General features: G+C 30.8%; 4 protein-coding genes across 5 annotated transcripts; 3 read left to right on the top strand and 1 right to left on the bottom strand.

Annotated features, from left to right (window-relative positions):
- Positions 1 to 13,520: 13,520 nt before the first annotated feature.
- mago (mago, exon junction complex subunit) lies at positions 13,521 to 14,491 on the top strand. The gene has a single exon (XM_075364666.1). The coding sequence runs from the start codon at positions 13,634 to 13,636 to the stop codon at positions 14,078 to 14,080; it is 447 nt and encodes a 148-aa protein (XP_075220781.1). The 5' UTR covers positions 13,521 to 13,633; the 3' UTR covers positions 14,081 to 14,491.
- Positions 14,492 to 24,426: 9,935 nt separating this feature from the next.
- LOC142324057 (NADH dehydrogenase [ubiquinone] 1 alpha subcomplex subunit 12-like) lies at positions 24,427 to 36,967 on the bottom strand. Its single transcript, XM_075364665.1, has 4 exons — positions 36,781 to 36,967; positions 33,848 to 33,930; positions 26,902 to 27,017; positions 24,427 to 24,737 (listed from the first exon to the last, which is right to left on the bottom strand). The coding sequence occupies exons 1-4, from the start codon at positions 36,873 to 36,875 to the stop codon at positions 24,606 to 24,608; spliced, it is 426 nt and encodes a 141-aa protein (XP_075220780.1). The 5' UTR covers positions 36,876 to 36,967; the 3' UTR covers positions 24,427 to 24,605.
- A 238-nt stretch (positions 36,968 to 37,205) lies between these two features.
- BBIP1 (BBSome interacting protein 1) lies at positions 37,206 to 39,688 on the top strand. Its single transcript, XM_075364664.1, has 2 exons — positions 37,206 to 37,449; positions 39,454 to 39,688. Exon 2 carries the CDS (start codon positions 39,470 to 39,472, stop codon positions 39,686 to 39,688), a length of 219 nt encoding a protein of 72 aa, XP_075220779.1. The 5' UTR covers positions 37,206 to 37,449; positions 39,454 to 39,469.
- Positions 39,689 to 39,699: 11 nt separating this feature from the next.
- LOC142324055 (LMBR1 domain-containing protein 2 homolog) lies at positions 39,700 to 91,951 on the top strand. 2 transcript variants are annotated; one of them, XR_012756202.1, is made up of 14 exons: positions 39,700 to 39,873; positions 45,456 to 45,625; positions 47,678 to 47,845; positions 49,980 to 50,190; positions 52,813 to 52,989; positions 60,878 to 61,055; positions 62,445 to 62,626; positions 69,348 to 69,481; positions 71,582 to 71,687; positions 74,331 to 74,532; positions 79,911 to 80,003; positions 87,319 to 87,496; positions 89,957 to 90,038; positions 91,480 to 91,940. XR_012756202.1 is itself a non-coding variant. In XM_075364662.1 (13 exons), the coding sequence occupies exons 1-12, from the start codon at positions 39,700 to 39,702 to the stop codon at positions 87,474 to 87,476; spliced, it is 1,953 nt and encodes a 650-aa protein (XP_075220777.1). In that variant the 3' UTR covers positions 87,477 to 87,496; positions 89,957 to 91,951. The 2 variants fall into 2 exon arrangements, 1 of the variants encoding a protein (XP_075220777.1); XM_075364662.1 differs by having other exon boundaries at positions 89,957 to 91,951.
- Positions 91,952 to 144,179: the final 52,228 nt, after the last annotated feature.

Here is a 144,179-nt window from a genome sequence, read left to right as displayed (position 1 = left end):
AATTATATAAAACACTTACAGTGCAGCTCTTATTTTTATTTTTTTTTTTAATTAAAAAAATCATAATATTTATTGTACAAAAATTACAATAAAAAATTTTGATAACGATACATAAGTATTTTATAACTTGAAGAATAATATAATTTTTTTAATAGATATAAATATGTAAAATTTATACTGAAATTATAAAAAATACAGTAAAACTTCACTAATTTGAATGTATTGTGTACAGAATATTTTAGTTTTTAAAATATTTATGTTTTCAGTATTTTCTATTCATTACTGTTAAAGGAAAAAATTGGATTTTAATATAATATGTTTTTATTGCTTGAAATGTTTATTTTTAAGACGAATTAAATCAAATTTGAATTATTTTAATGGAAAGATTTTAGTAACATCAAAACAAAATGTATTCAACTATATACACATGGCTTTCATTAGTGACTAGCGCACATTCTGATTATTTTTATTGCTCCGTGATTAGAGCCAGATATTTTTTTTAGTTTAAAGAGGTATTTGTATAGAATATGACAAAAAATAATTAAATATGAAAAATGTCATAAATATTAATCATCAAATCTATTTTTAATATAGATTGTCCATTTTTTGCAACTTGGGTAAGATATTAAGCTTTTCCGTTATGATGTCAACTGTTATGGTTTATACTATTAACAAATGTCATCAACATTAAATGGATTATACCTAGTGTTCTTTATTTCACTGATCTACAGGAACCAGTGAATTAAATATGGATTTGATGGTCATATCTTAACCATTACAAATCAACTTAAGATTGAATGTAGTTTTATCAAACTAAAAAATTAAATTATTAGAATCATCTCTTACTTCACATATTGAATGATAATTTACAAAATTAAAATCCCCTATCTAGCAGATTATCCTTATTTATTACACATTATCAGAATATATAAATTCCACTTTAGTTGACACAAAATGCAATGAATAAAGTTTGTAGAGAATGTAGTCAAAAGAACATTGTCATGTAAACTTTTTCAGAGAACATATAAAATGTATAACACTACTGCAACACTTCCAATAACTGTTGACATGTCTTGTTCACTTTTCGTTCAACTTTTCTATCACTTTAAAATCTCCCTCTGTTAGTAGTGGTATTAAACTTAAGTTACCACTTCCTTATTTGCATTCTACAATTTCAGTGATGCTGAAAAATCAATTTATACTGCTTTATGATCTAATGATAAACTTGGCTGTGCAATTTTTGCTTACAAATTCTCAAATGGCCGAAGATGATCTTAGTACCACCTAACAGAAACTAAAACAAGGAAAGCAAGCACATTGGTTATAATTATTTGTTAAATTATATATATATATATATATATATTATTGGGAACTGTATGTATATATAAACATTGAACCATCTACGACTGTACACAATATTTAACTTCTTATTTTTAAGATATTAAAATGCTGAAAGTTTACTAATTAAGCAAAATAACAATTTTCAGTAGTTTTCTGACACATTTTAGGCCCCATCAAACATCACTTATTAAGGAGTGCAGTATTTTTTAGTCAGAACATTAATTTTATTACCCAGTTTTTTGTTTTTTTTAAGTGACTGATTTAATACAATTTAACATTATTTTCTCCTCGAACATTCCAATTAGTCAAGTTTTTACTGGTTGTATTTTTATTAATTTTTATATTTAAATTTTAAGATTGTATTGTGATAGCACCATAAGTGTTTAATGTAATTTTGTTACATTTGTTATTACATGCATGCATACACTATGTTTAGTCATTCCAAAGATGTTAAAAATCATATCGAGTTATTACTGTGAGTAGTAACCTTTCTTTACCTTTGTCGTTGATATTTTCACTTAATCTTACACATACAATATTACTGTCTGTTTTCTCTTGTTTTTTTTCTGATACTACCAGAAATAATAAATTTGTTTCTAATTCATGTATATGTAAATATATGGGCTTAAAAATAATGTGAAATTGTGGTGTGCTTGTGCTTATGAATGAGGTTGTTTGTGCATGCTTGTTTGCATGTACATAAATGTATATATATGTATACTTATGTGTTTGAATTATATCTATAAAAATCTTGTATCAAAATATTTTAATGTAAAATTTTCTTTTCAACTTTACCTAATAAATGTTAGTTCTTATATAAGTATATTTATTGTACATTTGGATTCTTTTTTTAATTGTGATTGTTCTATTAGCCCCTTTTTTTAAGATTTATTATTTTTTTTCTCATTTCATTAGCTCCTTCAGTGCCAAATGTATAACAAGCGATCACTTCTTTTTACTAAGTTTGTAGCCAGAATATAATTCTTATTTGATTACCTTCTACCTATCTTGTTTCATTGCTGTATATCACAGAAATCAAGAAAAAACTATGAAAAAACAAAATTAAACGTACTGAAAGTGAAAAACTATTTTGAAAGTGAAGTTTCATAATGATAGGTTAATTACTGGTTAGTGAAAACTAGTTTGAATGTCACCTGTTCACTTACTTTGTTGTTTCTCGCCTACCACTTTTACATCTACTTCATTTAATCCGTTTTATGATGCTTTATGAGTCAGTTACTTCAGTTTCAGATTACCAACTTTAACACTAACTAAAAGTTATAAGTCAATTAAGTTATATAAAATTAATCTTAAAAAATTGATTGTACCCTTTGAGTGAAATTTCAGGATGAGACTTGTGGAAATCATATCTTCCCACTTTCTTGACAAATTGTAACTAAAATAAATGTCATCAGAAACCTGGCTGAAAAGTTATCGTACAAAATTTCATAAAATTCCATTAATACAGTCTGAAAATATCAAGCAAAACAATTATCAACAAAAAAAAAAACAAAAATATTAGGCTTAATATTCCCCACCCCTGAATGAAATCGCCTAAATACATAACCAAAGTGATATATGAGTACTAATGCATATAAGTAAATGTATATTTATTTATTATAATGCAGTGGAACATTTTTTTACTTGTGTGCATCTGCTTGTTGACATTTTCAGCAATCATTTACATGTAAATTAAATTAATATATAAATACATTGTATTTAATTACATGTCAATTTAGTTGCATTTAATGCAACTTTGGTTAAAATATAAATAACTCATCAAAAAACATTTAGAGGTCAGTTTGATAACTGTAAAATAATGGTTTTCATGATTTATATTTTTATTTTTCATCAAATCATCTGACATTCCTTCTTTTTGAAAAAATAATTTTTTTCTGTGAAACAAATGATTGTTGATTAATCATTTTGACAATTACTACATTTGACCCGTAAATCTCAAATTTGCATGTGATTTATATGCAACACATAAACCATCTTAATCCCAAAATTAACTAGTGATGATAAATTGAAAATGGAGCTTGCTCATGATGCTTTTACACTATAAAGAAATTCATAATTGTAATTTTGTTATCAAAACTTGTGTTAAAAGAATAGATTCTAGTTAAAGAATTATATGCTATAAACATTTTTTTCTCCAAATTGCATCACCAGTAATGAACGTGTGGCATGTATTAACATGATAGGGTGTCAGTATCAGTTTATTATCTCATTTATATGAAATTATTGTTTGGTAATAAGTAAGGTGTGACTTAAGGGTGGATATGTTTATTGTAAGATATAGCAGGTAGATCAAATGATTTACCATCAGGATTTTAGTTATCACTTAATACATGGACAGAAACAAGCTCTTTGTACTGTTCTATTTTTACACCAACAATTATTTTTATTTAAATTTTGTATCCTTTTTTTTAGAAATGCCTAGCGTTATTTTGATACAAGACTGCTCATTTATGTCTTACTCCAATTTTCTAGTTTAAATTCTGTCTGAAGATTAGTAAACATTTGTTTAAGCTGTTGAATAATATTGTATACTTCTTTAATTTATTGCAATTCATTAATTCCTTTTGTGCTAAAGAGCATTTGTCTAAACATATATGTGTACATAATATATACAGTACTTGTAATGTACATAGTTTATGTACAGTTAGTTACCATAAAATCAATTTTATTTTTAAAATCTTAGTATTTTCGTATTTTTCTTTGTAAGTAAAATAGTTTAAAGATATGATAAATATTGTATTATTATTTATATTTTTTTATATTTATTAACTTATTTATTGGGTTTATTTTTTATATTCGGTCAAAAACATACTTTGAGAGCTTTATTACTGTTATATTTTATGTATATAATATTTTCTTTTTTTTTTAATAAATTGTACTTTATGATTTAGCAAGAATGTAGATGTGACATAAATATGAAAATAAAAAGAAAATTAATTAATTTGTGATATATGTCATTCTCTTTTTTATATCCAATATACTCTTTTAATATCTTCTCTGAATAAATAGTTGTACTTTATTCTAATACTTCAATAAATTGATAGTAGTACTTCAGAGTTACATGTTCTATAGGTACCTGGGTAAAAATAAAACTATTTGTAAAGAATTTTTAATTTCTGCATCTGCATGGATACAATTTTAAGTGTAAATTTTTTCAGAAAGATATAATGTTTGGAAAATTAAAAAAGTATTAGTTTATTAAATATTTGATGCAAAATTTTTTGTTTGCTAGAAATGTACTATTGACATTCTAAAGAACAACCAACATCCTACATCAGGCTTATTATTGAAGCAAAAATGGTTTCACTTAAACTTCATCACTGAGGTGAATATACTTTAGACATCAGCTTGCTAAGTTTACAAAAATGTAGTTTATAGCCAACCCTACAAGTGATATTTTCACTCTGTTCCATCACATTTTATATAGTGAACATCATTACTCTTATAGAAAGTGGCTTAGACCGATGTTCTTTGTATCTCAGTTGTTTTACATGTGTCATAGTCGCCCATAAAAGACTAGGGCATATACTATAAAAAATTAACAATCAATGTTTATCCTATTATTGTGAAACAATACATTATTTCTATAGGAGATAGTAATATTAGGATAAGTAATAAGTACAGTTACAACCAAATTTTATGTACATACTCATACATGACTAAACCTATAATGAAGCCAAAATAAGCTTCTCAATGTATTGGGGAGATTCAGTTGCATATTACTGGTTCTAATACATTTTATTTGATGTAAGCTATTTAGTGAACTTCCTTATGTTAATCACACACTTAAATTCATCACTTTTAAGAATTATTCTCTTTTTCATTTAGCCTCTGGAACTACTGTAAGGTATTACTTCAGAGGATGATATGTATGAATGAAAATGAAGTGTAGTCTTTTACAGTCTCAGGTCGACCATTCCTGAGATATGTGATTAATTGAAACCCAACCACCAAAGAACATTGGTATCCACAATCATCTAGTACTCAGATCTATATAAAAGTAACTTCCTTTACTAGGATTTAAACCTTAGAACTCTTGACTTTGAAATCAGCTGATTTGTGATGATGAGTTCACCACTAGACCAATTTGGTGGGTTTTGTAAGAAAGACTGAGAAGTAAAATATAAGAGGTTGTATCATATGCACTTCCTGTCAGAAAGGGACGACGAAGGTTCTACTGCAGCATCCTAAAAAAAAATATTACACAGTTGAATATATTAAAGAATCGAATACAATCAAATAAAATCTGTTTTGCTTGTCTTTTCCTATTCCTTTCCACAGTTACAGCATTGAGAAATTGGCTTAGTCCTTTTCCACCTCTTTGTATCATTTCTAACTTGAACATGCCTTTTTCCTGTTTAACAAATATCCTTCCTTTCCTTCTAAGCTACTATTTTTTATTGCATCTATTGCTTTCTTCATCGTATTGTTTTATACTTTCTGACATGTCCAAGCTTAGAATTATGGCTTGCCAAGCGTAGATGCAGGCTCTCTGGACTGATAAAGGGTATAAACCCTTTCTTATGTTAATAAAAACATCTTTATTATTTCAAAACTTTTTACAATTGCATTATGTATACTTATGAAAATTCAAAATGCTGTAGATAACTATTATCAGATGTCAAAACTGGTGTACTTTTTGTAACATAAAATAAATTTCTATTTTCTGATGATAAAAATCAGATCAACTCAATAGATACCACATGAATTAACTAAAAAGATGGTTTTTTTCTGAAAAAAAAAATTATTGAATTTTTCCTACATGGATTAGATTCCATACCCTGGGCGTTTTTTTTTTTTTGTTTTTTTCTTCATTTACTTGCTGATGAAGCACCTTGGAAACAGAACTTGGAGAATAAAAATTAAAGCAAATAAAATTCTAAACAACTTCCATGCCAAACTTTTGATATTTTTAACAAAAAAAGAAAGACTTAAAGCAGTTAGCTGCTTATCAGATGGTAAGTTTGTTTGGGCTGTTTAGGAAGCAGAAACCTAGATGTGAGAAATTTTTTTTCAATCATCTGCATGAGTTTTTGGATTGCATTTGGGGTAGTTTTCTTTCACAAAGAAAAAGATTCCAAAGCCTGATTTTCCATCTGCAATGATTATCTTTAAATGATAACCTTAGAAGCATTATGTTATTGTCAAAAGTGCTGATGTCTGTTGGCTATGCGTGGTTGCCTAGCTGGGATGTCACAGTTTTTAAGGTTTTATAAAGATATAGACACCCATGGAAATTCAGCTGGGAGGAAAGAAGAGAATGGCAGTTTATTTTAAAATATAAATTATAAAATGCTGTATATGTAAAAATATTTATGAGAGCAGATCTTAATATCTTGTTATTATTTCCACAGATCTTAATATCTTATTTCAACTTGAAGATGGCTAAAAGATACAAACTTCAAGAAGAGAACATCAATCTTCTCTTGGATCCTGCTTTTGGCTCAGATGTGAGTGAACTTAACATCCCAACCCCGTAGGTGGAAGACACCGACCTTGTGACGTTACCGGTCGCCACACCACCCCCTCTGTTCCGATCCCTGAGGCGCTTTACCGGAGGAAGTCTTTACACCTTCTAACCGATTACATCAGCCAGGCCCCGGTCGGGTTGACACCAATTTTAATGCCTCGGCAGACTTTTGCATCGGTAAAATAGAAATCAAATTTTACCTTCATGTAGGCCTCAAACGGATATCTTCACATCCAACCCAACATGATTCCCTTAAACTAACTAACCGAAACCGCGGAAGCGCAGAACCCCCCCCCCCCCGCCTAGTCCAAATTTGACAGTACCGTTCGTGACTGTGAGTGCCTCAGAAAACGGACGAGTTGAAAATTAAATCAGTGCTATACTCATACCAATCAAAATTGTTTTATGCAACAAAGAAATTCAGACCTACAGCCAAATAAGTCGACCAAATTAAGTCACCTAACAAGGGGAAAGTAACCTCATTCCGGAGGTTACGTAGACGCAGGAGCCGAGGACAAATCCCGCACCACCACCCGGTCCCATCATGGAGTCTTACGCGGCATTACCAAGTCACAATCAGGACCGCCACCGGAGGAAAAAAGCCACGTCCCCGGTCGCACGGGCTACCATACTACGGCAGCGCGGCTATCCCCGTCAGAGGGATCCACAAATCGAATCGTAAACAGTACCAATATGACCGTGGCACGTTGCTAATGCCCCTACCTCCAACCAATCCAATGCCTAGGCCGGAACCACCCGGGATCCTGCCACGATCAAATACCTCGACTAAAATCCCTCTGCAGACCTACACACCGCAAGCACGCAAAGAAAACCAGTCACAGTAGACCACTCCTCGCGGATCATTCAGTTAATACGGAGATCCAGAAAGGAATGTGTTCTCTCAAGTTCCCTAACAGCTCGTGAACGTTCGACCTTATATCGGGGACAGACATAGAGGACGTGGTCCACTGAATCATCAGTCCCACAATCCGGGCGTTAATTCGAATCCACCAAACGAAACCTAGCCAAACTCGCCCGAAAGGCACCATGCCCGGAGAGAAACTGTGTGATATACCGATTGGGGGAGACCCATCCATTCGCACCTATATCAGACACTATAAGAAATATACCATGCATTTAACGACCTGTAAGGGATTCGTCCCACCTGACCTGCCAAAACGCAAGGGTTATTTACCTTGGAAATGTAGCTTTCCTTACGCTATTAGCCAAGGTATCTATTGTTTGACTCCGACTATAACACAGACTGCCTCCCGCGAGACTGTTCTATAACCGCCTCTAACAATTAGCAAGAGGAGTCGCTGGGCCCGCAGCAAAATGTCCGTGCAATACCTAAAAGCCATGAGGTGAGCCCAGACAGGCGCAGCATGCAGCATAATAGCTTCGTTGACACCTTTTTAAAGGATACGCATCGTACGGTAATTCAACCCCCAATCGGGATGAATGACTACCGATTCCATAAAAAGCATCAGCGGCCTTTTTTGCTACATACTGTAGATGTTCCTTGAACCTAAAATTCTGATCAAGGATAACACTCAGGTATTTTTGAGCTGTAACGTACCGAATAGGGAGACCAGCCATCCTAACCGGGATGGCAGTCGGGAAGCAGCCAATCGACCCTTAAGCAAGGTCATTGTGGTTTTCTCTGGGCTGAAAATCATCTTATGTTGGAGACTACACAGTCGGAGTGTCTCACAAGCACGAGCAGCTCGGAATTCTACCTCGTTACACGAATCCCCTTCAATCAGTAGCAGCGCGTCATCAGCATAAGCGACGACACGACAACCACATGGCAACCTTAAACGCAACATCGAATCCAATTCTATGATCCAAAGAAGGGGACTCAGAACATTACCCTGAGGGCATCCTTTAGTTAAGGTCTTACGAACCTCCGAGCCGCCATCACGCAGGGAAACGTTCCGATGGCTGAAATAATTTGAGAGCACTTCTAATTCATTTCGTGTACACCTACGCTTTTGCATCTGAAACAGGATAGGGCCACCATAAGTTGTTAAATGCCCCGGATATGTCTAGAAAAATCCCTAATACACATTTACATGGACTAGAAAATGCTATACCCATCACCTTTAGTATGGCATCCTCAGTGCTCTTGCCCGGACGGAATCCATTAGCAAATGATCAGTGGCCAATCTAAAATTAATACGCAAATATATAACCTATATAAAAAAACCTTGGCAAAATATAGGACCTCAAAAACCTTGGCAATCACGGGGCAAGAGCGTTAGTGGACGCTAAGAAGAACTAACAGTAGGATCTTTGTCACCACCTTTGAACAACAATACCAAGTCTCCACGCGTCCAACACGCCGGAAAGTGGTCGGCGAAGAGTAACTTATTATATATTCAAGTTAGAGGACCAATAACTACTGGAAGCACTTGGACGAGGAGCTCCACTGTAATACACTCATATCCAGGGGCCTTGTGCCATGCTATACTGCAGATCACCTGACGCACCTTCGCCTCAGTGATCTCAGAAGATTGTAAGTCGGTCTCGAAAATAGCGACGATACGCCGGTGGTGTGAAACCTCACCCACCATAGTGTTATCTGGGAGCAAATCATCTAGCAAAATATTAACGACACGGTCCTTATCAATTACCATACCCTCGCGGGTCGAAATGACTAAATCTAATGGATTTGTGCCCTTTGAAAAGATTTTATATGAATTATTTTGGTATGGAAGATCTTCACCACCAAATGATACTATTGAAAATTTAAAAATATTGTAGACTAATTTTTGTGAATAATAATTAGTTAATTCAATAAATTGCAAAAATGTCTAATATTTTCAATAAATTGAAAAGTTTAAATTTAACCAGAAATTACTAAATATAATGGATTTGTACCCTTTGAATTCACTTTATATAGGATATTTTGTTGGCTGGTCAGCCGATTAATTTTTCAATTAATTCTTGTATTGGTAATAATTTTAGTTATTTCATCTTTATCATCACCTTTAACAACACAAAAAGCCGAGCCTTGTATCTGAGGGGCGGCTTCAATTATTTTTTTAACAACAATAAAATATTATATAAAATTGCAAAAATGTTAAGTATTTGAAAATTTTAAATCTAACCAGAAATTACTAAATCTAATTGAATTGTAACTTTTGAAACGACTTTATATAAATTATTTTGGTCACTCGAATAAGAGCGCCCAAAATACTCTATTAATTTTTTTAGATTCTTTATTAGAAAATAAGTATCAGAAATGGAATTGTATCCTTTGAATTTAGGACCCTCAAATTGAAGAGGAAACACTAAATTCAAATTTAAAATGGTTTGAAGAAAGAAAGCAAATGCACGAAAATGAGAAAATATTAGGAAGAAAGGAAAAATAAACATCAGAAGAATAAATTGTAACTGCAAGCTTATGCATGGTTCTATGGGACTAGAATGAATTAAAACAACCTTTCATTGCAATTAAGGTATAAAGGTTACAAAAAATGGCTCTTTTATCGTAAAAAGTGGATGAAATGTGGAGCTTCAGAAGTTGATCATGCTTCCAAAATTTCTGAACAACTTAAGGTGAGAAAATTATTCTTCATGATTTCAAAATAAATATATTTATTATAATAATGAAGAATTGTGATGATAAGTAGGCGCAATGAAAAAAAATACTGAAAATGATACTGTTTTCATTGCTATACGAGATAGAGTAACATTAAATATTAAAATAAGGTAATTTCACATATCAGAAGTTACAGTATTTTGTACTTAAGCTGTTGAATGGCTTTGTTTGCAAACTTCTAGAAAAGAATCAGAGTCCCTAGACACTATCACAGGGAACTTAAGAGCAATTTAGAAATGAGGGAATGGTAAATCAAGACAAATACTTTATTAGAAGTCTATTGGGACTAGAACATATTCTGTCTGGTGATTTAGTGCATATGTATGTTACAATAATGTTAACTTAATGTTATTAAATAAATATTTTACTCTACTTATAAATACATATCCCAGAAGCTGGGAATGACCTACTAATATATATTAGAATGAGAACTATATGAATGAGAACTATAATATACAGAACAGATAGGTAAATAAAAATAGTAAAATTGTTTACTATTTTTTTTAAATGGATAAATTGCAAAATCTTACAATGAATGTTTATTGAGAAACAATCAGTAAAAAGAGTAACAGATACACATCTAATCCGTGCTAAATAATTTGGTGGAAATAAAATAACTACCAATGTGTTTTTTTTCTATAATATATTAAATAATAAATTTCAAACAGACAATAAAAACTAAGAGAAATAATTTGTTAGGTCTACTGATTGGTTTCTGCGAATAATGAATTGATGCTATTTTGCACCGTGATTTCTACTAAAAGCACTGATATATGTATAACTGGATAGGGGATCGTTTGGCGTAAAATACAGTTAAGTGTTCAATATTTAAGCATTCTCCAGCGCCACAGAAGAGATGCTGGGAACTAAATAAAACCATACTATAATCGTGATGGTAGGGATGTTTATTTTACTCAAGTCAGATAACCAAAAGAAACCCACCAGATTGGTCTAGTGATGAACGCTTCCTAAACCAGCTGATTTGGAAATCAAGAGTTCCAGCATTCAAGTCCTAGTAAAGGCAGTTACTTTTATACAAGATTTGAATACTAGATCAAGGACAACACTGTTTTCTGATGGTTGGGTTTAAATTGACCACACTTCTCAGAAATGGTCAAACTGAGACTTTACAAAACTACACTTCATTTACACTCATACATATCATCCTCTGAAGTAATACCTGAATGGTAATTCCTGGAGGCTAAACAGGAAAAAGAAAAAAAAGATAACCAAAAGAACGATCATTTTCACAACACAAACAAAAATTTATGGACGATTATAGAAAATTTAATTATTTATAATTAAATAGTTAATTTTGATACAGAGCTAATATATGAACAATTTTCTAAGCCAATTTGAACAACTAAAATATAATAAAAGATGTTCAATTTTTTTAAACAAATTTCTCACAACATATTTTGAACCAATTTAAAAAAATAACCAAAGTTTTCAGCATAGTTTATGTACTAGCAATTATTAAAGCTTAAATCTTGTGATAGATTGATTAGCAGCAAGTCTGCTCACCATTTCAGCGACCAAGGTTCAAGCCTTCCTCCAAATATATTTTTTTCTCTGTTATTACAGTTAATATCAATTTTTAACTGAATTGGACAATAGTTTTACGACTGCTGTATATATTTAATCAATATTTTTTATTATATGACTTCACAATAATTATGCAAGTTTTGCAATTCTTACATTGTTATAGCCTCAAATCTTAAGCTGAAATACTTGAAAGATATATTGTTAAGTTTCGTATCTTTTGTTTTACTAAACAGACACTTCCGCATGATTTTTAATCGCAGATTTATTTTCAATTTACAAGTATTCACAATCACAATCAGTTATTTTTTTATGAAATAAAAATAGGTCCCTTTATTCAAAATTAGAACCCTTTTAAGTATCCGATTTTATTAACCCTATCTGTGTGCATGCGCCGTTTCCTTTTATTTAGTTCTACCACTCTTTTAGTGCCGCTAGTGTAAGCTTTAAATTTTACCAATTCGAATATATGGAATCTCCTATCCAGTTATATAGAGATCAGTGGTATAGTACCATAATTGCATTCTGACATTCAACGATGTAAGATAAATTTAAGCCATTTACAAAAAAAAATTATGGTCTTTTATGTTTTTCCTCCACAGTGGTTTTTTCTTACGTTACGTATTACGTAACGACCCCATCTCTTTCAAAAATAACGATAACAAATCAAATATTTCCTTTTAATCAATGTAACGTAATGTAGGTTAGCGAGCGAAGCGAATGAAAGTTATGTTTTATTAGGTAATGTTGATTCCATGTAATGGCGGATCGTACGTATATCAACAAAACATATGCTCGCTAAAATCGTCTAATTAACATTAAATGTACCAATTATATGCAGCTTATTAATAGAAAAAGTGATATTTAAATTACATATAATAAAAACCATAAATACGTAAAAAAAAACTATTGTGGGGAAACCAAAAAAGTTTCAAAAATAATATCAACAGAAAATTTAATGTCAAAAACAGTATATGGCGTAATAAACGTAAATAATGTTTATGAGCAAATAAATAAAAAATCATACTAGAAGAGAATTGGTAAATCCAATAACACTTTCTTGGAATCGGGAAAATTCGGTGCAGACTGGTTTCGTTTCTGCTGAAATATCAGTTGAAACAGCCGCTTATCTAAATCTACCATTTGATTGTTATGTTCCGCACTATTTTTTTAGCCCCTCGTTAGGTATTGCTTCAGAGGATGTTATTAAATAGTTGTTACAGCGTGTGAAAATGCCATGCCTGTCTTGGATTCGAATCCGGAACCTCCGGATGAAAGGCCGAGACGCTACCGCTCGCGCCACCTAGGCCGGCATATTGCTATATTCGTTGAGAGCAGCTATGCAAAATGTTAAATTAGAGTAAAAAATTTCTATACCGATTACGATTAATTATACTTTTTTTTTAACTTGTAACTCATTTAATTGTTAAAACAATTTTTTAGTTAATGATTATAGTATGTTGATAAATTAATTAGTATTTACTATACGAAAAGCAGAATAGTATGAATTTTTATGGTTGGCTATCCTGTATGTTGTGATCACAGTATTGCATCCTGGCTTGGCGTTCTGTGTTGTAGCTAGTTTCACGTGTTTTTCGGTAGTTTATTTTGTTGAACTATTTTTTTTATTTGTGAGTTAAATAATTTGTAACATGTCAAGTGATCCTGATTTTTATATAAGGTATTATGTTGGACATAAAGGTAAATTTGGTCATGAATTTTTGGAATTTGAGTTTCGACCGGATGGAAAATTGAGGTACGCTAATAATTCTAATTATAAAAATGATACTATGATTAGAAAAGAAGCCTATGTACATAATTGTGTGATGGAAGAATTGAAACGTATTATACACGATTCTGAAATAATGCAAGAAGATGATTCATTATGGCCACAACCAGATAGGGTTGGAAGACAGGAACTGGAGATAGTGATAGGGGATGAACATATTTCTTTTACCACTTCCAAAACTGGCTCCTTAGTAGACGTCAATCATTCTAGAGATCCTGAGGGATTACGCTGTTTTTACTATCTTGTTCAGGATTTGAAGTGCCTTGTATTTTCCCTCATTGGACTTCATTTCAAAATTAAACCTATTTAAATGTTAATGGTAGAAAGGTTTCAGAGATATTTTATTGAAACTGAATCTTGTTTGTTTAGAGAAATGTGTACAAAAAACGTTATACTAAAAACAGTGAAATGAGTGTTATGATTATGTGTGAACATTACAAAGTGTGATTCAAGAAATAAACATTCTTTGTGTTTAGTTTAATATAAATCATTTATTATTTCAAGTAAGATTAATTTAGTATTTTCAGTTAAAAGTTTAAAGAAAAATCTTATTTAAGAAATTTATAAATAGGCGATTGATGTAAATTAATGACCTCCGATTCGATTATACCTGAACCATAAAAGGTGCAAGAAAAGCTTTTATTACTGTGTTTTTGAGTCGGTGATTTTTATAGAGATATTGAAATAGAAATAAATAAAGCATTTAATTTACTCACAAAAAGAGGGGTTAATTTTTTTGTTCTTGTTCCCTAATTGTGAGCTGTTGTTTGTATTACATTTTTTAATGATTTTGAATTGATGTTTTGTAATTCATTCATTGCTGCCTAATTATTATAGATATGAAGGTTCTAAATTTAATATCTTAGCATGATATTAATGCATAAATGTAATAATATTAGTCATGATTGAGTGGAATGTACTCTGTTAAACTTAGAAATCTGTTGTTTTATATATATTGGTTTTACTTTATACTATTTTTTCATGCACTGAAATGATATATTTTATTTTAGTGCTATTCATTTAAATTTAATTAAGAGCAGAAAATTTGTAGATATTATATTTATCTATTTAGACAGTTTATAATCATTTGTTTGGTTATATTAAAATTTATATTTAGGGTATCCTTCTTATGATTTTGCCCTTTGATTTAATATTTAAAGTAAACTTATAAAAATATAAATATTGAACTGTATTTGTTCTAAATAATTCACAGATTTATTTGGTATTCACTGGATTTTTTGAGTCTAATAGTACCTATCAGTTCGAAGACATAGATTTTATTCAATTCTGAGATTTAATTTTCCTTTAGAAATGTGTGAAGTATTTTAGAAGTGTATATTAATGGTAATGGCATACATATGTGAATACGTTGAGGTTAGAGAGCTAGTTGATAGACTATTCAAATAAAAACATAAACCTTCACCCTGAAACTAAGACATCAAAAAACTACCTGTATGGCAGGTAGTTTATGCCTTTTGAAGATTTTTTTAACAACATTAAGACAGTAGCTGATCAAGTGATTGCCAGCCTCAAAACAAAAAAAAAATTGGGCAAAAGAGTTACAAAATTCACTGAAACAATATCCACAAATGAAAGTCAAACCTTCATTTTGATAACTCATGCATATTATAACATATTCTTATTAAAAATTATAGATGACAGTGTCAAATAACTTGGAAATTGTTATTTCAAAAATAATTATGCAGTTTAACTGTATTAGCTTGAAAGCAAAGTCATTATGATATTTAATAAATTTGAAGTGTCTTCATATTTTAAATACTGTTCAACAAATTATATTAAGAGAGAAATTAGTTTCTCCCTTAATACAATGATATACATAATATGAAGCAGGAATTTTATGGGCGATACTGTGAACCATTTGCAGAATTTCATTGATCTCTTATCTAGCCAGTCAAAAATAAAATGCACTATAAATCAGGCATAGCAAGAGATTTTCTGGGCAGCTACTTATATGAATTCTAATGCAGAAAAAGGTGAAAACAGATTATTTCCTTTTGTTCCAAGCAATTCTGAAAGATGTTGCCGCTTTTTGGCCTACGCAGACATTTATGTTCATATGATAGATATTGTATTCAGTATTTAAGGTATTATTACCTCGGTTTCAGCTTTCATTAATTTGTATTTAATCATTTCAATTTGTAATTTTGTTTTTAAATTAAAAAAAATGTTTGAGATTTTTTCCATGTTTTTATCAGAATAAAACATCAGAAGAGTATCAGGTTTTGTTGATTTTCTGTTTATTGATTAAAAATAAAAACATTCATCGCATTAACATACTTAAAAAAAGACTTCAGAAAATAGCTCACAAATTAAAGGAAAAAACTGGGATGTAATTTGGCCCTAAAAACAAAAAATTCATAACAAATTATTACATTCAGAGCATGATTGCCATTGCTACATATAAACTGATCTGTTCCACAACTGCACACTATTCCACATTTGTTTGCAAACAGGATACATTTGTAAACAATAATACACCTGACAGCCATCCCATATTAATATAGAATAGGAATTTTCAATCATCTAATAGGTGCAAATAACAAGTTCACTAATCAATGACAACAACCTTGATACTATTCACATTCAGTATCTGTATTTAAGGCCTCCCTTAATACAACCATTATGAAATATAAAACCACAATAATGATGTTACATTGTGAACTGATGCTATTTAAATCCAAAACACTTTTTGACCATATTCTGGACCCATATCTGCATAATTAAAAAAACTCTCAGCAGTGACATAAGCTGACACTAAGATTAGAGCAGCAGTCAACTGAAAATGACTTAGGTGGCGATTAAAATGTTTTGAATTAATTTATTAAAAATATTTTGTATTTAAAGTTTGGGTTGGTTAGCCGTTAAAAATGCATATAGTTTTAGAGTTTATTTCTTTATAGTATCTTTAATCTAATCATATTTCCCATCAGATTTTTGTTTCCCTCCTATTGGTGGCTGAGAATGAATGGTAATCTCAAGTTTGTTTTATTTGGTCTTTTAGCTGGCACATTGGTATCAAGTGTTCTCAATTTGTACAAATGAAAATTATCCCTTGGTAAAATTTCATATTATTACTATTTCTGATGGCAGAAAATATACAAAAAATTTCTTTTTATCCTATAAATTTTTTAAATCTTCAACTGATGTAAACACTTATAATTTGGTTGAAAAAAATATAGTTTTGAGGTTAATTGTAAAAAAAAATTAATTAATTAAATATTATAGTAATAGTTTTGTTGATTTTGAAATTATTAATAGATTAAGATATTTTATTCTACTCAAGTTAAGATCTTGAAATTACCTTTGAATCCCATTTAATATTCTTGAATGATAACTTATGAAACGTATTACTACTAAAGTATTTGGCAAACAATTTGTTTTATATTATGAATTTCCAAACCTTTTATGGATTTAACATGGTTTATGAATAAAAAATTAGGACTACTTGAGTTGCTACTTATGCCTGTTTGATTTGGTTCATGATTTTAAAATGTGAATTCCCTAATTGTATCCTTTTTTTATGTATGCCTCACTTAAGATATATGAATGTATATATTTTGATTATTATATGACTGATTGAGGGAAATAAAGTCCTTTATTGAGCTAAACTTTTTTTTGTGCCCTACGGGTACATCTTGGCTGCCCTTGCTTCTTTGGGGCTTGGACCAACTTTGCTGGAATTCATTTAAGTGTTTGCTCATTAAACATTCCCAAACAAAAACAACCATCCAGCCCAAAATCACACCAAACAGCTACTTGCTCACAACTTTGATCTAAATAAAGTCATGCTTAATAACTTTTTTCTCAACATTAAACTATATCTTCATGGCTTAAAACAACTTTGCCCTGAATACCTAACTATACTCATACCTAACTACTATTATCAACCCCAAAAACTGACTAGATCACCAAGCTCTCAACTCTTTACGACAAACTCAGGACTTACTATAATCTCAAATCTAGGAATGGACTTAACCTGGATATATTAATATATTTCAAAATTTAGTTATTTTTACAGTTTCTTGTTCTCAAATTAATTTTATTACATTTTTAACAATGGACCTGATTTCCAACATCTGTATCATCACATTTTAAAAGTCCTCTATATCTTCCTTTGTGTCAATTAATTTAAGAGAAATCAAACAGAAGAGGTTTGATGTCTGTTCATGTTGAAATGTTTTTTGTTATACTTGTGACCAGTGACAGGTAGTAGTACTGCTGTTGCTGCATGTACTTGCAGCTTAAGTTATTGTTGGTAACCTAGTTTTGAGGCTGGATATAGTTAATTGTATGTGTGTGTACAAGTAGTTATGAATGATCCTTTATATTGCAAGGCTATTATAGCTTATAGATTTACCTTTTGTATATTATATATCTATCTTTGAGTGAAATAATTCCAATGTTATATATGATAAAATTCATCCTCATCTCATTGGGCTGTGGGGAGGAGTTGCTTATATTCACTCTTTCTTTTCTGTCTAGCCTCTGGAACCACTGTAAGGTATTACTTCATCTGATGATATGTATGAATATAAATGAAGTGTAATTTTGTAGTTTCAGGTCAACCATTCCTGAGATGTGTGGTTAATTAAAACCTAACCACTAACGAACACTGGTATCTACAATCTAGTATTCAAAATTTGTATGAAAGTAACTGCCTTTACTAGAATTTGAACCTTAGAACTCTTAACATCGAAATCAGCTGATTTGCAATGATAAGTTCACCACTAGACCAACCCAGTGGATTTGTTTATTGTTCAATAGCTGAACAAAATTTGTTTATTATTCACTAGATGAACACTGAACATTTGTTAGGTACCATAACAACAAAGATTGCTGGTATTCTGTTATGAAACACAAAAAGTCATTTTCTATAATAAAATAAGAGCATCTTATGCCAGATTTACTTGAAAAAATGTAGAGTTTCACAAACTTACAATTCTTGTTTATTGTAGTTAGCTAATTACAATAAACAAGAATTGTAATAAACACGACCAAAAGTGGTTCTAGGAGCTTTATATTATCAGTCTAACTCTTATGGCTGTTATGCATTTAAAGCATTCTTTATAAACAAGCAACTCATGGGTAAAACAATTTGTTTTACCCAAGAACAGTGTTTTTCATTATACAGACAGTACCTGTATAGAATAGAATGGGCCGAATATCACGTATATTTGATGGGTTTGGTACTCTAGTACATAACCATATATTTGGCTCAGTGAAACCACCTCACTCCTTATTTTCCCAAGCCTGACATAAGATTATGTTTATTTTTAGAATATGTGTCTTTTTTTTGGAAGTGAAACAATTCATATCAGGTCACCTGTAACTGTTACAATTATGACTCTTTAACATACATTGTAGTTATGTCAATGATTTATGTTTAAAGGAGTTTAATTTAGTATGTCTTGATTATTACTCTAGTATACTTATATATTCTAATTTTTTTTTAAGTTATTGTAAGTGCAGTTACTATAGAGAAGTCTTGTTTATGACTCAATTTGTATAAAAATGAAGTTGAGGTAATAAAACTAAATGGAAGGTTCATTTATATCTAAAAATCAGTATTAACACAGATAATTTAATACTAAGCATTTCATTTTTGTATATATAGGTTAGGCTAAACAACCATAATGGTTTTAGACAATCTGATGAATCACCCCTGAAATGGCACAGCCATTCTCACAAAAAGGCCCATGCCAGGTCTTCTAAGGAAAGAGTGAAGTAAAGTGGTTTCCTGTTTCCTTCTTAATCAGGTAAATATACTGTTGTCTATCAAATGCCAAGCTCATTCCAAAATGTAAGTGACTTTCAGCTTCCAAAGTAACGTACTCATTTTGTTCATCATAGGGCCTGGCTATATATAGTCAGAAACTTTAATACCACTTATACCTTACACATTTCAAATGAACTGCAGCCATAAAAAAGAGAGAGATGGTAGTGTTAAGTAACAAGTCAATGTGTCCCTTTCTGTGAGAAACAATACATTATATATACTACCAGTCAGTCATTAATAAAGGTTTTGATAGACTGATTTAAACTGAAATGTAAGAAGTCTTGATGTAATGTTAGTGGATTCTAAATTGTTTAAAAAATTAAGTTGCAGAGATAATACATATTGCATATTTTATTTAAATGAATTTTTATAAAAGTTAGACTTTAAAAACATTTATACTAGTATATTCTAATTTTGTTTAAGTTACTGTAAGTGCTGCTACTACTGCAGTCTTGTTTACATTCAATTTGTATAAAAATGAAGTTGAGGTAATAAAACTAAATAGAAGGTAAAACGTAACAAAAAAATTAAACAGGTATATTTAAAAAGGTAAAAACTTAAATGGGGGTTAACTTAATTACTGCAAAAACTTTTAATTATTTTAAGTAGTCCCACTTCCTAACTTGATATCAAGTTAGTAGTAGATGATTATTTATTAAAAAAAAGTAGCAATACATTTTAAGTTTAATTTGTATCTTTATGATAAAATCCCTTTTTATTGAAAAACAATAACCAAAATTACATGAATTCTTTTTACAATGTAAGAGACCAAAATGTTCAATTAGCCAGCCTGGTCTTTCTTCATCTACATATTAAAAAACACATGAATCAATAAATTTAATGTGGTTTAAAAAAAAACTTTTATTACGCCCTTTGATTTTATTTATATCTTTTATTTTAATTTTTGAAGTCAAGACTTTCAACAAATTAAAGCAATAACCAACATTTTTATATTAGCATCACAATTTTGAAAAATATGGTTTCGACTTTTTGAAAATTTGGTTGTTCATGCATAAGGGTGCATTTTTTAATGATTAAAATATTCACTAAAATTGATTTTAAGTAAACTAAAATCAAAATAATTTTTTTTTTTTTTAATTTGGAAGCTTCCTCATTAAGGTAGGGGTTTTAAGTTATTTCAGTGGCTTTATTGTTTAACAAAATACGTTTTGAGCATTAAAAATCTGAAACTCGAAAATGATTTTATTTTCATTTTAGGGGTTCCCATATTCTACCAGAAGCATTTGGGTAAAATTGATCTTAAGAAAATAATCCCTAAGTGGTGATAATAAATTTAAAAGTAGAACTTCTTAAATTTGTTTAAAAAATGCAAAGATACAGACATAATTCTACTCGTATATAAGCTGTAATTTTCTAGGAAGGGGCTGAAAAAATTTGTCTAATTTTTTTTCCAAGAAATACCAAAGAGTAAAGGGTATCAAAAAATTAAAATTTTTACATTTTATATGTAATTGGTAATTTGCAAAATGGATTTAAATTTGATATATAAATTAAAAAAAAAAAAATGTAATTGGTAACTTGCAAAATGGATTTAAATTTAATATAAATTAAAAAAAAAAAAATTGTTACCTTAGACTAGTGTCTCAATGAGAAATGCATTTCTCATTCATGAGAAAAAAAAATTTCTCATGAATGATTTTTTTTACAAATTCATTAATGATTTTTTATGAGAAAAAATCATTTATTATAATTGATTTTTTCTCATAAAAAATAAATGATATGAAAATAAATTAATGAGATGGTTGCATTTGTTTTTTATTTAAATGTTTCTCGTTACTTTGATGTTAGAAACGCACAGAAGCAAATTGTTTTCAAGAGATAAATGACTATTCCTACATTTAGTTTTTAGTGCAACCATAGATGAAAAACTTTAGTTCACCATGAAGGACATGGTGAAAGGAATTAATATTTTCAATGCTTCTGTGACTAAATTTCCATATTCATTTTGACAAGCAAGTCAAAATGTACCTAAATCTTCAGATGCGAGTTGTAGTTGTAACATTTTATTGGGAGACAATTCGATGAGCTGGTCATGAATCTCAGCTGGTAACTTAGCAACTGCAACGTTTTCACTAAATGGATTCAGTAACCATCTGTTCAAGAAATCATTTTTATCTTCTGGGAAATACTCTACCAACTGAATTTGTAGCTCATGCAAATGGATCTTCATGCTATCTGAACTATGGTGAATAATAATGTCTTCTTCATCAAAATTTTTCTCAATATAACTGGAAACATGTGAAAACTTTTGCTTTGAAGGCAAATAATCCAGATACGAAGCTTCTTAATAAAAGCATGAACATTGTCTTAACATTAATAAAATGTTTTTGTCACGTCCTTGTAAATTCATATTCAAGTTGTTAAAATGCGAAAATACATTAGCTAAGTAAGCCATCATTATTCTGTAAAAATATTGAGAATGGTGTTTGTTTATCCTGAAAAAAATTAATTCATCTTGGAATTACAATAACTGTGTTAGCACTTTCCCCTGCACGAAAAAATCTTTCTTTCCTTCTGTATAGAAAAGAAAAAATCTTTTCTTTTAGCCCAGTTCATCACATAGTTTAGCAAACAGTCTATTCTGTATTGGTCCATTTTTAATAAAATTAACCATTTTTACACCTTTACTAAGAATTTGTTTGAGATTTTCCGGCATATTTTTTTGTGTCAAAAGCTTGACTGAAAGAAGCAATATGTCCATTCTGCCCTAGGTATAAAACATAATTTTTTCAGAAATTTAGTGTTCTTTCTGTTATCGCCTTGGCATAATCACTGTACACTGCAATACATTGAGTTCATCTAAATTATAATTTTTAGTACCTTCAAATAAAACATAGAAAAGATCCTGTTGCATGATGAGGCACTGATTTACAAAACAACTTATTTTCTTTGATTGATCTATCCCTATTGCATTCATATCTCACAAAACATAAGAACTGAGAAATGTTTTCCATATCTATTGATTTATCAAACTGAATACTAAAAAATTCACTTGCTGAATTATTTGATTGCGAACATTGGCATCCATGTCATTGAATTGCCTTGATTCTGTGTTGTTAGAAAGCGGATTTTTTTTTCAACTTCTTTGCTTCTTCTACACCTATTAAAATATTGACCATAACAAATGCAGCAGGCAATATAAAGTTTTCTGTGATTGTTTGGGGTTTGGACATCTCAGCTGCACTTAATGCTGTGAGATAAGATGCTTCAAGTGTACTTTTTATCAGTATGGCTTGATTTACAAATAGAAGCTTGTTGACTTCTCAAAGTATCTAAATTTCTTTTGAAAAATTCCAAGGGTTTGCTTTTATGATCCAGATGTTTAGTTCCAAGTGTTGAATTAATTTTGATGGTTTCATGCTTTCATCAGAGAAAATTTGAAAGCAAACAATGCTGCGTGATTTTAAATACAATGAGGTAAAACCATGACTTAAATAACTGTCATTGTACAATCTTGTCTTTTTACCAATCAATTCACTGGATGCAGATGGCTCACTATGTTTTTTTCTCAAATGTAACCATTTTGCATAAGAATCTAATGGAAAAAAAACACATTTAACTTTGATTGTATACTAAAAAACTGAAAACTCAGTTATAATTATTTTCAATGAAACTAACTAATAAAAAAAATAAAGGCACCATGTGCACGACGTGCTCAAACATACCATATGCAGCAGGTACTTTACTCATATGAACATGATGCTCTCACAGCGAATATTATGCAAACAAACCAAATTACAAGGAGCATGTACAAATCAAGTTGTAATCTGTAAATTGCTCATTTGTATACTTCATAAATGCATGTTCAAACCCCTTGCTTTCAACACAGCTAAATAGTTTTAATAGGTTTCATTGGGTTTGGTTGGAGGGGTTGTGAAATATTCATTTTTTTACTTTTTGGGGGTCATGGAGCACAAAAGGTTGAGAATTACTGCCATAGACATTGAAATGGGATGGGAAAAAATTTGTATAATGATTTGAAGCACTATTGGTATAAAAAATACAGATGCAAAAACCCATTAACTCTTTTCCTGAAGCAAGAGCCAACAAAATAAAAATATATAAGTCCTTTTTTGTAGAGAGGACTGAATATTAAAAAAAAGTTTTTTTGGTAATTTGTTATCTTGATAAAACAAACTTCAATTTTTGTAGAAAATTTTTTTTCTTCTCAATTGTCCTATAAAGATTAGAAATATTATTTCAGCCAAAACCCCCTCAACCCTTTTTCCAATTTATGCAAAAAATTAGCACATTCTTCTCCCTCCCTGAAGGTAGTACCTGTCTACCAAGTTTTATAGCAAATACAGGCTAACATAATTTGCACAAACATCTGTCTGACAAAAATAGATTATTTTGTACTAGGGAGCATTGGAAAAGATTTTTTTCAATAATGTTTTCTTAAGACACACAACTTAAAAAAAAGATCTTTTTTTACTGATCTGTACACTTTTCTGTTATAGCTTGTTGTCACATACATGCCGAGCTTTATATAGGCGAGTGCAATGCTTGCCATTCAGATGTCAGCGAGAGTACAGAATACATAAGCACCACTGTCTGCTAGCTGACCATACAACTTTCCACCACAGTTGGTGCTACAGCCCCACCACTCTCAGATGCCTCTAAAACAGCGAACGGCAGAATGAATTTTCAATTCGTCGCCGACTACCACCTGGAGTAGAAGAAGTTCCCTCAAACAGCTCTTCTCAGGGCTACCACAAGGTTTTAAGGTGCCAAGTGCTGTTGAAGCCATTTGTTGACAAGCTATAGCAGCATATATTACTACAGCCAGGAAAGTAAAACGGAACTATAGCTAACTGATATTAAATTGTAAGCTAATATACTAATTAAAACAGCATCAATATAATAACAAAAAAGAGTATTTATGTTACACTACATTTATCATTTACCTTTCAGCGATTTTATATAAATAACAATTAAAATACAATATTTACAGCAATAATTTCATTAAATTTCTTTTAATAGTAAAACTACAACGTACATCATAAACAACAATTATTTAATGGTTTTTTGGTGGAACCCAAGCTTCAATTTTAGGTTTGGTGGTACTATAAGGTGTATATTGGAATGGGGTTCCTGAAACATTTTCAACATGATCTCTCATCCATTTATATTTTGGCCTGAAAGGATCCTGAAAAAAAAAATAGATTAAGGTAGTTAAATAAGTATAGTATTGTGCCACTAAATATGGTCATATTTAAATTAATTTACCTTTCTGAGAAAAAAAAACTGATTAGCATCTGCAATTATTTTTATATAACATCTATAGTGTGTTATTTATCAGCCTTAATAAACTATTACTGGGCTGGAAAGGAAACTACAAACCAGAACTCTTCGTGTATTACTGTTTTATTGATTAAAATAATTACATTAATATTCGCATTTTATACATATACATATACATGTATTGTATATATTGTATTTTTATAATCATATTATTCTATATATTGTATTTTTTATAATCAAAAACCAACTGAACAACCCAAGTACAGAATTACAATGAAAACAGTACAATTATACACAATGGACATTTAACAATTTTTAATAAAATTAATTCATATTATAATAGTTACTTACATCTAGAAATAAAATTTCTAGATGTTAGTATCAAAATTAACAAAAATAATCAATGTATAATGTCAGTATGTAGGAAACCCACAACCGATAAAACCACAATACACAGAAATTCAAATCATCCGTGGTAGCACAAAATTAGTACATATACACACATGGTTAACAGAGCAATTAATTACATACAATATAATAAAAATAAAAGTAAATTAAAAAAATAAAAAATAAAACAAATTGCTAAACATAATGGTTATAATGTTTCTTTAATTGATAATATATACAAAAAAACAAATTTCAAAAATTAATAATACCACAACTCTTATACCTATAAATGACAAAAAATTGACAGTGTATATTTAAACTATTTATACTCTGATAATGTAGTTGAAAATATAACTAATATTTATGATGTAAGTAAATTTAAACCAGCATATAAGACAAACAATCGTATAATAAAATATTTAAAAAATAACAATCACACTGACTTATATAATTCATGTGGAATTTATAAAGTAAAATGCAATGATTCTGACTAATATATATAAATATATATATATATGTAAAACTAATAGGTATTTTAAAACTAGATTTTTAGAACACATTAGAAATTATAAAAATGGTAAATTGGGGTTTATCTAATGTTGCCGACCACCTTATTAATAACAAACATTCTGTATCTGATATTTGGAAATAGTGGAGATCAAGAAATTTAATTTAAATAACAGTGAAAGTTAAAAAAATATTTAAAATTAAAAATTGTAATTCTGTACTTGGGTTGTTGGTTTTAGATTATAAAAAATACAATATATAAGTACAGAGGAATATGGGTCTTATAAGTATTGACTTAGAAAAAAAAAATATATATGTATATACTATCCACACTAAGTAGCTAATTGCCTTAATTTACTATGTTTAATAAATCCAAATAACACAACAGGTATTCATAGTGCTTACCATGTTGGCATGATACTAGTTATGGATATCCTGAATAAGCATTTACAATGAGGCGTCCTGTTTTCCCCTCGATTTCCTTTCTGTGCAGCAGGTGTATTTTTTTGTCTATCCTCCTACTTATTTTTTACATCATACTGACTAATTTTAAAACTTAAATTCTGATGTTAAAAAGATTAAATTCATACAAGACCTGGCCTAGGGGTATCTGGTACCACACCATTTATATATATAAAATTAACAAATAGTTACATCAATGACTAATATAATGTTAGATGAGGCAAAAGCTTACAAGATACGGGTGTTCTGTAACATACAGTTGAAATGCAAATACTGGACTACAGGAACTTATGAAGCACAAAAATTACATGCATTAAAAAAAACCACAGCCTATGTGTTAAAGATTTCCTAAGTAGGAAACTAAGATTATCATTTGTTTAAATAATAATTTTAGCAATGTTAACATAGCTGTAAATGTCTTGATAAATATCTTTATCAATTCAAATCTTTCACCTTCAGTTAGCTGTACAATATAGAATATAGTAAAGATGATGAATAATATAATACGATAAGCCATATCCAACATAATGAGGCAGAATTAACATGAAAACAATGGAAAGTATTAAACAATTTAAGAATGTATATCTCTTTAGACAACAAACAACAGTAAAAACCATAGGCTGATGCCAAATTAATGTTTTTCCACATGTAATGTTTAAATATATAGAATATATAAAAAAAATGATTTTGAATTAGTAAAAGTTTTACACTACCTTTGTCGGCAAGTAATCAGTTTTATAATGAAGCCAACCAAACCATTCAGCTGGTACTTGACTACCATCATAGTCTAAAAAGGTATTGTCATTATATTCAACCCATCGATTACGACCTAAAAAAAATGAACTGTAAATTTATTCAGAAATAAAAATATAATGAAATGATAAAACTAATATACATGCTCGCTTCTCAAAACATTAACATGCATGCATGCTCTATTATAGTAGTGGTGAGCTTGAATAATTGAGCTGAATGTATAGTATTAAGTAAACATCAATTGATTCTGCGAATGAAAGGATGTACATATACTTGAAGCATGTGCTAATAGTAGTTCCATAAAGACATGCAAATTTTTTTTGAACAATTCCTAGATACTAGAATACTTTACAAAAACACTTCAAAAAATTTGTTTAAGAAATGGAGAGAAGTATTTCTGTCTGCAATAAAAAAATGAAATATCTGGTTTCAGTTCGTATTTTACATGTGGTTGTAAAAATTCATCAGATGATTATAGAAAACACAAAAAACAATCTATAAGGTAGTTACAGCAGATGGAGTTGAATGTGCATATTGTTACTTTGCATTTTAGTTCCTACTTGAGGAGGTAATATTCAAAAAGAGTTATCCCAGTGAATGTACTTTACAGCATTCGTAAAAAAAAAAACATTTTTAAAGAGAATACCAGTTTGACGATGTACTAAACTATAATCAGTTGCTTTAAGACAATGTTTTACATTCATCTAATCACCGTATTAAAATAGTACAGCAAAAGAAATCTGAAAAAATAATAAAATAAATTGGACAAAACATGTTTAAATGAAATTTATTGGGACGAAACTCAGTTTGAACAAGTTGTTTATTATATAGTACATTTTTAATAGAACTCTAAAACTCTGTAAAAACATAAATTACTTCAAACAGGCCTATGAAACAATTCATAATAATATTATTTGCGTAAGAAAAAAAATAAAAGTGAAGGATAAGAAAAAATTCTTAGTTTTAGAATAGTAGGCCAAAAAATTTTTCAGTCTTTGCTTTAAATGTGCATATCACGTTTTCCATATTCTAAACAGTTACAATCTTCATGGGCTGTTGGATGATAAAAAATTATTTATTTGTACCACTATAATTGTTCACCAATCCATTTTTCATCAAAAATTGTTACAAGTTTGTTGACATCATTTTCCTTCTCACCACCATAGATACTTTCTAGCAGAGATATTTCTAGATATTTTAATGTTTCCTTTTTTCCTTAATGAAACAAAGTGTTCTTCTTCAAATCTATAACTTCTCATTACTTTGACAATAATAAATTTCTGATTTCTGACTGCTATTTCAACATCGTTTTTCTTTTTACAATTCTTTCAATCAAATCTATTCTTTAATTTTTATTTGTATTCTTTTAAGCTTACTTATAGAGTCAACAACTTTGTAATGCATACTTAATCCTTTAGCTTTGAAAAAATTCCAATACTTACCAAGACACTTACTTGTCCAATTGATTTGTAGCATTCAAAATACTCTTCTATGGTCAAGATTATTGGTTTTTTCATGAGATCTTTTCTGCCCTGCCAAACACTTGTCAGCATGGAGGAAGCTATGGCCACATGGGAAGTACAAAAAAATTTCTTTAATATATGTTTTGATTTTCCAGGAAATGTACAACGCTTCTTAAAACTATATTATTTTTATTTTGTGATGTACAACCATCACAGAGACATACAACATTTCCCTTCAAAGTCAAGAAATGACAGGTGGTTTAGCAAAGCAGAAGAAATTTCTTGGCTGACTTTGCCAGCTTGATCTTCAGACCAAAACTAAAAATATGGACTTTTTGTCTATGCATAAATTATGTAAATTTAACTACCTTTTATAGAAAGCTTCTTGTATTGGAGTCTTCGGTAATGGCTAAATCAAAATACAGGGAGTAAGAATCGTCTACATCTGCTTTCAAATGATCATAAAAAGCTCAGGGTCTCAGAGTGTAGACTTTCTTTTCTATCATTAATGTCATTACAGCAGAAAACCCAGAATAAATGACATACCTATGTATGTCATTTTTTTCTGCAGATCCAGATTGTGCACCTCTCATTTTTTATGTAGCAAAACAACATATAATACAAGCATTGGAAGCTGGAGACCTGAAGACTATATTGAATTCTTGGTTAAAAATTCTTCTAAACACTGGCCTACATATTTTCATTTCCTCAGACATCTAATTATTATACATATCACATAGTTTCTTAATAAAAAAATCAGCCTTAAAAAGATTCTTTTGGTTTTTTCTATATTTGTCTGACTTTGTCCCTCTTAGACGTCTGATAAACTTCCTTCCTCACTTCTTCCATTTTTGTGAAACTAAGGCAGCATTTCCTATAGCCCCCACTTTTCTCTTTAATTGGGTTGCTACAGTTAACTTTTTTATAACAATTCTTTTTAGTCTAGTACAACCAATGTCTAAAAAAAATTTTCTTGTAGACTGGAACTTTATTAATTTGCAAAATAAGTTGCATTGTAGTCGTACTCTCCACCAGGTTCTTGAGTTTCATTTTTAGTGACTGGCCTAGGTCTACGCTGTTTGTGCCACAGGGGTCAGCCCCTCTGGAACATGGCTTATAATGGAGCGTTTCGGGTTGTTCTCCCACAATCGGTTACATTATTTGGCTACGCAGATGATATAGCGTTGCTAGTAGAGGCGGAAAAAAGGTATGAGACTGTAGGCAAAATAAGTCAGTCATATACAAGGATTAGTGAATGGATGGCCGGGGTAGGACTGGAGTTGGCTCCTGAGAAGACAAAGATGGTGGTGATCTCTGCTGCCAGGAGGAGGCCAACTTTATGTCTGATCCTTGATAGCAGAGAAATTGTGTCTCAGGTGGTCATAAAATACTTCGGAATTTGGGTTGAAACCAGACTAAGATTTAGTACTCACGTACTCCGAGCTTGTGAGAAGGTGGAGAAAACGAGGAGGCTTATTGCTAGCCTACTCCTGAATACATGAGGGCCCACCCAACATAGGAGGAAACTGCTTACTGGTGTGGTCTATTCAGCCCTATTATATGGTGCTGAGTTGTGGGCATTATTAGATTTGTCAAGTACAGGTGTAAATTGGAATCCATCCATAGGAAGTGTTGTATCAGAGTAGCGGCCGCCTATAGGACGGTGTCCAGGGAGGCGGTTGAGGTGATTGCTGAATTCCCGCCTGTAGACTTGATGATAATGCGGCGTAGCAGAACTAGGGAACTGAGAACACTCTCATTAGAGGAAAGGAAGCGTTCTGCTGAAGAACTAGAATAGATTGCATAAACATGGCAGGAGCAGTGGGACCGGGCCATGAAGGGTAAGTGGACCCACCGCCTTATTGGGAACATCAGGGGGTGGTGCTGGAGGACCCATAGAAAGTGAGTTTTGAGTTAACACAATTCCTGGCGAGTCATGGGGGATTCAGGTCTTACTTGTATAGATTTGGGCTCAATCTATCTGAAAATTGTGCGAAGTGGAAGAGATCCCTCGACATGTATTCTTTTTGTGCTCGCGATTCGCCATAGAGCGTAAAGAGATGCTCGGTAACCTGAGACGTGAGCACATGTTTTGTCCTGAAGATACCCTATGAATCCTATTACGAGGTGAGGCACAGTGGATGACTGTGGAAAGATTCGTCAGGACAGTCATGAGGAAGCTGCAATTATATGAAGAGTCCCGCAGAGCAGAATGGCGCCAGAGGGCATGGGGGTGGAAAGGTTCTCAGCTGAATGCCTAGGGGGTCCCCCGTACACATGGGGGGGTCACCTGTGTGCGATGAGGCCAGGGACACTGCTCGTGCGTCTGATGGTGACCACTGGTAAGTGGTGTGACTATTTGAGATTTCAGTGTTGACTGCTGTGTGGATGTGTAATGCATGGGTGCTGTGGATGTTAGAAGCTTTCTCCTGTTTTTTGTAGGGTTCTTGTGTGATGTTGTCGGTGTTTGTATTTGACGTGCTGTATGTGTAGCTTCCAGTGGTGTTGTTTGCATGGTGTGTGACATTTGCTGGTTTGTTATGACTGTGTGTGTGGACGATTCCTCTTCTTCTGATGAAATGGTTTTATAAGCAGTCCCAGGAAGGGGAAACCAGGGGTGGAGGTTTAGTCAATAGTGTGCAGGTATACATACGCCCTTGGTTATAACTGGTGGAAACTGTTAGTAAGCCCGACACTGTTTAGGCGCCCGTAAATGGGGTTCTTCCACCTCGTAAAAAAAAAATGTCTATGCTTTTTAACTGGACAAGTTGTACTGCTATCTATCTGGTTTTTTGAAGAAGTTAACAGAAATACATTCAGATCTCTAGGCCTAAATTTAATGCAAACAAACCTACTACTATCATGTTTGCAAGGATTAAACACTAGAACTTTCTTTGGTGCAGAGTAACTGACTACTTTTAAAGCTTTTAATTTTTCACCTGTCACTAACCTTTTTCTGTTTCAACATTGCAATCACCAAAAAGTACACTTCCATCTGCGTCACTCAGATCAAATACTACAATTATTTCAATAAATAAATTTTTAAAAGAAAAAAACAATATAACCTTAATTCAACACAGAACAATTTACAGGTCAATAGGTTGGCTGGCCTCCGTGGCGTGGCTGCATGGTAGTGTCTCGGCCTTTCATCCAGAGATCCCGAGTTCGAACACCAGTCAGCCATGGCATTTTCACATGCTAAAAATCATTCATCATCCTCTGAAGAAATACTTAATGGTGGTCCCGGAGGTTAAAATAAAAAAGTCAATAAGTTAGGAACAGCTTCATTTGTGATGAAATGTGCAGTGAGCTGGTTGATAATGAAGTCATACCATTGGTTAGTCGGACAAATCACTCTACGAATTAAACTTAGTTTGGACAAAACACATTCTATTTGAAACTTAACTTTTCTACATTGAATTATTATAAGAAAAAGCAATATTTGACTGAATAATGTTTCCCATGTACATTGTAATAACAAAGAGGAATAGGCTCATAGCAATCTTAGCTTTAAAAAAGAGGACAAAGCATGGTTTAAATGTGGTAACATTCAAACCATGCTTTGTCCACTTTTTTGAAGAGAAGGTATTTTCACTTATAACCTTACCATATAGTGTTAAAGCATTAGTTACGCTTACAAAAAGAAAAAAAATGTTATTGCAAATCAAAGATTGTGGAAAATGAACTGGACCAGCTGTTGAATTTCATGAGTGATGAGATGCAGTTTGTGTAAAATGAATAGATAAATGTATCATTTTATTGCAATGAAATATGGTGTAATTACTAAAATCAACTGAAAACCTAAAATTTTAGATCAAATTTCATTTTAAAACAGGAAATTGAAATTTGGTGAGGTCAATTCTAGAAGTCATCTTTCCTGGTGACTTCTAGGCCACAAAAACTGTGCTGAATTTTCCTCAAGAATTTAAACATCACATTTATTGTTGTTTGAATAAGTTCTTTATAAACTAATAGAGAAAAGAACAAGCTTTGGTTTGGTATATATTGGATTTTTAAGATGGTTTATCAAGAAATTATAGCAGTCTAAGTTTAAGTTCCTTTTTTTTTTGCCAGATTGTGAATAACTTTAAAATCTTAAAATAGCACTTTTTAAGTAAATCTAATCACTTGATAAGTAAATAATTATTTATTTACTATACTGGTTATTGTTATTTATTTCATATTAAATCAAATTTTTTAGTTTACACGAGAATGTGTAATTAGCACATGATGGTTTCAGTTCGTACTAAAGCGAACTGCATATAAAAGTCGTGTCTTTAGGCTTTACAAATCAGTATGTGTCGTTTTGTCAAAAAGGTTCAAAGTTGCAAGGAACTTGTGTGCCATGTGAAATGAAGCCAAACAACATTGAAAGGCATTTTCTCTAATGAGAATTGCTCATTCAACAGAAAAGAATGAGGGATTTTGCATTGTATCAGCTTTGGTGATGAAAACGGGATACATTAGATAATCCCAAGCACAAAAATCAAGGTGCAAGCCTGGCCAACCATCAACATCAAAGCCAAATATCCATTGTTTGCAAGTATTGCTCTGTATCTGGTGGGATCACAAGGGTATGGTCTATTATGAGCTGCTAAAATCTGGTGAAACTATTGCTGGGGACCATTACCAACAACAACCAAAGGGGCTAACTGAGAATTAAAAGAGATTGACCACAATAAGGCCAAAGTCACAACAAAGTGATTTTCCAACATGACAATGCTCGGCCACGTCACTAAACTGGTCAAGGAAACAATAGAGCTGTTCAGATGGTATGTTCTACTCCAACCATTGTATTCACCAGACATTGCTGTTTCTGATTTCCACTTGTTTCAATTTATGCAGAATCAAGTGTGTGACCAGCACTTCAGTTCTTTTGAAAATACCACAAAATGGCCCGATTCAAGGATAGCCAAGTAGTTTTTCAAGATGCGTAATGTTGATTCAAGACAAGTAGTTTTTCTGATGCGTAATAAGTCTTTTGCCAGAAAGATGGAAAAAAATTGTTAACAATGGACAATACTTTAAATAACATGTACTTACATTTTTGTTTCAAAAAAAAAAAAAATTCTTCCAAAAAAAATCATTTAAATACTTGTTTACTACTCATTAATAATTAAAAAAAAAAAAATGTAACTTTATTTTTCACTTGGCTGAGTGGAACACTTTTACCATTCTCCAAAATCGAATAAAAATCCTTGATAGAAGTCTGTAACAATTTCAATCAGATCAATTTTTTGGTTATTACGCTATTACAGAAACCATTTTTGTGATGAAAATCTTTCATTAAGTCCACATCAAAAATGTTGACTAATGCGTTCACTGTGTTTAGTAATAAGTTGTAGATAGTTATTATAATGAAGGATAGTTCTGTATCATATCAGTTTTCAAAAGTTTTAACTTACTAGTTAAAGAATTAATAAATATTTAAAAATATACTTGCCATAAAAATACTTGTTATTCTCGTAGTATCTGTTACCATATTTATCAACACCAACTAATGTTCCAGTTTTCAAATCATCTTGTCTGTAGTAAACAGAATATATTTTAATAAATAAATTGCATTTAAAAACTTTACAGAACTTACTCATCTTAAAATTGATGATAAAAAAGTACATTTAAACAGTAACTACAATTAATAGTGTAATTTATAAAGCACCATTACTACTAAAGAGATTATGCATTACATTGGTACTAATGAAAATATATGTGCTTTTTTTCAAGATTATGTAGTAGAAGTGATATTAAATTAGTTAGAGTGTATATGAACAAGTTGTTTTGAAGTAAAAATTCTGGACTTTTAGAATGAAAAATGTGACCAGTGATTTTGTTGGAAAATATTAACTTCTGCAACTAATCATATTTAATTTCAGTATTTTTTCTTTATTTCAGAAATGAGGTGGATGTTTTCATTACTTGTCTTTCCCATTACCCGTACACTAATTAACCTATAAGTAATTAATTGTAAATGTAATTTTTTTTATCTTTACTCAAGAGTAGGGTACAATATTTGCCAAAATATTTTCATCCTCTCCTTCATATCATCGACACCATATAAACTCACACAAATAAGAGTCAATTGTGAACTGGTGCATACCACAGTGGGCTTTGTTGAGCTGCTACATACTCTATTAAAAGTGTATATGTGTTGGTGTCCCAGGATCTATAAAGTTATATTTATGTCAAACAGTTTGATGGGTAAAATCCTTTTTTTGAAATGAGTTTGTTTTCCACTCATTAAATATAACTGTTGTTCATGGAAGAATATGTTCTTTGACGATGAATAACAATTGTGCTTCTATTTGGTTCTCAATACCAACTAAAGAACATTCTCTTGTTTTTTGGCACACACCTCCAAACACTTACTGTTGGAGTAACACATGGTCAACATCATTCTTATACTGCAAAAATAGGCTTTCATCAATCTTTAGTTATACTAAATAACAAGATTTAGTATTCTAGATATGTAACTGCCTATTTGTATTTGATTTCTCAGTATGTTGTTAGTACACAAATCACACATATAATTACACTAGTAAACACTATTATGGATGATTTGCAACTTCTATTCCCAAAACTACATTAGTTTTTTTTTTTTGCCAGCGATAAAAAATACATTTTTTGGAACGGCAATTTACAACATGTTAAGTACATAATTTGTAACTTTTGTACTCTCGACACTCATGTTAAAAAATACACCATCTCTCAAAACTGTAAAACTATTTCATGGCCACAACTACATTTTCTAGAGTTACATAAAATACCATGCTCTTGAAAAAACTCTATGGCATCCTTTTAATTTTTAATAGTTTAAATGAATAAAATTCATAACTCAGAACAGATGTGCATGCAAGATTACCAGGTAACAACTAACTAGTTATTTTATCGCTACCCTGGTATTTTGGGAGCTTGTATGGAAATGAAAAAAATGTTCTATTTATCTAAATAGAACAGACTGATTATAACATGAATACAGAGCAACATTTCCATAATAATGAATTAGTAGGCAGATAATGGAAAACATCTATGAGAAGTTTTTATTTAATTTGAGAACACTTCAACGTATCATTAAAGTAATTTTATAAATAAAAAAAATTTTAATTTTTTTAAATATTAACTGGTTATCAGTATATAACAACAAACTAAGCATTTTTATTGTTTTATGAACTGTCCAAATTCTAAAAGAATAGTATTCTGTTAATACATTAGTTAAATACTTATGATTTTTTACATATATTGCAGAGTAGGCAAAGTACATGAAAAGGCATCAAGATCAGTTTACAGTTCACAGCAATCTTGGCTAGTTTTTTTTTTAAGTGCTGGCTTATTAAATATAAGAATTTAAAAAAATCCCAGTGTATACTTTTTTTATTACTTATCAACAAATACTATTTTTAAATAGCTGTCATTCACTGTTATGAACTGGTATTCTCAGAAATGTAATATAATGTATGTTTCTGGAAAATATAATTTTATTTAAAAAAATATATATACAAAATATTTTATAATTTAAATTTCTGATTATCAACGATTTTGTGTTTTACAGGAATATTTATAAATAGAATTTAGTGAAAGGTGTTAACAGAAATAGTACACAAAAATATTACTAATGTTTAATGACAAATTATTAAACTTTTACTTAAAAACGTTTTAAAAATGTTTGCAGATTACTAAAATAAAAAACATAATTAGGGAAAACATTTATATGATAGTAAATATGAGTGTGTGTGTGTGTGTGTGATATATATATAAAACATATAAGATTCAAAAAATTTCCAAAAAAGTATAAGATCAGCTGGTCTGAAATCAAATCCTATCAATGGTACAACATTTTTCTTGTACCATTTCATTCATCTCAACTTTTTTTAAAAATATGTGCATGTTTCTGATACATATCCTTAGTTGAAATAGCAAAAAAGGAAGAATGCCATAAATAAGTATAAAACGATTTTATGGTTAACTGATACACCTTCATAAGAAAAAAAGTCAATATTTTTATTTTATTTAATTGGATAATTTTTCTTTCAGTGTAATGACATAAATTCTCTTAAATATGCATTCCGAATTAAATAACAATACTGATAAGTCTGGAAATATATAGCTGCCTTATTTAAATTATATCATTATGCCTAATTTAAATGAATGATAAATATTTTATAATCAGCATAACTGATTGAAGTTATGAGTAACTTGTGCTTTCATAAGGCTGCCAATTTTTAAATTGGCTGAATGTTAATGAAACTGACAACAGTTGTAATAATACGGAAACAAAAAAAAAAGCAGCTGCTCATGGTTAAAGTAACATGCAGAAAAATTAGATTTATTCAGAGCAGGTATAATGTTTAAAATTGAATCATTTTTATAATTAATTTATACCTGAATACTTTTTTAACACTACCGAATATACCACCGTTTTCCTTAATAATTTTAAATAAAGTACCTAATTTATCTAAAGCAAGATATCTAGCCATTAAAATAAAAGTTTTGAATACAATTTCAAAAAATTCACTGTTGAAGGGCAACGTATAGGTTATACTACTGTACCTGAACCTGTTACTGTGCGTGCGTACGTCGAATCAAAGAGGATTCGAACTTAAATAACGGGAGTTTTTGTATGCAAGTATTTTGTTTAATTAAAATTATTTAATTATCTGTTATATTTTACTATTTTTAATTAACTGATAATGAATAAGTCCTATTATTTTTTTATTGAATATTTTAAAAGGGAAATTTCGTCTTCCGGACAGATCTTTATTTTATTTTGACGTCACGGAGATGTGCAGAAGTGTCGTCTGCCAAGCTGTATGTTTAGCGTAACCTTATCGAACGTGCAACGGATAGTTTTTTAAAAGCGTGTTTTATATTTTCTTGTAATTTGTTATATAACTGTGTAATTTGTTATCTAACAGTGTCTTTTAATTCTCTATTTAATGTGTCTAAAATTATATATCTTATAAACTTTATTGGAGAGTGTTTCACTTTTGGTAATCTTTCAGCTGTTACAAGGCGTGAAGTTATTAAGCTCTACGTCTTTTCGATTCTTATGTAAGTGTAAATATATTCATTAAATTAGTAAATGTTAAAGTATTCTGCTTTAGAATATTAAACCAGAATCTTTAGATGTTTAATTCGATCTTTTAATGTAGTCTTTTTCGTTGTATTCAAATGAATAAAAAACGTTCCTGAGCACTTCGACTTGTAGTATTTTGTTTATGTAGTTTGCAAAATTATACAATTTATAGTATTATTTTAAGGTAAGAGTAAAAACCAAAACGATTCTTTTGAAATCAGGTCTATCAATTGTTCTCAATTTTATTTTACGAAATTATTAAATTTTCCATCAGTGTTAATTATTTTTATTAGGAAGCTGTAAGGAAGCATTTTTGGTATTTCCATTTCAGAAAGTTTTGTGTTAAAATTCTACTGTAAGAATGTGAAAAATATGCCATTTATTATGTTCTTGACCTATTGCAAATTTTGTTGCATAACTAATGTTTGTAAATTTTTTTGTACCTGTAAAGTTATATTTTATATAAATTGTTGACTGTGTAACTTGTCTGAAATTATGAGCTACGTACTGTAGGGCCAATGACAGATTTGAAGCAGTGTTAGAAGTTTTTATTCCTTTATTTTTTACTGGTAAATTTGTGCACATTTTATTTATGTAGTGTAGTGTTCATAAAAAGCAATCAAGTTCAACTGGTTATATAGATATCTATTAAAAGTATAAAAATTACAATTAAATAAATTAATATTTAATTTAGATGCGTGCACTATTATACATTATGTAGATCATATCAAGTGTGGGTTTTGTCACTTGAAAACAATGAAAGGAACTATTTCAGCATTTGCTTAGAAAGATCAGGGAAACCACTGAAAAAACCTTGTGCCAATGAGACCCTATATCAAAAAAATAAGGGAATTTTTAAATTTATAAACATTATTGAGTGATAGTTGTTTAAAATAACGTTTTATATATGGGAGCTTGGAACTGAACATTTTCCATATTTTGAAAAAGATAACATTTGCTTAATACATACATGTCTGGCTAGCATCTTTGCTGCTACCCATTACGGTCTCTCATTTATAATTAGCTACGGTATTTCAAGCCTCAGGTGGAGTTGTTTTGGTTGGATGCCTTTTTTATGCCAGCCTTTCGTATGGGTTTATGAAAAACTGCTGAGGTGCCAGAGATATGTCAGGGTTGCTTTCTCTGAGGGTAATAATGTTCAATATATAACTTGTTCCTGTAGTAAAAAGAGTGAAGGAGTCGCTTTAGAGCTTAATATTAATTGCAGTTTGGTAAGCTTGACTTACTTATTTGCAACAGTATGTGAGTTTGGTTCTCTGAAGAATGGAAAACACTTTACTGCTTTTTATTGTTAAGCTTGACATGACACTTGTTATTCTTGAAGATTGCCATTCTGTTCTCAAGACTGGCTTTTATCTAACAACATCATCACCTACAACAGCTTGGTTATGGCATCATACATTCTCTTTCACAACAGGTTGTTAGCCATTAAAATTTGGTAGTTTTGTCTTATTTCAGGCTAATCATTCTGGAGAAAATGGTATAATTCAAGTCCAGTGAAGAAGTGTAATTAAGCTAAATTTCAGTTTTTTCTTAAGCATCCTTAACAGTTTGTAACTTGATTAATAGTTTAGGAATTTGATTTATTTTTTTCATTCAGTCATTGGTATGTTTACAAAAGAAAACAAACAGATATGTTATTTGATTTTCATAAAAAAACCCCCCAAAAAAACAGCTGTTTTGGTACACAGTACCTTCCTCAGGTGTTACAAATATAATACACTATTCAGTTAAATATGCATATTATTATATAATATTTACTTCTTCTTTTTTCTTTTTTTTTTTTTTCTATTGAATGTAGTATTCTGTGTATAACACATGGTGTTTTTTTAAAAAATAATTTTGTAAAAATCAAATGACATATTTGTTTATCTTCTTTTGTTAATATGGATTTTTTTTAAAGTAATGGCTTCATCCATCAAACACTGATGTATTTTAAACATTTCTTTTTTTTGCAGGTAACGATAAAAACAAATGGCAGATGGTGGTAGGCCCAGATCACCGCAGGGCCAAGAGTATATACCCAATAAAGGGTTAATTCATGAAGAAGAAATCGAACAGTTAGTTTTATGTAAACCAAAATTAATGCCACTGAAGTCAGTGACTTTAGAAAAATTAGAAAAAATGCAAAAAGAAGCTGAAAATAAATTAAAGGATCAGTGTAATAATAATAGTACTGTTGTTGATAGTTAAATTTATTAAAAATGACGTCTGGTCCTTTATTGACTGATGTTATTGTTACGTTTTGCCTAGCTGCAGGTTTGCTGTATCGTTATGGAAATTGGCAGCGGCATAATCCACTTGTCACTGTTGCAGTCCTTATAGCATGGTATTTCTCTTTGCTTATTATATTTGTTCTCCCTCTTGATGTTTCATCAGTAAGTAAATTTTATGTTATTCACTTTCTTTTATTTATTTTTAGGTATACTAAACAAATTATGGTTACTCTTTGTTATTATCAGTAATGCTTATTGATAATTAGATTCTCAGTTAATAAGATGATTGTTAATATCTTACGCTCTGTAGGTATTTCTAGCATAATGGATTTGAATTGAATATAGCTGTTTGAAAACATGATAAGTCTAATGCTCTGATTCTATTATTGTTAAACAAACTTTCAGTCATGATATTTATCTGAAGTTCTCAGTTGATCAAAGTTTGAAAATTAGGATATGATACATTTCTGATGTGTTGTCTTGTGGAGGAGGTTACAAATGGTCTTCTGAATTGAAAGTAAGCCGTTAAGTGTCATTTCCCCAAATCATTGTGAAGGAAAGTACCTTGTAAACTGAAAATTCAGATAAGATAAAAATCGCAAGATTCTGTTAAATAAATATATAGTGATAAATATATAATGATAAATATATAGTTAGTAAATATATAGTGACTAAGGTGATTGAAATCAAAGTATTCCATCCATGTTTGTTTCAACTTATCTTTTTTAATTTTCTGATTCTTTAAACTCTTCATTAAATTTTAGCTTTAGTATAACTACAAATAACACTACTCTTGCATAATATTTAAATCATTTCTCCAAATCCAGAACAAACCATATCTCCATCATTTTTTAAATATTATTTCTTCATTGTCTTTTATTTCCTTATATATGAATATTGTAAACTTTCTAGAGATGTTTTGCTGACATTTTTCTTTTTACTACTCATTCTACCAAAATATTTGTCCAGAATTTGAAATGATGCTTGTTATATTATTATTTAGTTATTTGAAAAAACTTGAGTGTTGGTGCAAAGTAGTGTGATGGGAATTGTAACAAAAAAAAATGAAAAATTAGCATCTGAAAATTGTAGATGCCTGAAAGAGTGTTTAGGAGTGGTAAGAGGCCTGGGTGTTTGTGATTCATACTTCACCCTTAAAGCAGATCTTGTAATATAGTGGTCTTTTATGCTTTACCGAGATTGTGAATAGTGTTCACAGACAGGTTCACAAGCAGACACTAGGTCACAATAGGGATGCATTTGATTTTCAGATTTTGGCATCTTAACAAAGACTTTTAAAATTTCTCGCATATGTCTGCTGAACCCAAAATATGAGTAAGAAGAGATTAAGTAGAAAAAAGAATTGGTGGTATAAAAGGATGATTTTAACTCAGAGGAACTGAAACACAAGACAAATACCCTCATTTAGACAATAGTTCAAGATCCTATTCTGGCAGTAGGTGCCCATTCTGTTCACCATCATCAAGAGATTGAGACAGTTTGATGTTAGGTTGAGATTACTGATCAGTACTAATTTATCATTGACTAAATTAAATGTTTTTTTTATGTCTTCAGTCATTTGACTGGTTTGATGCAGCTCCAAGATTCCCTATCTAGTGCTAGTCGTTTCATTTCGGTATACCACCTACATCCTACATCCCTAACAATTTGTTTTACATATTCCAAACGTGGCCTGCCTACACAATTTTTTCCTTCTACCTGTCCCTCCAATATTAAAGCGACTATTCCAGGATGCCTTAAAATGTGGCCTATAAGTCTGTCTATTCTTTTAGCTATATCTTTCCAAATGCTTCTTTCTTCATCTATTTGCCATTCAACTTAAATGTATGAGAACAAAAATGTATTAAAATCTTTCTAAAGTGTTCTCTTAATAAAGAGAAATACTATGCATGTGGAAAATTCCTGATTTGTAAAGTGTTAAAATTTATTAAGCCCTTAATAAAAGAGAAATTTTTTAATTCAGAGTGCCCTTTTTCTTATTTTAGAATGTTTACTTTTGTAAAGCTGAAATGAAAGAAAATATTTTCCTGTGAATTACAATAGTTTGTGTGAAGGAAATGTAAGTTATGTCAATAGAAGATAGTACTTTTTACAATAATCTTTTCCTGAGAATCTTGCCACTTTGAACTCTCACTTGAGCTTCAATAACAGTCCTGAAATAGGTATTGCTTTCTCTTATACCTTTACAAACTGTTCCCAAATGGCATTAACTTCATCATTATTTACCATACTAGACATAATACGACAGTACATTTATATTATTTATCAGGTAATACACAATTCTGGAAAGAAATTGTTCTTGCCATAAAGTATTTCTAGCTTTTACTCTAATTGTGGAATTCTGCTCAGAAAGGAAATAATTGGAAATGGTTAAATTCATAAATTATATTTCACTCTATAGTTGTTAAATAATACTCATCTTATGTTTTGCTGTTTATATAATACACAGTTTTGTGTCATGTGTTATCTGTTTTGAATAACTTTGACATAGTCAGAATGAATACACATTATTCTGTTGACTATTACACTGTACATTATCTTATCTTATCTTATTGTTTAACATTTATCCTTGTTCATAATTCATGTTAAGTAAATTCTTGGAAGTTTTATAAAACATTAGCTTCAAGTGAAAATGTAATTTCAAAGGATTACAATTAGTATAAATTTCCCATTTAATTGTTTTGAAAATATTGATGTATAATGTGAATACACATTAATAACTGTGTTGTTTTTTATATTATTGCTGTCAAAATCTGTGGTAAACATCTCAATAAATGAATTAACTGTTTACTATGTTTCCTGAAATGTATGTTATTGTTTAATTTCATTAAAACTGTTTTTTTGAATACTCGAATTTAATTTTAACAGATGATTTCTAATATTATACTGATACTGATTTTATTGTTATTTAATTTTTTTTATAATCTTTGTAAGTTTTAGTTCCCCTTTGAATTAGAATCCGGCCAAAGAGAAAATGTTTATTGTTATTTCTACCCTATTGTTTTTCCCTTAAGGTTTGTTTTAATACTTTACTGAATTGCTTTTTCTCTGGAAATGAAAAAGGTGTAGATTGAGAACCCCAGAGTCGTAACTGTCCCCAGAATTATTTGGTGTGTAGAAATATATGATCTAACTGTAAACTATTCAACCCGATCTTTCTTGATAAAGAATAGAGGGAATCTATGTAAAATTGCAGTTTGATTAGATACTACATTGTTAATAGGCAATTTTTTATAGCTATCTTTAGTCTGCTATAATTAATACCTACTTTTACAAGGAAAAGTGTTCGATGCTAGGAATGCCTGTTGGCATCAAGAATCAGCAGAGGTTTTTGAAAGTTTTATGGAAAAGATTAATCACATTTTTATTTATAAAAAAATTGATGAAGGATTAACAAAAAGGATATCTTATTAAAAACAAAATATGTTGTATTTTCTTATGTCTTTGATTGGTATCTCATAATAATTATTTGATGAAGTTAACGAGAATAGGCTTCAGTGGTGTTTCTTTAAAGTTGCTGTTGCCGTAGACTGAAATGAAACTCAATTAGACTGAAATGAAATAATTATGTTAGGGAAACTTAAAAATATTTTGCTTGCACCCTTTGGTAGTGAGGTGGTTAGAGGTTACTGCAAAATTCAATACTTGATCCTCTTACTGTTTTAATAATGAGAGAATTATAACTTATTCTGATCTTTTGCTACCACAAAATTGTTTAAAAGTTTTTACAATGACTATATTTTTTGTGTTAATGAGTTTTTGGTGAAAGAGTTGTAATTTATTAAGTAAATTAAGGAGAGTTCTGTTATCTTTCTTATAATTTTGACTTTTCATTTGCATATTGATGTTTACTGCAATTTTATTTCTGAGTTTTTCATTCATTCATTAATTTCATACTGTATTGAATTTTGAGAAACAGCTGTTTGTTATGCATTTGGACAGCTGCTGAACCTTAAAAAGGCATGATTTGTGTTATTTTTAAATTTTATCATTTACATTCTTGTAGAGAGATATTTAAATCTAATTATATATATGTATATATGTAATTATTTACTGTACTTTGCCAGAGTTGAATTAAACTTGAAAGACTAGTATGATTTTGTGAAGTGAGGTCAAACAAAATTATTACTTGCATAAAAATAATTTTTAAAATTTTGCTATAATGACATATTTATTAAAAAAAATTTATATATATGTATTCAAAAAATAACAACTCTTCCACCAAAACACAGTTACAGAAAACCTAAAAGAACTAATGCCAATAGTTGACTTTCACAGGATCCCGCATTGTCTGTCAGTACACAATTCAATAATTACATCAAACAAATAACAAAAAATAATAAAAGCTTAAAGATTTAGAAAACATAAACACACTAACAACCACAAAATTTGTAATAACACAACTCACTGCCATTACTGGAATGATGTAAATGTAAAAAGTCACACATCTGTGTTATATACGAGGCTCGGCTGATCACACCTATATGTGTAGCATGGGATTAAAAAGAGATATTGGACTGAAATAAAAAAATTAATAAAAGTACAGTTCCTTAGCTACAAAATTCAGTATTTATTTTTCAATATAATTATTTATACTGACACACTTTTCCCAACATGTTACTTTGAAGTAAATCGTCCACCTCCTTTTGATGTTTCTCGTCAGTCACAGAAACTGGTTGTCTGCTTCAAGGTGCATCCTCAATTGTCGCTTTACTAGCTTCACATTTGCAAACGCCAATTTGTTCACAGTACTCCAGTCAACTGTTTCACTTCTGTAACCCTTTTAAATGATGAAAAATATTTGTAGGATTCACATTTTCTGCTTTTAAATGATGAAAAATATTTGTAGGATTTACATTTTCCGCTGTTAGAAATTTGATCACTGCACACTGTTTTAACCGTGTTGACATATTGGTTGTACTCAACTCCATTTTAACTGCTACTGAAAACAAACCGGTAAATTGATTTCAACGCATTATCACAGGTTTGTAGAGGGGGATTTTAGCTATCATGTGCTGCCACACCCAACTTGATAGTACCTTTTGTCTTCATGTAGCACGCTAGTGTGCAAAATTTATCAGCCGACCCTCATGTATGTGTATGTATGTATATATATATATATATTTTGCAGTTTACATCGAATCGCTTAGTGTTAGAGTGAAATCTTTTTTGAGAAAAAGCTAATTGTATCTAATTTTAAACATTTAGATTCATGCAGGGAATCTGTTGAATAATGTTTTTGGGTTAATATTGTATGATATTTTACACACTTATTTATATTTTACGTGAATCATTTGCTTTTAAGTGTTCAATAATATTGTTTAATGTTTTATATAATTTAAAAAAATGCCTATGATGTTGTAATTGTTAATGTAAAATACTTTCTTGGATGTATTTTACAGTACGGAGGTCTTCCGTACAGTTTTACTTTTATTTATTTAATTTTATAGTAATTTACTGATTCACTTATTTCTATTTTTTTTTTTTATTTGCCAAATTAATACTTTTCTTACTTATATAAGTAATGCATACACTGTAAATATGTCTTATGAATAATGCAAAAAATGATTAATTGTTACGAAAATGTAATTTGGCCATTATATTGTTTTGATAATAAACCAATGTGTGGCATAAATAAAATGTAAATAATGAAAAATTATTTCAATACAACCTCCCAATAATAAGAATGAATTGAGTAATAATTTTACAAAAATATTTTACAGACTGTATTTCGTCAGTGTGTACAAGAATCTGTTCATTTAAATAATAATGCTAATACAGCGCATTATGGTAATATTACAGTATTATGTGCAGAACCATGGAGTAATGTACCTGAAAATGTTCTCTTTTATTTATGGCGAATTGTTTATTGGTCATCACAGTTTCTTACATGGTAAGTTAGTTGTGTTATTATTGGTTTAAAAACTTTTTATAATTCTATATTTTGTTTATATTAATTTTTAGGATATCATTTAATAGTACAAAGTTAAATATCAACAATTTGAATTAATCAGAACAAAGGTGAGTTTAAATTTTTGATTTGTTGAGCTTTTCAACTTAAATATTAAAAGAATAAAAAACATTACTGTTAATTATAATAAAGTGATTCATATTTGAGTTGTTTTATGCATTCTTATTATTGAGCGGAGAAAGCTTGCAGCTATAACTTGTAAGTGCTATTACTCAATAATTTGTTTTAAAAAAAAAGTTTAGAAATAAATCTTTCAGCAATAACTTGTAAGTACTGTTACTTAATAATTTGTTAAAAACAAATTACAAATACCACAAAGGTTTCTTGATAAGCATTTTAGAAACTTAAGAACATTTTTAATTAGGCTACCAAAAAACAATTCTTTTTGACAAATGAAAAGTTATTGTAGCACTATTTAACATTTCTCTGTTGAAAGATCTTTGACTATTTTATCTGCAAAAGTAGTTGTCTTATCAGACCTACTTCTTACTGATGGTAATACCAGGCTAACAACATTTCCAGTGAAGTAAAAAAAAATTAAATAAATACATATTTACTTAAGTAAATACATATTTACTTAAGTAAATATGAATAGGTCAATGTAGATGTCATCTGCCTTTGTCAACCTTGTCAGCAGAAGTTTTTTTATAATTTTACAAGAGGAGTTGTGTGAACGTTAACTTTCTTCATAATTAAAGAACAGTTATTGCTGCATCCTATTGCAAATTGTCAGAAAAGGTTAAAGCAACTAATTGGTCCTAAAGATATAATGTCACAATCCACAATGTATTGCTTCTTCACAATATTGCTATACTCTCATACTATCACCATAACTCAAGAAAAATTGCACTCTCTTAGTCCATTATTGAACATCCTCTTTGCAGCCCTGATTTGTCACCAGATGACTATCATTGTTTTGACTGCTAAAGGAAGTGTTAAAGAGATAACATTTTTCTGGTAACAAAGAACTGTCCCACTACCTTTTATGAAAATATAGTCAAATAACTACCAATTTGCTGGCAGAAGTGTGTAGATATAAATGGAGACTATATAGAAAGATAATGTAAGGATAATTTGAAAATAAGTAAATTAATATATGAGTTTTAAACTAAAAAATTCAATTTATACGCTTTGTTAAATGTCACGTTACATTCATGAAAAGTAATAATCTCATTTTAGTTTTGAAAGATGTGTTTGAGGTAATTATGTGATTTCACTATAATGTAGTAGAATCATTAATTATGGAGAAAAGGTAGTCTGAGAACTAGTTTAGAATAATGAATAAAGGTATTGAGAGTTGAATTTATTAATTATATATAGTGAATTTTGATATAAGTGATAAATTGTAAGTGTTCTTATTTTTTATGTTTTTTCAAGAAGAATGTGTTTTTGGAGTGTTATCTAATCTTTAGTTCCTTTCCTTTTGCAGATGTAAAAAAATTTGTTCATTTTGTTAAGCATGTCAACATTATTGAAAACATTATACCTCGACATTATCAAAATACACTGCATTTTAATAGTAATTAACTCGATAAAGGGTGGAGTGGTTATTTCTGTGCCTTTTGACTGGAAGGTTGTTCTGAGTTTGAATCCTTCTTGGGCTTGGCATTTTTCACACATTACAAAGTTCATTTTTCACAATCGCCAACAGTAACTGTACTCGGGTTTTACATCCTTAGTTACTTAAAAAATAAGTAAATAGTGTACACATATACTGTTAAAATAATTTCTAGAACTACTATCAATCTTAATGTGAAGAAATTCACATCTGGATGAAGGAAAGGGAAAAAGAAAGAGAGAGAGGGAGCAGGAAAAGATTAAAGTAACACACATTTACTGTTTACTGCTTAAGTTAGAATTCATACTATTAATTAAATTAGATAATTTAAAGACACTGTTTTTTAAAATAATTTAAGTATTTTTACTAAACTATAATATGAATTTATATATTTAAGGTTTTTTTTCTTCTTTTAGGATATTTCTTCCATTAATGCAGTCATATGCTAAAGCTGGTGAATTTACATTCCGTGGGAAATTGAAATCTGCACTTGTTGATAATGCTATTTATTATGGATCATATTTGCTTATTTGTGGAATACTTCTTATATATATTGCTATTAACCAAGGACTTCAATTAGATGGGTGTGTTTAATATTTTGCCTCCTTTTTAATAATGCTTTTTGTATAATCTCTGAATCTAGAACCAAACAGTTTTTTTTTTTTAATTAAGTACTATGAAATGTTTAGATTATTTATTCCTTTATTTTCTGAAAATATCTATAATTCTTTTCTAGTGTTTTTGTGTTACAAAAAGTTTAGGTTATAGATGTATGAAAGAAATATGTTTATAAAAATATAACTTGAGGTAAGTGATGTATTTATCCAGTATCAAATGGTGCTATATACTTATACAAGGTTATTTAAAAATGTCTCGACTTGTGTAACATACAGATTGCTTTTTAAACTGATGTCAGTAGCACTACATAATTCTTAACTTAAATAGAAAATTGTACTCAATAATTATTTGCCTTTATTTGTCCAGTACAAATAGTTCCTGACAACATTGTTTCTTTTCTACAACTGTGTTATAGTCATAAAAGAAATTTGGCTGCAAAGTAATTTTATCAAGGTTTATTTCATGACAGTATCCCCTTGGCATGAACTGGTTGAAATGTTATGACTACAAAACATGATTGAAACACGTTATATCACTTTTCTCATATGAGTCATTGGTAAATATAGATGAATTTTTTTATCCACGATCTAGTATTCAAATCCGTGTAAAAATAACTGGCTTTACTAGGACTTGAACGCTGGAACTCTCGACTTCCAAATCAGCTGATTTGGGAAGACATGTTCACAACTAGACCAACTGGGTGGGTTAAATTATAAATGCCTGTCTCTCGGAGACCTTGTGTGATGGAGGAAAACCGATATCATATTTGAATTTAGGAGAAAACATACTATCAGAATTACATATTTTTCTTCCTGAGACAAAAAACATTCTTTTTTGTTTACAGTCTTACCCAGGATCATCTTTTGTTACTTATCATCCTGGAAAATCTTTACTTCTCATTGTTAATTTTATTTGAAGAATTTTTTGTTTAGTTTTTCCTTCTATTACCAGTGTTTGTTATAATTTTTTTTCAGGTGAACGTTTAATGTTTTTGCCTTGATTTTTGTAAAAGGTATAATCTAAAGAAATAATTTCTAATCATAACTGATTGAATAGCATAATTTAAAGAAAATCGTCAATTATTCCATTTGTTGTATCATTAAATCAAATAAGTTTCAGTTAATAGTATGAAAAAAAAGTAAAGAAAGAAAATTATAAGCTTGTTCATTAAAAGAAAGAACAAAATTATAAACCTAAAAATACAAAAAGCTAAAAACTTTTTACCTTATTTTACCTTAAGCAGACAATTACGTATTAGCAGCATTTCCTTTTTCTCTGCTAGATCATAAATGGATGATTAATTTACATGTAACAAACAAATAGCTCATAATCCGTGGAATAACACAGGGTGTATAATAACTGTCAAAATAGATTAAAATTTTTTTAACTCTTAAAGTCCCTATTTAGTAAAAAGGCTTGAAAGGATTGAACTTGAAGAAATTAAAGATATAAAACGACCTTTCTTTTTAATACATGAAATATGATGACTATTTTATTTATCACTATGAATGTTTAGTTTTTTATAGCCTTATTTTTATTGCACCTTTGTTTATGTATTGTTTTTAACAAATAATAAAATCATTTATGTGTTAATGAATTAAGCTAAATAAATTGAAAAAGTAGTTTTATGCTATCAGTTACGTGTGAATTAATAACTTATCCTCTTAGAGCAGTAGAAATAAAGAAACATTTTTTGTTAGTTCCTGTTTCCTGCTGCCTTGTTTGAACAAAATAAACTATCCTGTTGTGATAATTTTTATAAAAGTGAGAAAGTTTTTGGTTAGATATCTATCTGTAGGTTGCTTTGTAAAGTAACAACCATGTATAAAACATCATTGTAATGACCACATTACATCGATGTTTTGTACGTGGTTGTCTGTGGTTTGCCGATTAGTAAAGGCTAGGACTGTGTATTCATTAAGTAGCAACTCTCAAGTTGAATGAGTGGTACACTCAAGTGGAACTACATTTTAGATAGTCCGTGTAGTTGAAGAGGCATGTGATATTATTTTCTTATTTTCACTTTTATTTGTTAATCAGTATATTGATCATTATCATATAATTTTATTTAAGTATTCTAATTCTAATATTCTGTTACAGACAAAAATTGAAAGCTATTGCTTCATCGGCTAGTAATACGTGGGGTTTGTTTCTTCTTGTATTATTATTGGGCTATGCCCTTGTAGAAATACCACGTGCTTTGTGGTTATCGAGTTCTCATATTTACACTCTTAATCTTGCTTACTTTAAAGCATCTAAATTATCGACTGATAAATGTGAAGCCGAAGAAACTCTTGATGATATTTTGGATGTAAGTAAAAATAAAGCTAAGAAAATAAATGTATTTTATTTTTATTTATTCAAAAATTGTCAGACTGCTTTGAATTATTTATTTCACAAATACTCTTGAGTCTTTTAGTTCAGAATGGTACTTTGTTGTTTAAATATTTAAAAAAACTAAAGAAATAACATTACATTTATTTATTTATTTTATGAAATGACTTTTGATTGGATTCGTGCTATTCCATAGTATTTACTATTCCATAGTAATTGTTGGATTTTGTGCATTCTTTCGTACATTATTTGATTTGACAGAAATGTTTGTCCTTTCCTTACTGTTACTGTATGGTAATAAACAAATCTTATAGCATTTCCATTAAAGGAAAATTATCAAGTATCTTTTTAATGTTAATCTTTGGGACTTTTTCATTACTCATGGTTTTGACCATTAAGATTTTATCCTTAACTTGTTTGCTATAATTTTTTTGTTATCTTTGTAGGTGGCATGCTGCTGTACCCAAAATGTGCTTGTATATTACACGTAACTAATACTACTGTAGGTAGTATTGAATTAGGGCATATTACCCAATAACTATTAATTGGACTTAATTCAGACTATTTTATTTATCATTTTGAATGTTTAATTTTTTTTTATAGCCCTTTTTTATTGTTATTAACAAATAATAAAGTAATTTTTGATTTGATAAAATGAGGTAAATCAATTGAAAAAGTAGTTTTATACTATCTGTTACATGTGAATTAATAACTTATATTCTTAGAGCAGTAGAAATAGAGAGAGATTGTTTGTTTTGGTTTATTTAGTTTTATTTGTTTTGCTTCTTTTAATGTTTTACTGTTTTGATTGCTATGATATAATATATTTATAATTCTCACACAGTCATGCTTACCCTCACTGTAGACCCATAAAAATGTTGCTACATATACTGTAGCAAGGATATGCTATATGGTATAGCAATCTACTATATCATAGCATCTTGGCAACAAAATTATCCTACCATATATATGTCTTAGCAGCACTCACATGTTAATCCACATCTGTTTATTTTTCACAGAGCTGCTTTCTGAGATGTTCCAAGTGTAACATAACCAGATTACAGTAATATGCAATTTACCATGCTTATTTATTCATTTCACCATTCAAGACTGACAACACAATTTTTTCCCAAGCTTTGATCAGGATTTGAACCCAGAATATTATAGATGAAAGCAAAGGCACAACCACACTCACTGTGGGGGAGTTAACTTCCTTTACATCATTTAGCTAGATGTCTTTTTATATATTAATTATGATACCTGTTATATGCTGCAACACATGTTTATTTTTTTTGTTGATTTATTCTCATTAATATATCAGTTTATATGTGTTGGAGAATGTAGTATGAACATCTTGTAGTCAATGAAAATGCCAAGCTTGACCTGAATTTGAAACTTCTTGATAGTAGTATTGACTTCGTTTTAAAAAAATAACTTATTTTGCTGAATATTTAAAAAGTTAACATCAAAATAAATTTAAACAAATAATGTGCCAGTGAGTGCAAACAAACAGCTGAATCAAAATAAGCTTGAACAGTAAAACACACCTCCATAAAAAGAATGTGAAACTAGAAAGAAATTTATGAGCAAGATTAAACAAAGAGAGCTACTTTGTGAAATTTAGCACTGCTCCCTTAATACTTGATTAATAGAAGTTAATTACTATTTTTTTATTAAAATCCATTAAATAGCATCAGCAGTATATTTATTCTATTTAAAATTGGGAACATTAGAAATTAGAATATTGATTAGAAGTTTTTTTTCTTCTATTTTTATGTAGTGATCAATTTCATAACTCGGTTATATGTAAGGTGGATTTGATTATTTTTGTCCATGTTTGTTTTATTATCTTATTGTAATTTTTAGTTTTGTTATAAAACTAGAATAAAATAATATATATGACGTGTTCATATTTCCTTGATTTCATACATTGATTATTGGTGTTGTAATACTGCATTGATTGATACTGTGTAACCTAAAATTGTAGTCAGAGGTTCTTTTTGTTATTAACAAGTTGAAGGGCCTGTAGACTATGGCTTTCAATCTAAGCTTTTTAAATGAAAATAAGGTTTTAATTTATATGTGATAGAAAAAAGACAGAAGTGATGAAAATGTCATTGTTACAGTTATTTTCTAAAAAAAAAAAAAATTATATATGTATATAATCTCATCTTGTTGCTTCTAACTTGGTATTTTTGACATAAAATATTACCTTTGATGATCATAAATAATTTTTAAAATGAAAATTAAGTGTTAAAATTATCTTAATAGTAACATGATTTTTTTATATATAAGTAATATGATCTTTGAAGTGACAAACATTTTTTAAAAGAGAAATTGAAATAAACTCATTTAATATGCAAGCAAACTGTTTAATGCCAAAATTACTTACATTTCTCAATAAGAGAAAAATAATCTTAAGATATTTTTGGGAGCAGAAATAATCCATGGGTAAATGCAGTTTCTGTGCTTATCATGAAATTATGTTTCACTTAGTGTCTCTTGAGTAAGTTATATACAAGTTGTAACACCCTTTTGTAATTGTTAATTTATTTATAGTGTCATAAGTTTTTCAAATTCTTTTTATTTAATTTTGTAGTCCGTACAATCTGTTGCATGCTGTATCCGGCCTGGTGATGCACTTTATGGTCATCTTGAGACAATAATGCATAAAATTCCACTTGATTTAAGACAAGGTATGAAGCGTCGTCAAAGAACTAATGAAGATATGATGGATCCTCCCACATTAAAAGTGTTAGTTCGTCTTCATAAACAGGTATATATTTTATTAGATATTTGTTATATAAAAAGATGACCTGCCAAATTACCAGTTAGACAATTTGTTTGGAATTGGATGATAAATAAAGTGCCATGTTTTTTCACATTTAGTTATCATTCTGTAAGACTTTGGGATGTTTGACCAGAAAGGACATTTAATTTAAGAATTCTAGTTTAATGAGCATTTAAGTAAGGCTTTCCACCTAGGGTAAATTGAAATGGGAAAGGTTTATACCCACAGTTGCCACGGATGGAAAATATAAAAAACGATCTTCAGAATAAGATTATATTTTATGAGATACAGGAGGCCTGACTTTACTAGTAGGGTCCAGGATTGTTTTTCGAAATCATGGCTGTATCCAGCTCAAAACAGAAGGGGAGCTTTCTGAATTTATCTTCTTTCATGGTGGAAGGGGTAGTGTATGAGGGGCTGCTATGCAGTTATATACAATAACAAAAGGAAGAATAAAATAATTATTTAAAAAAAAAAATCTTGAAACAATAGTTTGTGAGGATTAGATGCAAACTGTCTAACTACAGGTTCAACTAATTACCCCTTGTTAATGAAAACCCATTGCCAGTGAATGCTCAACATGCTAACCCATTTAACCTATTTTCACAAATGGTGCTTCTTAGCTAAGTTTTTATTTGACGAAGGGAGTTAAATGAAGGCTCATTAGTACTTGTTGTGCAGGATTTGTAAGCAATATCAGCAAAGCCTTTCTAATAGTCTGGAAAAACTATTCGCTTTTTTTTAAATCTCAAATATATCTGATGCTTCGTGTACCTAATTCCAAATTTTGAACCACAATTCCGTTTCTCCTTCAATGCCTTCTAAATGGTAGAAAGTTGCACGAAATGAAGTACTTTCCTTACTCCATTTCTCCAATGAAACACTTCTCATGTTACTCGGGTGGAAATTTATCATTAAAAATTCAGGCAATTTATCTGCAAAAAAATCTGACTTCTAAAGATTATATGATGAATTCAGGTAAGGATTACTTCTTAACCTTCTCCAAAATTTGGTTGATTTTTGGCTGGATGATTGCTTCTTTGCTTCTGTCATAATGTGTGTATTGTCATCACCAATGGTGATAACAATACACACATTATTAAGTTCTTCAAGCTCTTCTACAAAGCCTAAAAATTCTTCAATTTTGTTGGCCTTATCATGCAAGAAATGTAATCCAATAGATAGCTGTTGAAATATTTTTGGTTTCATCAGCCAAAATGCTGTAAATGCATGCTTTTTTAACCCTTGTGATGATGTGTTCCCTGATTTTGTAGCGCCACATAGATAAATTATTTCATTTTGGATGGATAGGTGATTGGTGTGATCCATTTTTTTGTCCATGCTGAAATTGGTTTTTTAGTTATGAATCACCTGCTTTGATACGTAAATTGCATAAGTCAGTAACTACGCCTTCATCCAGGTTTTCGCCTCTGAGAGGTAAATCATATGTGCTGGAAAAAATGATGCAGAAAACAATTGAGCACTTTTTTATTTTTTTCTGTCAATTTTCTTGAAGACTGGTGAAGTTGGATGTCCACTCCATGAACAAATGAACAAAGTTGAATGAAGTTGGAACGCCCTCCATGAACGATTTTGCAGATACCATTGCCGTCTGATGTCTCTGAGATTACATGTGCTTTGCAATAAAAATGCATGTTCTTGTATTTAATGAAAGGCCTGATGGAAAAAGAACCCCAGCCACTTCTCATCATTCTATCTGATGGTGGAAACAGCACAATATTTACAGAAAGCACCTTTGTGTTGCCTTGCAAGGCCACACAAAGGTGCTTTCAATCTCAATTGAATCAATCCCACTTCCTGGAGGTGATTCAAGCGCAATTTAAGGATTCAAGGAGGTGATTTAATTTCAATTGAATCATCAGTGGCTGGATATGTATCCAACCACTGCTGATTCAATTTCCTTTTGAGGTGTTTGGTATCTGACTTTACTAGGACTTGAATGCTGGAACTCTCGACTTCCAAATCAGCTGATTTGGGAAGATGCATTCACCACTAGACCAGGCCAGTGGATTTGTTTGGCATCTGCCACACAATTGTAGTTTTTTGAAGGTTGAACCTAGACATTTTCCAAGAAACTTTTTTCTTATCAACTGGCGTTTTGCTTGCCAGGCCAGTGAATTTTCCAGTATCAACTTCATGACAATTGTCGTCTTCAATTTTACTTTCACTGTGTTGCACATTGCTTTGAACAATAGAAGAAGGCCCCCGCAGTTGCAGTGTTTTCCATAGGGTGGTTGTACTTCCTTGTCCTTATCCTTATTGTTGCTGGTGGTATTTTTATTTTTGTTTTAAATTCACTGCAAAAAAAAAAATTAATTTGATCAAACATTGATGTGGAAACAGATGTAGCATCTCGCTGAATTGGTTTATCGAGGAAGGTTCTAATTGATATTTTTGTCAAATTGTGTTTTGTAGGGTATATGAACATACTAGTTGAGCTTAGTTCAAATATATGAATCTTATCATTGTAACATTAAAAACTTGTGGAATAATGGTGAACAGAAGGTTTATCAGACATACAAATGTTTTTTAAAAACCATTTTTTTTTTTTTGACTCAGGAACCCCCAAACGAATATTTCCAAAAATCCATATCAAAATTATAAATTTGTCACAAGGTAGTTTAATGTATCCCTTTCTTTATTGAAAAATTCAAGATAAAGTAGAAATGAGTCGATTTTTAGTAATACAAAAACCAAGAATTTGCCAAAAGCAATATTGGTAATTAGGCCATTTTTTAAAATTATTATTAATTGTTCATCAAAGTATTGATTATTTAGAAGAACTTAACAAAAATTATAAACTTAAATATGAAACTCTGTTTTATGTTGAAAGTTCCTGAAGAATCTTTAGTAGCGTAACACTTGCAAGCATAGAAGATACCAAAAAATGAAGAAAAACATACTAAGTTACATGCTTTTAAAGCAAGAGCCGTACTTAGGTAAATTTACAGTATATACGAGGTTTGTCTAAAAGGTTTTGAGCCTAACACAGAAAGATGTATTTTTTCTGTCGAATATAGTTTTATTTTTCAACAAAGTCTCCTTTCAAGTAGATACACTTTTTTCAGCGATGCTCTAACCTCTTTAACCTTTCCGGATAGTAGCTGGCATCTTTCTCCGCAAAATAGGCATTTATGTATGCGATAACCTACTTGACTGATGAAAATCTCCTTCCTCCAAGTGAAACTTTAAGGTTAGGAAAGAAGAAAAAGTCGCTTGGGGTCAGATCTGGTGAATTTGGTGAGTGGTCAACCAATTCAAAGTGCAATTTGTGAATTTTAGCCATGGCGACCATCAAAGTGTGAGCAGGTGCGTTGTCCTGATGGAAAAGCACTTTCTTCTTCTTCAGATGTGGTTGTTTTTTTGTAATTTCTGCCTTCAGCTTGTAAAATAATCATGTGTAATACTGTTCTGTTATTTTTTCCTTTTTGAAGATAATCGATAAACTAAGTTCTGTTACTATCCCAAAAAACAGTTGCCATCACCTTCCCGGCCGATGGAACCATTTTTGCCTTTTTCGGAGCAGGTTCATCTGTTACAGTTCACTGTTTTGACTGTTGTTTCATCTCAGGAGTGTAGTGGTGGATCTATGCACTTCATCTACTGTTATGAACAGTATGTTAGCGCAAAAAATCTTGCTTAAACTGCTCCAGCATGGCCTTGGAAATGTTCATTTGAATGCATTTTTGGTCCAAATTGTGGGTCTCTTATGCATATCCAATTCCTCAGTTAATATGTGACAAACACGTTCTTTCGATATGCCTATAGCTTCTGCCATCTCCCTAACCTTAATTTGTTGGTCGTCCAGTACCATGTGGTGAACGTTTTTGATGATATCCGTGGTGGTTGCAGGTTTTGGCCGACCTGAACGCTCATCATCATCCAAGCTGGTACAACCATGTTTAAATTCAGCTGCCCTTCTTTTCATTGTGGCACATGATGGGACAGAGTCTCTGTAAACAGTGTCCAACTCAGTTTTAATTTGCGTAGGTGTATTACCTTTCAAATACAAGTAGTTAATCACAGCATGATGTTTGATTTTTTCCATTTTCACAAAAACAGTCACAATGACTTACTCATATGATTACCTAACAACAACTCAGTGTCAAAAATGGCTGAAATTTTAGTGAGAACCTTTCAACGCATGCACGAATACATTCCCTAACTTTTGTTGATGAGTGCTGCCATCTTCATGTCGAGGCTCAAAATGTTTCAGACAACCCTTGTATATTACAAGTTAAATAAAAGCATGTAATAAACCTCACAGTAAGCTACTTACCAAGAAATTTTCTAACATCCATTTGTTATAATAAAGTGGATGGCATGAAAAAACAAACTTTACAATCATAAAAAATTTCTTGCTCTACTTACACTCTAGTGTGAAAGAAACAACTGCACTGACTAACCAAAAGTGCATGCGCTCTGGAAATAACTTTTGAAATATTCCTGTCATGTTAAGAAATGAGACAAGAGTAACAAGACTATTCTAGAAAATTCTTGTTACCACAAATAAGATGGCAATGATGTGTAACAGTATTTCTTAAATGTTCTCGCAGATGGTGTGAGAAGATTTTTTTCCATTACCATTTTGTAATTAGTTTCTTTGAAAATGTTGTTTAATTTTAGATTGTTCAAAAAATTTGTTATTTTTATTTTATTCTTTTTTAATTTTTTCCATCTTGGAAGGGGGGCAGCTGCCCCCTTGTCCTCCTCTGGATACGCCCATGTTCAAAGAATTTGTTCCTTTTAGACAAATGGTGAATCGTCATGTCTATCTATATGTTTATAAATTAAGAGTTAGTGACAAAAGTGTCTGGCAACATGGGTGGAGTGTTGATTGGTTCTGGACCACAGCAGCAGCACTGCCTGTATCCCCTGCCAATTTTTCTCCAAAAACAAGATGACACCCTTCCTCACCCTTCCTATTCACCCGTTCTTGCTCTGCATGACTTTTTCTTGTTCTGCATATGAAAAATGATTGCAAAGGAAAGCATATTTGTACTATGGAGTAAGTCAAAGATAAATTGCTGCAATCCTTGGGCAATGTTCCTCTTTAGGAATTCAAAAAACATTTCCAGCAGTGGGAAATCCATTGAGACAACTGCATTCAGTCACATGGTGAGTACTTTAAAAATAGAAGTTCAGTAAGGAAAAAATTAGTATTTTAACAGTTTCGGTTACTAAGGTAACTGAAACCAGTTAAGTTAACTTAGTGTGTATTCTAGATACACTGGGGTAGTAGTAGGGGTTACTTACCTCAATTGGCAGGTAGTCATGTGTTGTCACCATGCACTGAAGATGAGAACATACCCTGCATGATGGTTCTACTATTTTACTAAGAGTGTGACAGCTGTTTAGCTCTTTTAATGGCTTGTAGCATGTATTATTTTACAGTTTATATTATAATTACTTTTTAGAGGCCTATATATTTTTTTTTAATTCATTAAATGTTTAAAAAAATAATTTGGAATGCTTCATTCTAGGACAAGGAGTTCATTCCTCATTTATGTTAAGGAGTTGCTTCAAGAAGCTAGACAAAGTGTGCAATTTATTAAAGCTTTCATGTCATTTTGAAACGAAAATCCAAAAATTTCACTATGAGAATTTTATCTTAAAATTGCCAATGTATTTGGTATTTCTGTTCTTACATTATAAAAGGTGTTGACAGAGCATAATAAATTAAGAGAGAATGAAATATTTAGCACTTTCGATAAAACATGCATTAAATAAATAAAAAAAGTTAATATCAGTAGTTTTCAGCAAAATGTTATAAGAAATATAATTTATAATTTACATTTGAATTGTTAGAAAGTGCCTTGTATCAGATCATTACTGTTGATATTAAAAATAAAAATTCAGATCTTGGCTTTGATTTCAGTAGAGAAATGATAAGAAAAAAATGGGGTTTAGATGGAAACAGACTGAGGATAATCAAAAAATTTTGCTGTAGAAAAGTGATATTCAAGAAAATTAGCTACCTAAAAAACTTGAAGATTTTAGGCAGCATCCTAATCCTCTATTAATATTCAGATTGGGTCAGCGAATGGGAGATTGTCAAAATAATATGAACTCTCAAAATTACAAAAACTAGATTAAAACATTATTAATTTTCCCCCCACCCATCTACACACAACCATGGTCTATGTTAGTGACTGATAATGCTTCTTATAATATGAAAGGAAGCAAAACATAATTTACTTATGTAAAAATGGCTCTAAGTAAAGTTTTCCATACTTTGAGAGTATGAGTAAAGCTAACTTCATGAATTAATTAAATTGCATAAATCAACATTTGAAACATACTATTTTGGTAAAATCTTAAAGCAATATAGTCTTTAGTATAGCCAAGCTACTCTTAACTATCTCTAATTCAGTCCCATCAAGCTAATCTGGGCAAGAGTAAAAAATGAAGTTGCAGCAAGGAATATTACAAATAAAATATAATAAATTAGTAGAACAACTTCTGAAAATTTAATTTCTGAGTTGACTTCTGAAGATTAGAAGAAGTATTGTGATCACTTTTATGTGAAAGGTAATACGTTGATGCAGACTGTCTAATTGGTGGACAAACTAATGAATTAATTATAAGGTGTGATGGAAGTGAGGACAAGTTAGATTCTTCTGTGGCAGAAGTTCTATTAATGTGATAGTCCTGATGAAATTGGTGGAGCAGCCTGATTTTTTAATTAGTAAGATATTTATTAGAATAGCAACTTGCAAATTGGTTATATATATTTTATACTGAGTTGTTGGAATTAAAAAATAAAATAAGAGTGAAAGGTAACCATAGTAATTAGTGTTTGCTAAAAATGTATTATATTTCTTATTATGTTTCATTATTATTTTTCTATTTGCTGTCATACACCTCGTCCATTTGCCCAAATATCTGGCAAGTACAACATGTATGCACAGGAATCATATTAAGTTAACTTTGTAAACCTCTACCTCATCTTATTAAATCAGAATTGTTTAAAACTTGTGGTATCAAATAAAAGTGGTTTGAAAGTAAACTTAAAATATATTTGTGTTTTAGGGATTCATTTCAATATTATTAATGTAAAAGTAGTTATAAGAATTATAACTATGTATATTAATTAATAAAAATAATTATAGAAATTAAATATATATTATATATATTATATATATATATATATATTGATTTGAAGAAGTAATTTTAAGGAAATCTAAATTAAATTTCTGATAATTCTCTAAAGAAGTATTTTGAAAAAAGTGATCTTTTTTCTAAATACTTCTATATTTCATATTGAATTATCGAATATAATAGTATTATTTTACAAAATGTTTAATAAAGTTTGATGGTATCAGGTTCTGTGTATATCTTATGAGTAATTGTTGGCAAATGCCAGTTTGAAAAAAAAGCATTATTTTGAAGTGTTTAAAAGTATTCATGAAACATTGATACAAATTCTGAGCTAGAAAGAAAATTGTAGTTTTCTTTTTCTTTCATAATAAAAGTTTTTATTAGTTATTAATTAATAAAGATTAACTGGAATAAGATTTTGTTAATTTTGAACGTCCTTGGTTTGGGTTCGTGGTAATAAATGAAATATATGTAATTTTGTTGGATGTATGAAATAATACAAAGTATTGGAAGGCAGAAATAAAATATTGATTGGTTAAAAGGAAATTTAATTTTTTTAATCAAATTTATAATTAAAATAATGGTAGGTATGAAAAATCTAAGGTAAGTTTTTAAAAAAAATACAAAATATGTGAAATAGCATGTTAATTTTGATTCAGTCCAAACTATGGAGTGAAACTTTTTTGTCAAGTTTTTATTTTTACGCAATTTAAATTAATAAAATGTTTAATGTATTCCTTTTATTTTTTAGTTAATAAAAGCTTTGCAAACATATAGAAGATGCGAGACACAATGGGAACTTTTAGTTGAACGTGTAATATTTCTTGAAGATGTTACTAGAAATCAAATGAGTAGAGATCACAGATTTAAACCTACATTTCCACCAGCTCGTCCTGCTTGGGTTAATGCTATTTATACACCAGCTGTTGGTAAGTAAATTTTAAACATATGTACATTCAACATTTTGGAATTGTCTCTAATTTGTGTGAAATTAGTATTTTTTTTATTGATTTATATGCGAACCAAGTCATGCAATCCAGAATTTGAAAGTATACCCATCAGCCCAGGGATATATAAAGAAATTAATATTAGCCTATCCGTAAAACTGAATTTTTTTCTTAACATGTGGATATTTCTATTTAAAGTAACCCGTACTTATTTTATGAAGCGTTTATTGTGTAGAAATATAAAATGAGTTTTTTTTATTTTTGAATAATATCTGTGAACAATGTATATAAGTAACTAGGTAAGTTAAACTTACCATATTAATTTCCATAATAAATTTTCACAATATCCCACATCTTCAGTTGGTACTGTATTCTATAACTGTATTAAAATATATTTTTTTAATAAATTGTCATTTTATTTTAAATTGTTTTCTGTTATGAAATTTTGAATTGTATTATGAACATATATATAAATTTTGCTGTCCAGTACTGGAATGATTTAATCTTTAAAATTAATTTATTGAATTATCTTAATTGAATTCAGTCCTTCCAAAGTTAAATTGAATCCAAATAACTAATTTAAATTAAATATAATTTAATCTTAATCATGATTAAAATGCTTCTGTTAAGGTTCTTGGTAAATTCAATTTTAATTTTTTAATTGAATTCAATAAATGATTTAGTATTTTTTCCTTTTCTATTGTCATTGTTGCCAACTATTATAATGTATTTTTATTAAATCATCACTTTGAATGTGATCTGATGGTTCATCATTTTATGTAATTTTTATATTTATAAATGTAATATTTCTTAAATATATATATATTTTTTATCATTATTATATACTTATTAAATCTCTAAATTATTTTTGCAATCAATAATACTATTTTTACATTCTAACAAATGGTCAGCTACATTAGATATACTTCTTTTTTGTTTTTGTATGCTGTGTAATGTTCTGTAAATCTTTTTTAAATGTTCTATTGGTTTTATCAAATATAAATATTATTACATTCATTGCACAACAACAGAGAGGATTTAAGAGGAATGTACAAAATTAAATGCAAAGATTTTAATAATATTTATATTGATAAAACCAATAGATCCTTTAAAAGAAGATTTACAGAACATTACACAACATACAAAATAAAGTACTTGTGATACCAAAAGTAACATTAACATTTTTAATTACTGAATCAGTTGCTTTTAGAATTTTGTTCCCATTAAATTTAATTTAATCATGATTATAATGTTTCTGTTAATGTTCTCAGCTTAAATGGATGTAAAACAGAGAAATACATTTTTTCAGTTTTTATTGAAGAATTTTGTTTTTTAGTCAGTTTTGTTATGTTTTATTTATTTGTGTTTCAGAATGGTACTGGCATTGTGTTATAAAAGGTTATCTTTTACGCACTGTAGCAGTTATATCAGCCATATTATCTGCTGCGGTTGTGTTGTCTGAGGTTACTTTCTTCAATAAACGTCCAGTTCTGTCGATATTTGCAAATTTTCTAAATGTGGCCAAAGCAAATTATGACTATTTTTCCATTGAGGTCAGTATTTCTGAAATAATTGAATTATTATTATTTTATTTAATTGCATAAATTATTATATGTATACACGCAGCTTTAACCTTCAAGCACTTGTGCCTTGGAGAGTTACACAAGCACTCATGTGGCAGCAATTTGGCCATCCACCTATTCCTGCTTATATTTCATGTTTTACACATTTTTTTCACCATGAATAATGGAAGTTAAATAAATATCTATATTTACACATATTTTAAATAAAAGTCTTTAATATAAATAAATAAATGACATTTGTTTTCATGTGTAGTAGATGAATAATTCTAAATAATGATGGCAACATATGAAAGACAAATAACTTCACATAAATGAGATAGAAAATGTAAATTCAGTAAAATATAATAAAAAATAAAACAATGGCAATTAATATTTTAAAAAAAAACAAAATTTGAGAAATTTCTTGCACTAAACTAAGCCATATCTATATCACTACCGCGCGTTTCTATTTGACAGTGTTTTCACTGATGCCATGTCATAGCCTAGTGAGGAGAGCTCCTCTCCCACTTCTTCGCAGGTGGCTCCAAAGGGGATACCCCGGACCACAACTTTAAGCTCCCTTAGGGAGCTGGTAAGTATGGAAGGCGCCCTTCAAGTGCACATAGCTCTACACTTCCTGGAAATCGCCATAACTGCTTAATTCCAGCCTTATTGAGAGCCTGGTGCTCTTTGCAGCCAGGTGTCTACGGACTATGGCAGACATGGCTCTTGCCAGTGTGTGCCACTCCCTAGGGCAGTCCAACATTATGGGTGGGATTTTCTCCTGCTTCTCAACCGGAGGTTATGAGGGGGTTTCCCCTGTAACTTCCATGGTGGCGGCTGTTTCCGGACCTCCCCTTGGTTGTGTTTAGCTGCATGAGTTCAATGTCCACGGCTATCAATGCCTCGCATTTGGCCCACCTCTGGGCTCCCAAGGTTAGAAACTCTCTGCCGAAAATTTCCGGCGAGAGAGAACGAGGAGGTGGTGGGCAATTAGTTGAAGACTAAATTAAAAAAAAAATCAGTTTTTTTTTTTTGTCTTCAGTCATTTGACTGGTTTGATGCAGCTCTCCAAGATTCCCTATCTAGTGCTAGTCGTTTCATTTCAGTATATCCTCTACATCCTAGATCCCTAACAATTTGTTTTACATATTCCAAATGTGGCCTGCCTACACAATTTTTTCCTTCTACCTGTCCTTCCAATATTAAAGCGACTATTCCAGGATGCCTTAGTATGTGGCCTATAAGTCTGTCTCTTCTTTTAACTATATTTTTCCAAATGCTTCTTTCTTCATCTATTTGCCGCAATACCTCTTCATTTGTCACTTTATCCACCCATCTGATTTTTAACATTCTCCTATAGCACCACATTTCAAAAGCTTCTAATCTTTTCTTCTCAGATACTCCGATCATCCAAGTTTCACTTCCATATAAAGCGACACTCCAAACATATACTTTCAAAAATCTTTTCCTGACATTTAAATTAATTTTTGATGTAAACAAATTATATTTCTTACTGAAGGCTTGTTTCACTTGTGCTATTCGGCATTTTATATCGCTCCTGCTTCGTCCATCTTTAGTAATTCTATATCGCAAATAACAAAATTCTTCTACCTCCATAATCTTTTCTCCTCCTATTTTCACATTCAGTGGTCCATCTTTGTTATTTCTACTACATTTCATTACTTTTGTTTTGTTCTTGTTTATTTTCATGCGATAGTTCTTGCGTAGGACTTCATCTATGCCGTTCATTGTTTCTTCTAAATCCTTTTTACTCTTGGCTAGAATCACTATATCTTCAGCAAATAGTAGCATCTTTATCTTTTCACCTTGTACTGTTACTCCGAATCTAAATTGTTCTTTAACATCATTAACTGCTAGTTCCATGTAAAGATTAAAAAGTAACGGAGATAGGGAACATCCTTGTCGGACTCCCTTTCTTATTAGGGCTTCTTTCTTATGTTCTTCAATTATTACTGTTGCTGTTTGGTTCCTGTACATGTTAGAAATTGTTCTTCTATCTCTGTATTTGAACCCTAGTTTTTTTAAATGCTGAACATTTTATTCCAGCCTACGTTATCGAATGCCTTTTCTAGGTCTATAAACGCCAAGTATGTTGGTTTGTATTTCTTTAATCTTCCTTCTACTATTAATCTGAGGCCTAAAATTGTTCCCTTGTCCTTATACTTTTCCTGTAACCAAATTGGTCTTCTCCTAACACTTCTTCCACTCTCCTCTCAATTCTTCTGTATAGAATTCTAGTTAAGATTTTTGATGCACAACTAGTTAAACTAATTGTTCTGTATTCTTCACATTTATCTGCCCCTGCATTCTTTGGTATCATGACTATAACACTTTTTTTGAAGTTTGACGGAAATTCCCCTTTTTCATAAATATTACACACCAGTTTGTATAATCTATCAATCGCTTCCTCACCTGCACTGCGCAGTAATTCTACAGGTATTCTGTCTATTCCAGGAGCCTTTCTGCCATTTAAATCTTTAAATGCTCTCTTAAATTCAGATCTCAGTATTGTTTCTCCCATTTCATCCTCCTCAACTTCCTCTTCTTTCTCTATAACACCATTTTCTAATTCATTTCCTTCGTATAACTCTTCAATATATTCCACCCATCTATCGACTTTACCTTTCGTATTATATATTAGTGTACCATCTTTGTTTAACACATTATTAGATTTTAATTTATGTACCCCAAAATTTTCCTAACTTTCCTGTATGCTCTGTCTATTTTACCAATGTTCATTTCTCTTTCCACTTCTGAACACATTTCTTTAATCCACTCTTCTTTCGCCAGTTTGCACTTCCTGTTTATAGCATTTCTTAATTGCCGATAGTTCCTTTTACTTTCTTCATCATTACCATTCTTATATTTTCTACGTTCATCCATTAGTACAATATATCGTCTGGTACCCAACGTTTTCTACCAGTTCTCTTTGTTCCGCCTAAGTTCATTTCTGCTGATTTAAGAATTTCCTTTTTAACATTTTCCCATTCTTCTTCTACATTTTCTACCTTATCTTTTTTACTCAGACCTCTTGCGATGTCCTCCTCAAAAATCTTCTTTACCTCCTCTTCCTCAAGCTTCTCTAAATTCCACCGATTCATCTGACACCTTTTCTTCAGGTTTATAAACCCCAATCTACATTTCATTATCACCAAATTATGGTCGCTATCAATGTCTGCTCCAGGGTAAGTTTTGCAGTCAACGAGTTGATTTCTAAATCTTTGCTTAACCATGATATAATCTATCTGATTCTTTGCAGTATCGCCTGGCTTTTTCCAAGTGTATATTCCTCTATTATGATTTTTAAATTGGGTGTTGGCAATTACTAAATTATACATCGTGCAAAACTCTATAAGTCGGTCCCCTCTTTCATTCCTTTTGCCCAGCCCGTATTCACCCACTGTATTTCCTTCCTTGCCTTTTCCAATGCTTGCATTCCAATCTCCAACTATTATTAAATTTTCATCTCGTTTTACGTGTTTAATTGCTTCATCAACCTCTTCGTATATACACTCTACTATCATCATCATGGGCGCTTGTAGGCATATAGACGTTAACAATCGTCGTCGGTTTAGGTTTTGATTTTATCCTTATTACAATGATTCTATCGCTATGCGTTTTGAAATACTCTACTGTCTTCCCTATCTTCTTGTTCATTATGAAACCTACTCCTGCCTGCCCATTATTTGAAGCTGAGTTAATTATTCTAAAATCACCTGCCCAAAAGTCGCCTTCCTCTTCCCACCGAACCTCACTAATCCCTACTACATCCACATTTATCCTATCCATTTCCCTTTTTAAATTTTCTAGCCTACCAACCTTTTTTAAACTTCTAACATTCCACGCACCGACTCGTAGAATGTTATTTTTAAATTTTCTGGTGACCCCTTCCTTAGTAGTCCCCACCCGGAGATCCGAACGGAGGACTAGTTTACCTCCGGAATATTTTACCAAGGAAGGCCATCATTGCTATATGAAAATGCAGAGAGCCACATTTTCTTTGAAAAAAAGCAGCTGTAGTTTTCCATTGCTTTCAGCTGCGCAGTACTCAGAGACTGAGTGATGTTGATATGGCCGTTTAAGTCATTCTGACTCACGCCCCTAACAACTACTGAAAGAGCTGCTGCCTTCTTTCAGGAATCATTCCTTAGTCTGGCTCTCAACAGATACCTCTCCGATATGGTTGCACCTTCGGTCCAGCTACTCTGTATGCCTGAGCACTCAAGCCCCCTCACCTACGGCAAGGTCTCATGATTCATATAGGAGGTCTTATCAGTAAACAACTAAATAAAATTTAAGTAAAAGTGATTTACATAATACTAATAACTACTTAATCTATAAAATAGTTTGAAAGTATTAGAATTAATTTGTCATAAGCCTAAAAATAAAATCTACGTATTTAACTAATTGTTAGACACTGGTAAAAAAAAAAAGAACTTATTTAAAATAAAATAAAAGTAAACTATGCTAAAACTTATCTGGATTGACCAGAAGGTCAAACAAAAGACATATATTGCTGGCTGGGCAGGGCATCCTGACGGTATGTTGGTGACGACCTGAAAATGATATTCAGGTACACGTGCACGCTCTTACACAACACAGAGCACTAGAAAACCATGTCCTTTCACAACCACTACTAGACAGTGACTTGTGTAAAAACTTGTCTAATGACTTAAATCTGAATTACATTTATAGGTTATAAGTGTCTACATTACTGTCTTTGTTATGGAGAGAAACACAATAGAAAATACAAAATTACAGGTGAATCCATAATCCAAAACTCATAAAACTTTATGGGGATGTCCACTAACTTTCCGCTAACAATTCCTGATACTCCAAACCAAAATAATAAACCAAAAACCCAAACAAAACACAATATGAATGCAGAGCGAAAAATCACGTCTACTCACTATGAAATCCTCAACTTGACTGTCTCCCAAAAAATACTAGAAAAAGTTATTTTTCAAGTAAAATTTCTTTGGTTCTAATAAAATAAAAAACAAATATGTTTATACAAATTTTAATAAGTATAACTATAAACACATTATAAAAAAAATGAACAAAGAAGAAATATTTACTTACATGTTAGTTTAACAAACAAACACACAGTAGAAGACAAGGAGCCACACTGATCAGAGTGAATGCTGGTTTTATAATACAAGGGCTCATGTAGGCAGCAGGTTGGTCGCTTGCAGACCCTTGGGAACTTACCTTCGCTTGATCAACAGTCTACATTATAATGGGACCTTGTCTCTGAATAGTTCATTTGAAAATATCTAAAGGCCCAAGTGACTTATTAAACTCCTTACTGATAAAATCAAAGAATATTAAAAAGGCGGCCAAATCTGCCGCATACATGAGCGCTTGAAGGTTAACCAATAGAGGTCTTTCTCAAATTTTTCTGATTTAACTTTAAATTGAGACTTCAGTGACTCTATAGGAAGTTTCTTGTAAAATTTGAGGCAGATTGATTGGCAGATAATAATTAATCAAACAGAATGAACATGCATTCTTATATTAAATCTGTAGGTATTTCCCATTGGCAGAATGGCTTGCCGCTGCTTTCTGATCATTTAGCAACAGTGCATTCTTACTTGAATACAGAATTAGGGCAAGCATGTTTTTATGTTTCTGGTATTATAACTGCATAATGGTTATCCTGATTTTCATAAAATAGCCATCGAGCAACCCATTGCAAATGTATAAATCTAAGTGATGTTAAGCATATGAGGTGGAAAAAATACCAAACTGGCAGACAGTAGGCATAATTTTTTTTCAAAACTGAAGAAACCGAAGTGTTTGAAACTCATCAAGTGATATATTAATAAAGTTTTTCAAAGAGGATTTATTAACATACATATTGTAGGGTTCTATAATTATAGTGATTAGTGCAAAGTAGTTTCAAAATAAACATTAGTCATTTACTCAGAATAATTATGAAGATATTAATATGAAATATAATTAAAATAAGTCTGATAACCAATAGATACGAAGATTAATCTGAAATAGCATTTTAATTAAGTATCAGGGTATTTTAAATTAATAAAATATTTCAAAATCAGTACTGACCAAAAGAAAGAAAAAGCACAAGAAGAAAAGTAATTTATAATTTGAGTGAGTATTGATTTTATAAAATTAAAATATGTTTAATTTCCATTAAAGTGTCACATTATTTTCTCAACTGGTGAGTGATACCAAGTATGTCGGAATTTGAAGAAAACTTGAAAACTTTGAAAATATTATTTGTTACTGATGAAGCCCAGCTGTTACCAGTCTTGAGAATCCCTTAATCAGAATTCATATGGTTTCTGTACTTACTCGTATTTCATAACAAGCATTTTAATTATTAATTCTATGTATGCAATGGTATGATTATGGTAGAAACCAGTGTTATAGGTACTTCCGTTATAAGCCAGAAAAAAATAATTAACTTATAAAATATATTTTGGGTTAAGTTTTTTAAAATCTTAGAGACTGATGTTCTTGCAAAGAATTAAAGATCAACATTCTTGTTAATTGTTTACTAAAATGATGCTCGAAAATGGCAAAAACTGTTTCTGTTTTGTTTATCTTTTTATTAAAAATGTTTGTCATTAAGGTATGACAGATATACTTTCTCGACTTTATTTGTAGATTAAAATTGTTTTAATTTTTATGACATTTTTCATTTGTGATTTATGTGTTACAGTTACTGTCCACTGTTGTAATAGGTTATTTATGTTTCTGTGCTTATTCGACTGTTTTAAAAATAAGAGTTTTAAACTACTACTATCTTGCTCCACATCATATGACAGATGAACACAGTTTAATATTTTCTGGAATGTAAGTATTCATTGCTACTGGAAAATTGTTAAGTTGTTTAACCATATTTATTTATTATTAATTAATTGAGTAAAAAATATATATTTTTTATACTTATTTAAACAGAGTTCTGTCTAAACTGGTATCTGATCTTACAGGTACAATAATGGTAGGTTTATATACATCTGATTATTGTCAGATTATGTAAAATTAAAAGAGCAGTTAAGTACTTAGATTAATATATATATATATATATATATATATATATATATTTAAATCTTGTCACCGTTTCATCTTGGATAACATTCTTATTCTTCCTTTCTTGTATGTTTATGAAGTCATTTTATAAAAATATTTTACTGCACTAGTCTTGATTAAAGGACATTGCTTTACTTATTTCTCTGACCCACATATTTCATAAAATCTTTTGTAAATCTTATCGGTGCTAAAATCTGTAAAATAAAAAGTCATTGTTTGCCAGCCAACACCAATGCTACCAAATATTAAATGATTCCTAACCTCATTCATCTTGGACATATAATTTACAACATAATCTGCTTATTGTGAATTGGAATTACTTCTGTAAATGTACTGGATGTTTAGACTAAAGCTACTTGTAAGACGATCCACTTTATTACTCAATTGGCCCACACATCTAGTACTTATTTACCCTTATTGTTTGTTTCCATTGAGTTTTATTACTTGAAGCTGTTTGTGCATTTCATTGTTGTATCATCTAGCTTTGCCATATCTTTCTGTACATAGCTACTTGCCATGTTATTACTTATATAGAACTAAAATTTAAAAATACACATAATTACATAAATGTTACTTAGTGTGGATTCTTAGAAATATGATTATCCCTGAGGTAATCGTATCCCTATTATATCTTGAGACAGTTCCTCTGTTGAGTAACTATCCCTCTACCCTTCCCCTATCCTTGTCTTCAGCTCTTCTTCTCTAGGTAGGTGCTGTGGGGGATTTGTAACATTCATTGTACTAACTCCACTGACGCAATACTTTCCCCATTGGTAAGCAAGTTGGCCATTTCGTGAATATGAAAAAGGCTGTTTGGGATTTTGTAGTAGTGGCCCTGAAATGGGTTCTTTATCTGTTTATGAGGCCGCATTGGTCATCTTTCACTGGCGCGGTTGAGGCGATCCTCCCTGATCAGTGTTCACTGGCTCCGTCTTCACCATTACACCTCCTGGTGCTGGCTTTGTGCTGGGTCGGCCAGGGCTGCTTCTCCGGCAGGAATGTTGGCGTTCGCCTTGAGATCCCACATTGGGACGGCCAGGGGATTTCTTCCTTCTTTTTCTTGCCACATGCTGTACTTATTCTTGGCGATTGCAGTGCTAGTTAGTAGATGTCCGGGGAACTTGCAGTCCACCTACTTGCTTGCACCTGCCATCAAGCCAAGTGAATGCACAACGTCCCCACCATAGCAGCCTGCACCCCACCATGTACAGGTGGCTTTATAAGCAGCAGTGCAGCAATATGAAAGCATTCATTTACAGACCACCACCAGGAGCAGACCAAGATGAAGAAGAAAGAAGCCCCTGGCTGGCCCAACGCAGGATTTCCTGGCAGATGCTATCTACTTTGGAACAGCAGGCCTGGCCAGGCCACCTTCCCAGGGCCAGGGACCTTCTTTGAGGGCTGACTGGGTGCAGAAATCACCTTCCTAGGTTGTGGCTGGCAGCCCAACCAATGGGAATACCAGCAGCAGGAGCCAGCCCAACATGGAAAGCCCAGGGAGAATCGTTTTGATCACGTCAGTGGAAGACAACCAACACTGAGCCATCACTCTGGAGGCCTCCACTGCCAAGCTGTAGTGGAGACCCAACTCAGTTTGATTCCAGTGGATAAGCCGCAACTCCCTGACTACAGCCGAGCCAACATTGTCGTAGGCCAGTGAACGGGCTCAACAGCCCTTCTCAGGACTATCTCATCATGCACAAAAACAGCCCTTTTCAGGGCTGCCATAAGGTTCTAAGGTGCACATGCCGTCGAAGCAATTTGGCAGCAAGTGGCCTGTATCTGTTTTCTTTGTATCTGTTTAAATTTGTTTTCTTTGTGTTTTTTTTTTTAATGTTTTCCTTTTATTTGTTTGTGATATAGGTTGTTATGTAGACTAACTCCACCCTTATGTTTAAATTTTCTTGGATTAATCCATATGGACAGCCATATTATTAAGAGTCATATTATGGAAACTTATTATACTCAGGTAATGGAAAATACATTCACCATTTTTCCACGTTTTATTTTTATCCATTTTGTTGTTTTTGGGATTTTTTTAATGTATAATAATTTTCTGTGAGAGTTATACATTTTTTTTTGGATACTCAAGAGAATATATAAAGTATAACATTTTTGAAAATCTTTTGTAAATACTTTTGTTTGTAAATTGTTGTTTTAAAATTTACCTATTAAAGTTATTTCAGTTTCATTTTTAATTGAATTTGAATGGATTATTGTAAAAAAAGCCTAACTTTAATTTCGAGGACATAGCAGACAAAGCACGTCGAAGCACAAAATTACAACTGCAAATAAAGTATAGTTAGATTTAAATATTTCATTTTTTAAAAATCTTATCTTAAAAAATATAAATCATTTGATGACACCTGTAATTAGATTAACAACCATGTAGCCTTGTAATTTACATGAGCAGCACATGAGTACCTTATTGTACACTAAGTTTTGAAGCTAAGGCACAGTTATTATAGATAACGTTTCCTATATCTCTTGTTACTTTACTGCATATGATATAAATCTGGAAAAAGTTGTTTTATATAATACTAAAAATAGTCTTTGTGAATATTATATTAACTTGTAAAAAGTGCTGTATTTATCATTTTGGTTATTATACTATTTTAAACCCCGCTATATATTTTTTAATGCAGAGTTTTAAAAATTGATTGATATTCCAAACATTTTATTTTTATTTTTTGGAGAGATTGAGATTGAGGTGTGTAAAATATTTTTAGTCAACATTGTATAATTTACATTTTACTGAGGTTCACACCATCAGTACTTGTAATTAAAATTCTAAAAAAATTCCTTATAATTTTAGGTGTCAGTGTAATATTCTGTGATGAATTTTAATAATGAAATATTAGCATTAGTATTAAAAAGTGAGTTTAATATGTAATAGAGATACCATTAATACAAAAGTAATTTTGGTAATTATTGCAGTAAATTTGATCTTGGAATATATTTGAAATGTTTGGATATTCTGTCTCTTGGTCATTAAGTAGTGTAATGCAAAACAGATTGAACATTTTTCTAATGTGATACAGAAATAAATAATCATGAGCAAATTTATTTACTGAATGTTGTTAACTGTGTGTGTGCTTGTTTAAAAAAAACGATAGGAAAGTTATAATTCTGTTGAAATTTATTTTTATACCCAGAATATGAATTTTTCAGATATAACAATTTGTAAGTGAATGTGTGTGATATCTTATAATATGAAAGAGTTAAAGTTGTAAATAACATTTATGATAAAATTTCCTTTATTGGAGTAATTATTAAGATTATGTAAATGTTTATGATAATGAATTTGTATAATTTTCCTTGTTACAGTACGTTTATGTTAAAATAAGAATTTCTCATTATAAACTTGCATCTAATATATTCAGATTAAATGTGTGTATGATTATAGTTGAAGAAAACTCAATGAACAGGGGAAAGGCAAAAATGATTTAAGCAGTGTAGTGGGTTCCCAGCCATTATATTGTTACAGTTCTTGCTATATAAGTAACTACAAAAAGAACAGTACCTCGTGATTACTGCAATGTGATTCCCATTATCAGCATGGAGGTAATAAAAAGTTACAGGAGCTGATTGAAGAATAAACAAACACATTGAAACCTATCCAAAACAGTAATAACATATTTACATCCAAAACTTGATTTAAACTTAGCTATATTATTAGAGGCTACAGTGTAACACTCAGTAGTTAAAAAAAAGTTACTTATTGCTGTATTTGTTTAATGTAATGTAAGTAGTATAAGTAAGAATTTATTTAGTTACTGAATATAAAATACATTATCAGAGTAAACAATATAAAGGTGTAAAATATAAAATAATACTTAAGGCTCAATTGTATTTATAATTTTTTTTAAACTGTCTTAAATAGAATTAATTAATAGAGAACTATTAACGTTTACTGGAAACTGTTTCCACTAACTATACTAAAAAGAAACTACTTTTGAATTCACTCCTGTCATTTAGGAGATCATATTTGAAGATCAATCTATGACACTTCAAGTCTGTTAATTCCACACTTTAAGTGCTTTAGTTACATCAATGTGTGCAGGTCAAATCTCAGGGAAGTGAAAGGCAGTTAATTGCTTTTCATAAGTTATATGTCTGATGCTCTTTCGTAGCTTTGTTTTGCTGATGTTTGAACTCACTCTAGTAAATCAATATTCTTGGCGAGTCTGTATTCCATACTTTATATTTAAATTTTATCCCAATCAGTGTTTTATTAATCTTAAGAACATTCTTAGAGATTGACAGACAGAAATGTAAATACAAACCAACTGATTTTTACATAGTTCATAAGAAGTCGACTGTGTGAACACTTAATGAAAATTTTTCTACTTTCTGAATGATTTCTTGTAAATGTTTGGTGGTTTTTTTGTGTTAACGTTTATTAACATTAAACCTTTTAATTTTATCTGATGGTAATCAGACAATAAAGACTTCTTTGGTTATCTTCCTGTTAAAATGAAAATAAAATAATAATAATAATTATAGTAAACACAAATTCAGTGTTTGAAGTAAAAATAAAAATTATCATTTGAAATATAACTTTGTCCTGTATTATGGATGAATTAAGAATTCTCTTAAATATCTTTTTTAGGTTATGGGTCACATGGATGTAGTGTCAATAATTTCAGATGGATTTAATATTTATTTTCCAATGGCTGTGTTAGCATTTTGTCTTGCTACATATTTCAATGTCGGTTCCCGTGTTTTATCTTTTATTGGTTTTCAACAATTTCTTGATGACGATGACCTTACCACGGATCTTATTGAAGAAGGAAAAGAACTTGTTAATAGAGGTAAACTTTAAACACCATAAAATAATATTAATGTTATATGTTTTATTCCTTAAAAACTTTATCACTTTTATCAACGAGCTCTGATCTGAGCTATAAAATACCTAGACATTATCCTTTTTTTTCTTTTTGTACTAATTATATACTTAATTAAATTTTTAATATTTTTTTTAAGCAATGTGAAAATTTGACTTTAGTTGAGTTTTCATTGTTAACAACCTTAACTCATATATATATCCTCCTGACCTATTAAAAAAACGTTCATTTATTATAAACTTCAGCCATTGATACTTCATTATTGCTTAAAATCTTTTAGTTTCCTAGGATGTTTTTCTTAAGGTATTCCAAATGAAATATATAGAATAAAGTTTTACAGAGATGACTAATTTACTAAAGATCATCTTAACAGTAGTTACCACTTGACTATATTCTGTTATTTATTAATGAAATTTGCCTGTTTTTTCATCATATTCCTCATCATCTTTTATGTTTTCTTTTTTAATATGTCCTTTCTCAACTATAACTGAATCTTCCAGAGATATCCCAGTGATTTTTTTACCATACATCAGTGTTATTCTTGCTATACAGGCTTGACCTCAAGTCTTCTCTTCTTCAGTTATTCCAAAAAACCAGCCGTGTTATTTCCTTTCACATAATGCTATCCTCCCTCTATCTCATTGTTCTTCCTGTGTTTGTGCATTATAGTTTTGTTGTCCTGTAGTTTTTTTTCAACTTTCTTATTCTTTAACTGCATTTCTAATTTTTATGCAAGTAGATTTAAGCTAATGGTTTTAAATAGTTTAAAAATAATTGTAAAAACCATTAACTTCATTTATTATCTATCCATTTTCTATAAATCTCTTCTCCCTACCAGCTTTTCAATATTAGGGTTTTTAATGGTATTGAATCTTAACAAGAGTGCAAAAATCATTTAATAAAAAGAGAAAGTTTTTGACCAAAAAAGCTAAAAATTGAAGTTTAATAATATATGATTATTTTTAATTATTCTCTAACTGATTTTTTTCTGTTTTTTTGCTGATTTTGAACCTTGGAATGAATCTTTTTTAAATTTCTTGGATTTTAATAAAAATAGAAAAATTCTGTTAATCTAAAACAAAACGTTTCGTATCAGTAACAAACCATTGATCATTGTTTACATATTGGACATTATATTACTGTTCAAAAATTTTGTTTATTTAATACTAGTTTAACCATAGCCTTTTTGTACCTCACTTATATCCTATCCCCATTCCAGTTTACTTTATCTAAATTTCTAATTAAACCGTGTCAGAGATCTCTGTCCATCCACAGTCTCTCTCTTTATTTCCTCCCAATTGCCACCTCTACTTTTTACTCTACTCCTACTGTCTCACCAACTTCCAAGTTGAAAATGTCCAAGACAAAGACCTGTGTCTTTGTCTTGGACATTTTTCTATACATTGCGTTTCTCCTTTTGTCTCATGATTCTGACCTCAACTATTCTCCTGAGTTGCCCAAACCATCCTTATTTAACACCTATCAATTCTCTCTTACATTATTTATTTCCAATTCTTTCTTTACCACTTTGTTCCTTTTTCTCTCTTTTCTTGCTATTCAAATTATGCCTAACAAACATTTTTATTTCCCTTGTCTGTAGATGATCCTAGTCATTTCTTCCCATTGTCCACATTTCAGCTGCATATGTAATTATAGGGGTGTAATATAATTTATATATTATTAACTTTGTCTTCCATGGTATATTTCTATCCTGAACCAAACATTTAATTATTTCATAGAAGTTTCCTCCTTTCTGCAATTGGCTGGTTATCTCATTTTCTATCCCACCTGTTGGCTGACTGGAACATAAATACTTAAATTTCTCAGAGAACATCAGCTGCGTACTGTACTTCAATTATTTTTTCTAAATCAGCAAAGACAAACTGACATGAATAAGAGTTTATTTTGTTAATGTCCTTTAGAAATAATATATTGCTTTAAGTATGTAAAGAATTATACATCTCTCAGTCTGAATGAAACATTGAAAGGAGGGAAAGAGATTTGATCGTTTTATCTTATAGGTAATAGTTATAGTAATTTAAATGTACATGTTGTGTCTGCTACGTGCCATAATTGCAGTGTTATAGTTAACTCACATGAGATGCCAGTCACTTTTGAAAACTGCATTAACATATTCAAAAATTAAAAATTAGCAGAAATACTAAAGAAACTAAGCAAGTTAAATAGTTTTCTCCTTGTCAACTTAACTGACTGAATAAACTGTAGAGCATCACTGAACCAAGCCCGATAAAATTATGGGGACCACATTTCAGTTTACCCACTGAAGTGATGGTGACTTCACTTTGTCTAGTACATAGATTGGCTGAATAATGAAAATCATTTCTAAAATCAATAGTTGTTTGGTAGGTTCCTCTTATACTTCAGGTTCTTTACATGCATTACAGACCAAGCTCTATTCAAAAAGTATATGAACATATTTTTTTTTGAAAAGTATTTGAATGTAAGGAGTAAAACTTGGCAGAGTGCACCATTAATATTTAGTGCAGTGTGCACAGATTTTTTTTATGTTGAACATCATTACTGCATCAAGTTCTACCAAAAGCTTGGTGCTGCGAAAAGTGAAAATTGATGATAAGCTGATTTTTTGGGAGCAAAGCTGTCAGGATTACACAAATTAAAGAATGGCATAGCTGTTCTCAAAATGGCCTAATTTCAGTTAAGAGCAAACTTTAACGTAACAGTAGGCCATCAACATCTCAAAATCTAAATACCATTAACAATATACGCAGTCTGATTATTGAAAATCATTAGCTGGTCTGGGAAATTGAAAATGATATTATGATTAGTGATGGCTACATCTACACAATTTTAGATACGTAGAGTGCCACAAAATTTGCGTCAAAGTTGCTTTTGCTTTAATGGAAAGAGATGTTTTGATGTTGCAAGGATATCAAAGAGTTAACGAAGGATGATTGTATCCTTTTTTTTTGTTGATATTAATTACTAGTAATGAATCTCAGGTGTATGGTTATGATTCAGAACCAAAGTTCAGTCATCATAATGAAAATCACTATTGTGTTCAAGATTGAAGAAAGCATGAAACATGCGGATGCTGACAGTTATTTCTTTCTGAGTACTTTGGAGTAGTGCATCACAGATGTGCACCAGAAGGCCAAACTGCCAAAAAACAATACTATCTGCAGGTTTTGCATTGCCTTCATTATGGAGTTTAGTACGAGACCACATCTTCACATCTTATCAAGATTTCTTGATCAAACACAGAATTTTTCAGGCTCTTAATAAGCAGTTAATGAATAAGGGGAATTAAAACTCAATTAAGGAGCACTTAATAGTGAAAGCTACAGCATAGCTATAGCCATACCAAAAGATAACTACAAAGGATATTTCCTGGTGGAAGAACTGCTTAATTAAGCGTTTAAATTGACAAGGGAACATTTCTAGTTAATCTATTATTTTATCACAGCCTATGTTTGGATACTTTTTGAACAGATTTAATGAGTAGTGCTGGGATATATAATGTGACATATTAAATCTATCCTTGTCTTATATGTAATAGCATATTATACACACTTTTTCTTTTTTCCTCTGTAGTCAATGGTGAAAATATTATTTTTCCATTAAAAAATAAATAGAGAAATTAAAAAAAATTGAAAAATAAGATTATTACAAAAGAATATATCAATACAAAAGATTATGTGTAATTTCCATATCAGAAACGTAATATCAGTGAGCCCAACTTTGAAGGAATAAATGTCCCTTTTCTTTTAGAGAAAACTGAATTGTTTAATCCAGGTGACATCCAATAACTGGACTATACAGAACTGGTATTAGATAGATTTGTAAAGCTGAATCGGCTTCTAAAATTGAAAATTAAATTTTTTCCTCCCCAGGTACTGACCACTTGTTCAGTAAAACAGTTAAAAAAATATTCTGAAGAAATCTGCTAGTAAAATAGCTGTGCTCCAGTCAGTATTTATGACAATAAAAATTACTGATTGATTATTTTTCATATAGATTATTGATGGGCTGATAATCTGTTGGCAAAATATGATTTTATACGTTAGATTAATAATCATATTTACAATTTTGTTTAAACTTGATTGCATCAAATTATTAAGTGGAAATCAAGATCTGGATATGCCGTAAAACTTTGATCACTTTTATCTGAAATGTCATGAATATAATTACTATTAAATATTGACACTTATTCCTATGACATATTTTCTTATTTTCAAGTTGACATATTTACTATAAGACATTCTAAATGTTGTAAAAATATTAATTTATAAAAGAGCTCATGAACCATTTTTTTCAGGACCATTAATTTTGTTTTTAAAAAGGTAATCAGGTTTGGCAAGTTGTTTATGAGATTGGTGGCTATTTTACTCCATTATTAGCAAAATAATTCTAATAATGCAACGTCCATTACAAAATTAACTTCTAAATGGTTGATGAAAATAAATTGCTGTAGCAAAACAGACCATGCATAGCAATCACCAGTTATCTCTGATTTTTTTTTTACATGCCCATTCTTCACCCCAGTTTGTTCTGCACAGGTAAAGTAGTATGGATGAAATATAAAACTTTTAATTGTTGCTCTCCCAACTGTGAGCTGAGAGTTGGGATTCATTTTTTGTGCTCAGATGTATATGTGTCTCTTCCCAAATTGACAATGCGCAGCTGTGCATCTCTTGTTGCAGAAAGGCTTTAGTGGTCTTGATATGACTACAACTTAATTTGGATCAGTTCAAGTGGGAAATTTCTGAATATTCCTTGGACTTAGTACTGAGTGACCAATGCCTTTATAAAGATGGTCAGACTTAAAAACCAGTGAGGAATTCACAGGTGCTTTAGTTATTTGTTAAGTGTCCAGACAGCAGATATCTTCAACCAGTCTGCAAAATCTGTGTCAGTACAAGTGCTTCATCATATTATTCTGATTGTTTCTCATATTCACCACCTTCAGGTGATAGATATATGTGATGAATTAATAAATAAATTTAAATTATAAATAAATAAATATAAATGTATGTGGTGAATTGTGAAGTAATCTACATCTATGTTACTTAGGTATATGGTAAAATGTTTCTCTTTTTCTCTCTTATTTTTTTGTTAGCAAATTGGAAATCAGTTTTTGGAATAGCTTCATAATAATAATAATAATAATAATAACAATACTACTATACTTAGGCATTACCTCATATTGGCTTTGTATAGTGATTGATTGTAGTACTAGTTAGAGTTCAAACCACCCTTAATACTGCATACTTTAATGTATATGTATTATATTTATTGTTTTAATTTTAATTTATATGTTATAAATATATTTTTATATTTAAGTTAATGATTATTTTTCTTTATAGAAAAGCGTCATAAACAAAGATGTGAAGAAACAGCTGGAAGACGAAGAATGTATCAAGAAAGATTTGGTTCAACGGCCCGACATGCTGTTGAAGGTATAATGTGTACTTTATATTATTGCTTACATAACAATCACAATCCATACTGCAAAGAACATAAATATGGACATTAATTAAATAGCAGAATAAAATTAGCTAATTAATATAAGTAACACTTTGAGTGGGAAATTGATCATGCAGTTTGTAGTTGGGTATTTCTTTCTCTTATATATTGTTGGAAATGGACAAGGATTTTCCTTCAGGAACCCTGAGTCTGTTCTATGATGACTTTTGAGTATCTTTCAAATTTTTTTCTGTGTACATTGGAGGTGATAAACACAAATTCATTGGTCGGTAATTTGCTATTTCCATTATTGGTAAAGAACTCCAATCTTCTGAGAAATTGGGGGTGGAATGGTTGTCCTGTTCCTAAAGAGACATTATTTTGGGAATTTTTTTTGTTATATTATTGGTAGTGTTTACTACTTTTTGATGTTTGTAAACATCCAACTGGTCTATAATTCTTATTGGTTTTAAATATCTTACTATAATTATTAATACATTTTAAACTTATAAAATATACTTATTTATGTATATATTCTTATATGTATATAAAAAATGAATGTAATATTCTTCAGCCCACAAAGCAGAGAATTACAGAAACACTCTAACCTTTAATCTTTTACACAGGCCTACGCCCATCCTCAGTGATGTTTTTTTATAATTCTAAAACTGTTTACATTTACACAATAAAACTTTTAGCTTTTTACGTTTTGTAAAAATTGTTTGCTTAAAATAAAATAAATTTTTTTTTAAATTTAAAAGATTTTTAAAAACATTTAAAATAAATTTAGAACAAATATTTGTTCAGTCAAGAATGAAAAACTGTAACTTTTTCATTAAATATTTAAAAAAAAATTATTTTAAATGAAAAATGTAAAAAGCTTAAAAATTTTATTGTGTAAGTGTAAACAGTTTAAGAATTATAAAAAACATCAGTGAGGACGGTCTTAGGCCTGAAAGCGCTTTGATGGAGTAAAAGATAAAAGGTAAAAGTGTTTCTCTAATTCTGTGCTTTGCAGAGGCTGAAAGAATATTACGAGGGCTGTCCAGAAAGTAACTTACTTTTTGAAATAAAAAACCAACCAAATAAAAAACATTAGAAATTTTATTATATACATTTGAAAGGGACAATCTTAAACTATTTTTCTACATAGTCGTCATTTAAATTGAGGCACTTATCATATTGATACACAAGCTTTTCAATTCCTTCTCTTTAGAAATCTGCCACTTTAGATTTTTGGCACCCATCTTGCACAAAACTTGTGATAATCAAGCTTCCCCTATACAATTTCATGCAGTAAACTTTGTAAAATTTGGGTGAAATAAAGCAAGAGTTCCATAATCATAATGCGGCGATTTTCACGAATTTTATCATTGATTTTAATCATCAGTTCATCAGTCACAAGGCAGGCCGACCACTCTGATCCTCATCATGAACATTGGTGCAGCCATCTTTACTCTGAATGCACCATTGCCTCACTCCACCACCACTCATTATTCCATCTCCATACACCTCACAAAGTTGCCAGTGAATTTCAATTGGTTTGAAGTTTTTTGCCAGTAAACACCTATTCACTGAATGCACCTCATAACTTGCGTGATTTTTTATTGAAGTGCATATTTCAATAATTTGTAACGAACAAAGTAGAAAAATCACAGTTCACATGGTATAACAGCTTGATGCGTATTGAGTGTAAAAAGGTTTTGACGCCAAGATGGTGGCTCTATCCCTACCCATCTCCATGCTAGGCACAAACTTAAATTACTTTCTGGACTGCCCTCGTGTATTGTATATATATATATATATATAGATATTTACTTACTACAGAGGAAGAAAAAAAGAAAGAAAAATTGGGCTATAAAAAGTTTAACTTAAATAAATTAATATATATGTATCTAATTATATCTTAGTCCTGTATTAAATTATTTTATTACATAGTTTTCATTCCACAGTGGTCATAATTGTTGCCAAAACATTGGAAAGAAACAGGTTTTGATTTACTGGTTTTATATTGATGAAGTGTATAATGTAAATCCTTTGGTATTAAGGCTAGGCTGTTTAGATAATGATGCATTCATTCCCAGCCAAATAGTGAAATCAGTTGGCTTCAAGTGATAAGATGCAGCCAAAAATTGTTATTAACCAGTATGATGCTGCATCTTTTATTCTTAATCATACTACAATTTCATAAAAATTGGTTCTTAAAATTTCTGAAAAATCAAGATGAGATTTGGAATTGTGAATTTTCTCACAGAATTTTGAGTCTACTGCATCTACTTAATCATCATTAGGTATCTGCATATAGTAGCAAATGATCATTTTGTTCTTGTAGAATCATTTTTCTACCATTCCATTGGTTATGATGTTTTCACCATATACTTCACCTATCTGATGAAAGTATTGGATTCATATTTCTTGTAAGTAAAAACCAAATGATGGATTTTATTTCATAGTCAATGTGTTCTACAATTAATTACTTCAAATTTTAAGTATGTAAAGCAAAATACAAATGTAATTTACAATTTTCATTTAGCATCAGCAGTTTGCTAAAACATGAGGTATTAGGTAAACGCGTATGAGATGCTACTGTAGAGATGTTTGCAGATTTTTTTTGAGTACACCTTATCTGCAGAAGTTATTTTTCACCATTTTAGTTCATTTATAAGATTTACATAATTAAGGAAAATTTATTTTGTAAAAATTACTCTTGAACATGAATAGATGGTTAAAAACCAATTAAGTTCCTCATAAGGGTAGAAATGAAATTGAAGACAAACTGAAAAATAGTAAATTTACAGTAGAATTTTATTAAAAGTCAAACTAGTTTGATTGGCAGTATCTGTTGGTGTCATCTACTATTTGTTTATTAACTGTAAAACAGTTTGATTTGGGTACATAAGCAGACATTTGACAATGTAGTATATGTTTCTATTACTCTATTATTAATTAATTATATAATGGATACACAGCATGTCTGAAAAGTTCCCGAACTAAATTAAATAAAAATAGAGATTAAAGATAAATGAATTTACTCACATAGCCCTCAACATAGAACCCTTCTCTAGTTATACACTCGTTGCAGCACTGATAGAGCCCATCAAATGCTCTGGAAAAATCACTTTGTGGGATCGCCTTCAACTGCTCGGTGCAAGCTCTTTGGATGGGCTGAATGTCATCGAAAAAGTGGCCTTTCATTTTCGACTTGAGTTTCAGGAACAGAAAATAGTCTACTGGAGCCTAGTCAGTTGAATAGGGTGTGTGGGATAAGACAATGATTTGATTTGTGGCATAATAATGTGTTAAAACTGTTGCCATGTGTTCAGGGACATTGTTGTGCAAGAGAGTCCAACTGCTCAGATCCTGGTACTTGAGCCAGATTCGATGAATGCAACTCATCAGGCATTTCATTACTTCCAAATAGAATTTAGAATTCATGGTTTGACCAGTTGGGACAAATTCATGATGAATCAGGCCCTTTGAGTCGAAGAATGCAATCAACATCGTTTTCACTCTTGATTTTTGCTGCCTGATTTTCACCGGTCTTTGTACTCCAGGATTCAACCAAGCAGCGGATTGACACTTAATTTGCAGATCATACATGAAACACCAGCATTCATCCCCAGTTACAATTGTTTGCAAAAAATTCAGGTTGCTATGCAGTTTCAACGAAGTTTTGAGCGCAAAAAAGACATGCCTATTTTTGTTCTTTGGTCAAGAAGTGTGGAACGAAACGAGAGCACACCTTTTGGCAGTTGATTTTTTTCTGTTAGAACTGTATGGACTGCGTCTTTACCAATGTTTAGCTCGTCTGCTATGGTTCGAAGGGTAAGATGAGGTTGTTCAAGCAGAAGAGTATGCACTTTTGCAATGTTTTTGTTGTGAACATCTATTGACGCCCTCCTGCCTTGTTCGTTGTCATCCAACGCTCCACTGTCTTTAAACCACTTCCACCATGTATATGTTGTACTATGAGATGCGGCTTCATCACTGAATGCTTGCTGTATCATAGAATAAGTTTCAACAAAAGATTTTTGAAGTTGAACGTAAAATTTTATCACGCTTCTCTGTTCCATGTCTTGAGCTCGCACAAGGTCAGATGAACACAACATATGCGGCCAAATATAACTTGAGACTGGAGTGACAAAACGTGATGAAATTTTGTACACACACACTTGAGAGTCATCGTACTACAGTTCCTTGTTTGTCTGAGAGATGGCGCTACTTGTATCGACTACAGAAATTTAGTTCAGGAATTTTTCAGACTAACTGTATATATGTATAATTATGTATTATATATATGTACTACTGTGTATATATATATATATTAATTAATTTATCTTAAACTAGTAATCTTTTTAATTTTTTTAAGAAAAGAATACACAGAAGAAAAAGTAATGGGCAAGTTATGAAGAAAAATGCCTAATGAAAAAAATTGTCCCAATATCATCGTGGATAATTTAATTTGTTGCAAAGTGATGGCTCTTTGTACTTTATTTTCTTAAGACTCCCCATCCATAATTTTCAATGTTGTACCTCTTCAATGAAAGTGTTTTATGTGAAAAGCTCTACTTTGTGAAATTAACTACAGGTAACAAGATTTAAAAGAAATCTTGCTTTGTAGAGTTGTCTTTTTACTTTCTCGTACAAAGTAAAGGAAGTATTGTGATCGCAAAAAATGTTGGTTTTCAAATTTCAATGGAAATATACATTTTGACCATTCTTGAACCCATTTTGACTAGTTTTGGCATGATGTCTATTACGTATGTGTTCACATAACTCAAAAACGATTAGATGTAGAATGTTGAAATTTTGGATTTAGTGGTACTTATTTTCGTTGGTTCCAGAGTTATAGCCAAATAAAGTTTTAATTAATGAAATATTTGGATCTTACAAGGGGAAGGCACATTGGTTCAAATCCGACATCATCTCCTTTTTCTTAACCTTTTTTTTTAATTTAAACATATTGATTTATTACTAATTAATTATTAACCTGTGATTGAAAAAAAAAATTACAATAAATAATAATTCAATTATAACAAAAAAAAAAAAAAAAAATGAAAAAATATTAGAATATTAATGAAATAAAATTTTATGTACTTTTCATTTAAAAAAAATATGTATATGTAATTTAATAGGTGTAAAAGGAAGTCATGTGATGTCCACACCAGATTTTTTTGTTTCAGTTTACTCATCTCTCATTAAATTACTAAACTGTAAAGCCTTTACTTTTGAGTATTTAACTTATGTTCTTGTTTTTCAAAAAGAGAAAGTATATGGGTGATACTTTTTTGCATTTTTTGAATATTTATAGCTAACTGATATGATACTTCTGGAATATTTTTATTGTTTTTATCTTCAGTTATTTGACTGCTTTGATGCAGCTGTCCAAAATTCCCTATCTAGTGCCAGTCGTTTCATTTCAGTATATCCCCTACATCCCTAACAGTTTGTTTCACATATTCCAAATGTTGCTTGCCTGCACAATTTTTTCCATCTGCCTGTCCCTCCAATATCAATGGGACTATTCCAGGATGCCTTAACATGTGGCCTGTAAGTCTGTGTCTTCTTTTACCTATATTTTTCCAAATGCTTCTTTCTTCATCAATTTGCCACAACACCTCTTCATTTGCCACTTTATCCACTCATCTGATTTTTAACATTCTCCTATAGCACAGCATCTCAAAAGCTTCTAATTTTTTCTTCTCAGGTACTCTGATTGTCCAAGTTTCATTTCCATACAAAGCTATGCTCCAAACATATACTTTCAAAAAAGTTTTCCTGATGTTTAAATTAACTTTTGATGTTAGCAAATTTTATTTCTGACTGAAAGCTCATTTTGCCTGTTCTATTCGGAATTTTATATAGCTCCTGCTTCATCAATTTTTAGTAATTCTACTTCCCAAATAACAAAATTCTTCTACCTCCATAGTCTTTTCTCATTCTATTTTTATATTCAGTGGCCCATCAACTTTATTTCTACTACATTTCATTATTTTTGTTTTGTTCTTGTTTATTTTCATGTGGTAGTTCTTTCGTAGGACTTTATCCATGACATTCATTGTTTCTTCTAAATCTTTTTTACTCTTGGCTAGAATCACTATATCATCAGCAAATTGTAGTATCTTTATCTTTTCACGTAGCACTGTTATTTCGGATCTAAATTGTTCTTTAACATCATTAACTGCTAATTCTATGTAAAAAGTAACGGGGATAGGGAAAATTCTTGTCTGACTCCCTTTTTTATTATTGCTTCTATCTTATGCTCTTTGATTATTACTGTTGCAGCTTGACCTGTAAATGTTAGCAACTGTTCTATCTCTATACTTGAACTCTAATTTTTTTAAAATGCTGAGCATTTTATTCCAGTCTATGTTATCAAATTCCTTTTCTAAGTTTATAAATGCCATGTATGTTGGGTTTTTTTCTTTAATGGTCCTTCTACTATTAATGTTAGTGCTAAAATTGCTTGCCTTGTCACTATATTTTTCTTGAAACCAAATTGTTCTAACACTTCTTCCATTCTCCTCTCAATTCTTCTGTACAGAATTCTAGTTAAAATTTCTGATGCACGAGTAGTTAGGCTAATTGTTCTGTATTCTTCACATTTATCTGATCCTGCTTTCTTTGGTATCATGGCAGTAACACTCTTTTTGAAGTCTGACAGAACTTCCCCTTTTTTGTAAAAATTTCACACCAGTTTGTGTAATCTACCACTTCCTCACCTGCACTGAATAGTAATTCTACAGATATCCTGTCTATCCCAGGAGCCTTTTTCCCATTCAAATCCTTTAATATTTTTTAAATTCAGATCTCATTATTGTATCTCCATTTTTATCCTCTTCGAATTCCTTTTCTTCCTCTATAACACCAGTTTCTAATTCATTTCCTCCATAAAACTCTTCAATATATTCCACCCACCTACTTTTTCTTTTATATTAAAAGTCGGTGTACCATCTTTATTTAACACATTATTAAATTTTAATTTATTTACTACAAAATTCTCCTTAACATTCCTGTATGCTGTCTGTTTTATCAATGATCATCTCTCTTTCCACTTCTGAACACTTTTCTTTAATCCACTCTTCTTTTGGGGGTCATGTTAATAGTATTTTTTAATTGTCGATAGGTCCTCTATATATATATATATATATATATATAGGTATATTTTATAAAAATTAATCTGAGTTTATTTAATTAATTGTTTCTATTTCTGTAGATAAAAATTTGCGGTTTCTCAGGATGTGAAAAGATAAATGTCAAGTGATTCTGTTTAATCACTATTTTATTTATTATTTAATGTTGTTACAGCACGGTCAATTATTAGGGAGGATTCGTCCAGATCTAATTTACTTGCTGCTGCAGAACCGATAGACTCTTATCAAAGTAATTTAGATGATGGAATGAATCAAGAATTTAATTTAGCTAGAATTGGTCAGCCTCCAAGAGGATTATTTGATGATATATAAAAGAAATTTTTCAGACATAGGTAATGATTTAGTGCAGTAATTATTATTTTTTGTTTGTCCTTGTGTTAAATCTAATAAAAATAGGAAAAAAGTTAATATTTTATTGTCAATTGGAAACTTTTTTTTTTTTTTTTAATATGCTCCTTTAATCCTTTTTGTTTTATGTTCAAATAGTTTTTTAAATTAATTGAAATTGTTTGTTACCCAAAAAACTTTTGGTCCAAATTTTGAAGATAAATTTGTATACTTAATGTATGTACTCTGATCAAGGAAGGTAAATTGTTTGCAGAGGCCTGTGAAATTATTTTATAAACATTTTATGACTATTTTGTCATTTTTAAAATTTGTACGGTGAATGTACTATGTCTATAATGAGAGTCTGCGGTTCTTCAAAAAATTATCTTACAGCCAACTTGTTATTTTTTATTGATATTTTAATTTATCCTGTTTGCACCGTGCTCTGAAACTTCACTTTACAATATCTATGTACAATACAATTATTGTGTTCAGTGCATTTGTAAATGGTTGAATTGATACTGTCTGTAACATGTGTACTGTACATAAATTTCAAAAACTGTGGATGCATTTGTAATTTGTTTTGCTGTGAATAAAATAACATGTGGTAAATTTAGAAATAGGAGAGTACAATTTGACATTTCATGTTATGGGTTCATAATACTTCAGATGACAAAAAACCTCTGTAGTAAGTTAATGTTTTTGATCTGAAATTAAAATCTTTTATTTGATTACATGTTTTTAAACATAAATTATGTTAGGTGTTTTGTCTAATTAATTTTTTTATGTATAATTATAATATTGAAAATAATTACTTAATATTCTGCAATGACCATTAGTCTCATGTCAATGTGTGAACAATTTTATGCAAAAGATTAGAAGAGAGATTATGCACATTATATGAAATACAAGGAAGACATGTCATGTATTTTGATATATTCAGAATTCATTACTGTTAAAATTTTAATAAGAAGAGTTGTACAGTGATTAGAAGAAAACTTTTTTCAATTAGAGACATACTAGAACAGTCAAAGCCTGTCATAGTGGCTTTGTCTATTCTCTCATAATTACAAAAACTAATCCCGTTTAATAAGTTTATTAAGTTGACAGCATCCTGAAAAATCGTCTGTATAACAGACTCATAATTATATTCAATAGAATGAACCTAGACTATATTATTTGCTTTTAGACTTTTTTTTTACATATTTTTATTCATTAAGAATATAAAATAATTTTAATTTTTTGTAATTTTGTATTACAATCTTTGAGTTTTAATTAATGTGGAATTTGAGTATAATGATTTATTTTGTTTTAAGTCTGTAAAACATACAAATTTCTTCTTAACTGTATCGGTGGGTGAACCTCCAACATGGGTCAAGCAGAATAGTCTATAGTTCAGTCAGATATTTATACACATCACACTCTGTAGATGAGCTAGGTTGTTCCTTTTAGAATCCTAAACCTGTGGTGTCATAGCTGTGCATTTCTGGAGGAAAAGAGATTTTTGTTATGCACATAAACAGAGAGATAATTGTGTTATTGGCTGACATTATTATCCTTATTACTGTTACTACCTATTGGGGATCAGTGGTACTAGTTGGTGAAGGTAACTTTTTTCATAACTTGCATGACAACATTTGAAAATCTTATTAACAGTAACACTTGTTTGAAAAGGTAAAAAAATTAATTTTGGATCTCAGGTAATATGTTAAACTGTATCCCTTACAACTAGTGGTTCCACAATATCTGGAATGACTCAGTAAATAGCATCTTAGAAATGGGAATTATTAATATATATCCATATATTAAGTATGAAATGCAAGTCGCCAAACTGTTAATAGTTAATTCCTGGATGATTTGCAATTTATATGGGCAAAACTGCAAATCATGGTGTAAAACTTATCACATTCTTCTTTTCAACAAATTCAAATGTTGGAAATGTAGTTGCACTGATCAACATAGACTCCACTTTGTATTCTCACATGCTCTATATTTTCAAGTGAACAGACAGTGTTTCGACAAGTTAAGAATGTATCCTGTATGGATCAGTCTCATGTCACTGATGCACATTGACTGATCTTTTTTTTTGATAGGGCTCATCACATTGCTGACCATCACCAAATACTCAATAAACTCCTGCTGCATGGATATGATAGACTTCCTTAACATAAACTTTCCACACAAAATGTATGTTACTGCCCAGACTAACATTCCACTATTCACCAATTCCAAGTTCACATGAAATCGAACCACCACTGTCAGCAATCCCTCCCACTACCCATACACAAAAGCAGTGTTGCCAACTCAAAGTTGGTAATTTTAAATGACCTGTATATTTGGAATTCATAAAATTGGTTTCAGAAATGAAATTGGTGCTCTGTAAATTTATAAAGTGCCTTGTAAAAAGTAATTTTATTTGGATTTTGTTTTTGTGTAGAAATAACATGATTTTGTCTTTTTTGCAGTTTTTGTGCAAATTTGTTGTCGACTAAATTATTTACTTATATTTGTTGTCGAGTAGAAGACAGAAGGATACAAATGTTGCAGGTAAATTTATAAACTAATAGTATTACTAGAATGTAAAATTAACAAGTTGTGTATGATATGCTTTTGATTTCAAGATATTTTTTACTCTGTATTATTATTGTAATGAAAATAATCACATGTTTTGTTAAGTTCACAACACAAGGTCAAAAACCTAATTATTTATGTAAATCGAATGAAAACAAGAACATATAATAAAAATGTTTAAATTATATTATTTTGGTCATATCGATATGATGTCTTGTACATTTGTTCAGTTCAAGCAATCTTAGATGTTAGATCTCATTCTGTATGAAAGATTTAATTTCATCAAGTTTTGTCTCTTAGATAAGTTTATATTTACTTACCACTTTGTTCCTTGTTGTTTTTGGTTTGCAATTGATACAGTTGTCATTTATAGCAGTAACGTAAATGCTTTGCTGATGTAGTTTTCTGCTACTTAATTTAAGAAAGATTAAATATTCACTTCTGTATCTGTAACTTTTATTTGTGTTGTACATGAAGAATTTTCCTTCATATAATGTTAACTCATTAATATTCCTGGTTGCCTGTCAAGATCCAGGATTTGTCTGAGTGAAGGCATCAGTAAATGTTTTGCCAAATCATAAATTTATCGTTAATTTTTAAAAATAAATTATTACAAAGTTTTCCCTTGCTGTAATGATAAGCAGTGTTTATTCAATAAAACTACAAAATTTTAGTAAAGGGTACTCATCATGGGTAATGCTGCGCAGAGATAATAATTCCATTCACACTATTTTGCAGAAATGAAAAGTCATAAGAATTTTAGAACTGCCTTCATATCATATCGTTAGCTGGTTATGTAATTTATTTTATATCTGATGATTCTCTCATTTTTCATTTTAGACATTGAATAATTTTCATTCTGTTCAAAGAATAGTCTATTAATTTTATTAGCAATCATAATTAGGAGAGTGATAGGTTTTTAAGTAAAATTCTTTAGAAATTGCTGTAGTTCTGGTAAACATGTATTGTATGTTGCCAGTCATTTACATAAATTTAAAGTAGCAGTTGTACACCACATATACTACCAACATCAGCAAAAATATCACGTTCCATATAATAAATTATTTTTTAATTTTCAATAATTTTGGGAGGTTAATTATTATACATTTATTTTGAAGTGACTGAGGTAGTGTGAAAAAATTGTGTGTTAAAAAGAAGAGAATTCTATTAATATTCTTCCAGACTGCATTAATATATTTTAAGTGTGCATTTATTTATACAAATAAATTTTTTATTCTGACTATCATAAAAATTAATATAAAAATCTGTTCTTGTTTTCATTTGTTATGTCTTCAAATATGTACATTTTTCATGCTATAGTAATTATTAAATATAAAAAATGATGTACTGTTTTTTTTCTTTCTGTTTTTAAAAGACATATTCAAAACAGTATATATTTTACTGTTTATTGTTGCAGAATTTTTGCAATTGTTTAGTATGAGAGTGCAATAATTCCTTCAGTAAGTACTGCTAGTCAGCCCGCTGGATTAATTATTAACCTTCTATGTAATATAGTGAATAATTGTACTAGTGAGATAGGTTATAAGTAATCTTAATATATTGTTGCATATATTTACAAAAACATGATTAATTAATTAATTTTGAGTAATAAAGTGGGAAAATTGTGAAATATGCTGGTGATAGTTTACCATTAATATATTTAATATTTTAATAGCTTAATTTTTCTCAATTATTAAGTTTTTTAAAAAGTATTTTAGCCATAATAAAATTATGAATTATATTTAAGTAAGTTATTTGTATTTATTAATTTATTTTATTATTATTATATTTTATATCTTTATTTTATTTATTATTAGTATTATATATATATAATTTTTTTTTTGTTACTTGAATGTGCAATATTTATATAAATATTTTATTAATTTTTTTGTTGTAAAATGTTATTAATTAAAAAAAAATAAATTATTTGTCAGAGATGTTAAGTAATTTTATTAACGATTTAATTTATAGGATATTATTTAATTTAAAGATCAGGTACCATATTTTTCGTTTTTAATATAAAGACCGCTGATTTCCTACATTATGCTCTTAAATTATATAGATTCACATTATAATCAAAAGTAAACATTGTTATTGTGTATTGCAACAGAAATAAAATGGATTAAAACAATGTATAATTATTACAGCAAATTATATTTTTTGCAAGTGCACTGGCTTTAGGACTTTCAGCTGTAGTCAAAATAAAATTGTCTGATTGTTAGACAGTTTGTCTCATCATATGTATTAGGAAGTAAAAAGAATTAAAGTTGATCAGGTAGTGTGTGCTGGATAAGAGTCTTACATCACACAAAGAGCATATTGGTAATTAATTTGATTTTTAGAATTAACAAATGAATGTACTGTTACCTGGAAAATGACTGGCTGTGTCTCAAACAAAATGCCAATATCACCTTTATTGCTGATTAAATAAACTTCTTGTTCAGTTTTACATGCTTTACTGAATATGCTCCCTGATTGGAGCCGTTTAAAATTCACGCATACATTTTGGATTGAATGAATGAAATCAGTATGTGAAGAAAAAAATTCAACTTCAAAGATCGATCATCCATTTTTTGTCAAAAGTCAATAGAGTCTAAGTCTCATAAGAGAAAGACCTTATCTAGTTAATCCATCTTTTCTGTGGTTTTGTGCAACAATACTATGTTATTGATAAATAATTTTAAGATTAATAAATAAATGAGTATACTTGCTCACGTTTGGCTAAGATGTTTGCCAAAATAGATTCTATGATGGGTTATTGTGGGAATATGTGGTGACTAAAAAGTTGTGTTAGAAGGTTTAGGTTTCTATAGATTTTGATTTTGGCTATATAAGACTGACATGTCTTCTTTTAAATTTTTTGTCAGTTGTCACTTTCAACTTGATTTATATGGAGTGTTTTATATCTATGGTGGGTGGTATAAAGGACTTAAGTCAAAAACTATGATTTTTCAGTAGAGCATGAACAAAATTCAAAAACATTCTGCAAAGAAATATGATGATTGAATTTTTTAAAATTAGCTCATTTTGTTAATCATTTTTTCTCTTCAATCTGCATATTTACTTGTTATTAGATTTTTATTTTAATATCATTTTTCACAATTTTTCATTATTAATGTACCGACTTAATTGTTTTGGACCAAACAAATTTTGACTTAAACCTTTTTTACCAAAATGTTCTAATATTTCCATTGTTAGTAGACAATGGTCATAAACTTAGTAATAATTGTAGGATTAGTGGTAAGTAAGCTCTACAATTATTCTTTTTCACAATAACATTATAATTATTGGTAAAATAATTTCTTTATTAAAAAATATAATATAAAAACCCAATTAACAACTACAGTAATCAGGCAAACAACAACAAGCAAGATAGTATTTAAATATTTAAACCAAAATAATTCATTAAACAAAATAATTGTCTAAAACACTTTTAAGACTGATAGTAACAAACAGTGTAAAAATAAAACAACAAACATATGAATGATTGACAAACATAATCAGTTACACAAGATCTTTATTTTCTTCTGAATTGTTGTAATTAACTTCTTCAAGATCTGGGTCAACATCAACAACACCATGAACAGTTTTCAACTTTGTACTAGAGGAAGAAAATGTATTACATCGTTTTCTTTTCTACTGAGATTGGAACCGTTTCTGAATATCTTTTTTTAAGTTCTGTCTCATGAATACTTGTACTCTTACCTTGACAACGGAAACTTTCTTGCTTGAACTCAGTTTCATCCAGAAATTGTTTATAATACAAAATGCCTTCATTCCTGATTTAAGACAGCCACTGGGCACTCTGTCATTTACATGGAGTGCCATCCATATTTTTATTCCTGTTCATTAAAACTGTTTTCAACAGCTCAGAAAAGTAAAAAAGTGGTCTTCTGTCATTTCACAAACTGTAAACTGCTTCTTTCTCCCAGTGCCCCTGACCAACTGATACCAATCACCAATCATGTTGATGATATATTGGTGTAGAAAGCTGCTTTTTTTTTTCTTCTAAATTAATCCATGATCAACTTTACACTCCATGTGAGAATGACTGGGACCAAAAATTTGTGGTATATGACATTAAAATGTGGAAAGTCAACCATTGCTTTCAGAAACATAGTAGATACGTGAGAGTTTCTATTCTGCCACCACAGGTGTCAGAATAAAAGTTCACTTCTTTTACAATTTTAAAAATTGTACTTAAGAGACTGTACACATATGAGGCAATTTCATTAGCTCCTCTTCCAGCTAAACCCTAATGCCATGTATAATGTGTATTTGATTGTAAAAAAGAATGTTCACGACTGGTGTTTATAAAATGCGACTGAAGTACAGACAAATTGTGTTGGTAAATACTGATGTAGGTCAAACTCAAAAACCCTCTTTATTTCATTATATTTTGCAGCTTCCTTATCGATTCTCTTCTATTCATATGCTTCATCAGCAGCTTCCTGGTGTACTCTAAATTTATCTTCATTGTTAGTTTGTCACATTTGTGGCAAGTATCAACTTTTTAAAGTTTTTTAAAGAACAACTTCATGCTGTGGTATTGTCTCATACATTTTTCTACAGACTGGTTTTTCTGTTTCCTCACCATACAGATCATACATGATTGTTAAATTCAAATGAGATGGAGAAATCTCTTATCATTTGTCCCTCATGAGTAATGGCTTTCATATGAAGGGAATGATTTTATATGGGATCGTACTTGTTCCATAATCTTCAATTTTTTTTATTGATTGATTGATGGTTCCCTCCCTGATCGCTTTTAGTAATTCCAGATATACTTGAAAATTTGTTTTTTAAAGAGTTTCGAATAAATTTTTCTTTTTCATCTAGGGTTTTGGTAACAGTCCTTCCAAACGACATGTCTTTCTCCTTTGATCTGAAAAAATATTCATAACTAACATTTCTTGATTTTGAACTTTCAGGCTTTCTCTTCTAGCCGTACAATACCTCTTTGTTATTAACATGTGAAGTTATAAAAGACACTAGGGTCATGGGACCTAAGTTTTGATACTCATGAAAGATAGCAGTGCGAACTGCATCAGTTAAAAACTGATAACATTCATTTCTACAGTTTTTTAGTGGTTATATAATTCTCTTGCAGATATTTTTTCCCTCTAAAATTAATGTAGGCCTTACCAGTGTGCAATTTGTGTTTTCTTTCTTCAAAAATTCTCCTTGCCCATTTCTTTAATTCTTTTTTATTCTACTGATCTGATAGCCTCTCTTCAAGAACTACAGCATGATTTTGTGAGCAGTTTTCAATCTGCATTATATTACCAAAATATTTATTTCATTCTTGACTTTTATGTTTCCTTGTAATTGAAAGAGCAGAATCTTCACTACTATCTCTAGTAGAGAAACATATGTTTCATCTTGATCAGTATCATCTCCCATTTCTACCAATAAGTCTGCATAATCACACTGTGTCAAAGAAATGAAATCATAATCATTGCAAATGTCTCCCATGTATTTTAAAACTTCTGGATTAATATCTCACACTGGTGATGTACTTTGTGAATTAATGGATATATCCATGTCTGAAAAGAAAAATAATCTGAAACATGTGGTTAGGTTAGGTTATGAGAATTTAGGTTATTTGAAACATAACCACCAGGTTAATCTAGTGGTAAATGTGTCTTCACAAATCAGCTGATTTCGAAGTCAAATAGTTCTAAGGTTCAAGTCCTAGTAAAGGCAGTTAGTTACTTTTATATGGATTTGAATACTAGATCGTGGATACCGGTGTTCTTAGGTGGTTGGGTTTCAATTAACCACACATCTCAGAAATGGTTGACTTGAGACTGTACAAGACTACACTTCATTTACACTCATACATTTCATTCTATGATGTAATACCTGATGGTGCTTCCAGAGGCTAAACAGATAAAAAAACTTATATGAAACATGAGAACAAGATTAATCATGCTTGTGACTTGTACAAGTCATTTAAAGGCAGTTAGTTACGTTTATATGGATTTGAATACTAGATCGTGGATACCGGTGTTCTTTGGTGGTTGGGTTTCGATTAACCACACATCTCAGAAATGGTTGACTTGAGACTGTACAAGACTACACTTCATTTACACTCATTCATTCTCTGATGTAATACCTGATATTGCTTGGTCTAATTGATAGTGCTTCCAGAGGCTAAACAGAAAAAAAAGTTTTATGAAACATGAGAACAAGATGCTTGTGACTTGTACAAGTCATTATGTTAGACAAAATTATCACTCAAGACAGATAACAGCTACTTGGATGTAATTGATTATTTTATTTAAAAGTATTTTGTATATACTTGTACAGATGTGAGGGCGAAAGGAAATCCTTTACCAAAAATTGAGTTGGAGAAACAGAAGTACATCAAAATATTTCAGTAATGAAAGATAATTCTCAGAATTGTGTTTAACAGTAGAATACATTTTGTATCAACTAGAATTAGCAAAAAAAATTATGCCACTTACCAGAGTCTTCTTTTTCAATATTGCTTCTTAAAGCCATATAATATCTTTCTTGAGCGATCACCCATATTTTATTAGTTTCAATTTTAAAAAATAACTGTAAATGAACTATATATTTTCTTCTTTATGAGAAAATGTCTTAATATCATTTAATCAACACTCACACTTTCTTTACAGTATTTCCTAACCTTACAAAAAACAGCTGTATAATACCAACACTACTAAATAAATCATCCGATTTTGGATATAAAATTTACTGAATATAAAAATATGTTTAAAAAAATGATAAAAATTAGTTGCTGACAAATTTTATATACGTAATATCAAAATAAAAATAAAAATTGACTTAAATCTTTTTGAACAGACCAAAATTAACATGAAACATGGTAACTAAAATTAAGTTGACTTAAGACTGTTATACCAACCTCACATTGATAGAAAAATCTGGTCAAAAAGAATTGAGCTGACTTATAATTTTCATACCATCCTGACTGCACAAATTTTTCTGATCCGAAAAACACAAGTTGACTTAAGACCATATTACCAACCAAAAGTTTGAAAAAGTGAAGTAACTCTTTTGTATCACTGCTTGAAAACCACTTATAATAAGAATTTACTAAACCTTTTATACCATCTGAAAGATAAAATTATTTTTTGCATGTTAGCACAAAAAAAAAAATTATTTTAAGTTCTTTACATTGCTCAATTAATCCCCATATATATTTATATCGCCCATATATATTATTTAAACTTAACTGCTCACATTTTTAGTAAGTTCTACACTGAACAAATATCAGCAATTATTTCATGATAGAAAAAACCAATAAAGCACTCACTCTGCCAAAGAGTACACTGCAATGACCACCTCATTTAAGTAATCCAGATGTACACAAGCTTTTATAACAACATGAAAATTTTATATATAAACTACAGAGACTATTCAGAAAGTATCTTCTGATTCATTGTTAAAAAAACTAATTGATAAAAAAAACAATTTATTAAATACATCTTATAGCTACTTTTCTAATAATTGTCATCCAGACAGATTAAGGCACTTGTCATATCTGTAAACAAGTTTGTAAATACCCTCGTCATAAAACTCTACTGCCTGTGAATCAGTTCAGATGGTAACACTGTTTTTCAACTCCTCGTCATTTTCAAAACACTGTGTCACTACCATTTCTTCATTTTTGGGAAAAGGTGATAATCACTGGGAGCCAAATCAGGACTATATGGAGAATGGTTAAACAACTTCCATTTGAAATTATTAGTTTGGCATTGAGTATGTGCTACTATGTGGTCGAGCATTGTCATGAAGGAAAACAAAGTCTGAGCTAAGCATGCCACATCATTTGTTTTGTATGGGCCCTTCTCAATTTCTTCAATGTCTTGCAGTAACTTTCAGCATTAATTATCGTGCTTTCTATAAAATTGACCAAGATCATACCTTTACGATCCAAAAACATCGATGCCATCAGTGTTTTTGAAGAAAGTGTTTGACGGGCCTTTGTAGGTTTTCAAGGAGAACTGGTGTGCCCCCATTGCATTGATTTAGCTTATGTTTCTATGTTAACAAATTTAATCCATGTCTTATCGCCTGTTATGATATGGTCAAGGAATTCATTCATCTTGTTATGGTAATAATGGTGAAGTAAGGTTAATGCTGATCCCATTCTCTTTTTTGTGTGTTTGTCATAAAGAAGCTTAGGCACCCAGCGAACACAAAATTTGTGGAAGTCTAATCTATTGGTTATGATTTCATACAGCACTTCACAATAAATGATAGCTCACACTTCACAGTCCGTGGGATTTTCTATGACAGCAGCCATTTACAACAAGAGTTTTCAGGAACAAACAAGCAAGCAGTATTTCCAATAACACTGTTAGAACCACACTGAACCAGGCTCTTCAACTGTGCAGTCATAGAGACTGCATAGTAGACTTTTACACAATTCTCGTTTACTACTGTGGACTAAGTCATTAGTTCAGTGTGTTTGCTACCATTATCATGCTCATAGCTTAGATTTTTACTACTGATTTTTCTGAATACAATTTCATTGTTAGGAACATTATTATTGTTTAACAGATCTATATATACAAGTTTATCCAAAATTTCAGTCATTGCTTTGATGTGCTCAGTCATAACACAGTTTATATTAATTTAGTTAGAATGCTGTGATTTGATCTAATCTACAAAAATCTCAAAATTAGCATCATTGTTGTGGTAGCTGCAGTACGATATTGTTATACGCAGTGTAGTATTATTATTGCAGTTTTGTTGGAGTCGAGTGTAACTATTATCTGCTTCTGTAATGTGATTGATTAATTGGTAAGAATTACTGAATAACAGTCATCATTAGCTGTTTGTCAAAGAATGCAAAGACCAAACAGAATTTCCAGAAAATTTAACTTGTACTCTTGACTAATGTATCATACCTCAAATCCTGTTGATTTTTTTTTTAGTATAAATTGTGAGAGATAACGGTTAACAATTAAATCGGGTAATTAATATATTAGCTAGAACTCCAGTCAGAAAAAATTAATATAATCAAATATTTGTTTATAAAGGATATAGCATCAAGCTACAGGTGATCAGTTTAAAAGAATACTGTTATTTAATCAAATTAATTTTATTCATATTTGTTACATTTAGGCTGACTTTACACCAACTCATCTACAGTAAATGCTGAAAGTGGTTACCGTTTTGTTCCACACATTTAACCATTGACCTAGATACATTTCTTAACATCCCAGGCATAATTGTTTGTATTGTAGCAGTAATTTTCATTTTTTAAGTTCTTGTAGGGTATGAGGATTGTTCTGATAAGTCTTTTCCTTTAGAAAAAACCCTATTGAAAGAAATCCAAACTGGAGACTTCTCCTTAATTGTACTCATCACCTCTTCTGTTAAAATTGTCCCCTTCCTGATTCATGTTTTGTCACAAACAGGACCTGTATCATATAATTTTTTTACCAGTTTCTTCATTAACTTTTTTGTTTGTGCCACCTTGTTGAATTTTTCAGTAAATTTGTTCATGCATTGAATATAAGAAGGCGTGGCTAAATACTGTTTAACAATGAACATTATTGATAAATACAATAATGTTCATTATTGAATATTGTTCAATTATTGATCAATGTTCAGTTGTTTGAATATTGACCCAACACTATTCAAACAACTAACTGTGCACCGATAGATGTAACCAGCTACTGAGTCAGTTACAGTCTTTCCCGCACATTCCAGCTGTAATATACTAAATTTCCCTCATTCAAATGGATTATTCTCACTACAGCAAATTCTGATGTAAACATTCACAAAGAAAGTAGCAGTGTACTTTTAAGTTGATCACCTAGTACTTTTAAAGTTTTATGAAGTAATGGTGTGAAAAAAAAAACCACTTGTAAATAAAGTTAACAATTATTCATTGGTAATTAAACACAGTGGACAGACATTCTGTTCAAAATTTACTATTTATTCATATGAGACTATTATATATGCTTCTTCAAACCTCGCCATTAACATCATTTGAGATGACCAATAAGTGTAGAGTTCATATACTGGCTTTTAATTCAGCTCAGATATCTTTATCTTAAGATTCAATTTCTAACTAAATCACATCATTTCATCTTTAAAATTTCCATCCCCAGGTCATAATATAAAAAAAAAAAAAAAATTGCTGCATATCTACTTTCATGTTAGTGTTTGTTATTGATGAACTAATTGATTGTTCATACATCACATCCGTACACAATAGTGTGTGATGCTGATGTAAACTTTCATATATAATGTCAGTTTTGCTGGCAACACAGCAAACATTCTTAAACCAATTTTTGAGAACATTAATATTTTATTATGAACCAATAATCTTATTACTACTTGTAGATTTATCAAAATTCTTACTAGAAGAGTTTGGAATTAGTTGAAGTATTTTATATTTTCTTGAATATATTGTAAATTCCCCTTAAGGAGACTTTTATAATGCAATGATTTTGCATGTCATTATTCTGATAAGCAACAGAAACAGACTTCTCAGATATTCTATTTCTTCTCTTTTTGGATAAGTATAAATAACAATTCCATGGTACTGCAGTGATTTCATTGATGTATGTTTTCATACATTGATGAAAGCTATAGTTAATTATTGTGTTGTATTGAAGCCAAAGTGAACAGTTACATATACTCTGTTTTGCTAAATGTCATTTGGCATATAAAATGAACCTGATTATGAAAATGATTTTTAAAAAAGAATTGATGAAACATACTGAAGTAATGTGAAGTTATTTTTTTCCTTCTTGCTCAAAAATCTGTAGCATCTTTTTGTGGTGTAAGTGAACTCCATTAGAAGTCAAAATATTTATCAGGAAGATCTAAAAATGATCGCCTACAAATAAATAAAGAGCACACCTTGCCGCTGTACAAAATACTTGTATTTTAATTTTATAATATTCATATATAAATTGTTATCACACTGTGCCAGAAATCATATGTATTCATAATAAATGATATGTGCTTTTAATTCAGCTTGCTTGTATAATTATAATAATATATAATGCATACAGTATGAAGTGCTTAGTGTACATCGATGCATAAATTACTGTTGTATGTGTGAATATATGTCAATTTTACTGATGTTTGTATAGTAAATAAAATATGATTAAAATGTAACATAATTGTTTTAGTATAATATGTATATAAATATATATTTTATTTATTTATTTTAAAAAATATCACGCTGATGCCCAATATAGTTGCTGATAATGAATTTTGTAGCATATGAAAATGCCATGCCTGATTGAAAATTAAACTCAAAACCTCTTGCCAATGATAATAATAATAATAATAATAGATCCTAGATAAGATAGTGAATTGCATCTAACCTAATGGTTCCAGAAAGTTTCTGGGAAGTAATATCCTGGGTGGGAAGTAACGTAAAATATTAATAGCTTAAGCCACATTTAATTGTTCCTAGTTGAATTGTATATCATTGAAATCAGAGAGATTAGCTGGATAATTCTCTCCTTTGCTAATTGCCAGTACGTTTACAATTAGTGACTATAGGCTTACGGTAACCCCAACATTAAGAGTTCCTGATCTTGAAAGGGTGAAAAGTAAATCACTGTCACATCCAATTGATGGGTCTCAGGATGGAATAAACAGAAATGAAATGACAATTAGAGCAAACCAATTCCTGCTGACTTAATGGTAATGGAAAGGATTGGATCACAATTAAGAAAGCTAAGGAAGGCTCATTCAGAGCTGTCACGCAAAAAAATGTAGAATAACGTAAAAAAAGTAATAATATTAATAATAAAAATTTAATTAAATATACATTTCAGTTTAGTGTTTTTACTGTAAAGTGCTGCAGGATGCAAAAATAAAATACAATATAATATAATACTATACACAAGTATAATGTTATATATATATAATAAAATTTCATATATTCTGTGTACTGTACCACATACTGTACATTAAGACAATAAAGCTGCTAATTTTCAGTATTGAAAATTAAATAATATGTATTATTTTTAATTTGGAATTTAGTTTAGTTAATTTGAAAATGTTTGGTTAAGCTGAGTAATTTTCTATACCAGGGATGGCTCGAGACAAAATGTTTACCTGTGCATGACATTTTTTCACCCCCCCCCTTCCAACAGTGTTTCAACTGTCCAACATATCCTTCCAATACAGAGAAATAATTAGTTCTTAATCTCAGGACAGCATTATTAATTACACATAATTACTTTTTACTTTTGTACAGAGGAATGCTTACTAAGCCATCAATGATGATGAAATTCTTTATGCAGTTTGCCTGTTACTATTATCTATAATTGTGGCACCTTTTTTATTCACTTAGTTAATTAATTACTGATATTGGTAAAACATTCAGAAAAATTACTTGAATATTTTGGATCTTGAAAATTTACAAATAAAATATGCAAATTAATATCGAGATGTAAAATTTTACAATGATTTTTTAAAAAGTACAAGTCATCTTACATCTGTAATATAATATTATAAAGAATTAAAGCATATAGGCCAACTTAGAACTACAGTAACATTTTGCATGCTTTTCTTTTGGCAAAATCTCTGATTATTACATCTATATTGATCTTTTGGAAAATCTGATGCTCTATTGAAATCAACAGCAAACCAACCAACCATTTTTGAGACATTGTTGATCTTAAGTAGTTCTTGATGAGTTTAAGTTTTGAAAAACTTTCTTCTCCTGAGACAACAGTGTCTGGGGGGAGTGAGGGCAATTCTGGGGGCTATATACTAGTTTGGGAAGTTTTAATTTAAACAAGAGGATGTTAAATACTTTAATATTTCAATTGGCGTCCTTAGACAGTTTTTCGGTAGAATGGATATAATGACCAGTAATTGTTGGTAAAGTTGAAAGCCGTCTATGTCAGTATGACTTCTGTACATTACTGCGATTTGTAAGTAGGCACATTTTTTCTAAAGTGCTTCTTTTTCCTCACGTTCAATGTTATACATAAAGCCAAAAATGTTGTGGTGTTGAAGTTAGAGTGAATCTTACCCTCAAAGAAGAAATCGTTCAAGTATATATAAGTAGAAGTTCTTATTGAATGCTTCCTTTTGATCAAGATGAGGATCCTGAGACTTGTAGTCAAACTGCCTTTTTATTTTTCTAGGTCATAGTTCTGCCTCTTTCAAAGGGTGGATTGATTTCTAGAGTCTCAGCAACTTCCGTAGCATCAACAAGAACCATCTCAAATCCTTTGTCACTTCTCATTTCTTCAAAATAAATTTTCACTTAGTCAATGAATTCTACATCCTTTGAAATGCCTAATTGTAGTTGCAACAATTTACTTATCAAATTAATTCTGAACAGAACCAATTGCCACAACAGAAGACAGTAGACAAAGTTGAAACTCCTGATTTTTTTTTAGCTAAACTTAGTGCAGTGTTTTTACTGTAGGCATCTGTTCTGGGGTAATTGGAAAGCTCAAACAAGGCACATAAACTTCTCCAGTCTGGTATCTCATCAGGGGTTATCACTCAATTCTACTCTCCCAGCAAGTTTCCTTTAGTTAGTTTTTATCTATAGAACTCACATGATTCCTTAACACAGACCATTGGTAGGTCGAAACAGAAAAAAAATTGTATACTTCTTGTACTGTACTGTACTGAAGAAATTTACAGCTTCAGTACAAGAAAGAGGTGTGTCGTTCACAACCAGGTAAGAGAGCGAGCACTGCACGATACAAAAAATGCTCAAGGATTCAAAATGAGGATTCTATTTTGTACTCCAGCATGTTTCCCCCTTCATATTGGCCCCATTATCGTAGCCGGCACATGTTACACAAAGCCAGCTTTAAATATTCTAATTGGTTTAAAAGCGTTTCAGTAAGAGCCTCCCCAGTTGAATATTCCATTGGAAAAACCCAAGAAATACTCTTAGATGCAAGGTTCTTTTCCTGGTTCACAAGTGACATACCGGACAATCAAAGATAACTGTTCTCTATGGCTGACATCAGGGATACAATCCAAAATGATGGAATAATAAGTCCATTCTTGTACCTCTTGTAAGATGTATTGTTTGATTCTTAAACCAGTTTTAAACCTGTAAATGATTCGGTGCTCACAGTCACAGAAATAAAATGTTTCAATGCCGATGCTTGTTTTTTTCTTCTCATTTTCAATTCCTAATTAACTTTTTCAGTAAAAGGCTTCAAAATACTTCTGTTTCTCTGACATTTCTGTCAGAATTCAGAAATGTAAAAACAGTGTAATTTCATTAATAAATTGCACAGTTATAAGTAAATAAACCACTAACATCACAAGAACACCAATTAAGAGGGTATGCAGGACACACTGCTGTTTCCCTTGTCTATTCTCTATTCAAGAGCAAGTGGCGAAGTGGCGAGCACATGACACGTCAGCAAACCCTCCCTCTTCTTCTCAGCCGACAAGGAGTTGCCTATTTGGGTAAATCCATTTTTTGTTTTTTGGAAGCGAGGGATGGGCACAACATTTTCTTTGCCTCATTTTTTAAAATTTTTTACTTTATTTTTTTTAATATAATTTATTTTATTATTATTAGGAAAATAAGAAAGTATAGGAATCTTAGATGAAAGTAAAGGAAGACAATTATTTTTTTATGCAGGCGGCCAAAACTATTGATGTGTCCTAACACTTTCTGAAATAAATCTTGTTTTTATAGCATTTCCTCCACGTAAACTCACATAAGTATAAGTCTGTGTGATTGCAACTTGTCCTTCATTCTATCTGTTACTGTCTATAATGTGAAGACACATAACAGAAAAGACCCAAAATCTGTATACGAGTCATAAAGATCGTATAATACTTAAAATTACTGAGTATTATAAATAGTGCTTGGTACTACTTAATAACAGTTGCAAACTGTACGAAAGACATTAAATTATTTTATTTAGTAGCTATTCATAGTTTGAATTTTACTCACTAAATATTTTTCCAAATCTTTTAGTCAGTTATTTTGTTTTTGTGCTCCTCTGGATTCAGTGCCTCCTTAAAGTGGTGCCTCGTGTGACCGCATGTGTCACGCTGGCTTATAGTCGCCCCTGTTCTTTACAATAAAGATGTATATTCTAAATTTTTGTTTGATAAATAAAAAACTGATTTTCCAATGTCATGAATTTAACACAGTCTTTAATCACTGTTGCAAAATTATTTTTAGACGATGAAGGAAAATTATCTTGACCATTTCTTCTGGCTTGTTTTTTTTCTGCCTCTGCATGTGAAAAGAATACTTATTACTCTTTCCTGATTTTCTTTTTATAATGTAACCAGTATAATAAATTAGTTTCTATAAGTGTTTGATCGAACGGTACCCATTTAACAGAATTCTCGGAATTTTTTCACTTCTACAGCAATTATTTGTTTTTAGAAGAAAAAATTATTGCCTTTTCTTCAATCATACCGTTTAATATCTGAGAAATTATACCTAACAAAAGTTCTCCCCGTTTATTTGTTGTGCTGTAGTATATTTACTGTGGTTTTGAAGTACAATTATGTAAAATGCATTGGTTTGTTGTAATACAAAGTTTTTTTAATCATTCTTTAAATAATCTCTTGGGTACTCAGGTGATTGAGATTGTTTCTTTAAATAAAAGAGAATTTAACATTGATAGATGATTCTTTATAAATAAAATGTTATTAGCTGATATGATGATTATATATTTTTAAATAATATCCTCCTTGAATCGGTGTTTAAAATTAAGTTAATTTACATAGTTTTAATATATACATACATTCAGCATTTAAGAACAAATTTTTTTTGTTGTTTAAATTAAGGACTACTGTATTATAATTAGAAAACAAACTAACTTGTGAAGTTAGTTACATAATAAAATTTTTATTACTCATGGTTTTTCTGTAATCCTTAAGCCTTGAATTAAGTTTAATTTTATCAAAGTTATAGAAACTATACATAATATCTTCAAAATTTTAGTGTGTCATTAAAAATAGTGGTATCATTCATAATACACCTATAGTGTATTTTATTTAAAATGCTATTTATTTTATAGCATTATGGTCAATTTCTTAAATTTTGTTGATATAATATATTTATAACAGTTATTTGAATACAACGATTTTACTTCACGATTATATTTTAATTAATTATAATTGTAGTTTTTGTTCAAACAAGCAAAATATGTAATTTTTTAAACTACATTTTATTATTAGTGCGAGTACCTTATTAAAATGTCTATTAAAGAAACTTTTTACTGCTTAACAAATCAGATTGACCCACTTTTTAATATCTTTTTAGATATGATAATAATTAAGTTCATAAGAGTAAAAATAAATTTCAACTTATCAGAGAAATGATTAAATTTTTAGCTCTGTAGATACTGTAATTTCTTTTATAAGTTAAAGTTGTTCTATTGTTATGATTCAACAAACATTCAAATTTTTTATTCAGATAAAATTGTAATTCACATAAAAATGTAACCAAAACTCACCATATCTCAGTTTTGTAAACCTTGTTTTTTTAAAAACGTTATACAGGTATATTTCTGCAATAATAATATACATACAAGTCCTTTTTTAGTTCAGGCATTGACATCCCACGTAGTACTTTGCCTCACTGATACATTACTTCTAGAATTTGTGTATCTTCCACTCCATTTCTATCCATCAGATATCCCTTACCGCTTTATTTCACCATCTGTTCCAGGTTTTCCTGCTAACCTTTTGCCATGCTTCCCTTATTAGGATTTATACTTTTTTGCTAATGTAAAACTCCCATCTCAGATTTATGATATTAACCTTTACCATAATATGTGGACCTCTGTGTAGCTGTCTTAATTCTTTATTGGATTTTGTATTCTCCATTTTCCTTTTTTGGAAGATGCTTTGAAAGAGTTTTTTAACTTCTTAATACTAATAATTTCCCTTTCTGTCTGTAGAATCAAAATCCAGTTTTCTATTTAATGTTACCTTACATTTTTATGTATGAATATTAGTCTGATCAGAAAGTATTTTGGAACTCATTACTTTATTACATTTACATAAATATATCGGGATTTTTTTTTTATTGTGGATCTTTGTTTTATGTGAATTCTTGATCTTTCAAATTACCTTACTCTTGATTCAAATTATTTCTACCAAATGGAATAAATTTTGTCCTATTATCATAAGACAAAAATTAATATTGTCATTATTAATATACTAATTAGGTTGATGTTTTGAAATTCATGGCATATGGTTTGATTGGGTTATGGATCTTTTTTTTCTTAAATACATGTTTGGGAAAAAATGATTATTATTATTATTATTAAACAAACTTCAATCAGAATTTTATACAAAATATTTGTGTGGCCATAGTTTTATATATATATATATATATATATATATATATATTTAGTATCAGATATAGTAAAACTAATTTTTGTAGGTTAATTTTGTATTGTGCCACATAATATATCATATGTATAATTTTATAAAATGGTCTATTTATTTATTAGGTGTCTGTGAAGTGTTATTAGAATTTTTGTACTGCTTCACTACGAACACTATTTGATAAATACAAATAATTATTAAGAGTGACTGCACAGTGAATTATTTGAAATAAATTTTATGATATTAATATTATTTTTTATGAATGTACTAATAGTTATTAGTACTCTACAGAATATAAACTAGAATAAGGAAGAATTATATGAAAAGATGTGCACTGAAAAGGGCTTTTTATATAAGAATAAAAGTTAAGCATATTATACAATAGTGATAAATTAGTGAAAAGCGAGTAAAAAAAAGGATTTGATTGTGTATTAGTTGTTTATTGTAAAATAAATTTGCATATAAAATACAGTTTATGTAGATTTAAGAACTAATGTTAGATTAAATATAAATTTGAAAATATTACATTCCATCAATTACTATGTATGTAATACGTTTTGTAAAACTGCTATTTGTACTGTACCTGTTTTTTTTAAACATTTATTTAGTATTTTTTTTTTATCTGGTATCATTTAAAATCTTTTTCAACAGATATAAGAAAAAAATATTTTTAACACTCACTGCCATTTGATGTGTAAATGTATGAAGCCGTGTTATAGTTGTATACAAGAGATGCACATTTTCCCGAATGCTTATTTATCAAATTACATGACTGCTAAACCAATGGTTTACTTGTCTGATCTTTCTGATTAAGTTTTAAGGGCTCATGACTATAAAAGTTGTACATAATTGCATCAATCAGTTTTCTGCTTTTGTGTACTTAACAGATGCAATAAATTATGTTTTGATAACTTTGCAATAAATAGATAGTGCTGTTTTTATTTGACACAAGTATTTTGCATATGTCATATAGTTAATTATTTCTGTTTATTTATTTATTTTTAATTTTAAAGGAATTAAATTCTAGAGGGGGGTTATTAGAATTTTGTATAGAATGAGCTATAAAAATATAACAAAATGACAATGAGTCATGATCGGCTAACCTGTACAATTACAGCTATTGTGTAACACTGTAGTTTCCTGGTTCAAATACAGTTAAAAATGTAATTACTGTTAATTGGATTTTAATGCCCATGTTATTGGTACTTAGTTTATGCAGTCAAATTAATGGAACTGGGACTAGAGAGAATTATCTGGTATTGTTGCAGCCTCTTATGAGGCCTTATAATACCAGAATTAAAATTAAAAAAGAAAGATTATAACGCAGTGAAAATCTTTTTAACAATTATTCCTGGCTTGTTAAAAAGTATATTTTAAATTATTGTAGATGTAGTAGTTAAAATAAATTTAATATTTTTACAGTTTTAATCATGAAGGGAATCATCTAAATAAATGTTTATTTTTTATTTAAATTTCTTGCTTAGGATTTGCGTTATGATTCCATTTAGAAATAAAAAAGCTCCTTCAACTTGAAGTGCATAGTTTTATTATTTTGATAAAATTGAGTTTATTACTCTCTTTGTTTTCTGTGTTTAGAACTGAATAGAAACTGAACTGTTCATAAAATTTGTTTAAAACAGGGGAAAACTTTCTGTTTTATTCTAAATGATTTGATCATTATATGAAAGGAATTAATGCAATAATATTAATATTACATGGTGATGAAATATGTGAAATATATATATATATATATATATATATATATACACATATATACACCTGTACATGTACATATCATATGTATATAAATATGACGCATAATATCAGTGATAATTTCCATCGCGGTCAATACATCTATGGCAGTGAATGAGTTTTGTAAATCATACATGGAAATAGATTAAGAAAACTTTGAAACAGAACTTCTTGGAACTACTGGATTACTAGTAAAGCCAGACAAGAGGGACATTATAATCGGTAACGTTTTGCAATCATTTCTACCACTTCTGGTCATTAATTGAAGCAAAATAAAACTTGTATATTTAATATCAAGGTAACAAAAATAGTTTGAAACAATTAATTTTATTTTTAAAATGTTATAATTAATTTTGCTTTATGATAGATAACCCATAACAAAAAGTTTAAATGCAACAAAAATTCTACTTTAAAATTCATTCTCCTCCATTCTTTAGACTAACTAAAATCCAAATTGTTTAGATCCAGATTAATTAGACTTTGTCATAATTAGATTAACATATATATGACCTATAAAATCAATGGATATTAATGACAACTATACTTTGTCTAAAAAAAAATTAAGCAGAAATTAAACATAACTGTGGAGTTACCCATTACTTAATTAAAATGTAGTAATATTTTAATAAGTACTTATAAATATCTTGTCTGGCTTACAATGCTTTTATTTTTATAGTCCAGTATTTGATGGTAAAAATAAAGTATTACCTCAGAATGCTTTCAGACAACGAATTTCATGAAAATTTGTAATTAAGCTTATCTAACCCTCTCCTTCAAAAGTTATATGTTCCTGATATGTGCTTTTTTGTTTTTTGGGAGTGAAAACTATCCCTTGTTAAAAAAAATTCAAAAACCATACATTCAAATCATGTTTAAATATGTAGAATACACATTCTTTTATGTTGTGCAATATAATTTATAATGTTTCAACCCTTAGAAACCACCCCTTATGATGACTTAAACAAAAATTTATGTTATCGACATATGTAGATACAGTTGTGTGTGTGTGTGTATACACATACACACACACACACAGATATGAGTGTATGAGGATATATACTGTATGAGGATATACAGTGTATGAGGATATATAGTGTATGAGGATATATAGTGTATGAGGTAGATACATTTATATGTGTTCACATGTATTTGTAAATGCTCCGAAACTGTCGAGAATATAAAAATTGACATGTTCTGAAAATTTCACCAAAAATATGTGATTGATTTTTCAACGATAACTTCCTTAATTTTTAAGCTATCCAATTGGTCAAAAAATAATTTTTCAGGGAATTTCAAGGACTACAAGTCATGTAAAGTTCAGATTCCTTGAGCCCTTCGTTTTTGAAATTTTTGAGTTTAAAGGGTTTGGGGATGGTGGTCCTTGCAATCAAATGAAAAAAAAACTGTGATATCTCCTTCAATTTTTATTCTACAGAAATAAAAAAAAAATTTTCAGTAAACAAAAATTAAATTCTTTTACTCTAGTATTTTTTATATATTTTCTTTAGTTTTTGAATTATTGTGAAAAAAAAAAATTTTTTTAACAAATTTCAAAAACTTTTTCAAATTTGAATCAATTTTTTTTTCAAATCTAGGCATTCTGAACTGGTCAAACTTCTAGAACATATTGTTAGTACTTAAATAAATTTTTTTTAGAGTCAATACTTTTTGAGTTATCTGTGATTGAAAATATTGATTATTCATCCAACCATAGAATGATTTTTCAGGAATAACTCAAAAACCTTATGTTTTATCGAAAAAAATGAAGCTTATAAAATAATGAAAAGATTACATTCAAGTAAAAGGATTACATTCAATTCCAATTCTTGTGGAAAAGTCAGTTGTTTCATTACTGATTTTTTCTCCAAAAAAGCGAGACAACATTTTATTTTCATCATAACTCTGTTCATTTTCATGCTAATGATGACTTTACCACAGCTAATTTTAAAGGTCTTTTCAAGTACTTTGAAAAATATCCTATGTTTTCGTCAAAAAATTTTCCCATATTTAATGATGCAAGTTCAACTTCAGTTTTCGCTGAACAAAAAGTTACTTTCAATGAGGCATAACTCTGTTCATATTGCCTCTACAGAAATAAAAAAAACCAATCTCTTCATTATTTTTGATAAAATATAAGGTTTATTCATAAGGTTTCATAGAGTTATTCCTGAAAAATCATTCAATGGTTGGATGAAAAATCAATATTTTCAATCACAGATAACTCAAAAAGTATTGACTCTAAAAAAACATTTTATAGAACATTTTTTGCTTAGAATTTGTTCCTCTATCGATTTCTGCGGTTACTTTGAATGCAATAATCTCCAATCCTGAAAAGGGGTGGCATCCACCCCCAGGGTAAAAGCACACATTGGACTATATAACTTTTGTTCTTTGGGCTATACCCTAATTACTGTCCAAATTTCACGTCAATTGGTTTTGTCCGAAAGAATTCTGAGTGAAAAACCGTCAAATACTGGACTATTTGTATTTTTATCAGTAATATAAATTTGTAAAATTTACTATTATACCAAAATATTGATGATGTCAGGATGTTCTCAGAAAAGTAAAGTGTTTGAAGTATTCTGTAATTTAAATGAAATGAAATTTCACTTAGTAAAGTGAAAGATTCCGTAAAATGCAGGCGTTAGTGATCATGTTAAAAAAATATTCGTATGCATTTTTAAAAATAAAATATTGAGTGGCTGTGATTTAGACATTTATTTATTTTATTTATATTTTATTTGCCATAATGAAAATGTATTATACAAAAAATATTATTTTATTACTTGATTTTACTGTATTTATGTTTTTAATTATACAAGGGTACCTAAGGAGAAAATAATTATTATTCTTATATCAATTGTAAAACAGCTTTCGATTATACATATTGTTGAAATTTGATCAGTGATATTACTAACTGCTAAATTGAGGATACTAAGTTCTATTTACAACAAGAGTCTGAATTTTCACCGCATAATAGAATGTTTCAAGGTTTCCCTGTCGATAAAAGTCAGTCAGGGAAATCATGTTTGTGAATAACAATTTATTAGCCAAAAATAACTGCAGTTATTTCCTGTAGTCAGTAGAATTGTATACTTTCTTAATACCTTTTTTTTTTATTTGTATCTTACCCATCATTGACTTCAATTATTCTATTAATTTCGGTGAGTTAAATTGTCCTATATATTCATTACATATCCTGTTGCATTTCTTAAAAACATTAACTTTTCATTGTTTTGTATTGGATTTTCATTGCATATTTTTCATTCTTGTGTATTATTACCACTTTTCTGATAAATAAGTGAAATCTATAAAATTAAGTGCAATTTTTTCCTCCTTCCACTGAAGGTTGCTAATACTAAAACTGAAATATTAGTTTATGCTTGTATAACAGTGGCCTGTCCTTATTTTAAGATGTAAAATCCATTTTTTATGCATCATGAGATTTATTTGTTTAATGGAGTTGCATTAAAGGATGATTTATAAAAAATATCTTTATAGATATTTTTGGCATAATATTTCCACCAAATATGAAGTTTCTTAAATCAGATTGTATAAAAGAACTGCTGCTACTGATTAGCTACCTACTGATGAGATGTGTGATATTAAAACAAATTTTGTGAATCTTATAATGTAATTATTAGTTCAGTAGTAACTTTTCTTTCTAATATCTTTACAAACATAATTTGGGGGAATAATATTTGTATAGTTAATTTTGTTGATGTAATGTTCAAATTACATATTACTATTTCATAGATCTGTATTGAAAATTATAGTTTACTTCTTTTTGATAACATTTTGTTACTAGTTTAAGAAACTTTAATTAAAAGACAGGTGCAATCAATTATTTTTATATCATTTAATGAATAATAGTAATAATAATTAAAGTTGTAAGCCTTTACTTATTTGTTTTTGTTATTTTTTATGAGTGTTATTAAAACATGATTATCATTTCTGAAAAAAATAAAATTGAAATTATTTCTAATAAACTATGTACATAAAAAGGAGTTTAATTTATTTAACTTTTCCAATTATAAACTAGATAAACTATTGTATAAAAACTTTTCTTTAGTTTTTAATAAACTTCTAAAATTGTTGTGCAGATGTGATCATTTTATCTGTGTGAAAAATAATACCAGTTATTTTATAATTTTAAATTCACAGTGAATTTTGAAACGAGAAAACAATGAGTGATGTCTCAATTTACTTTGAAGGTGTGTAGTAGTTTTTTTGTGTTTTTTATGGATACTGTCAGCTGTATTGCTCGCACAGTTCTTTTTATGTATATTGTTAAAAAACTCCTTTGATAAAAATTTATCTGTTTATTATTTAGCTATAGAATAGATAAATATTTTGACAAGTGTGGGTGAAAAGTCCCTTTACATGGTAATAGCATAATACAGTTAGATATGTAGATTAACATTGTTATGAATACAGAAAACAGTATATTTCAACATTTATGTCAGGTTAACATTAACATTTATTATGAATAACATGTTACAAAGGGTCAAGGTTCATTTATCAACATCAGTGTGCACTCCTCCATGTTCAATGTAAAGGTTGATGTGTTGAACAACCTGTTCTTGTGTGCATCCGCTGCGTGTGACTTGTGGACACTCACAGCAAAATGTGATAGCTTTGCTGTTCACAAAACGGTGGGAGCACCGTTTTGTGAAGTGTAATGATGTCAGCTATTCCTCTTGCCATTAATATTGGAAGCAACCACGTGAGGATAGCTGTCCGGGTTCACAGAACCATCAAAGAAATATGGTCCAGGCAGATGGTCTGCTGTTATCCCTGCCCAAACCATAACATGCGGTGGACTGCACTTGATTTCTTTATAAAAGTGGGGATTGTCTTTTGCCCAAAAAAAGATGTTACGATTTCGTGAGCTACAATTAATCGCACACTCATTAGAGAACATAACGTTTTTTTAATCATTTGCATGTGGGAAGCATGCGAACAGCATTTCACATACATGCAGACATTGTTCCAAGCCACGATCACTTAACTCATTCACTGAGGATGGCTAAAAACATGAAATATTTAAGTCTTTCTGCATGTGGTCACGCATAGTCAATTGCGGGATGCTTAATTCTGCTGACTGCTTATGGGTTGACTTCATTGGCAATCGTTCAATTGATTCCACCACAGCAACACAAGTTTTGGTGCGAGTTGTAGTCCTTCTGCTACATGGTGCATGTAGAACACTTCCTGTCTCAAAGGTTTCTTCTCCCATGCAAATAACATTGGTTGTGATGATGGCAGTTTTTCAAACTGCAGAGCGAAGTCCCTCAAAATATCTGTTATTGTCTTCTTTGTGTTCTGACATTCGTGAACCCACACAGACACCACCAAACACTTCTCAATAGTGAAAGCATTTGTATCTGCCATGGTTTAACTTGAAACTGTCATTTCCTTCCCACACTATGTGACAAGCATAGGACTCAGCTTATGGTGGGAAATAAAGAGTCAATCTGCTCAACAAAAAAATGCATAAAGTAAAATAAATTATAAAATTCAAAAAACAGAAAAATACAAAAAATATACCATTTTTTGTATTGTTTTGTATTCATAACAATGTTTATCTACATGTCTAACTGTACTATGCTATTAACATGTAAAGGGACTTTTCACCCACCCTCTAGTATTCAGCACAAAAGAAAAATAAGTTTTTTCATAGTGCCTTGTTCTTTTTTCTCAAGAACTGTATTGATATCTTGGGACAGTAGATCTGTTCCAAGATATTTGTATTTTTACTTCTGTTATATTATCCATATCTTCCCTCTCATTTACCTTCATAACTTTTGTATTCCTCACATTTATTTTCATCTCATATTCCTTCATCCCTACTACCAATACTTTTATCATTCCTTGTAATGTCTTTAGTATGTTTTTAGCTACAATCAGCAAATCTGATACAATTTATATTTCTTTCATGCTTGCTCCTTTTTGGCCATTCTTTTAACTTTTCCTCAACATATAGGGTAAACAGTGTTTGTGATAAACAGCAGCCTTGCCTCACTCCCCTGCCCAATTTTAACCAATTTGTGAGTTTCTCATTTATTTTCACAGCTGCTTTTTGTTTCATATTCAGTTCTCTGATCAGTCTCCTACCTTTCCAATCAACTCTCTTTTTTTTCAGAATCTCAAATAACTTTTCCCACTGTACTCTGTCAAATCCCTTTTCCAGATCTATAACATCCAAGCTCAGTCCTCTTCCTCTTTCAGAACATCTCTTTCCAATCAGTTTGATCAATCCTACAGCTTCTCTTATTCTTTTTTCTTTTCTAAATTTAAACTGTACTTCAGCATTCTCCTCCATTTTCATAATCAACCTTCTATTCATATCTCTCAGCAATATTTTTGCAGCATGTGATATTAGGCTGATAGTTCTATGTTCTTCACATTTTTTGGTTCCAACCTTTTTAGGTATCAGTATCATTATTGCTTTAACAAAATCTTCTGGCCATTTTCCAGTATCATAAATTGTGTTACAAATTGAAAGTATTTCATCTACTCCTTCATCTTCTAAACATTTTTAAAGACTTCTATTGGAAGTTCATCTAATTCTGTTGCTTTTCTGTTCATGTCTTTAATAGCTTGTATAATTTCAGATCTCAAAATTGGTGACTCTTCCTCTCCCATAATTTCTTCTTCCACGTCAGCTTCTGGTGTTTCATGTTCCTTCTCCCTACATATAGGTCCTCTATACCTCTATATACTCTTCCCATTGTTTTTTTATGTCATCTTCTTTATAAACACTTTTAGCATCTTTCTCTTAAGTTTCTCTCATTTTATAAGTAGGATTTCTTCTATCCCATGTGACATTTTTTACCTTCTTATACTTGTCATACCACTTTTTCTTTTATAAATCTTATATGTCTTTACATTCTTCTTTTAGCCACCTCTCCCTAACTTTATATGTTTCTCTGTTTAATTCATTATTCAATCTTCAATAGATTACTGTGTTTTATTCTCCTTTATTTTTATATTTTCTTCTTTCTTCCATTTTTTATATAATTTCTTATGTTACCCAAGGTTTCTTTGTCCAAGTGCTTCATAGAGACTGATTCCATTCTCTTCAGTGTCCCTCATAGATGATTTTATCCTTGACTACATTTACCCTGTTGATTCATTTTCCCTTTTACCCTTTTGAGTAATTGCCTTTATCAGAATTTCACCCACTTTTACTCTCCCTTTATCCTCTAGCCCCTGTATACTCCATTTCTTCACTTTCATTGCAGTTTGAATACTTATTAAACTTATTTTCATATCTATAATTAAAAAAAAATAACTCGCCATCATAATGTATGACATCCAAAAAAAAAAAACAAGAACAATAAACAAAAAAAGATTTGTTTTTTTTTTTGCTGTTGGTTATGGTGATATAATCGACATATGATTACTTCATTTGCCGTAACAGCCATGCTGGTATCTATTTCCAATGAAAAATAATCTATTTGAAAACAGGAATCATCTGTTGGTCTTTAGTCACCTGGGTTGTTATTCTACCTGTACATCCATAATAGCATCAGACCCCTTCAGCCATCTTTTGCAGGGTTAAGAATCTTAGGAAGCCGGCAACCACGTTCCACTCCTTTCAGTTTTCCAGTTAACTTTGTTTTGTATCTTTGTATTTCTGATTGGTTGAATTCTAGAAAGTTGCTGATGCGTGATCAGTATGGTTTTCACCCAGGCAGAGGCATAGAAGATGCTATTCTTAAGGGTATGAGCATTGTTTCTTCTAGCAAGTCTGGGTATGTGTCTTACGTATCTTAAGGACATTTAAGGAGGTTTTAATAACCTGCAGTGGCCCTCTGTCTCAGTTGCGGTGCTTGCAACATAAAATTGTATTTAGCTCAGAGAAAATAACACTGATGTTGCTCAAAGGCAGATTGGCTGTTGCACAACAACCTTGTGTAACAATAGCAGGTCATCGAATTTGGTATGTTGTGCTGCAGAAGTATCTAGGTGTTATCTGTGATGAGAATCTTCAATTCAAGGAGCACTTTCAATATGCTATCAAAAAGGCTTGTAATGCTCTTTTGGTGTTCGGAGAGCAGCTCACCCCGATTGGGGGCTTAATTTCAGAACCATGCGTGTTCTACACAAGGGTGAATGCGAAGCTGTATGTTGTGACTTCTGGGCTCATCAAATGATGTACAAACATTACAGGAATATTTTTTTGAGAACCCAACATCTGCTTTTATCTTGATTGGTGCCTATAGAACTATCTCTTGAGAGGCGGTCCTTGTTATTTCTATTATTGAGCCGATTGATGTCTTTGAAATGGAGCATCAATTTCATTATGATGCCAAGAAGGTAGGCTAACTTACGTCTGAGTGCATAAAGAAATAGATGACCAACATTTTCATTTATGGAAGGTCAGGTGGACTGAATCATCCAATAGCCGTTATATGCATGGACGCATATTGCATAGTGTCTTTCTGGACATTGTGCTTTTTGAGATTTGTTGACCGGCTTTGGTTTGTTTATTTCAAGCTTGTTTCTGGAGTGTAGGGCCACTGATGATGTGTGCCATGTCTTGTATGCCTGCACTAGGTATGAAGCTGAACGTACCAAAATAGTTAGAGAGCTTGCGAGTACCAATTCTGATTTGCATTTGCAAGTTAATTGGAAAACTGAAAGGAGTTGAACATGGTTGCCGGCTTCCTAAGATTCTTAGCGCTGCAGAGGATGGCTGAGGGGGTCTGACGCTATTATGGGTGTACAGGTAGAATAACAACCCGAGTGACTAGGGCCTGCAGAGTGTTTACTTCGCCATGATAGGCGGTTTGGCATCAAGCCCTGGTTAGCTGTGATATTCTCTGTTAGGATGAGAATGGATGTGTTGAGAACTCTGACGGGATTGTGGTGTGGGAAGCGTAGGCATTGACCTCGCTCCCGAAAGTGGACCATAGCTGAGAGAGAGATAGGGTATATTTTCATTTCAAGCTTATTAAATTTGTGAATTTGTTTCTTGATTTTTGAGTAAATCAAGAGGTCTTTGAGTAAATTGAATTGTGGGACAAAATTGTCGTTGTTGTGATCAACACTTGTTTTGTTAGTATGAGAATAGTATTTTTGGTGTTTAAAAGACTCAATCAAGTAATGATCTGAGTGCATAGTCTAACTGAAGTTAAATATGTGAAGAGATTTTGTGCAGATTCTTCGGTGTTAGAGGAAGGCGCGGGGCTCGCGCGTCCACGAATCTTCTGCTTAGGTAAGCTTACATATGAGCCAAGAGCTAAAGAACGAAATAAATCTTGTATCTTTACCATTTTGCCTCTTGCCTTACTGATGTATTGACCATTTTCTTTCGCACATAGAACATATGCTATTTGATTATCTCTAAGCCAAGCAAGCCATTCCGTTAATTTTGTGATTGAGGATTGTAAGTTGTCGTAGGTGGAAGAAGGTAAGTTGTGTAAATGCACTGTTGGAAATGTCTGTCGATGCATTTGCATCGACAGACATTAACACAGTTCACGATGAATTTCTATCGGTTTTAAGTTTTTTGCCAACAAAAAACGAATCACAGACCGCACCTCACAACTGGCGGGATTTTCGATTGCAGCACACATTTCAAATTTGCATATAAAAAAACGGGCAGTGCGGAGATGTTCCCGTTGTAACGGCTGGACGCTGACTGAGGTGCCGAGCACGAGCACACAAATATATACGCGATTGGCGTGCGCCTGGCAGCGTCAGGTGGAAACTTCCTTACTTTCTGAATAGCCCTCGTATATATTGTCCCAAGAGTATGGCACAAAAAAAAGAACAAAATATTTAGAGTTTTTATTTTTACAAAAAATCGTTCATTTCATCAATAAAAATGTGTCTCTTACGGCAATTTTTTTGTAATTAGTGCCCGAAATTATTAGACACAAATAAATGCTACAGCTATCAGTGAAATTAAAACTGACATCGCTGAACTTCGGTGATGTACAAGAATCGATTTACTTAATACAAAGTTAATTTATTTTATCTTACTTTATACCTATTATTTTCCAGGATGCTGTATAATCATTAACGCTTTACCACCACGTATGTCATTTGATAAACACTAAACTCTGATTAGACCGTGTCATCATATAAAAAAATACGCAACGGTTTAGTTATCAGTTTCGTTATTTGTTATCAACATTTGGCTCTCACTTCTGCGTAAATCAAATGGGAATTACAGCTGGCCTGTAAGTAAAATTTTCTGTTTGTGTCTATCGGGTTTGAACTAGTATCGATTCTGTTTTTATACCATGTTTCACCTAAACTCTGTGCAAACGGGATCCTTTGTTTATATCGTTGTAACAGTTCCTGTGTTTTTATGTTGATTACTGAAGTTGAAACTCTACATCCTTTGCTATTAGTAATTAACAGTTCGTCTGTGTTTTATGTGTATCTGTAATTCGGTTTGCATAGTATTGTTTTGCAATAATTTTATATTTCTAAACATCTGTACAAAGTTTTGTTATTTTCGAAATGTATAATAACAAAATACAAATTATTTAGACGAGACTTTTTTAAATCAAAAAACCTGTTAGTGATTTGGATCAAAATTATTCACCCTGCGATTCAAATGATCATAGTTCTACTGATAACAAGTGTACAAAAAAACAGGTGAAGTTATAAACCGAGATAAGAACAAATAATGATTTACAATCTGTTCCTTCAACTTCTTGTTTAGGCCTAACCGACTGCTTTGCACAAACTGATGATGATGATAATCGGACGAATACTGATGACGATGAAGTCATCACACAATAATCTAGGGGAAACTAGTAACAATAATTATGTAACTCTATCTACACTGGGTGTTGTCTTGAGTGATGTTCAAGAAAACGTACATAGTTTTATTTTTACAAGTTTAGTGGAATAATGGACCATTGTACAACATATAAATGATTAAAAATGCTGTTGATTTTTTCCGAGTACTGTTAGATATAACATGATGAAATTGATTTGACGAAACAAATAAAAATACAAAGCAAAAAACGTCAAAGGAATATAATCTGAATCACTGGTTCCTTCTGAGAGGCTCTCGAAGTGGAAAAAATTGATGTTAATGATTTCAGAAATAAATTAGCTGCAAATTATAACGGTTTAATCACGTGGATGGGTTTAGGTGAAAATCCTTGATTGAATTAACCCACATAAAGCTAGAGTTATTTCAAGGTTATGTCTCGTAATAAATTTGAACTTATGATAAAATGCCTTTTGCGGGGTTCTTTCGTTTTAAATTGTGCCGATCGACTGGATTCTGTTGAAATGAACTTACTAAAAACTAGATAGTGCTTTACAAGATTAAGTGTTAGCAATGTATGGTACGTATTTCTTACGATAAATATTTACAACTATTCTGGATCCATTTTTAAAAGTATATTATAGACAATTACTTTTGCTTACAGAGGTTTTATAAGCAAAAGGGTATTATTCGTAGGCTTATTAATTGTGTCTTCTAAGTAACCACATTTTAAAAGCATTCTATTGTCGCGTGTTCGCGGTTCGACAAGGATATTTAGAGATTAACAAACGTAAAAATTTCTTACATTAATAAGAATACGTTAACGTTAACGTTAAAAGAATACGTTCTTACGTTAACACAATTTATTATCCTAAAAACACATAAACAAAAAAAAAATAGTAATAATAAAAGAAAAAAATATGACAATAAGTATATATAACATACAAAACAGTAATTGAAATAAAAAGAACAAGAATTGTTTAACGACCATTAAATTATAAAAACCAAAATACAGTCTAATCTACTAAAAACGTTGTAATGACCGCTAACAAGTTAGCACTAAAAAAGTTTAAAGTTCATAAAATTCAATTTTTTGAAAATATTTTTACTTTCACTGTTTACAACAGAACTACCCTACACTTTATGAATTAGTATTAAATACTATCACTTTCACTACTGTTTACCAATAACTCGCTGAACAACTTCCTGCATTCACCCAGTGTTCACGAGTTATCATGGATAACTCGTGACGTACTCTTCGTTCGTTGTAACCGAACGCTTACTGATATCGGCGTCGCTGCAACCGCATCGAACTCGGGCTTGCGAAACTACTCGCTGTTATCGCTTGTTATCACGACTGCATTGAACTCGCAGAACTATTTACTCTCCGCTGGTCCTCGGCAGTATTTATATCCCCCCCGACCTACAGAATCTGTACTCACCTCATCCCTGTAATTGTAACGTAATAAATTTCATCGTCCGCGCGCTTACGTTTTTCTATAAATTCTTATTCGGGTCCGGTAACCCATCAGTCGAACAACAGCTTTTGGAGGTGCCATTGTCTGTCTGTATTACAAAGAAGAAATTGTTAAACGGACCCGTTACTTTAAGAAAAGGATCCCTTTTTGTTCCTTCTGGATTCATCTTTTCATTATTATTTTCTCTTTCTTTCTTCTTAATTGGAAGAAATCTGTTACCCTGGTCCGTTATACTGGCCTTGTTAGAATATGTTTATAGTACGTTGTATATACTTATACGCATCGGAATAATAAACGGTCGTGAAATGGTTAACTGTAAGCGTACTGGTATTTTTTTTATCCTTACCGGAAACTTTAATGTCATATTGGTGATGATATCTTCCTCAATTGCGTTTGGTCTGAATAATTACCACTCTTTATGACTGATAAAATATGAGGTTTTGTGATCGGATGGGATATAGCGTTAACAGTGTTGAAGGGCGTTACGTATTTTGATCGGTCAAAAATTGTTAAATTCCGATCGGTAAAAGTTATTCATACACGATCGGTTACAAAACGAGGGATAATAATCGGTTGATATTAACTGAATTATAATTGGTCAGTCTTTCACTGGCGTGATGGTGCTTTTGATTGATCAGACGTATTCGTATTTGTGATCGGTTCGGAGAACGCGGTATTCTGATCCGTTAGTTCCCGATGTAATCGAGTTTTTACGATCGGATCAGTATTGAATTCTTAGGAAGAGTATCACGTTGGTGGCGGTGAAACCTAAACGAAATTTTTAATATGCTAGGATGAATGTGTATTGTCATCGGTGTATTTTTTATAGGCTTTGCTTTCTTATGATTCAAATAGTTTATAGTCTTCGGATCATATTTCATTCTGTTTACGCACGTAAGTCTACTTTTTTATAAAGGGGTTAAATAACTCGATAAATTGCACTATTTTTTAAATACAGTAATGCCGATATCTTACTTTTTTAATCATTCTTACGTTACCTTCTGCTAGTGTAAATTTCAGTTTCACAAAGATTACTCTTTTAGCTTGTATTTTTAGATTTACGGTGTAAATGAACAAAGATATATATTTTCTTATAATAACATGTTATTTGTTTATAAAAAAGTCAAACTTTTCCCAGAAAGAATCAATTACATTATTGATGTTATTCTCTTCACAGACCGATTGAGGAAGGTGAAAGACCGTGAGAAAGTTTTCCACTAAATCTCCGTTTAAATTATATCCCATTGAACCGATTATCCCGTTTACCGGTAAAGTAATAATAGTTTTCATTATTCCCCGTACCTATCTCATTCCTCTCGATTTTTTTATTTCCATTTGGAGTAGACAGTAGGAACGCGCTCGCTATATGTTTATACATGGTATACAAAAAAAAAATATATCGGCGTTTTAAAGCTATTTAACGTCGACTTACAGGAATGAATCGCAAATAAAATAAAACAGTAACTCTTTCCAGTTTTTCCTAGAGTGTTCAATGCGTGCACCTTTTGTCGCGCGGCACACATCCGACCGATAAGAGAGTTTGTCCTATATTTCAAACAAGCATGTCTGGAGCGATGGAAGCGACAGCTGCTTTAATCCTGCGCCTCGAGTCGGATAGATCAGTACTGAAGCGGATGTGCCTGTATAAAGATCCTTTATAAAACCCTCCATAAAATTCCAAAGGAAAAAATCACACGGGCTCAGATCGGGTGATCCGTGCCGACCGATCAGCGGTCGGGAATAACCCCTGGTCGGTCAAATTAACACTGTACACATTCAAGAAATATTATAACAAATAAAGACCCCGATAATCTATTTTGTATACCGGACATAGAGGACCAGTACGTCGGTGTGAAGAAAGCGACAGTTCCTAAGTCGGCTGTAAATAACAATTAACGAATAAGATTAAATTGTATTAGGTTTGTTGAAGACTGACTTAGAATGCAAACAACCGATAAACTGTGAAGATCCTTTTTAAATAATAACTTGTTTTAAATTTCAGAGGAAAATAATAATAAAGATGTTATTTGTGGAAAACTGCCGGTAAAAATAAAGTTGTTTATCGAAAACAACTTTGTAACACGTTATTTCAAATACCGTAAAAGATATTACTTATGAAGAGCTGGATAAAAATTTTACGTTAGACTTATTAATTGTCTTTAATATAACATTAATCAAAATTTTGGAAAATAAAACTGGGTGAGAGAAATTTTATTAGATTATAGTCATAACTCTGATGTGTGAATACGAATCCTGGATTACAAAATCCAGGAATCCGCAGGAAGGAATGCGGGAATAAAGAGAATCTGTTAATAATGATTATTTAATCTTTCGACTGTTATTTTTGACAGAACTAAAAAAACGATCCATCCGGTCTTGCGAGTTATTTTTTTACGTTTCAGGTTCTCTCATTTCAAATATAATAAATTCTGTATGAAAGAGAAATAAACAAATCCGTATTATATAATTTAATTCTATATTTTACGTATTATTGAGACTACATGACGAATTCAGATGCGGTAACTTTTGTCTAATAATGGAGGTATTTATTCTATTTAATTTAAAAAATATAAATGGGGTGAGCTGGAGAGAAATTGAAAACTGTTGATGAGAGTTGGACTCTATTAAAATTTTACTAAACTGATCTGAAATTCGTCTAACCTGAACCCATCAAAGAAATTTACATGAGACAGACTACTAAAGATATGAATGTTGTAATAGCTTATGTGAATATTATGTAATAGATATGTTAATATTGAAAATTGACTGGAAATCGAAAGTAACAGATAATTATCGAACCAGTCGATCTAAGTCTGATGAAATTACCTTTTTTTTTGTTTTTGTACGGTAGCAATACTATATATATATATATATATATATATATATATATATATATATACATATATATATATATAAAATTTAATTAAAAGTAATATCAAATTTAAAAAAAAGTAAAACTTTATCTTAACTATTATTTTTAAAAAATAAAATATTTTAATTTATATTTGTCTTTAAAACTTTATTTTGTTAACCGATTATGAACCGACACATCGAAAGACGTTTTTCAAATGTTATTACGAAAGTATATGAATAAAGAAGTCACAAAAAAGTTTTTTTTTTCTAAGTAGGTATATTCGAATTCTCCCGACCGTTCCAAGCGCTAAAGAAAGAAAAAAAATGCATTAATTTTTAACGTTACGTAGAACTTTATTATAATGTAAGGAGGTTTACGACGACGACGACGACACGTAATAACAAGAAACAAAAGGTAATACTGTATTTAAAAAAAAAATACAGTATAAGGAGATTCTAAAATAAATATGAAATTTTAATTACGATAACCTCTCAAAAATTAAATGAGGAATATTTTTTGAAGTAACCTTTTAATATCGTGTCATACATTCTTTATAATTATAAAACTCGTTTAACAATCTCATTCACGTAATTTATTAAATACTTATCCTCCACCCGTTCATTTTTTACCGGAGGTAATTTAAATAAAACGTCCTTGATGTGACGAATATTTAAAAGACTTTTCCGCAGCATCGAGTAATGGACACAAAACATTTATCGGTACCTGGTACGTCTCGGTACATACTGTAGCTAATATTTTTAAAATCGATAATAACATAACCTCGGATTATTGGGACGGTTTAAACGGCATACTGTTGAATAACGTACTACACCGCTTAACAAAACCCGCGGTGCGATTTTAATCCGTGTTATTGTTTTTTATACGTGTACGTATAAATATATTTTTATATATAATAAATCTAATTAGAAAAATAATAACGTATTAAAAATCCGGTAACGTGCAAAGTTTTACAACCTTATTAAAAAATAATAGTTTAATTTATATTTGTTTTTAAATGTTTACGTAGTGTTACCGTCGTATAAATAAATATGTCTTTATATCATATTTCTTCAATGACAGGTAATAAAATTTATATTATCGGAAGTAGAATGGTAATTACAATAAATTGATTAATTTTAACACCATTTTTTATAACCGATAAGTAGCTTGTTAAAAGTATAAACTATTTTTAATGCAAAAAAAATTAACAAATATTAAACAAAATTACTAAAATATAGGAAGATTTTGTACGACTGATTTTAAACAGACTATTGAACACATATGTTACCGATTATTATTTCAGAATAATTGAAACATCCGTTTCATTATACGATTTAACTAATTATTTCACAGAATAACGAAAATGGTTCTATTAAAATGTAGTTACTCAACCGATCTACGTAGCGAAGCAGTAGCGACTTGACCTTTAGTCGCGAAGTTCCGAGTTTTAATTGCTTTCGGCTCGGCATTTTTAATTCACTAAAAAGTAGCCCATTACCTTTAACAAAATTTGATTAAATTAGTAATAGACTTAAAATATTTTTTACTTTCTTGACTAAAGCGATATATGCTGCTACAGCAGCTATAGCTAAACGCGAGAGTATATAGAACGGTCAAAAAAAAGCTTAAAAATTATCTTTTTTAAAAAAAATTTATGACTTACGGAGACATTAAGAAAAAATCTGATCTGGGCAACTCATGACTTCCTTGTACGTCTATAAAATTACATATACACATTTTTAAAGAAAAAGGAAAAGCACATAAAATTTTATTTCATTAAAAACTTATGATATTTTTTCATATGTATTTTATTTTTGTTATTGAATTATTATTCATCGTAAAAATTTTTTACAATGAGAGGTTAATTATTAATAAATTAATATATTTAAATTAGAAAAAAAGTTAAAAAAAAGGAGATGAAGTCTGATTCGAACCGATGTGCCTTCTCCTAAGATCAAAAAATTTCATTAATTAAAAGTTTATTTGGCTATAACTCTGAGACCAGTGAAAATAAGTACTACTTAAGAATATCGTTGAAAAGCTCTCAATGGGGGCTTATTACTGCAATTAAAATAAGTTCAAAATTCAAATGGTTTTGGATTTTGAGATTTTTTGGATACTTTTGGTTCAGTCGATTGCAATCAAAAGGAGAGGTGCACAACTAGATATTACAACAGTCCTAAATTCAAACTTTCAACACCCTATGGCTAATCTTTTTTGAGTTATGCGAGGATACATGGGTACGTACGTACAGACGTCACGCCGAAACTAGTGAAAATGGATATTTCCGTTGAAATCTGGAAACCGAAATTTTTCGCGATCACAATAATTTCTTTACTTCGTACAAGGAAGTAAAAAGTTTTAATAAAAAAGTTTATTTAAATAAATTGTAAATAATCTGGGAAAAAATATTTTTATTCTAATGTTCCCTCCAAAAAAATTTATTTTTGTCAGACTGACGTTTTTGCATATTATGTTGGTCTTCTAACGCTGGACTACGTCGAACGATTTTTTCAAACTTGGTAAACAGGTACTAATTTCAGGAAGATAGATCGTATCAAATTTTTGCAAAAATTTAAAAAAGGAATGGGATTGTTTTGACCGAAATAATATTTTTAATCTTTATTAGGGAAATTTAGCAAAAATTGTTTCTTACAAAAAATGGAAGTTTTTTTATCAAGATCACAAATTATCACAAAAATTGTATTTAATATTCCCCTATTTCCAAAAAATTATTTTATTTATTTTTTATTATATTCAAAAAAGAAGACTTCTTCAAAAAAGAAGTTAGTGGGAGTTTTTTGCATCTATATTTTCTACATCGGTATCTCTTCATATCATTATACATGTTTTTGCCCATCTAACTCCGGTGGTTTGTAAGTAACAAACAATATTAAAATAAAATTTTTTTTTTAACTTTTTTAAAATTTATTTTAAATTTATATTCATCTCGCAAGTTATCCATTGCATTTAAAATGTAAAAAAAATTAATTTTTTGATAGCGCATACTCTTTAGTAAGCGCTATTAAAGTCATTAACTATTTCTGAGACGTATGGTTAATTGAAAGTCCAACCCCCAAAGAACACCAGTATCCACGACCTATTATTCAAATCCCAATGTAAAGCAACTACCTTTATTAGGATTTGAACCTGAGCACTTCGAATTTGAAATCAGCTGATTTACGACGACGAGTTTACCACTAGACTAACCCGGTGGGTTAAGAATAAAGTTAGTTTTTGTATTTAAAAATTGTTTGTTCGCCTATTCTATTCGTAGATTTTTTTTATATTTCGTCTCTAAGTAAAGGTAGAAGAAAACTTTTATATTAAATTATGTGTTTCAGTGAACAAAAATGTTACTACTGCTAAATTTAGGATTTTAAATGTTTGTAGCAATTTTAACAGCATTTAAAATGATTTTTTTTTTTTTGCATTTATATCCCGAGTAAAATTATAGATTTGCACCTTTTCATAATTTAATCATCTGGGATATCTTGGAAATACCATCCAAAAAATCTAAGGAAATGTAATCCATAAAAACCTTAAAATTAAGGATAAATGTCAGTTGTCAAAACCATAACTAAACAGGCCTCATTTAATAACCAAAATAAATAACCTTGATTGCAGTTGAAATAAAAACTACGGGAAAGTTTTTTGGACGTTGATTGTAGCGATGGTACCACTTAAAATAAAAAAAGAAAGAATTTGATTGTAGAGATCTGTCAATTGTGCCTTTAAATTAGTAGAAAAGTATAGTTTCTATAAACAAGGACGATGATATAATGCTTTTTTAATACCGTAAACATACCAAAATATGTGAATTTTGGTATGTTTACATCCTGATCGTTCAGTTGTATGACTATTTCACCTATTGTTTTTTTATCAACCGGTAGATATATCGGGTTCCACGATGACTCTTCTATCATATCTCCAGGCACTACCAACAGAGGGAACTCATGAAGCATCCGATCCTGTTTGCAGTTGATGTAACTACCTTAGACTGTTACCCTTTATTCGGATAACATTTACAGGATTTTCAGATGTATGTTTCAAATTAGGGGGTAACAGTTTCGGTTTAAAACCCAACAAAGGAGTGAAGCTGTGTTTGTCAGTGAAATCTACAAATACGGTGCTTTTTATTTCCGTCTAGAATGTATTGTTGTTGGCTCTTATGTGTAAGACCTGTCCTAATTCTTTCATCTGGTTTTCAATATACTCTACGATATCGTCCAACTCATAGCAGCCTGTAGGTATAGCAACGTACTTTTTGCCTTACGATATAGTTGTGATTCACATCTTTGTCAATATTTTCTAGAAGCGCGAATGTAATTCTGTTATTGACATTTTTTTTCCACGTTCGGTATGCTGTTACCATTTCCCATTTCCCATCGTCCCGGTGGCAGTTCCAGCTCCGGAAAGAAATTATATGTGATAAAGATCCTTCAGCGGTAAAGATCCTTTACCGCTGAAGAACGATAATCAGTACGATATCGCTCTGCAATAACGAAAAATAATTAAGATATTAATAAATTATTCTTCATCACCAGCCTACACAGGAAATATAAGCATAAATGACCGCATATAACGTCATTTGTAGCTTGATATCTGGTATATTATAGGAAACAGCGCTGTTCTCGCCGAAATAGCGCATCGGCTTTAACGGAGGGGACATTTTGCCAATACATCGAAATAATGTACAGCTTTATCCTCTTTCCTATAGCAAACCCAATGTGTTCCAGGTCCCTTAGTCGTATCCAGATTGACTATAGTCGCTTGCTTCCACGGGTTATTCAGTGAATCATCTTGCATGAAAACACCTCTGAAGCGAGGTATTTTTAATGCTCTAGCGTGCTGTGTCAATTCCTTATCATTTAGTGAACGAATTGTTATATTATCTATTATTTGTTTTTTTTAATATATTACCACCACGTTTAAGGTTTAATCTACCATCTGATTTGCGTTTCAGATTCAGTCTTCCAACCGATTTATTTTTAAGATTTAAACGACCGCAACATTTATTTTTCTTGACTCTACCGTCGAATTTCGATTTCATCAACTTCATTGCATTCGTTAACCCCCAAGCGGCTACTCTTTCTGTTAAGCCTGAATCGGGCTACGAAGCCCTTTCAGTCAATTCTTTATTAGCTTTAACTCTAGACGCGTTATCTTTGTATTTAGCATAGGAGATGACATGCCTGATCCAACTTATTTATACTGGGGTCACCTCTTCTCAATCTCTGTTCCAGTTTAGTGCGAGGACCACATTACTGATAGCCGGGTAAGTGAACTTCTACCGATAGATAATCTGCAGCTCTATTCACTACAGTGCCGACAAAATTTCCCAACGATAATACGATTCCACGACTTTTCTTCCTAGTCGTTGTTTTTCGCTTCTTCTTCACTGACTAATCTCTTCATTCTCTTCTTTCACCGACGCAATCCTTATTAATATAAATTGTGAACCGCTGTTCACTAACCATGTATTTAGAAATTATCATCAACATTGAATCTGATCTTAAAACCTTCGGTTTTTGAATCTGAACCTTCGGCTAAGGTCTTCTCAGTCGTTTTATCCCTAATTGACTGTTTTTTCTTATTAATATTATGTTTTCTGATCGCTTCCGATATATATAACTTAACGTCATTCATGAAATCTTCATTTTTCTTTTCCGCTTTCTGTAATATTAGATTTAACAGGTTGACTGCTGAGTCATGAAATGATGTCTCAGCCAGTTATCCATTACAGTTATGAGGCATCATTTGATGTCTCAGTTTTGCAATCCAATACTGCTATGAGACATCAAACGTTGTTTCAGTGTAATGATACACTTAAGATGCAATATTATTGTTAATTTTAATTTTTTTTGTATCAAATTACATATTATTTTAAAGATAAAATTCTGTATATCTTTTTTTGTATGTAGCACAGAAGTTTTTCTTTAAATTCGAAATTTAAGAATGCTTTCTTGAAAATCACCAAACAAAAGCAAAATAAATATAACTGAAAAGTGTTGTAATATAATGTGAATTAATTTTAGTTGTTTACTAACAAGGTTTAGTTAGATTTTAATATCAAGTTCTTTTAAAAATATTAAATTCAAATTTTACTTTAAAAATATCAATTCAAAGTATAATTATCAATAAAATGTGATTATAGAAGAGAGTGACTTTTAATAATTTATGTTAAAAAAAGTATAGCAATTACTAAAAATAGTATTCAAAAAATTCTGGAGTTGTAAAATTAAAAATAAATACAATCAGTTGTTAGTAAGTAAAATATATAATTCGGTTAATATACGTTAAACATCTGAGACATCAGTTGGTGTCTCGTTAATCACGGTTACTATGAAACACAAATTGATGTCTCAACTTTATTTTTGAATATTTCAAAAAGTAAAGTTGAAAAATAAAATTGGTATCAAAAATTAGTAATAGGTTAACAAAACATTTATTGAAATTCAAAAGAAAAATGGCAGCACTGGTGTATATTTTTAGCAAAATAAGTATAGCAATCTTGGAAATATTGCATAGTGTGGCAGTCAACCTGTTATTAACTAAATATCTCTTATATCGTCAATCGACTTAGATAGTTTGTTTATATATTTGATCGCTTCCGATTCATGTAACCTAATTAACGAAATTTTCCTTTTCTCTTCCACGACCTTTAAATCTGCTATCGAGTACATCACAGTTTTTATTTTGTCAATCGAAGTGTTCATATCATCGAATCCTCTGTTCATCGTTTTATCGTATTCAGCAAACATAACATCTACCCATCGGAAAATTCGGCACCCTCCTTTGTATAAGCATCACCGATGTTACACAACCTACTCCTTTTCATGTCATAATCACCATTCGGGGTCAAAGCAAAGCCGACACCTGGTGGACCTCTAGAAACCTTATCTCGTTTGCAATTACCACCCCCGCTACCAAAATTTAATCTCAGAAACTTCTACATTTGTACGAAAATAAAAATAAAGTCAATATACTACAACTGTCGCTGACGATGATGTAGTCACTTAAATGATACCATGCTCTTTCAATTCCTCTACTATGGCAACGATTTCGTTGTTCACGCCCGAATTATCAGCCTTTTATTCATCATATAGATCTAGAAGTCTATCGACCAATTCATTTGGATCATCCCAGTGAATGTATTCAGGTTTCGACTGCTGTGGATTGGAATGGAGTCTTAGTAGTACAGAGCCGCATGGTGCTATATCATCATAATGCATTCTTCTTTTCAGTGGTTTTTCTCCGCTAGTAGATGATCTTTTCGTTCCTGGAGATTTTGATTCATCGTACAGTTTATCCGTATGGCGTCTGTCTTTTGAACTATTAGTGTTAATAATGTCTCTATTAAGTCATGAACTGCCTCGCCTTCAGGGGTACGAGGTCTTTTGTCTAAACTGAACTGCAGTGATGCATAACTGTCATCGTCAGACTTTTTAGTTTATGGAGGAGGACTAGGGGGTGATTGTAATGATTCTGATCGTCGTGGACGGGGAGGCGGTGGTCTTCGAACTGGACTAGGTGTACGCAATCTACTTTCCTTACGGTCTCCAACGGGAGTGAATCGATGCAAGCTCAGGTTCCGAGTCCTACTTAGATTGTGTGAAATATGACCTTCACTAGACGTCGGGGCGATAGGATTAGGAGGGGGCGGAGACGGTGACAGATGACTATTACTCTCACTTCACTGTATCGGGCTCCTTTTGCGATTTTGTTGACGTCTTGATGAGACACAACGACTGCGGCGATGACGAGTTACTTCATGAGGGCTACTAATGAAACAAGACTGTTTCGTTACTATCAGTTTCTGAACTAGAGGGTCGAGATCTTTTAAAGACTGATCTGGTCACCGAATCAATACATGGCATGTTGGTGGCTTCAGGAAGTGTAGATGTCACATTTACAGTTCGCAGGGATTGTGATGATTTGAACATGTGTTCAGCATAAGGATTCACAGTTAATAAGGATACGGTTTCGGTGTGCTTTTGCTAATAGATGCTTGTCTAGAAGTAGTGCTGAAGGAATACGTCTCGCTTAAAGGTCTGACCGGTTTTTTTTCGGCTTAAACAACTTTCTGATGTAGTTTATGTACTTGTAGGATTTACTGCTTTTCACCTGACCCATTGACATTTTATGAGAACCTGTCACCTGGAGTATCTTTCAGTAGGTTTGCATGTCGCTTTTGTATGACTTATCTTCCGGCTTTAAGTCAGAGCTTTTGTAGAATAACAGTTCCAGCAATCCAGGTGTGAGTTTAAACGTTTGTTCGTCGATATGCATTCCATCTTGGTCAAAGCTGACCGGCTTCTCTCCCATACACCCACAGCTGTCAACGTTATTGACCCCAAACACATGGTCTAACTTTTTATATTTACGAGTATCGAGTATACGACGTAGGAATTCTAATGTGCAATATGCAATGTATAACTCCAGAGACAACAATAGACTACATGCTAAGAAGCGAGTCAAACTGGAATAATTTTGCTAGTTTTGTTAGACAAGTTGTTCTACAGAAATACTCCGATGAGAGAAGACAAGGTGTTGGCTAGAATAGGACTGGGTGGACAGCCTTGCTGGTGAGGTCCAGCATGCTGCGGTGTGTTGGCACTGATGAGCCACCAAGGACTCCACGGGTAACAGTCAGGCAAGAGCACACTGAATACTGAAGGGACCCGATACCGCGTCGCGGCGAACTGGGTCTGGCGTGGTGTATTAGTACTGCCCTTTTGGGTCCCCAAGGGGCCAATATTGATAAAGAACTCTCAAAAAGAGCTAACCGGTAGGCCGACCTGCCTTGCCGGTATATTGAGTTTAAAGACACTCCCCTGAGTGGCGTAATACCAACAAGTCGGTCCGGCCCAGGGGAGCTGAGAGAAAAAAAAAAAAAAAATATGCAATGTGCTTCTTTTCTACGTTATCCTGAGCTTCCTCTTCAATTGTCCTTTCACCTATATTACTAGTCTCGTTACTAGATATGCATCTCATCCCCATCCATCTTCACCGATATCCATCTCATCACCACGCAACTATTCTTCCTTACTAGTCAAAGGGGTAGATGATACTGCCAGTCTTGCAGTTGATTCCGTCTCATCCAATAAGTCACCAATCTTCTTTTTTTTCTTACCTAACGTTTCTTTGATTTCTTCTAACGATTTGATAAGGGGTTTGACGACTTAAGCTATCGTTTCATCGGTCTCAGCTAAATTACTGACATAGGCTGTATGTTTACGTTTGATGGATTCATGCAACCTAGCCATTCCTAATTTCACCTTTTCATCCTTCATCATGATCGATATAGTCTATATTATGAAAAAAATTTACGTTGTGGAAATAATATATTATAATTATCAACAGTGCAATGGGTCCGTTATCGGCACAAGAGGGTCCGTTAAGGTTGACTAATATTTGTGATGAATGTGTCGAAACTGATCCGATATCTGCCTCTGTTCAACTTACTTTCTTTATGTATAACTATAAAGCCATGAGGGTCATTGTTCCAAGCCGTGGTGCAAATAGATTTAAAGTCGTCGATCGAGCGAAATGTCAGTACTCGTGTGGTCCATATACATGCGCTAGATTAAGCTCGTCCTGTTTGAACACTACCAAAACGTTACAGTTTTCACGAATCAGGCGTTTCGGCGTCTTAACGCAAGACTGAGTCAGGTAGAAGCAATTGATATTGTTGTATTGACTGCGGGTGAAATATTTTCTAATATTTTTCTGTTTTTCTTCAAGCACATCACAAATTTCATATAGTGTTGTTGGGCTTCTTCAGGTGATATGACCTAACCCACCGGGTTGGTCTAGTGGTTAACGCGTCTTCCTAAATCAGCTGATTTGGAAGTCGAGAGTTACAGCGTTCAAGTCCTAGTAAAGCCAGTTATTTTTACACGGATTTGAATACTAGATCGTGGATACCGGTGTTCTTTGGTGGTTGGGTTTCAATTAACCACACATCTCAGGAACGGTCGAACTGAGAATGTACAAGACTACACTTCATTTACACTCATATATATCATTCTCTATCATCCTCTGAAGAATTATCTAAACGGTAGTTACCGGAGGCTAAACAGGAAAAAGAAAGGAAAAGGTGATATGACCTAGTCGAGTTGTGATTGCATTAGTGGTAAGACACGTATGGCTTTTGCTCTGCATTTTGGATTGGTTTTATGATGATTTTCTTGGATTAGTGGATTGGATTTTGTTGATGAAAGATTGATGGACATGGACACAAAATTTGGTGGGATTTGGACAACGTTGGTTAGATATTTAGATTTTTCTGATTTTCCTATGCTCTAACATAGGAGTTGGACGTATTTAACCAAATAATTTAGTTAGAATTATTCTAAGTTAAACTACAAGACTGTGCAAGAGTATTACGTCATGTAATTGAAGTAAACAAGGACTTTGAAAATTTTTCGTCTTCGAGGCGAAAGATATTCTTAGTCCTCAAAGAGACAATTATAAGGGGGATCACTTTTTCTCTTTTTTCCGACTCCCTCTTCGTCCCAGACCAAATCTCACTCTCCCGGATCTTTACCGATCTGGGCTTCTGCTATCTCCTGACCCCCAAAAAACCCCCAAAAATACCCCCCTCAAAAAATCCTCACCCGGCCAAATCCTTCCGTTTCTAGGCGTTTTACGCCATTCCTGACCTATCTGACACCTGACCTGAAATAGCCCCCAAAAATAAATTCCCGACCCTATTTTTGACAACATACAAATTATCTGCTCCCTTCCCCCCAAACACATCACGCACCCCCTGCCACGGCCCCCCTGGAAATCATCGTGCGGGGTGTCGTTTTCGAGTGGTTTTCAACTCTGAACAAGGATCTGTAGTCGTTGATGTACCCGACAGATTTATTTGAGTAACCCGTTGATGAGATATGGATAATCTATCGTTTAAGGCGATCTGACCCGCTCCCCAGTATGCGGAGACATTCAAAGAAGATCAAGAAGAAGCACAGCTACGGCTCCAGGGCCATCTTCGGTGAAAGGGAAAAGTGATAAAGGTCAGGAGAAAGGTGAAAAATTGAAAGACACCAAAGATGACGGAGACGAGGATTGTGACAAGATGGAGATGACCTAAGCCAGAGTACCTAAGAGGAAAATCGACGACAGGAGCGATGGAGATCTCTCAGATGGTACAGATATGGACCATCTGATGCACAAATAGAGAGGAATTAATTGCATATATTCAACAAACACAAACACCAAGCGTTAAATTAAGGAGTGTGCATACCGAGTGCTTGAATATGCCAAAGATGTGGAGGCCATAATGCATACATTGTACGAATTTGCAAATCCAATGCTTAACCAGGATTGCAGCGCTGCTGCTGCTGCTGACTACGGCTTCTTTTGACCATATCTCAAGTCGCAGTTGGTCAATCAGCCTCTAATCGCCAAAATTGATCAAACTGCCAAAAAATGCGTGATTTTGACCGGGTTTTGGAGTGATGGTGGGGAGGGGAGTAAAATACCGGGAGTTGAGATTCGTGTAGAACCGGAAGGAAAGGGTTGTTAAATTACGGGAAAAGGAATTCCCCCCTTATAATTCAACGTTAGCACTTAGAATACAATAGCGTAAGAACTAACTCACCAAAGTAATTTATCGAAAAATTTATTCAGTCCTTATTTGTTTCAAAGAAATGTTATGTTATACCCAAGTTATGTTATACCTACAGTACACAGTTTCTTATGAAGAAAAAGCAGCACAACAAAAAAATCGAAATAGCATGTAAGTCCGTTGCCAGAACTCTTGAAATTTCACAGAAACGTCCACCAAATATCCACCTACAATAACCGTTAGTCCGAACCAAAAAATTAACCGAAAAATCCAAACAGTAGTGAAAACGCAGAGCGAAAATAACACAACCACACCGGGTGAAATCTCCAGCTCGACTGTGACTCATATACCTTGAGATTTGGAACTCTAATGGTATCTCGTGCGCAAAAGGCTCACTTTTTTTTAGACTACCTATTATAATGTTCTGAATAAAGTTAAAAAATTTACACTTGTTTTATTTATTTGCGTTTCATAAAATCTTATCTATCGGCTTCATTTAATCGTAGTTAATCACTATGTTGTGTATACATATATGTGTGTGCGCGCGCGCGCGCGCGCGCGTGTAAAAATTTTAAAATCTTATTAAGGAAGATAAAGTACTACCGAGCAAAATTGGACGGTGGTCATTTTGATATGATGTATTCACAAATTTCATTTTGCATTCGAATGGATGAAAAACGTTTACATTTCATTAACTAGTTGGATTCTATTTGTTTCTATTTCGTTTACACGAAGATTTTACATCGGAACGAAACATAACAGTGGAAATCTACATTCAAATAAAAATCCCTCGATTGACACCGGTCGACGGGAACTACTTCATATAATATGATATAAAAATATAAAGTAAAATACTTTCTTTCGTGTCTTAACTGTCGGACGAATTTTATCATTACGTTTTGTAGATTTTGTGAAATAATGTTACGTTTAATTCCTGTGAAGGATCTGGTGGTCCCTGTTTCATGCATTGTGAATTCATTAATTTAATTTACTCTTAAAATTAATAAAAAAAGAAAAAAACTTAGAACAAACTTTTTAATGTTTTATTATTATTATTATTATTCTATAGTGTAGTTGTAAATATTCATTCAAAATTATGAAAAACAAACGAAATATTATTTCTTAACAACTGCTAACGCTCAAGTGTTAACGTTTTTTATTGTGATAATTCCTTAAAATACCTCGTTATTGCCGGTTTAAGATAAGTTGACCGGCAAGCTTCTTTAAAATCGGTTCGGTCGTTCTCGCGTGGTGCGTGGACAAATAAACAGAAATTGAGTTAATCGAATAAATATTTCAGTTTTGTATGAAATGTAAAAATATTATGAGTAAAAATATTCGAAATAAAAAAACCGATACAAAACTTACATACAAAAAATATTTTTGATATAAAATATATACGAATCATAAGCGATCCTTTAAGTAAAAAAAAACTTGGATGCTAAAAAGGACTTGAAAATTCCGTACGCAATCGATTTATTTTTTTGTGATTATTAGAAACGAAATAATTATCTGAATACGAGTATACGTGATCGAATGTCGTTCTATCCGATGAAGAAATACGAAAAGATATCGCGATATAAAACAAATTTTCCTCTTCTTTTTAATTTAACTTTCATCATCTTCTTCAGTTTAATTGGAGTTACATTTCGGGAAAGGGTTTCCACTAATTTTTCATACTATTTAAATAACTTGAATCACTTAAACTAAGTTTAATTTATTTAAATTTAATTTTAAATAAATTGTTTAAATATCTACTTATAACGTGAGTACGAAACTTTTTGTATCTGTTATGAAATACATATTTTGTAATTATCAATTAGTTAGTAGACGGCGTAAGTAATAAAGATGTACTTAAAAGCGACAGATATATACAAAGAAAGTTCAAGTCAGGTCAGTGTATATATAAGAATGCATTAAGATATTATCGAACATAATCAAGTACTAACGGTCTATCTCTTCGATCGTAGTCCTTTGCTGATCTCGTTTCCCTAAATTTCTCGATTAGTACTCTTACATTATGTCGATTAGGAATCAGTGTACCTGGAAATCTAACGGAAAACCGGTCTTTCACTATCTCTGTGTATTCGCGGTGCTCACCGAAGATGTATTCAATAAGAAATATTCGCCGTTTTAAAGTTAACTGTATTCTGTGCGCACACGGAAAGACATGGTCTCAATCGTTCAAATGTGACTAACACGCAATGAATACAAAGAATTAGACGTATTTTTTCGTCTCAGGGTCACCGCAGAAACAAACTGTTCAAAAAGAAGGATTACCCACTTTTGCAGAAAAAATTACAAATTACTCGCAGTGCACGAAATACAACCACCTCAACAAGTCCTCAGTTGTGTTTATGTAGGTGTTGCTTAAATCGTGTTTATATAAATATTACTTAGTTACTTTTCGAACGGACTGATTCTGACGACAAAGTAACACGTCACATGACTATACAAATTGTTATAACTTTTACCGGTCTAAAACTATCAGTGTATAGTATTGATAGTAACTGTTGTTAACAATAATGGGGCATCATTATTTCCATAAAGAATTACTAAATTAAAAGCTTAAATTAAAGAAAGCTTTAAAAATTTAAAGCTTAAATTAAAAGCTTTCATTTTCATGGTGCTAAAGAGAATCTATAAGAGTAAAAATAATATTTATTTAATCGCTAAAAGAGAAGTTAAAATTTAAGCTCTGTCCAAATACTACTGACTTTATTATAACCGAACTGTTTTTAATGTTTACGTAGCTTTTTTTAAGGTACCGAAATGTGTTTTAACACGCTTCATAAAATAGAAAGAGATTTCAGTTCGATTTTCATGTTCCTTGGGCTTACTCCTCTTAAAATGAACCGGTTTCGATGATTCATTTTTTTATAGAGATTTCCTCTGGTGGTTCCATTCTAATTTCTTTGAATAACATAATTCGCAAGTCCTTAAACAAATTCTAAAGGAAAAAAAATTACACGATGTACACAGAGATCTGAAGAAATATCATTTATATTGCATTTTATTGCGACATCAGGTCGCAACAAACTTTATGTCAATCTACTTAAAATTCAGTTCATCTTGGAGCAAAATGTTAACAAAATCTTTCAGAAAACTTAAGATGAAAAAAGATCGTGCATTTCTCACACACTAGACCTTAACCTCGTGTATTAAGCTAAGGAATTCTCGCTTTTGTTTATTTATTAAACTACTTTTTCATACAGGAACAGTATTTTATAAGGCTACACATTTTTTAATTATAAAATAAAAAAATGTGAAATAAATTACATTAAAAAAATAAGAAATAAAATTACTTGCAAAAAATAAGATATAATATAATATATAAAAAATAATAAATTAATTTCAGTTCTTCGAAATTAATATTTTTGAGAACGGCGCTAATTTAAATATTAGTACCTTATTAACGTGTTACTAACTATAAAGTGCCTTAGTAAAAGATATTTTTTTCCAATTTAGCATCGTTTTCAAAAAGTCAAAATTATGAAAACATTAATTTTTTTAGACGGTTTTTTTTAAAGATATTAAAATTTAAAAATCTATTTGCTTTATCAACCATTTAAATGACATCTTAAAACCCATTCGAATAAATAACAGTAGTAAATTTGTCGGTGAGGAATAAAACAACAGTTTAAAGGTTTTTAAAACGATTTATTTCCTCTTCAGTCTCAAAAGGTTTTCTTTAACCTTACAAATATTCCAACGAGGCTGAATTTTTGCACACAGTAGCATTTAATAAATAAATGAAATAAAATAAAAAATCGAACGATTTCCGGTGGTGAGTTAAAAAAAATGCCAACTACGTTATGTTTTGTTTTTCATAAATATCTCTTAAAAGAAAATAAATTTATTGAAACTGAGAACATAAAGCGAAAAAGGAAACAAATTACAGAAATATGGTCCCGGTTATTTTATTTTTTAATTCAGTATTTTAGTCAAATAAAACTGACTGAAAAGAGATTTTACTTATTAAGAATGATTAAAGCCTGTAAATAAAATATTTAGATTTTTATGGGTATATTGTTGTTAGAACATCATCTTTAAAAATTGGTCTACAGTTACAAGAAATGCTGTTTTAATTCTATTTATTCTAATACTTTTTTTTGGCCCTGATTTTTAATAAATATTCCAAAGAAATATATTAAACGAAAAATCCTAAGCCTACGCCGATTTCTATGTTTCAGTGTGTCAGTCAGGAAATAGAACATAATGTTTTGATATTTTATAAAAATAAACAAGTTTTAAAAATTAAAATTCCTGCTATAATTGAAAATTTTAACATTTTATTTTTGACACTACTTATAAAAACGTTGGACTGAGATACGGAATTAGAAAAAAACAAATATAAAAATTTAAACGTATTTTATGAAATAACAGAGATACAATTACGAAAATAATTCAAGTTCTTGTTTAAAAATAAAAAATAAAAAATCCAAAGGAAAATCTGAAAAAGATTAGTTTATAAGGAAACTCTTTTTCTGTGTGTACACAACGAAGTGTATCAGCGTATGGACATGATATTTATATTTTAAATGAATAATTATTAAAAATTAACATTTGGTATAAATAAGTGAAATATACTACACAAAACTCAAATATTTGAATATAAATGGACGGCCCTAAGAAATCATAAAACATAAGAGAGAAATCGTTGAACGAAGAAATAGAATACAACAAATAATAATAAAAGGTCATTAAGAGTAATTTACATTAAAACGTTAAAAACCATTTTCTTTGTATACATATCCTGACACCCTAACTACTTGAGGGACTGTGGAACTTATTGTATCCACCCGTTTACAAAAAGAATGAAATTATCCCGAAAATTTTAAGGAAATAATATTTTATTACATCAGCATAAAGTTGTTGTTATGAAAGAGATGACATCAACAGCTATGATCCATTAGTCCGGTAAAAACTGGTAGCATATGAAAAGATGCTTTGCCTGACCGGGATTCGAACTCGGGATCTCCGCATGAAATGCCAAGACACTATCTACTTACGCTGAGATGCTATATCAAGATAAAATTCGATCTAAGAATAAAGATGTAAGAAATTATAATTAAAAAACCAAAAGCTAACCAACCGACCGACAGGCCTGCAGATTTGAGAAACTAAATTTAGATTTAGATTTCGTTCGTTAATTTTTTATTCCGAAAACAAATCTGCAAGAAAAAATTATTCCGGCAATAAAAAATTAAAGAATCAAGGAAACAGAAAAAATGTTTGGAAATTTTTATAGTAATTTAGGTGAAAAATGAAAAACTTCATGAAAAAAAATTGCGACCATGCGACTCTCTTAGCTGATTGTTATATTTTAAACCGTTCTCAAAACTAAAATCCTCATTTTAAAAACTTATAGGCTAAAACTTATGATAGGCTTTATATTATATAAATGTTTTACTGAAAAAATTAATTTTTCATAATAACTCTGATCATTTACATGTACAATGAAATTACGGAAACAAGCCGACAGCGGCTACGAAACGACAGAGCAGATAATTTGTACTTTTCCTTACTCCTTTTTTATGTAAAATTTTCACGAAACATTATTTGTCTAAAGTGTTTAAATACAAAAATTTGGGAAAATTTTCAAATTTTTCAGTAATTCAGGTGAAAAAACTTACGGTATATAAAACTGTTAACTACTTTACTTCTTGTATATGACATATTATCAAACACTTTTCTACGAAAATATATTAAAAACTTTTGATAAGATATTTATGATATAAATTAATCAAAAAGAGGAATTTTTACTTGATATATGTTCATAATAATGTTTTACTAGAAACCGGCCGATCGGATTTCGAAATGGAGAGACTAGACTAGGTTTCAATTTATTTTTGTTACTTTCATTTTTTTAAATTAGTACGAAATCATTTCATACGTACGGAAAACGATGGAAGCAATAGAAAATCTCTAAAAATTTAATCAATTCTTTAGTTGGAAATAAAAAAATTTCCAGCCCAAAAATATAAATCTGTTGCTGCTTATGAAAAAATTGTAGTATTTTAACAAATTTACAAAAACGAAACGTATATTTCGTAAAATACACAGAAAATTATTGGCTAAAATCATTCGACAGGTAGATTTTTTAAGAATTACTGAACGTAAGTTATAACCCGTATAAGATCGCTGTGACCGGCAATCTGGCATTCGAAAACTATAGACTAGTTATATTAATTTGAACGCGTTACTTTTGCTCCAGTGTAACATTTTCAATAACTATAGTTTTTCTTACACAAAACAATAAAATTATATGATAGTTGAAGTATTGCAAAGTTTTTTCAGTGATTTAGGGGGAAAACAATTTTTTTTTTTTTTTTTTTTTTTGTCTTCAGTCATTTGACTGGTTTGATGCAGCTCTCCAAGATTCCCTATCTAGTGCTAGTCGTTTCATTTCAGTATACCCTCTACATCCTACATCCCTAACAATTTGTTTTACATATTCCAAACGTGGCCTGCCTACACAATTTTTCCCTTCTACCTGTCCTTCCAAAATTAAAGCGACTATTCCAGGATGCCTTAGTATGTGGCCTATAAGTCTGTCTCTTCTTTTAAATATATTTTTCCAAATGCTTCTTTCTTCATCTATTTGCCGCAATACCTCCTCATTTGTCACTTTATCCACCCATCTGATTTTTAACATTCTCCTATAGCACCACATTTCAAAAGCTTCTAACCTTTTCTTCTCAGATACTCCGATTGTCCAAGTTTCACTTCCATATAAAGCGACACTCCAAACATACACTTTCAAAAATCTTTTCCTGACATTTAAATTAATTTTTGATGTAAACAACTTATATTTCTTACTGAAGGCTCGTTTAGCTTGTGCTATTCGGCATTTTATATCGCTCCTGCTTCGTCCATCTTTAGTAATTCTACTTCCCAAATAACAAAATCTTCCAGTCTACGTTATCGAATGCCTTTTCTAGGTCTATAAACGCCAAGTATGTTGGTTTGTTTTTCTTTAATCTTCCTTCTACTATTAATCTGAGGCCTAAAATTGCTTCCCTTGTCCCTATACTTTTCCTGAAACCAAATTGGTTTTCTCCTAACACTTCCTCCACTCTCCTCTCAATTCTTCTGTATAGAATTCTAGTTAAGATTTTTGATGCATGACTAGTTAAACTAATTGTTCTGTATTCTTCACATTTATCTGCCCCTGATTTCTTTGGTATCATTACTATAACACTTTTTTTGAAGTCTGACGGAAATTCCCCTTTTTCATAAATATTACACACCAGTTTGTATAATCTATCAATCGCCTCCTCCCCTGCACTGCGCAGTAATTCTACAGGTATTCCGTCTATTCCAGGAGCCTTTCTGCCATTTAAATCTTTTAATGCTCTCTTAAATTCAGATCTCAGTATTGTTTCTCCCATTTCATCCTCCTCAACTTCCTCTTCTTCCTCTATAAAACCATTTTCTAATTCATTTCCTCCGTATAACTCTTCAATATATTCCACCCATCTATCGACTTTACCTTTCGTATTATATATAGGTGTACCATCTTTGTTTAACACATTATTAGATTTTAATTTATGTACCCCAAAATTTTCCTTAACTTTCCTGTATGCTCCGTCTATTTTACCAATGTTCATTTCTCTTTCCACTTCTGAACACTTTTCTTTAATCCACTCTTCTTTCGCCAGTTTGCACTTCCTGTTTATAGCATTTCTTAATTGCCGATAGTTCCTTTTACTTTCTTCATCACTAGCATTCTTATATTTTCTACGTTCATCCATCAGCTGCAATATATCGTCTGAAACCCAAGGTTTTCTACCAGTTCTCTTTATTCCGCCTAAGTTCGCTTCTGCTGATTTAAGAATTTCCTTTTTAACATTCTCCCATTCTTCTTCTACATTTTCTATCTTATCTTTTTTACTCAGACCTCTAGCGATGTCCTCCTCAAAAATCTTCTTTACCTCCTCTTCCTCAAGCTTCTCTAAATTCCACCGATTCATCTGACACCTTTTCTTCAGGTTTTTAAACCCCAATCTACATTTCATTATCACCAAATTATGGTCGCTATCAATGTCTGCTCCAGGGTAAGTTTTGCAGTCCACGAGTTGATTTCTAAATCTTTGCTTAACCATGATATAATCTATCTGATACCTTGCAGTATCGCCTGGCTTTTTCCAAGTGTATATTCTTCTATTATGATTTTTAAATTGGGTGTTGGCAATTACTAAATTATACTTCGTGCAAAACTCTATAAGTCGGTCCCCTCTTTCATTCCTTTTGCCCAGCCCGTATTCACCCACTATATTTCCTTCCTTGCCTTTTCCAATGCTTGCATTCCAATCTCCAACTATTATTAAATTTTCATCTCCTTTTACGTGTTTAATTGCTTCATCAATCTCTTCGTATACACATT

This window comes from Lycorma delicatula, chromosome 4 (genome assembly GCF_047948215.1).
Source record: "Lycorma delicatula isolate Av1 chromosome 4, ASM4794821v1, whole genome shotgun sequence".
NCBI lineage: Eukaryota > Metazoa > Arthropoda > Insecta > Hemiptera > Fulgoridae > Lycorma > Lycorma delicatula.
This window is presented reverse-complemented; position numbering and strand designations above follow the sequence as displayed.

Excerpts from the sequence above, each read along its gene's own strand:
- mago (XM_075364666.1), top strand. The coding sequence starts at position 13,634 with ATGTCAAGTGATCCTGATTTTTATATAAGGTATTATGTTGGACATAAA.
- LOC142324057 (XM_075364665.1), bottom strand. The coding sequence starts at position 36,875 with ATGGCTAGATATCTTGCTTTAGATAAATTAGGTACTTTATTTAAAATT. Across the intron at positions 33,931-36,780 it reads AGTGTTAAAAAAGTATTCAG|ACAAGATGATTTGAAAACTG; the intron begins GTATAAATTAAT and ends TGTTTACTACAG. Across the intron at positions 27,018-33,847 it reads GAATAACAAGTATTTTTATG|GTCGTAATCGATGGGTTGAA; the intron begins GCAAGTATATTT and ends CATTTTTTTTAG.
- BBIP1 (XM_075364664.1), top strand. The coding sequence starts at position 39,470 with ATGGCAGATGGTGGTAGGCCCAGATCACCGCAGGGCCAAGAGTATATA.
- LOC142324055 (XM_075364662.1), top strand. The coding sequence starts at position 39,700 with ATGACGTCTGGTCCTTTATTGACTGATGTTATTGTTACGTTTTGCCTA. Across the intron at positions 61,056-62,444 it reads TATTTATACACCAGCTGTTG|AATGGTACTGGCATTGTGTT; the intron begins GTAAGTAAATTT and ends TTTGTGTTTCAG. Across the intron at positions 71,688-74,330 it reads TGGAAACTTATTATACTCAG|GTTATGGGTCACATGGATGT; the intron begins GTAATGGAAAAT and ends TATCTTTTTTAG.